At 40.1% G+C, this 111,785-nt stretch overlaps 12 protein-coding genes and 1 long non-coding RNA gene across 21 annotated transcripts; 7 read left to right on the plus strand and 6 right to left on the minus strand.

Annotated features, from left to right (window-relative positions):
• Positions 1 to 347: 347 nt before the first annotated feature.
• On the minus strand, positions 348 to 8,615 carry ubxn7 (UBX domain protein 7). 2 transcript variants are annotated; one of them, XM_046408572.1, is made up of 11 exons: positions 8,459 to 8,615; positions 6,445 to 6,598; positions 6,159 to 6,223; positions 5,967 to 6,032; positions 5,684 to 5,796; positions 5,111 to 5,257; positions 4,770 to 4,860; positions 4,173 to 4,303; positions 3,369 to 3,873; positions 2,256 to 2,335; positions 348 to 1,480 (listed from the first exon to the last, which is right to left on the minus strand). In XM_046408572.1, exons 1-11 carry the CDS (start codon positions 8,562 to 8,564, stop codon positions 1,319 to 1,321), a joined length of 1,620 nt encoding a protein of 539 aa, XP_046264528.1. In that variant the 5' UTR covers positions 8,565 to 8,615; the 3' UTR covers positions 348 to 1,318. The 2 variants fall into 2 exon arrangements, with proteins under 2 accessions (XP_046264528.1, XP_046264529.1); XM_046408573.1 differs by lacking the exon at positions 8,459 to 8,615 and adding an exon at positions 7,510 to 8,422.
• Positions 8,616 to 10,443: 1,828 nt separating this feature from the next.
• On the minus strand, positions 10,444 to 15,593 carry ppp1r7 (protein phosphatase 1, regulatory (inhibitor) subunit 7). 2 transcript variants are annotated; one of them, XM_046408574.1, is made up of 10 exons: positions 15,454 to 15,593; positions 14,615 to 14,710; positions 13,995 to 14,050; positions 13,819 to 13,884; positions 13,495 to 13,625; positions 13,094 to 13,256; positions 12,809 to 12,925; positions 12,594 to 12,698; positions 12,375 to 12,461; positions 10,444 to 11,667 (listed from the first exon to the last, which is right to left on the minus strand). In XM_046408574.1, exons 1-10 carry the CDS (start codon positions 15,491 to 15,493, stop codon positions 11,491 to 11,493), a joined length of 1,038 nt encoding a protein of 345 aa, XP_046264530.1. In that variant the 5' UTR covers positions 15,494 to 15,593; the 3' UTR covers positions 10,444 to 11,490. The 2 variants fall into 2 exon arrangements, with proteins under 2 accessions (XP_046264530.1, XP_046264531.1); XM_046408575.1 differs by lacking the exon at positions 15,454 to 15,593 and adding an exon at positions 15,071 to 15,420.
• A 4,114-nt stretch (positions 15,594 to 19,707) lies between these two features.
• Positions 19,708 to 23,590, plus strand: LOC124069916. Its single transcript, XM_046409430.1, has 6 exons — positions 19,708 to 20,044; positions 20,815 to 20,997; positions 21,075 to 21,332; positions 21,930 to 22,028; positions 22,367 to 22,384; positions 22,831 to 23,590. Exons 1-6 carry the CDS (start codon positions 19,978 to 19,980, stop codon positions 22,914 to 22,916), a joined length of 711 nt encoding a protein of 236 aa, XP_046265386.1. The 5' UTR covers positions 19,708 to 19,977; the 3' UTR covers positions 22,917 to 23,590.
• A 1,551-nt stretch (positions 23,591 to 25,141) lies between these two features.
• On the plus strand, positions 25,142 to 28,886 carry cdc20 (cell division cycle 20 homolog). The gene is made up of 11 exons (XM_046407319.1): positions 25,142 to 25,301; positions 25,686 to 25,897; positions 25,994 to 26,133; positions 26,221 to 26,317; positions 26,410 to 26,535; positions 26,729 to 26,925; positions 27,280 to 27,374; positions 27,473 to 27,710; positions 27,900 to 28,025; positions 28,132 to 28,249; positions 28,386 to 28,886. The coding sequence occupies exons 2-11, from the start codon at positions 25,708 to 25,710 to the stop codon at positions 28,562 to 28,564; spliced, it is 1,506 nt and encodes a 501-aa protein (XP_046263275.1). The 5' UTR covers positions 25,142 to 25,301; positions 25,686 to 25,707; the 3' UTR covers positions 28,565 to 28,886.
• A 694-nt stretch (positions 28,887 to 29,580) lies between these two features.
• On the minus strand, positions 29,581 to 33,732 carry elovl1a (ELOVL fatty acid elongase 1a). The gene is made up of 8 exons (XM_046407322.1): positions 33,407 to 33,732; positions 32,650 to 32,742; positions 32,280 to 32,470; positions 31,991 to 32,071; positions 31,799 to 31,855; positions 31,585 to 31,690; positions 31,062 to 31,201; positions 29,581 to 30,967 (listed from the first exon to the last, which is right to left on the minus strand). Exons 2-8 carry the CDS (start codon positions 32,708 to 32,710, stop codon positions 30,659 to 30,661), a joined length of 945 nt encoding a protein of 314 aa, XP_046263278.1. The 5' UTR covers positions 32,711 to 32,742; positions 33,407 to 33,732; the 3' UTR covers positions 29,581 to 30,658.
• An 18-nt stretch (positions 33,733 to 33,750) lies between these two features.
• Positions 33,751 to 38,018, minus strand: LOC124068843. The gene is made up of 3 exons (XR_006844986.1): positions 37,751 to 38,018; positions 34,219 to 34,309; positions 33,751 to 33,838 (listed from the first exon to the last, which is right to left on the minus strand). It is a non-coding gene; the product is annotated as an uncharacterized LOC124068843 (long non-coding RNA).
• Positions 38,019 to 38,170: 152 nt separating this feature from the next.
• Positions 38,171 to 45,077, plus strand: bokb (BCL2 family apoptosis regulator BOK b). 2 transcript variants are annotated; one of them, XM_046407323.1, is made up of 6 exons: positions 38,171 to 38,380; positions 38,630 to 38,669; positions 38,850 to 39,191; positions 40,007 to 40,135; positions 42,843 to 43,006; positions 43,965 to 45,077. In XM_046407323.1, exons 3-6 carry the CDS (start codon positions 38,969 to 38,971, stop codon positions 44,088 to 44,090), a joined length of 642 nt encoding a protein of 213 aa, XP_046263279.1. In that variant the 5' UTR covers positions 38,171 to 38,380; positions 38,630 to 38,669; positions 38,850 to 38,968; the 3' UTR covers positions 44,091 to 45,077. The 2 variants fall into 2 exon arrangements, with proteins under 2 accessions (XP_046263279.1, XP_046263281.1); XM_046407325.1 differs by lacking the exon at positions 38,171 to 38,380 and having other exon boundaries at positions 38,608 to 38,669.
• thap4 (THAP domain containing 4) lies at positions 45,068 to 48,668 on the minus strand. The gene is made up of 5 exons (XM_046407326.1): positions 48,500 to 48,668; positions 47,313 to 47,466; positions 46,312 to 46,421; positions 45,567 to 45,670; positions 45,068 to 45,440 (listed from the first exon to the last, which is right to left on the minus strand). The coding sequence occupies exons 1-5, from the start codon at positions 48,522 to 48,524 to the stop codon at positions 45,324 to 45,326; spliced, it is 510 nt and encodes a 169-aa protein (XP_046263282.1). The 5' UTR covers positions 48,525 to 48,668; the 3' UTR covers positions 45,068 to 45,323.
• A 155-nt stretch (positions 48,669 to 48,823) lies between these two features.
• On the minus strand, positions 48,824 to 53,742 carry agxtb (alanine--glyoxylate and serine--pyruvate aminotransferase b). 2 transcript variants are annotated; one of them, XM_046407321.1, is made up of 12 exons: positions 53,595 to 53,742; positions 52,166 to 52,467; positions 51,498 to 51,690; positions 51,305 to 51,369; positions 51,093 to 51,193; positions 50,927 to 50,997; positions 50,745 to 50,829; positions 50,510 to 50,608; positions 50,219 to 50,288; positions 49,861 to 49,956; positions 49,471 to 49,599; positions 48,824 to 49,115 (listed from the first exon to the last, which is right to left on the minus strand). In XM_046407321.1, the coding sequence occupies exons 2-12, from the start codon at positions 52,436 to 52,438 to the stop codon at positions 49,008 to 49,010; spliced, it is 1,290 nt and encodes a 429-aa protein (XP_046263277.1). In that variant the 5' UTR covers positions 52,439 to 52,467; positions 53,595 to 53,742; the 3' UTR covers positions 48,824 to 49,007. The 2 variants fall into 2 exon arrangements, with proteins under 2 accessions (XP_046263277.1, XP_046263276.1); XM_046407320.1 differs by lacking the exon at positions 53,595 to 53,742 and having other exon boundaries at positions 52,166 to 52,514.
• A 1,024-nt stretch (positions 53,743 to 54,766) lies between these two features.
• On the plus strand, positions 54,767 to 79,200 carry kif1ab (kinesin family member 1Ab). 5 transcript variants are annotated; one of them, XM_046407314.1, is made up of 49 exons: positions 54,767 to 55,192; positions 56,345 to 56,522; positions 58,906 to 58,979; positions 59,168 to 59,347; positions 59,481 to 59,549; positions 59,794 to 59,972; positions 60,142 to 60,253; positions 60,590 to 60,667; positions 60,820 to 60,885; positions 60,986 to 61,003; positions 61,100 to 61,178; positions 61,266 to 61,344; positions 61,679 to 61,821; positions 62,005 to 62,043; positions 63,188 to 63,318; positions 63,446 to 63,525; positions 64,047 to 64,122; positions 64,222 to 64,301; positions 64,390 to 64,496; positions 64,633 to 64,716; positions 64,872 to 65,052; positions 65,158 to 65,230; positions 65,317 to 65,407; positions 65,514 to 65,662; positions 66,200 to 66,378; positions 66,534 to 66,671; positions 66,793 to 66,911; positions 67,036 to 67,121; positions 67,305 to 67,440; positions 67,729 to 67,912; positions 68,285 to 68,375; positions 68,498 to 68,616; positions 68,726 to 68,781; positions 69,410 to 69,518; positions 69,642 to 69,708; positions 69,837 to 69,921; positions 70,035 to 70,140; positions 70,374 to 70,397; positions 70,540 to 70,654; positions 70,761 to 70,894; positions 71,033 to 71,094; positions 71,200 to 71,345; positions 72,007 to 72,195; positions 72,321 to 72,392; positions 73,420 to 73,529; positions 74,034 to 74,153; positions 74,339 to 74,531; positions 74,628 to 74,746; positions 75,431 to 79,200. In XM_046407314.1, the coding sequence occupies exons 2-49, from the start codon at positions 56,417 to 56,419 to the stop codon at positions 75,486 to 75,488; spliced, it is 5,091 nt and encodes a 1,696-aa protein (XP_046263270.1). In that variant the 5' UTR covers positions 54,767 to 55,192; positions 56,345 to 56,416; the 3' UTR covers positions 75,489 to 79,200. The 5 variants fall into 5 exon arrangements, with proteins under 5 accessions (XP_046263270.1, XP_046263271.1, XP_046263272.1 ...); XM_046407315.1 differs by lacking the exon at positions 62,005 to 62,043 and having other exon boundaries at positions 63,119 to 63,318; XM_046407317.1 differs by lacking the exon at positions 62,005 to 62,043 and having other exon boundaries at positions 54,768 to 55,192.
• A 5,243-nt stretch (positions 79,201 to 84,443) lies between these two features.
• LOC124069418 (espin-like protein) lies at positions 84,444 to 87,068 on the plus strand. The gene is made up of 3 exons (XM_046408579.1): positions 84,444 to 84,470; positions 84,733 to 84,912; positions 85,438 to 87,068. Exons 1-3 carry the CDS (start codon positions 84,444 to 84,446, stop codon positions 87,010 to 87,012), a joined length of 1,782 nt encoding a protein of 593 aa, XP_046264535.1. The 3' UTR covers positions 87,013 to 87,068.
• Positions 87,069 to 87,932: 864 nt separating this feature from the next.
• Positions 87,933 to 95,051, plus strand: rab6bb (RAB6B, member RAS oncogene family b). The gene is made up of 8 exons (XM_046409641.1): positions 87,933 to 88,146; positions 90,720 to 90,778; positions 91,375 to 91,428; positions 91,863 to 91,968; positions 92,080 to 92,191; positions 92,319 to 92,412; positions 92,936 to 93,002; positions 93,985 to 95,051. Exons 1-8 carry the CDS (start codon positions 88,077 to 88,079, stop codon positions 94,047 to 94,049), a joined length of 627 nt encoding a protein of 208 aa, XP_046265597.1. The 5' UTR covers positions 87,933 to 88,076; the 3' UTR covers positions 94,050 to 95,051.
• A 3,743-nt stretch (positions 95,052 to 98,794) lies between these two features.
• aire (autoimmune regulator) lies at positions 98,795 to 103,210 on the plus strand. Its single transcript, XM_046409705.1, has 9 exons — positions 98,795 to 98,938; positions 99,020 to 99,153; positions 99,237 to 99,358; positions 99,426 to 99,495; positions 99,894 to 100,022; positions 100,111 to 100,229; positions 100,888 to 100,966; positions 101,098 to 101,196; positions 101,871 to 103,210. Exons 1-9 carry the CDS (start codon positions 98,827 to 98,829, stop codon positions 101,949 to 101,951), a joined length of 945 nt encoding a protein of 314 aa, XP_046265661.1. The 5' UTR covers positions 98,795 to 98,826; the 3' UTR covers positions 101,952 to 103,210.
• The last annotated feature ends 8,575 nt before the right edge of the window (positions 103,211 to 111,785 follow it).

Here is a 111,785-nt window from a genome sequence, read left to right on the forward strand (position 1 = left end):
GTAGGCCCAGAATTCCAACACAACAGACAATCTAACATGCAAGAATGACTGATTTAAAAAAAAAAAAAAAACACTCAAAACAAAACAGACAAATAAGCCTTGTTGGCATAATTTGACTTATAAAAAGTACACACTGAAACAAACCTCCATAACAAATCTTCTAAGTTGTTGCAGCTGATTTTCTGGAGTTGCTGTTTTCTTTCCTCTTAATATATTTCTTTTCTGTATTTGCTTTGAAACTGGTGCAACCTGTGACTTTTGTATCATCACATCATGCCTGTGAAGTTTATTTAAAGGGCAATCCAGTTAATTTAAAAAGTGTAATAAAAGATCAAGCAGAATCGTCCTCGGTTTTGGTGGTTATATTTAAACATCAGCATATTTTCTTGGCAGCATATATAAAAAAATAAAGAAAAGAAACAATAACTACAGCTAAATGTCAGTCTCTCTAAGCCATCTCTGTACAGTGTAGGCCCTACTGATGACATGTATCACCCTTCTTTCATTCCCTTGTGTATCAAAAGTTGAAATGCAAAAACAATCAACTAGTCTCTAATTAGCCAAGAGAAATTTAAATGTGCAGATCAATTCAAATCCTCTCAGATCTACACAAGTGTGTCACAGACATCCGACACTTTTTCTTGACTGCTAATTTATGCAGCGTTTCTAGGAGTGCCCCTGCCTTCCAAATGATTACAATTGTTCAAACACTGACAATGTGAGAGACCAACTTTGGGTCAAAATAAACAAGAACGAGCCTCCCTTTACCTGTGCCCAGGTACAGAAAATAACAAGAAGAGCTAGAAAATAAACTCTGACATTTAACATCCTTTATGGGAGGTAAAAGTCTTTTTGTACAAGTCCCTGGTGCCTCATCATTTATTAGTGATCCATTATTTGGGTTTCTCTTTGTTTTTATTTAAATATGAGCTATGTTGTATATATTCTATCCTGATGTGCCTCATTGATCAGATCAAAATGAAGCCTGCATCAGAAAAGAATAAATCACATTAAAAGTATGAAACAGTGCTGGCATCCATAACACCTTACTGGCCATCTGCAGAGCACTACAAAGGGATTAGACTCAAACTCAGACTCAGACTCGGACTCAGTCAGTAGAGATGTCACTGTAAGACTAGTGAACTGGCAGGGAAGGTAGTCCATCCACTAAAAGTTGTCTTGGCAAAAACAGGGGCCTAATTCCAGAAGAACAGTAGGTTAGGGGGTCAAGGCCAGTAACATCGTCCCAGATCATTGGTGAAAGGGTGAGGTCTATCAGAGAGATACAGACAAGCAAAAGTGAGTGTGTCTGACAAGGCTAGTTCCTCTCCTGAACAAATACAGTCTCCTGTGGACAAAGCCCCGCGTCCTGCAGCGTGATGTCATAATCCAAGTGGGCAAGCTTCCTTCTGGGAAAGTTGGTGACGAGTTCAAAGCGTTCATTAGGGTAACCCTTGGACTGGACGTGTCTAACCAGGGCCTTGAAATGAGAATGTAAACCACCAGACATGAGACATTTTAGGTAACAATCAGCAGCATGCGATAATCAGTCACTGTCAAACTGGGCGTACAGAGGAAATGCCCATGTTTATTTTACTTAAAGCAATAGTTTCACATTTTGGGAAACATGCTTATTTGTTTTCTTGCCTAGAGTTAGATGAGCAGATAGATACTACAGTTATATCTTTGGTAAATCCTGTATGAAGCTACAGCCAGCAGCCAGCTAGCTTGGCACAAAAACTGGAATTAAAAAAAAAAAAAAGCAAAATTAAGCTAACCTTGCATTAAAAAAAAATCCACCTATCAACAACTCTCAACTTCATTCAATAAAACGATATATCTCATAAGTTAATGTGCAAACTGAAATGCAAAAATTACAATTTGCTGTTTTGTGGGGAATAGACTATCTTCTCGGAGTCTGACACATAACCCCTTGTAAAATGGTCTATTGTCGTTTACATGGATTAAATAATTAAATAAACAGTAACATTTAATGTGAAAATTTACTGAACAGGTATTAACAGGTATTGCTGGGCAGATTTTTGCACATATTGACAGAGTCAGGCCTCCTGTTTGAATCCAGTATAGTAGTACTAGTATGCTAAGCTAAGTGCATCCTGGCTCCAGCTCTTTACTCAGTATGCAAACATGACAGTGGCATCGATCTACTCATCTGACTCTCTCCAACAAAGCAAGAAAATGCATTTCACAAAATGTCAAACTATTCCTTTTGAGTTATTATGGCGTGTTCTTACCAAAAGTTTTGCTTTAGAAGACAAGGAAATTTGCTCTTTCTGTCCATCTGGGTAACGGAGCATCAACCTGGCTTTAGGTCCTGTGATGGGAAAAATAGTCGCTGTGTTTATAAGTTTGTCAATATAATAATCAATATCATTCAACTAGTGCAGTGAACATTTGAAACAGGCTCATCGCTTGGCCTCTGATATTGGTACTTACAGCTCTCTCGGGAGCTGCCAAACTACTTCAAATTCAACACTGACTGGTTAGGCTTATCAAAACATTAAAACTTAAATTAGCTGATGCTTTGTTAGCTGTAACCCAACCCTCTCTCTACATGGCTCTTGGAATAATGTAAACTAGGGGACCAGCGCACCACAACCCACTGCTGGACCTCAGAGTGCCATCTACTGGGCCACCAAGGCAGTCGGACAGATATAGAGAAGACATTTTTTGCTTTATAGTTTCATAAAGAAGGCAATGGCGAGTTTTATTAAAATTTAGAGCAAGAGAAATATTGTGCAGAACATACATGAATTAATCATGAGTTCCACAGTCAGATGACTGAGCCATAATGTGAATTAGTTGCACAGTCTGAGAGTTAGTTGAACAGTGCACACGGGTTTACACTGCTTGATGTTTCACTAGCCGCATTCAATGTCTAACAGATGAAAAACAAAAAAAAATTTCGAGCGAGAATCCGGTGAACACTAGGTGTTTGACTTGACTTGACTCATTATCCCCTGGATAATGCTGTGGGAATGCCTTTACCTATGTTACTGAAACTACTGAGCTTTTTTTCCTAATTGCTTAATGTTGTGTTCACTATCCACAATCTCCCCTAGCATTAAAAACACTAAAAGACAAAAACACAGAGCAGCTGACCAATCAACTTGTGGACCTCAGAAGAAACATGTCCCAGTTTGATGCTATGTTCCAGAATCACAATAACATATGGGCATGCGTAAGCCCTCACCAAGTACTGCTGAATGCTCCTTACACACTTCAAATGCAGTTTTTGAAAGGGGTTTTTCTGCAGGCTGAAGACTCAAAGACATTCCCTCTCAATCACACCATGTCATAACCTTGATCCCAAGTGATAAAGGTTTAAAATTGACACACTGACATACCATTGTCATCAGGACAGTCCACGTCACACGGTTGGGTGGTGCTGGTCTTGGAAGGTCCAGCGTTTTCGGCCAATGCGGTACAGTGGTTCCCCCCAGAATCTGCTTCATGCTGAGAGTGACGAGGACCAGCAGTTGAGGGCTCCAGGTGGTTCTTTTTGCTCTCCTCTTTCTTGTGACTGTGGTTGTTTTCTTTGTACGGTGATTTTCTGTGGGAAGAGGTTGAACTATCAGGATGTAGACGCTGTTGAACTACAGTAGCCGGAGGTACTGGGGAGTGTTTGCTGGTGGAACTTTTCTCTTCGTGGGGTACTGGCACTTCGCTGTCTGAGCCATCAACAGAGATGGGACCCTCGCTGTCAGAGAATGGCTCCGCGTCCGATTCGTCGTCTGATCGGGGGGAATCGGGGGCTTCTGGGGCGTTTGAGGACTCGTAGTGGGTCTCCTGCAGGGAGGCTCGGATTGCTGCCTCCAGCTGACTGTCTTCACTGGCATCAATCAGACTCTCCTACAAAAGAAATGTGTTGAGTGTGCAGCCATGGCTAAGTGATACTTTTGGGGTGACAAACAGTGCTTCAGAAGATAGCACATGCAAATTTTGAGAAATTATAATCATTAAATCTGCAATGCAGGGCTTTTAACCAAGGAGAGACAACAATGAAGTTGAATCACTATATAAAATAACCAAAATCCCAAATAATAGCTCTACAGTTGATAAATGAGTTGTGCCAGATGAAATTCCAACAGAGTCAAAGTAAGACAGAGGAGAATGAGAATTAGAGAAGACATGTGAGATGCGAGACCCACAGAGCGAGCTCGTTTGGCAGGGGGTGCGTGGCAGGACGGCCCATCGAGCTGCCCGTGCTCTGCCAGGAAGCCAGTCGCCTGCTCCAGGAACGATGCCACATCCAGCTGGTTCCACTCCACCATCTTTTGACCTAAAGTGAACATGTTTTGAACAGAACAGGTCAGTCACAAAACCAGCAAAAGCAGATGTGTTCATTTGCACCCACTTAGAAATACCATGCAGAAGCAAGCCCCCGGGGGTGAAACGTCTGCTCACTGACATAATTTGTGTTCTATTAATATGGTTACACAGATAAAAACGCAGCTCACATTAATCTTCATTATTTATTTAGTGAAAAACCTATTGCGGGCCTGTTGTGATCCCATCACTTAATCATATGAAACATCTCCTGCTCATTCATATACCATTAGTCAAGGATACCGTACAATGTTGCTTTTACAATACTTAAATCATTACTTCCTAATGCTTATCTTTCTAAATGGTATGCATGCACAAGAGCAGATCTTGAGCTCCTCTAGAGAAACAGCAGATTAAGGTTGTCACTGGAGGGGAAGCGGCAGAAGGGTGGATAATGCTGTGACTAAGTTCGCTCTCACCTGTGCGGGGATCGAGGATGGAAATATAGGGGAACTTGTTCAGCTTATAAAATTGGATGTATCTTTGTCCCTCTTCACTATCATGATATACCTGTAATGAAAGAAAATGCACAATGCAGACATTTACCTTACAGAAGTGGACAAAGCAGCAGCATCATTTCATTGAAAAATCTTTCAACTGATTGCTTTGCACTTTCGTGCACTAAATTGCAGATAACAGTGCACCTCTGTTGCTGCACTATCTACGGTCTCTATTTTTGCATCGCAGTTGGATTCAAAGTTTACAGTAACATGAATGCACCACTGACCACATATTGGCCCTGTGAATGGAAACTGCATACCTGCCAGAATATGAAGTGTTCTCTGATGATGGTCTTCACTGCGTCGTTACTCCAAACATCTCTGTTCAAACACTGGCAGGCAAAGTCCTGAACATTTTGAATGTTGATCATAAGCCACTTGTTCTCCGCTTGCCCGCAGTCTTTTGCCTACAAGCACAATCGAGAAAATATAGGATGGGTTTAGTCAGTTACTGAATGCTGAGATTGTAAAATTGGTCCAACACAAAAGATCATATAGTATCATGTTATGATCAAGTTTGATGGCAACTGATCTAAATTCACAAGAAAAATGTGTCTTTATAGAAAACAATCATAACCATCTACATCAGTGGCATATGTACGCTGGGCATGCAGGTTTCCGTTTTAAACACTACACCAGCTTATTTCACAAGTATTGTGAGTGCACATTCGCCCGGAGGAGGGAAATGCATCATTAAAAATGACAACCTGCATAGTGGACAAACCTGGTTTTCCACCTGTGACCTACACAGTCACCATCTGAAATTTCACTGAAAGTTCACAGGAGCAGAATAAAGATGTGAGGTGTAAAGTGTCCGGTGAGTGACTCCTCACCGTCTCAAAGCTGCCTTTGTGCATGAGCTCAATGGGAGGACGGAAAAGGTCTGCCAGAGTGCTCAGTTTCTTATCCACCGTGCCACCATTACGCAGCTCCTGTTCCTGGCGAACTACAGAACATTGATATTCATTATAAGAGGTAAAGACACAGTGAAAAAGGTTGAGACAGAGGGAAAAAAAGCCACAGATTGTCTTGTCGGTTGTGATTATGCCACAATAACCTTCACCACATTGGCTGCAGATAACATACCTAAAACTCAGAAAGCTTGAATTCGCTTACTTGTTTCTGTTTGGAAGTCTCGAAAACCATCAAATATGGATCGAGCAGGTCTCCTTCGCTTTGGCACTGCATGTAAAAGACACACATCAAAAATCACATTCAGCAAATGACTAAAACAGGCCAGCCAGTAACAACAATTTAGTTAAAGATCTGTTTGCATGAGGTTGCATAAGATAAGCAGCACTGTAATACCTCCAAACAATGGTTCAGGTTCCACCAATATATCCTGCTTCTGGGGAATTGGTGCTCGTACTTCACTGAGACATAAGACAACATACACAGCATCAGTCTGAGAAGCAAATCATTCTACAGCACCCCAAATCACAGCAATGCCCCAAACTTTCCTCCCAGTTCACTTAACAACAACTCTACATTAGAGAGATATAAATCAGACAGTACATCTTCAAGATAGTAAAATGTGGCAAAAAGCCTAAAGGCTTTGTTTTGCTTTTGTCTGTAACAACAAATATCAGCTTACTCTGAAGGGGGAGCTCTGCTGCTTGAAGCTGCTGAACTGGAGCTGGTGCTGGGCTCCTCTGCAATTCCTCCTCCGTCCAGAAACATGGTCACTGCCATCTCCAGGTTGTTGTTGCATGCTTCCAACATATGTTTTCCTACACTCTCCGTGGCCCCTACAAGAGTGTTGGACACAGCCATACTGATGTTACACAATATTTAAATATTTGTGTGAGAACTCACCGTCCATGTAATTCAAGGGTAAATGTGTCTGTAATGGAAGGCTGTATATCATCAGTAACTAACATAATCTGATGTTCATAGATCCTGTTTTTTTGTTTGTTTGTTTGCTTCCGTAACATATTTAAAGAAATGTGTTAATTTTTTTTAAGTTGTAACTTGTTTACTACACATCATGTATGTACATATACTCCTTGGATTCATTTTACTATGGTGTGAGAGTTTAAAAAGTTACATACAGATCAATATTTGTTTTTAACATAAACCAAAATATTTGATAAGGATTGTGTAAAAGGAATTGTGACCAAGATGTGTACGACTGGGGAGACCTAACAGCTTAAAAAATTAACTTGTTGACATTGTGTGGGGGAGAAACTATGTAAGACAACATTTTTAAATTAAGACAAAAACAGTATATCTTTGTCAAATCTGTGCTCCAATTTCATGTTATTTATCTGCCAACAGACACAGCTAACAATAAATCATACATAACATAGTTTGAAGTTAGCAACCTCTCCTTCTGTATATCAAATTAATAAATCACTTACCATGCTACTTGAATTACATGTTGCAACCTGTTCACAACTTATCATGTACAGATAAGGCTGATTAGTTTTATTTTGATTACTTGCAGTCCAGAGAGCTGACATTACTGGTTTTCATTCATTTCACTCATTTGTGACAGTGGATATTTGCATACTATTGAACCAGGATTTTCCAAATATTTAGTCAATGCGAACACCCTGTTCAGTATTGCTTTTGTCAAAGTTACATCATTAAAACAGCAATTATGGGGTCCATGAAGTGCAACAACAATCCAACTTTAGCAGTCACAAATATAGATTACCATATCTCCACAAAGTATCTGCAAGTTGGCTGCAACGCTGTGCAAAAAATGAAAGACAAACAAATGCCTGAAAAATAACGGCTGATACAACGGCTCGGGTACACTTTGCGAAATACTACAGGAGGCAGCAATGTGGCTAAGGTACTACAAGATTTGTAACTGATAGGCTAAAGTATGCAAAAACACCAGAGCTGTTCTCAGATGTCTCAAGAACAATGCAAAAATCGATGAACATTTTTAAAATACGAGGAAACACAGAGCAGAAGATTAATTTTCGTCTTTTTAAAGTGTACAGCGCCGTTTGGCTGCTATGATCTTTCCGTGTGTACTGCGCATGTCTGTTTCACTTTCCAAGTGTAGCAGCAGCCCTCGAGCTGAGTCTCCCTTTTTCTCCGTTAAGTAATTGAAAATTCAAACAGTGTTCGTCGTGTCGAGGCACACATAAACTACTGAGGACATCTGAGCGAGTAGTCGGAGACAGACAACGTGCTCATCTAAGTGTTGCTGCTAACATCAGTCAGAGTTAAGATGACAGTAACACAACACGAAGCCTGGCTGATGATGAAGAAGGGAAATGTTGCTCAGCCGACGTCCATTCCATGTTATCAGACAACATTCAGAGCAAAAAAAAGCACAGAATTTAGACAAGGCTAGCGAGATGGTGTTTTTAATGAGCACTACGAAGAAAATATAGTCTCTTGTAAGTTGCTGTGACAGATAATAACCAAAGCTTGTGCTTTAATTATCCTTTTCATGAGTCTTTCACTTGAGTTTATCAGATAACTGGCAATGGTTTTTCCCTCTGCAAAGCATTGACAGCGTAGGGGCCAGAGAAGACTTAACGTCTGTTCTCTTGCCTGCGTTTTGTTGGCTGAACAGCTGAGCTATTTCTGTTGGATAACCCTGACCTAGTTAACAGATCAAATCGCAAACGAAGGTTATTTTTTACCTGTAATAGCTGTGAATTGTTGTATTAACCCATTCACCCCCGGAGCTGAGGTGTCTCCGAGCGCCGCCATCTTACCGCCACAAACAACAACATAAATATGGCGCATGCGCTACGCCGTCCTTTTCCCCCTGCCTCGCGCGGCGCGAACACCATGCGTCACGAAACGTTTGTGTTGCATTGTGGGTTATGTAGTTCAGAAAAATACAGGAAAAAAGCACCCTTGTAAAACAGGCACTGGAAAGATTTAGGCGAAAAAAGTCTTTACTCGCAAAGAAGACTATTGATATTTTTAATTAATTTTAATTTTAAAGTGATTATTTACTCAACTTAATTCACTCCCCGGCTTGTATAACATTTACACCACAGCTTCTTGCTATTGTTAGGGGTCGCTATTAGTGTGACTTTTGTTGATGTAATCAAAGAAAGCTAAAATAAAAGATTACCTAATAAGTTTAACTTTTCTGTTGATTATTCAATTTCAAAACTGTACCATTAAGTTATGAGAAATATTTTACCAAATAAATTAAAACTACATATGCTTTCTCTGTAAGTAATGTGATTTTATTATTTGCATAATACATTCAGTTTGAAAACAGCTTCAACCAAGTCGAAAATCTGAAGAATCATTTCTAACCACATCAAGCTGCTAGCAATTTGAGTAATTGCTCATTCAATGACCAATCAAGGTCAACGTCTTGGTATCTTACACAAATCTGTTGTACTGCCTGGCATAAAGAAGATAAAAAGGATTTCACTTTACAAAGGGAAGGTGGTGATGGTACGGTACTGAATTTCTACAACATGATATGTTCAAACAATATTTACTCATAATCCAAATGGCCAGTTGCAATTACATTTAGCTGAATATAACATAATATTACATATCAATAATGCACAGTGTCCTTCAGTTTTGCTGTTAGTCTGATTTGAGCTCACAAATATTCTACAGATGAGTTTTGCTCAAGATCACTAACCATGAAAAACTTAATTTAAAAGGCTTATAATCATAACTTCAACTCCATATGAAAAAAAAGAAAACTTCCTAGACAAGATGCCTGAAAGGCAAACTATTATGTTAAGATGTCTTCTTACCTATAAAGGGAGATTCAATATTTACTCAGGCCACTTTAACAATTATTAGAGACCCAAATAAAAGGAATTAGACAATAATAATCAGTATCTTATGTTCCACAGAAAGCACTTAGCTTAGCATTCTCCATGTAAAGCCAGCAATGCACTGAAATCTGATGCGTCTGTACTGTGTCCACGTGACCTTTTAGCCCTGAGGTGGAAAATTATTTTCATACAAAAGATACATCTCCTTTCAATTGTAACAGGGTGTAGATCAAGTGCATTCAAGCATTATATACAGGGATCCATAACAATAGGTCACTTAGTTTTTGTTGAAAGTGGTCATCTTAGATACACGATTATCTATTTTTAAGCAATACTGAAGGCCAAATGTATTGTGGTTTTGCTCGCAAATGAGGCGTTCAAAAGAACAAATCTTTGGGTTGAATGAACTGAACTGAATCACTTCCTGAAATGATCCGTTCATCTGTTAGTCAGTTCAGTTAAGCTCTCAGCGAACACGCAGAGATATGCTCACTCATTGAGACTGTCTCAGATCCTTTCAGTGACGGGACAGTGCACGTTCACTTTAACACACAGTGAACCTGAGCCCTGAGAGATAGGTGTTGCTGAGTTGCTCAAGCTCACCCTTTTTCCTCCCTCTCAAGTCTTTAAATCCCAAAACAGGAAGTAATACGAAATATTTTATTCGGATATTTTGTCGGGAAAATATGCACACAATTGGGTAGGACTTTGTAATAGCAGCTTTCAGTCTGCAAACTTTATCCACCTAAATTCTCAGCTCACTGGCATGGCCATGCTCTCAGTTTGCTAGTTAGCGAACTAAACTCAATGTTTGACTGTGGTTCAGGTCAGTAAGTGGGAAAATGCAGTTGGAGCTCTTGCATTTTAAACATTTTTTTGGAAAAAACTTGATAATGAACTTATTCAAATGTTTCAGTACACTTTGCCCATCATTAGCCAAATGAGAATTTTTTAGAGTGAGTCTCTGTAGTGTCTTTACACAGCTGAAAACATGAGCAAGTTCACTTCAAAAGGAAAAAAAAGGGGAGGAGGGTTATCTTAACATCATTCATACCATCTTTATAGACACATTAAATGATTTAACATTCTCAGGAGCTTAATTTTACCAAGGAGGTCATTCTTATTAATCAAGAAATGGGTCTATGAGCTGTAAAATATCTGGACAAGGAATAGACAGCTGCTGAGGATTAAAATATCCCCTGACAATAACAGTTTATTAAATCATTCATAAGTATCCACCATTTTTCTTAAAAAGACAGATTTAAGCTTGTTCCCAACAGCCTTGAAGCATGTTGGAACTTGCAACTGAGAAGATCAGAATTATTTTGAAGATTAAAATATGCAGATTATATTTTATTATGGACTTTCCCTTTAATATTTAATTGTTCTTTTACCCACGGTGTACAAGAATTATCCTCATTCTGACAACCAAAAGGAATAAACTCTTAACAAAATCCCTCAGATAGTAAAAATGCCAGCTTTTCCTCACATATAACAGCAGTGCAACTTCAACAGTGCAGTAATCATTTTTTTGATTGGCACTGCATGATGAAAGATAGAAGATGTCTCTACTGTGTGTCCCTCATTCAAAACAGTAAAAGAAAAATAAGTGCAGAGGAGAAATGAAGGAATGGGCTTTTAGAGGAAATTATCTTTACAGTTCAGATCCAGCTTAATAAATAAATAAGCTTCCATACACTAGCATAGATCAAGGTGTCAATGAGTGCATACATGCATACATGTATGTTAAGTGAGCCATGGGTGAGTGTAATGTCGGAATGTGTATTTGTGTATGGAGTGACAATACGATTAAATGAGGCCAGTGTGTTTCAAAATGAAGTTTGTTTGTTGTACGCAGGGCAGGCAGGGTAGTGCACGCAAACACTGAAGTTGGCAGGTGAACTGTACACTGCAGATTAGAAGCGGATGAAGGTAGCGTCGATCTGGCGTACGGTGGGCAGTGCCAGCATGATCTTTCGCCGGTACTGTGGGTCCTTCTGTAGAGGGTTTCTCTCAAGATAGACCGTCTCAAGAGACTTGGCATTCTTCAACTCATCCAGATCTGACCAGTTATCTATCTGATTATCGTTCATCTGGGGAGAGGTTGAAAGACAATACAGCCAGTAAGAGGACCAAAACAAACTTGTAGTATGGAGGATGTGGAGTCTATTAATACAATAATTGAGGTTTACTTAGTTAACAAGAAGAAATAATAAGACTTTGAAAATCAGTAAAAAAAATCTTCCAATTATTAAATCAATAATAATGATAGATGGATGGATGGATTAAACATAGATCATGTGACAATTTATGAGTCTTTGAGTCTCCCTGTTAACCTCTGATTAAGTATCTAAGCATTTAATTAAAAGGTTTAGAACACACAACCTCGTAGTTGTAAGCAGAGATAGAGAGCGTATGAACCTGGGCTATAAGCTCTGTTGAGGTCGTTTAGTAGCCTATCTTAAGTTCTGTGTGTGCCGACGTGCAAAATACCACAAATACTGTACATTATTAAATTCTTAAAATGTCCTTATAGCCGTTTTACAACTACATGTGTATTAAACCATTTATTAAATGTTTATAAAGAGCTTATACATGCAAAATAGGGAGAATGAATGTTAAACGTTTCCATTTGAGACTTTCTTAATGTTACTAGTCACACCCGATCTTTTCCTTGTGTCAAGTCAAAATGTCTGCTGTGAGATGGTGTGTTGGTGAGGCTCTATGCGCTCTGTAACTTTGTTGCATAAATAAAACATTAAAGACCATCAAATGAATTTTTTGTTCAACTTATCTGTACCCAGAACTCCTGTAGGTCTGTTAGATGGCTGATGTTTTCAATTTTCTTTATGCGATTAGCTGCAATGTCCAGGGTAGTAAGTTTTTTCTGTGGGGGAAAACAAACAGCGTTTGAATGCACTGCACTAACTTTGCACATGTACGCAGTTAGCAAAATACACTATAGACAGTTTGGCATTCAGTCCTTTTGGAGATAGGCTGTGTAATTTCTATAACTCACATTGTTTTCCAAGCCTTCAATGACCTCAATGCCATTGTGGCTCAGATAGAGCTCTTTCAGGTTTACAAGGTTCTGTAGACCTTCAATTTTAGTAATCCGGTTACTCTGCAAATAAATGTAGAAAACATTATAAATCAAAGTTTCAGTGTACAAACATACATACATTTCATTCTTGGAACCACTGCTGGTACTTAAGAGAATTAGTATGACAATACCTGAATGCTTAAAACAGTCAGATTGTGTAAACCCTCCAGATTCTGAAGTTTAGTTATTTTATTGGTGCCAAGAAACAAACTTTGCAAAGATGACAGTGTATCCAGGTTCTCTATGACCTGTGAACAAAACACAGTGAACCAAACACAAGTAAACACAACATAATGATGCCATCATTATTTCACTAATGTCCTATAATGTCTTATTTTCCACCATCACATTGACAATGCATGTTTGCAAGTGCAGTATGGATTTGCCAGGTTTGAAAGAAAGCCATCATGTCCTACCCGGATGCGATTGGAGCCCAGCTCCAGCATTTCCAGGCCCGTTAAATGTTCCAGGTTGGAAATGCTGCTAATTTTGTTGTGAAGAAGAAAAAGTTTCTTCATCTGAGTCAACTGCTCCAAACCTTCCACCTTCCTCAGAATGTTGAAGGACACGTCAAGCTGTCTGTGGATCAGTCAGACAAATATGCTCATTCAAATGAATTGTACTTGAGATGTGGACTCTTTGTACAGCTACATGAAAAATACAACTCAGTGATTCTCTACATCCCAACAATCCCATGATACTAGTGTGTAGAAACTGAATGTGTCATAAATGAGTTGACTTTTTGCACTTTTTAGATAAAAATTCTATAATATGAGGAAACAATAGAGATAAAGAATACAGTCGTCTTCTGACTTACTCTAACTCTGTGAGGTTTTGCAGGTTCTCCAGTTTGCGGATCTGATTGTCATAAAGATCTAGTTCCCGCAGTGAGCTCAAACTGTCGAGGTTTTCTATCTTTTTAATGAGATTCTGCCGTAAGGAGAGTGTCTGTGTAAAGATAGACAGAAAACAATTAACAGGTATAATTAATAGTTGTATTTTATATTGCTATGATTATTAAGGAAAATAAGTTATTCTGTCTAGTTTTCCAAATAAGGAAAAACAGAGGAATTAACTCCAGATTCTGCATAAAATGCTGTCATTACTTCATCACTGTAGCAGTAAATATTGAGGTACTTACTTTAGCCTTCTGTAGCACCTCCAGTCCTTCAATTTTTCCAATACGACAATGAACAAGATCAACATCCTATGAAAACAAACAGATAACTTAAGGACTTTCGACTAAAAAGCATTAAAACGGAAACTTTGTGACAGTAGCAGCCAGACAGGAGTAATGTTTTTAGACAGTCTTATAACCTCTTCCTCTGGGTCCAAGGTTATGGTGTCCATGTCAACAGGAGACTCTTCTTTACCTTTAATGAGAACAAGAGTAAATCAGATAAACTAACACGGCCATTACACCACAGTATGGTAACAACAAACATGATATAAACTTGAAAAGCTACGGAATGCTTCATGATATTTGCTGCAGTGACAATTGTGCATACATCTACATATCAAAAATTATAGAAAAAAGCTTGTCTAGTCATTAAAATAAGTAATTAAAGAACACGTTTGTAAATCAATACAACACACAATTAAAAAAATAATTTGGAAAGCAATATTGCATACAGGGAGCAGTAGGGATCAAGTGAAATGACTGTATGAGTCTGGGTCTCCAAGTCAGAGAAAACAATCTGTTTCGGGTGCGTGACAGGTGGATGATTATGCAACAACAGCACAGTGCAATGCAACACAAGTCCAGGCATACAGTGGATGCACTTGCAGATTTGCATATCATAGGAGTGGACTATTGGCCTTGGAGGAAGTATGCACCCTCTGAGTACCCATCTAGTTTGTGTTGGAACCAAATTACAACTGGGCGGCTCCATTTGAGTGCCTTTCTATGTGGCAGTGCAGTACATGAGCCAATTTACTTGTGTTAGCAGGCTGATTGGGGTCCACGTCGCCATTGATACTCCTCCTCCTGGTCTCATCATCACCAGACTCCTCAGACTCACCCCTTCTGTCCACTACAATAAGCAAATAAAGAGAAGAGATGCTTAACGTCACCATTCACATGCAGAGGTGTTGTGTGATAATGAATCTGTGACATTTAGCTGATGCAAGAGTAATATGATGCATCGACGAGGCCCAGCTCCACCTCGCCCACTGAGAAGCCAGGAGATATCCTGTGGAGCATCCAGCTTCTGTCTTGGTTTATAATCAATGAATATTAACAAGGTTTTTCTGCACCACGCGACGTGAGAATATTACGTGTAATGAGACTGCACTTCACACCGAATTATATCGGTTGGTTAACGTTACAGTCTAGAGACAGCTAAGCTAACGTTAGCTTTCTTACATTATCACACAGGCTAAACACTACTAACCATGTTCGCTAGCAGAGTAGCTGGTTGCACCACAGGAGACGAGGTTACGAGCTTCAATAACAATATGTTATATAAGCAGACACGTCACATTGAACACAAAATCCAGTTCCAGACCAACAGACGAGATAACGCGGGTGGGAAAACTGAAATGAACGTAGCTGTCGATTAACCGGACAGCATGAGTTGACGTTAACTGAACAACGTCAGCTAACGAGGATTGTTGTTAGCTTGTTGGCTAGCAAGCTAAGGATGGGGTTCTGGTTGGTACGAAGGAAAATAAATCGCCTGATGTGCTTATATAAAAATAAAAATTCTCCATACGGATGCCGATTCGTCAAGTTAATAAATTCATGGCTCGGTTGCATCCTGACAAATTTACTGACCTTCCATTTCTTGAAGCTCTCCAACAGACCGGGAAGCCATGTTTCCTGTAAACAGTCCTGACAACCGCTCAGCCAATCCGGTGGAAGCTCATGCTGCGGTCAGACACAAGAGAGCGCTGATGCTATACACTACAAACTATTGAAGTAAATGCTATACATGTTGTACTCTGTGGTTATAAATGGATACATACAATTATATATGTATGGTTTTTTTCTAACTCATGTATTAATGTAAACACAGAATTTTACTGCTATAGTTGGTTGAGGTAGAGCTAATTGTGAACTATCTGATCAAGACTGCAACTAATAATTATTTTTATTATGTGTTCATCTTCTGATCATTTCTGTCGGTTGATTGTTTGGATTCAGAGGGGATGTGCTATTCACTTCATTCGCTTCTTTGTGAAACTTCCTTCTCTCTCTGTGAACTCCCTTCTCTCTTTGAGAAACTCCCTTCAGGCAGGAGGTTACTCCATTCGGACCAAAACCTCACACCACAAGAACAGTTTCTTCCCCTGTGCTGTTAGACTGTTGAACACCAACTGACTGACATGCTGCCCTGCACCTTAGCAATTGATTTTGCTCATTCATTATCCACCTGCTGTTCATTTGCACTGTTTACCTCACCCACTTGCACTATACTCCACCCTGCACTACCTCACTTTTGGACTACCTCCAGAAAAATATTTATTTTACTTATTTTATTTTGTGTTACCTTATTCTATTTTATTTCTATTTTTATTTTATTCTGCAATTATATGTTACTTGTTACGTTCTATGTATGCACCAATCACCAAGACAAATTCCTAGTAATGTGAAACCTCTTCACTTACATGGCAATAAAGTCTTTTCTGATTCTGATTCTGCTTCTGATTCATCTGATAGCCATAATGATAGATAGGTTGCAGATTAGCATTTTCATAAAAATAACATGATCAGCAAGTAGTAATTGATGCATCGTTATACTGAAGTATTGAAATGTTTACATGGTGTTCACATGCATCAGTAATAATAATCTAATAAAATAGCATATACAGTGATATAACTGTGTACTGCAGAAGAAGCCGTTTAACTTCAGTATATTGAACTGAAAAGCAAAATTCTGAATGCAAATCTTTCACTTGTAAACATGCAATTTACACTATGGTATTACTACTCTTACTTTATAAAGGTTGTAAGTACTCTTTCTATGATTAATACTTAAACCAAGGGGAAAAATAACAGTAGCAAAATAACATTTAAACTTAAATCCAGCATATCAACTGCCATTTTCTAGGTGAACAGCAAGGCCAGTAAATGCCTCCAATATAAACAGGTCATGGTTGTTAAAATTCCAAAAGCAAAGGCAATTGGATATGTGGTTATCCCACTGCCTTCACTTCTAGCACTTTAAATTTGAAAAAATGAAAGAGCGCTTTCCATTTGTCTTGCATAGTTCACTTTTTAAAAATACACCTGCAAAAGATTGATGCACTTCACTCTAAATATCTGGTGATGGCTTCAGTACCCAAGTAATTATATAATTATCCTTCAGTTTCATCAGAACACAACACAACCTTTCACATCTGCATAACACACACATACAGGAGAGAGACATACACTTTAGATATAGCTGTAAATATCTAATCATGGGTATGCTCCTATGTTACTTGTTTTAGATAACACTTTTTATATGAAGCATTAAATAGGATTAAAAAAAATGGGGACATAAAATGTATTCTTGACCTATTTGGATAAGCAGACTGGGAGTGAAAGAAGAACAAAATGTTCCTCATTATCAGGTTTTTAAAAACAACTGTCGTTGTTGGTGTGAATGGCCCATAGAAACTGAGTTTGTTTGTTAACACTGAAATGTTGGGGAAATTTATTTCATCTACTCCTGAATTTCTCTTCCTCTCCTGAACTTTTTAGACATGTCTGACACATTACCTATAAGTTAAAGTCCAGTGGACAGACTGTCCTCATGCAGTCTAAGCTGTGTTACAGATCTGCCAAAGGTAGTAAATATTTGTATGGATAGTGGCCAATGATTTTTAAAACAAAACTATCATAAGATGGCATCCTCCCTCTGTTTGCTGACCTATGACTATGAGTTTACAGTTGTATTATACAGTAACTGGGTCAGGGTTAAGATGCCATCAGTATGTTGAATGAAGTTACTTCCACCAGCTGGTCACGAGCAAACAGGAGGTACACAGTGGCAGGGCCAGTGAGACATTAACCAATTTCATACTGAGTGACCACGGCTTGGCCATTTAGACTGGTCAACACTGAGAAAACAACAAGCCTTTAAAAACAGAGCACCATTTCCTGCTGCACTGCAGCCTGTAGAGACAAACCTTTTACTCAGACCAAAATCAAATTCTAAATATTCTTTCTTTTCCTGTAAAAAAGTGACATATATCAGAACTTGTGGCATCTAGAGAGAAAACCAGCAGAAGAACAAATGCATCTGCGCCGGCTTTCATATCTGACTGTACGCTATATAGAAAATTATCCAAACACGTCATAATTGGGCTGTCTTTCAGAGGTTAGGCTAGGCCCGTTACTTCCATACCAAGCATACCAAGACATTTTGAACAATGCTATGCTTCCAGCTCTGTGGCAACAGTCTGGGGAAGGACTTTTTCTATTCCAGCATGACTGTGCCCCAGTGCACAAAGCAAAGTCCATGAAGACGAGGTTGGATGAGTTTGGTGTGGAAGAACGTGACTGGTGCACACACAGAGCCCTGACCTCAACCCCATCAGACACCTTTGGGATGAACTGAAAGAGAGATTGCAAACCAGGTCTCTTCATCCAACATCAGTGCCTGACCTCACAAATGCTCTACTGCACGAATGGGCCAAAACTCCCACAGAAACACTTCAAAATCTTGTGGAAAGCCCCCCCCCCCCACCGGAAGAGTGGAAGCTGTTATAGCTGCAAAGGTGTCTATGTATTTAGAGTGCAATGTCATTAAAATCCCTGATGGTATATTGGTGCCCCAATACTTTTGTCTATATAGTATGGTTTAAATTCACAAATATATGAATCAGATCAGAACAGAGAACATTGCAGCAATGCAGAAACAGCCGAATGTCTGTTGTCAGTTAATTTATCATATGTTATGTCATTGGATTATCAGCAGTGATGATGTGTGCTTTAAGCAACATTTTATTGTTTTATCTGGTTGACATGGACCTAACTTGAACTACATTACTACTACACCTGCCATAAATGTTGCTGATAATTTTTTTAATCATTTAATTTCATTTATAATCATTCATCATCAGTCATTCCAATTTTGTGGTGACACGGTGGTGCAGTGGTTAGCACTGTCGCCTCATAGCAAGAGGGTTCAAGGTTCGAACCCCGGTCTGTGCCCTTTCTGTGTGGAGTTTGCATGTTCTCCCTGTGCCTGCGTCCACAATCCCCAAAACATGCACATTAGGTTAATTGGCATTGTCTACATTGCCCCTTGGTGTGAGTGTGTGGTTGTCTGTCTTTGTCAGTCAGCCCTGTGGTTGGCTGGCGACCAGTCCAGGGTGAATCTTGCCCATCAGCCGGGATAGGCTCCATTCCCCCTGCAACCCTGACGGATCAGCCGGTATAGAAAATGAATGATACAAAGATGTGGCACACTGTCCTTATTCCATTGTGTAAAATGCCAGGATTTGCTATATCTCTTTTACAAAGTATTTACTTTTATTTTTTATCTTTTTCTGTTGACATTTGAACATTGTGAAGGTATTGTGATGGACATTTCTCACTAATTCAGGATTTTTACAAACCTGTATCAATGTATTCATCAAAAATAACCAGCAAATGAATCCACAATGAAAACACACCTAGTTGCCTATACGCAGTAGCTCAAAATTACAGTACATCCACCCTGACAAACAGCAGTGACTCCTGCCTTTGCATCACTGCACAATTTAATGACACCGAAGCCATATTCCTGTTTTTAGTCACTTAAGTGCATTTTATTGATTGTACACTTATGTTCAGACTTAGTAACACTGTGGTACTTTCTCTATCACTTTTTGAGTATTTTGACATCAACTTTAATTTTTATCTCAGACTCTGAACATTTCCTCCATCACCGGATGCTTTGACAAGAGTTGACTGGACAAACCCTCAGCGTCAGTCATTATTAACCGCTTATTTCTGTTCGTCATCTCTTCTTTTCACGCTTGTACTTCAGTTGTTTGTTTGCTTGTTTATTTGTTAGACTAAATGTAGAGCAGAACTCAGCTGGGATACGCTTCAGGATTCGCTGCAGCCAATCAGAAGCGGACTTTCAAAATAAAGTTTGTCGAAGCGAAACCAGAATGATTCGCATATAGAGTAGAGGGGTGACGACCTGTCAGCGCCTGGTAGCTATTTTGTTAAAGGTTTTGTCTCTCGTCCGGAACGTGTCACTGCTTCACCGGTTACGCTTAAATGGCTTAAAAAAATCCTTGCTATTTTTAACTGAAGAGTTTTGTTCTTTGACTGTTGAACGCCGCTGGTCTTCAAGCCGAGTAACAAGGGTCTCCAGAAATGTATTTCCTTGGCATTTTTGTACTGATGCTGAGCGAGTTATCACTGGGCTTTCCCGTTCCAGTCGGTAAGAAGTCTGTCTCTTTGCATTGCATTGGTTTGTGTTGCTTTGCGTTGCAGGGTAATTAAGTGATAAAATGCACGAAGGGACAATATGGCAACTGGTGTGCGTAGCCTACGTACGTTAACTGCTAACGTTCGCCAAACCAGCAGGTTATAAAAAAACATAATGCAAAGACTCGTTTCTCTGTTAAACTCCCACACTTTCTGTTGACATTGTCAACTTTTCACAACATAAGACACAACAAAAACTGAAAACAATAATGGCAAAGGATTTCTGGTTGCTCGCCTGTGTTGGATTGCTTTGGGTTGCACCTCCTAAACCCAATGGCACGGTTTAGGCTACATTTAAGACTTGTTACTTTAAAGATTACCAGACAATATACCAAACATTTAGAGTAGATTGGAACTTGTGCCACAATGGCATGTGAAAGCATTACTGCTGAAAATGAAAATGAAAATTAAATGACAACAAGTATTTCCACTTTCAAGTAGAATGATGTTTTATTGATTACTGGGAGTCTCCATTGATTTTTCTTTTTCCTGGATCTTCCCGGGCTCCATTTTATTTTTTCAGTGTTTGTGCTTTAGTAACATTTAATGCAAGACTACTTCTAAATGAGTGTCTAAAGCAATACTATCGCTTTGACTAGTTTCTGTTACATTTTATCTCCTTACCTCGCATCTCCTTTTACATGACATGAAAACATTCCCACAGGGATGTAAGCTTACTGCGACATGTGGAACCTTCCTTCTGTTTACTGTTTCTCCCATCAGATACCATCATAGTGCAGGTCCGGCAGTGGGGAGTGGTGGGTGCTCAGCGGGTTGTGAACCAGGTTCTTCTCAATGGAGTCTCTCTTACTGGCACAAGTCAGGAAGTTGACAATATCATCCAGTCTATGTTAGCTGGCGGACATCTCCCAGCTCTTACCGATGTCAACCAGACTTCAGCACTGAGTAAGAAAATCATCATGTATCATTAATGAACTGAATTATTGTTGAAACTGACAAATAGCTTTTGTCAAACCCCCTAGGAAACCACACTGTCCTTCGTTCACGCGAATGCATACTGGAAGGGTCTCAGCTGCACTGGACCGACCGTGTGTTTTATGATGGGAAGGTCTATCTGACTCTGGACGATGCTGACACCTGGACGGCCCATGTGCCACAAGCACTGGCCCTGAAAGAGTTGTGGGACCGGGAGGTACAGCGCACAGGGACGGACAAGATCCGCTTCCAGGATGAATGCAACAAGCTCATGATAGAATTGAGACTTTCTGAGGACCGGTCAGGTAGACTGAATATATTCTCTATGGCTTTTGAGAACAAATTTGAAACTACTGTCACACTTAAACAGTTGTGCTGCAAAATAATGAATTGTATGAATGAAAATTACTGATATAAAGCCATTTCCTCCCTGGTGGCATTTTGGGTTTAACCCTTGCTTGCTTTCTTACTCTGTGACATGAAGTAACATAAGCTTTATTGTGAGACAGGATGTAGTCTACATTATTTACTGTCAGTTTGTCTCACTACACTGTTGGTGATAACAAACAGAATTAATCTGAATATTAGATTTTGGGGTCCATAGCTGTATCTGTCTGCTAGATTTGAAATTTAGGGCTGAAAATCAGGGTAAAAAGAGAAATTAAAAAAAAAAAAAAAAGCCTGAAGACTGCTGGTGGCGGGGGATTGTGGAGGCAGCTGATGGCATTTGACTGTGAGTCATATGACACAACTGGTGCAAAAAAAGTGAAAGAGTTATTCAAAAGTAAGATATGAGTTTGTTCTTGTCCTTGCAACAACCGACCTCCACATACAATGCTCATATATTTGATCATTTTGTTGACCTGCTGTCTGGTTATCTGTTTTTTGCTATGTTTTCCCAGACCCAGAGACTCCTTGGCCTCAGTTTCTGATCCCGGTCTTGGCACTCCTGGTGTTCATAGGGCTAATCATAGTCAGCCTCCTCTTGTCCAACAGGTCTGGTGAGTAAATAAGATTTCCACTTCCAATTTGGATAGTAATAAAAGAAGTTTCATTTTCATAAAATAGCAAATTGAATTATTTCCACAAATGGGATGCGGTCTTGTGAATCGTATCGTAAACACGCAGAAACATTTTATCTTTACATCAGCTAGTTACTTTAATACCTCACTCACAAAAGTATCCAGACACACCTCATTATGGGGCTGTTTTTCTGGGGTTAGGCAGCATAACTTCTTTCAAACATGTCCTCTCACATGATTTTGGTATGGAGTCTCATACTCACAGGAAAATGTAAAGCATAGTCATGTGTTTTGTCTTTCTCACACTCTCTGCTTAGGTTTGCTGCACCCTGGAGGTAAGCCAACAACAACCTCTGTGTTTTCTCTTCAGTCACTGTAGTCTGTAGACTTTTGAGTTAACAGTTACGGGAGATGATAGCTAGAGAGTTAGATATTAAATCAACTTTAAAGCACATTCCCTTTGGGTGGGCCTGTTGTTTTAATTTGAAGTGCTGGTGTGTTAGTCTTGTGTTTTTGTCCATCCTGCTTCACTCTGATAAAGTAAGCACAGTGTGACACACCTTTTTTTTTTTTTATTATTATTGCTGAATATGACTGCAGCTGTCAGCTGACTCGTAGGTGACGGTTATCTCCCGTGATGCTCATGAGAATTTTATAACAACTGGTATCTAATCATTTTCAACAGTGTCACAGTGTGCAGTTCATTATGTCACCTTGTTTTGTTTTTTCAATTGTTTTTTATTAATGTCATTCTGATCTGTGCTCTCCGATTTCCTTGCAGGAGTCATTGGATCAGTTATACATTATCCTAAGGACATGAGTGAAATGGCTCTAGAGGTGAAAAACAGTAGTTACTGTGCCTTGTGATCCAAAGCTTCAGCTGAACAAAAGGCTCCAGTTTTCCAACTGCATTTTTACTGCTGAATGTCTTCGTACTGCTGTAACAGTTTTGGTTTTTTTTCCTGTGTATGGACAGCGCTGCTCTATGAATGCAACCAAACCTCTGCTACAGTGTCAAACGGCCTGCTGTAAACACGTGTGTGGTCTTTCAAACCACATTATCTTATGCACTTTAACACGTTTCATACTTTACAGTATTGTTTTTATTGCTTATACTGAATGTGTCTATACACAGACATTCATGAAGAAATGTAAATATATAAATATGTTCACCACATGAAGTGACAGTAACTGTGAGGGCACACGTTTCACTATTCATGCAAACAAAATAAGAGAAAATATACAAATCAAAATGTTCCCTTTCACCACACACATTATTTATTAAATTATTTAAGTCACAAATCATTTGTTAAGCCCTGCTGAAATCAAATGTTTTGTTCTCCCTCCGATAGACCAGTTGTATGTAAACACTGGATGAAGTAAGCGTGTCCAGATTCGAACTCTGCTTTGTTTCCTCACAGTAAAATATATTTCTTTGTGATACTGTGCACCGATATGACCAACTTTATGTTTTTCTGTATTATTTCAGCATGTAAGAGTTATAGAAAATGTTCAATTAAAGATGGTTTTATGGCATGTTAGTTTTTATTTTGTCTTTTTTTCCAGTTAGTTTCAGGTTACAACTGAAACACTGATTTCAGGAAAATCCAGAATTTACATTTTTTAATTAGACGAAATTAAAAAATTAAAATCTAAAATTGAGCAATTGATACCAACAGTTTCACTGTTGCCCAGTTCTTTTATTTAGTTGTGCACTCACCCTGATGAAATTCTGATGAGATGGCTCATAGCCAACAGAAAAAAGTAGGACATTTGCACCTCATCTGTTATTGTGGAGTTTATTGTTTGTTTGTTTTCTTTTTTAAAGACAGACTTTATGTGTTGGTTTCATGTTGGTTTGAAAGCCAAAACATTTGAAACTCATTTCCGTAAGTATTGTTCCATATCTCCTGAGAAGAAGGAAGAAGAGTTTGGAAATTCTCTCACTGAATGTATTCAGCTATTTATTTATTCTGCTGAGCACAAGTAAAAAGAGCTGCGCCAGCTGCAACCTCACATTATCCTCCTGCTTTTCTAGCATATCTAGTCCTTTAAGACACCAATACAATAAGGAGCAGATGTGATATTTTTTGATAAGGTTCAGTCAGAGACAGAGTGTTCCCTTTCAGGTTCTCAGTGGTTCTGTACAGAGCCAACATATCATCTGCCTCTGTATGGTGCTTGTAAGATAATTATGCCAGATTACACTTTCGATGCCAGAGTTAATGAACAGTGGAGTTCTCATTAATGTTTTGTAAAAGCACATGAATGCGAGTATACAATGTCATTTTATGTCTCTTCCTTGGAGTCAATGTATTAGTTATGTGATCAGAGTGTACTGATTAATAATATCTCTTAAAATACCTCTAGTTGTATCTTTCAGGGCGTAGATGATGTTTTACCATCCAAACACACTATCCATGTTATTCATGAAGTAAGATTTTCACCTAATTGATCAAGAATTTAATCCCATTAATCTGATTAATACACTTATTCTTAATCACATAATCACTCTTGCCTTCTAATCAAAAAGCAGAAGCACAATACTGGACTTGGTAATATCTCAGATTCATAACTACGCAAAAAACAAACACAAAATAAAAACAAACAAAAAAAATCCCCACAACTTTGTTTTTCTTCTTCTTCTTTTTTTTACTACTGGTGAATGGTTCAACCATCAGTTATGTTCTGAAGATTATGACTGTTTAATGTTTGAAGCAAGAAAATTTAGACTTCAGTAAGAGAGCAAGAGTTTATTTGCAAAAAGATAAACAAAAATGAATGAACCAACACAAATTTGATTGATATTCCAATGAATGTGCAATTAAACGTTTAATGAATGTATCAAGACAGCCCAACACCAGTTTAAATGATATTCTCTGGATAGCAAATGAGAACGCCATAAAGGAAAATAAATATAAACGGTGGTATCTGTTCTTCACGTTTCACAAAACAAATCACAACCCTAACATCATCTTTTGGCCAACAGATGGCGATAGAGTTTTGGGGAGGAGGGTTGTTTTCACTCGTTGTTCTGACAGGAAGTACCCTTCACCAATCACATAAAGGCATTCGCAAACGTTACCATAGAAATACCTTGGAGATAACGGCAACTCCTTGAATGAACCAATCGCAGGAGCGCTTTCTGGCATTTAAACCGCGTGGCGTCATCGTCATCAAATTCAAAATTTAGATAGAGACGAAAGAGAACTGCCGACGGTGCTACAGTGTATTCCACGTTTTCTTGAAAAGGTGAGCTCATTTCGCTTGTTTTCAAGTTGTAGAAGTACCGCATATTGACTCCTTGAAGTCTTTTTATTTTTTTACAAACAATAATTAAACTCGGTTAAAGCTACTGATGCTAACTTATCCTCGTTTACCTTTGGTTAGGTTAATTGCATTCGTTATACCTACTTGTAGTAATAGCTTAGCTGGGGTAATGCGAAATAGCGACGAATCCTTGTTTTTCTAACATTTCTTGGTTCACACCAGCCGCTAAAGCAGCGCTATCTCAGGTATCTTAGGGTTTGCATGGGAACTAAAAGACTTAAAACTCGTTTCAACAAACCGCAGTGTTAGCCAACCTCGTATCATACGAACGCCTTCTTGTTCATTTGCCCCGATGTAACACTACAGGTGGCGTGAAAACCTGCACAAAATGGCGCAGTTTGGGTTTGAGAACGACATCCACAGTATCTTGAAGCTGGATATGCCCATCACAAACGCTCCCATGGCGAGGTGGCAGAGGAAGGCCAGCTCATCTAACTCATCCGCCTTGAACGGTTTGTCTCCTGGCAAATCTGCTAATGTGTCACAGAGCTCATCGAAAACGCCGAGCAAAACTCCAGGTAATGTGCGCCTGCTGTATTGTTGCTTGAAAAAGAAATCCATCTGAAGTCGTATCCTGCCAATGTTAACCACTGGGATATCTTTTTATATCATAGGCAAAAACAAAAAACAAACACCCTCAAAGATGGGAGGCGACCGCTTCATTCCCATCAGAAACAGCAAACAAATGGATGTGGCGAGTTTCCTGCTCACAAAGGAGAACGAACCTGTCGAGACCAACACAACAGTATCATCAGTGAGTTGTTTTCATACATCCTCTATATTCTCTTAGAAATTTTAAGGATTTTATTGACTTTAAGCAAACCTCTTTGTCTTTTTGAAGGAAAACCAGAAAGCCTGGTCTGTGTCACTAAATGGATACAACATTGAAGATGCAAAGATTCTGCACCTTGGAGGGAAGCCGCTGAATGCTCCTGAAGGTAAGTGTATTTGTTCCAACTTTTTCTGTATCATATGAATATAGAAGGTACGGTTCTTAAAATCTTTCTTTTTTGGGGGGTCTTATTTACAGGCTATCAAAACAACTTGAAAGTCCTCTACAGTCAGGCTATAACTCCTGCATCTGTCAAAAAGTCGAGATACATATCTTCAACTCCTGACAGAATCTTGGATGCTCCTGAGCTTCGAAATGATTTTTGTAAGTTTGGCACTCATGCTCTTCTTGGTAACATTATTGTTTTTGTAATTTTTTTGTTTTGTTTTGTTGTTCATTGTGGATGGATTTTTTTCTGTAAGCTTTTACACTAAATATAAATCAAATTTAAATTATTTCTGCAAAATGTACACCAAGCAAGCATTAATTTAGTCACTTTTTCTTTTTTCCCCCCCAGATTTGAACTTACTTGACTGGAGCAGTCAAAATGTTCTTGCTGTGGCACTTCATAACAATGTTTACTTGTGGGATGCCACTCAAGGAGACATCACTCTTCTCATGAAGCTGGACCGTGAGGAGGACTACATCTGCTCACTGTCCTGGACCAAAGAGGGAAGCTACTTAGCTGTTGGCACCAGTGACTGCAAAGTACAGGTCAGTGTGTTGATGAACATAACACCTTGGATCAGAAGAACACATCAGAATCAGAATTCCTTTATTTATCTCCAAGGGGAAATTCTTTGCTCAAAGAAATGCTTCCTATCATGTTTTTCTTTCAAAGTTCTTTTTGTTAGTTTTAAAACAACTTATACAAACAAGTAAACAAACAAAACCATTTCTACAACCAGAGAAACAAATGACACGACAGGACTTGAAATGCTGGTTAAACAAATTTAATGATGAGAAAATCTATATACATAAAATCTATATACATATATAAAATCAAATGAAAATAAAGGTATTAAATGATATTTAATGGCACTTTTTTTTTTTTTTTTGTTTCCTTAGCTGTGGGATGTCGAGAACCAGAAGCGGTTACGCAGCATGGCCAGCCACACATCCAGAGTTGGTAGCCTGAGCTGGAATGACCATGTTCTGTCCAGGTACAGTTATGTCCTCATCTCTGATCCAAAAGACAAAAACTTGCATTTCCAGTGGTGCGCGTTTGGACTCAGAAATGTATTGTTTCGCTATCTTCTAGTGGCTCAAGATCAGGACACATCCACCATCATGATGTGAGGGTGGCAGACCATCACATCTGCACTCTCAGTGGTCACTCACAGGAGGTGTGTGGGCTGCGGTGGTCTCCTGATGGGCGATACCTGGCCAGTGGAGGCAATGACAACTTGGTGTGCGTATGGCCCCGTGTGCAGGAGGGCGGCGCCAGCAACGGCAGCCAGTCGGTCCGTAGCTGGAGCGAACATCAAGGAGCTGTCAAGGTGAGGACCTTTCTTATATCCAAACTACCAAACATAACTTGGGCACCTTGCCAGAAATTAAGACAAAATCTTTCCTATTGTAATTATTATTGAACACTTTTGAAACTTCCAGCATGGTGTAAAAGCATAACTGTGATTTGCCATAGTGTATGAAGTTTGAAACTCACTTTAAGATGTTTATTATTGTAGGCTTTGGCTTGGTGTCCATGGCAGCCGAATATCCTTGCATCTGGAGGTGGTACCAGTGACCGTCACATCCGCATCTGGAATGTAAACAGTGGCTCCTGCGTCAGTTCACTTGACACTCAGTCACAGGTAACCACGCTTTTTTTCGACCCTTATTCTCAAACAAAAGTGACCTTCATTTTTATTCTGGAAATAAAATATATTTATAATCACACCTGACAACTTTGTTTTTCAGATCTCGTCACTGGTGTTTGCGCCCAATTACAAGGAGCTGGTCTCTGCCCACGGATATGCTCACAATAATGTTGTCATCTGGAAGTACCCCTCTCTCACCAAAGTTGCAGAGCTTAACGGTAAATAATTTTCACTGGATTGGATCTGTGCTTGTTCACATGTGGCTTACTCTGAAGGGAAACTACTGGTGAACTGGAAACTTGCTGTACTTAACGTTTCCTGTTGGTCTAAACGTATTGATGCTTTTCATTTTAGGCCACGAGGACAGAGTTCTCAGTTTGACTCTGAGCCCAGACAGCTCCACCGTTGCGACTGTTGCTGGAGATGAGACCATTCGTCTGTGGAAGAGCTTCGAAGTGGATCCTGTTAAGAAGAAGGCCAAAGAAAGGATGACCAAATCAACTAGCAGTGTCATTCATCAGTCAATCAGATAATTACTTTTTTTTTTTTTTTTTTTTTTTTTTTTGATCTATCCTGAAATAAATTCTGTGCAAATGTTTTATTTAATCCACAATAAAGATTTCCACCCAATGTTTTAGCCTTACCTGGCAACTATACTTCTGATGGGTGCAGTATATAGGCTGTTGGTCTTGATTGTTTATACAGTTCTAATGTGGTAAAGTACATGTGTCAAGTGTTGGCTTTTAAGCAGCACTGTTCATTATGTATTTATGACCTTCACTTGGCTTTTATTGTATCACAAGGATGCATTGTATACAGTAGACTGGGTTATTAATAAATGGTTTGTTTACCATATTTGGCTCTGTCACTTAATTGGCAAGAAGTAATTGTGCCCTGTTGTAAACTGTAGGGTGAGAACAAATGATTTGTTAAGATCAGTTTATAATATACATGAATTGGTGTATTTTTTTTTAAAAAATAATCTCGATCAGTACCTGTAGAGGTCGCTAAATTGGAGGTAAACCTGTTGCAGATGTGGTTTGGCTGAAGTTTGACAACAAAGTTTGGTTTAAGGGCAGATTTTTAAAGCTCAAAGTTAATTTTAAAATGTTTTGTAATTCCTCTATGAAATGTGGATGATGACCCTTCAGTGTCACTTCTTCCTCAGTTCATTGTTGATGCCAGAAACAGGGTTATTGTTTATCTGGTAAACACAACCACTTGTTCACTAACGCACCGCCTCATGCCGGTTTTTGCCAGTCCCGTATATAATGTGACTTCACTTTTTAACCCACCATCAAACCTTGGGGTGACTTAATCGGTGAAATCATTTGCTGTTCTGTTGGAACAGAAATCACTATGAATTGAAACCACGAACTCTGCTGAACAGCAATGACAGTAGCTTATTTTGCCAATGTGTTTCTGGCAGTAAGAGGATAAAATGTTCTAATAAAATGCCTCTATTAGAGTCTTTGAACCCACATGGTGTAGAAACGTTTAAAATATCAATTGTATTAATCCTTTTAGACAAAACACTTGAAAACAAATGTAAAAAACATTTACAGTGTTTTTATTTTTGTTTAAATCACAAACAGGTTAATCTATTGAACACTGTGAGGGGTAATTGTAACATAAACAGCTCCTGGATAAAGACAGACATCTGTTCTCATGTAGTTTTTTGGTGGCAAATATCAGATTTGATTTTTAAAAAGCTAGTACTGCCTCGAAATTAGATCATCCTTCATCTGCCGTCGGTTCACATATGTTATCAACAGCAAGCGTACAAACACTGGTGGGTTTATCAATCAAAACATTCTGCAGTGATGCTCAGAGACAGCTGTTTAGAGCATGCTTTTAAATTCAAAATACTTTAAAATTTATTTAATAGAAAGCACTTTCTATCATATCATGCACAGTGTGCTAAGGGAACTGATTATACAGTGTTGCAAAAGTCAGAATGGGATAAAACGAACGAATAGTAGTGTAAAGGTCACTACCTAAATTGCAAAAAATGCAAAATGCATCAGTTCTGTAATATACAGTATAAAACGTCTTTTCCACAGTTCTTAAAATTGAAAAATTAAGGTGTGGTGTGTTTCTTACAAAGTGCACACCATAACTGCTTTCCAAATGACACAGACCTTAATCTATAACTTGTTTTATTTCAAACGATAAATTAAACACAGAAAATAAACCTAAATATTTGACATTTACAGTGAAACTTTAACTTTAGCAGTTATTTGGATGTGCTAGCCTTCAGTGGAAACTGTGCGATACTCCCAAGCAACAAAGTCATGCCAGCTAAACAGTTGGTAGTGTGGGTCAAGCCTGAGTTGAAAAATACTATCAGTGAGAAAATGAGCACCAAATATCTTCATACAGTGTTCATCACAGTTAATAGTTTTCACAACGAACCAACAAACACAATGTGGCGAGTAGAGATCACTGGCAAAACGCAACATGCCATTCATATCCCAACAAGTGTGCACAAGAGAGGTTAAACAGAAATGATTAGTTTAAGAGCAGCATATTGAAATCTGTGCCGTTCCAATATGCCCCTAGATATGAACGATGAATGACATACTCAAGGTCTACGGAGCCTCCTTCTCATTTTCACAGTCACAGAGTTAGATTTCTTTTACTTTGCCCAGGAAGACTTTGCCGTTGGTGTAGTGGTGCACGTTCCCATTCTCCACGTGTTTCCCATTGGCCACCACCCTGACAGGCTCACTGGTCGAGCCGTTCTGTTTTGGCTTGTCATCGGTGACAGGGAGCCGCTTGCCCTTTATGTAAGCCTGTAACCAAAAGTTGGAGAAGAGGAGGAAGAAGAAGACGCCATACATCCAAATGAGGTGGATCCAAAGGGGAACCTGGTATTCACACTTATCCATGAAGTAGTACTGGCTGATGTGAATGGATACCAGAACAAACTGCGTCTGGAAAACAACAGTAAAGGACAGATTGTTAAGCAGATGCATCGTAAAAATCAAATAAGCCATAAGTGCTTTTCAAACAAAGGGGGGCACATACAAGCTGAATGGCAGTCATGTACTTCTTCCACCACAGGAATTTCTGGAAGCGAGGTCCAGCAGCTGAGAGTCCATAGTAGAAGTACATGATAACGTGGACAGTCGCATTAACCATGGCATGGAAGGAGCCCATTCCTCCAGCTTGAGATGAAAAAACAGAAATGCAGGATTGTTTCGTTAGACATGTTTCTGTCCCTGCAGCCAATTTGTTGTTTTTGGCATTTTCATTTCTTTGGATGCATTCAAATCTTGGCTGTAAAGGCTCATGCACACCTTCCGTTTCTTGCGGACAGGTGGACAGGAGGAAACATCTGTGGGTCCTTCTACTTGAGATAAACTTTTACCAGAGATACAATATTTGGATGGTCTTATTACCAAAACGTTAATAAAAGTTTATTGCAAGTAAAAGGGCACCATGCAGGTTTTCTCTTTTCTTTTGTTTTCCTTTTTTTCTTTGAATGCAAAATGTCAAAAGTTGTGTGTAAAGCATTTTACACAGATATTATAGTAAGTTATTTGCTTACCAGGAGTCAAAGTGATGCCCCACCACCACGTCCAGGGCATGAAGGAGTGATGGAATACGTGGAGAAATGTGATTTGGTTTTGTTTCTTCCTCAGCACAAAGAATACCTCGAATAAAGTAGACCAAACTTAAGTTAACACACAGAAAAGACAGTTCGACAATTAAAAAGTCACTAGAAAATGGAAAAAAAATGTGAGAGAAGAAGACGTCCTTACTGTGTCGAGGAGTTCGATGTATTTCGAAAAATAAAACAGCCAAGCCGCTTGAATCATCTGAGGGAGGGAGGAGAGGAGGACTGTCAAATATCTGACTGCTGGCAATCATCCAAAGCCATCAGGTTGAGTAATGTGAATGAGAGTGAGAGCTCCTCTACTCCGAGGCAAATGGTGAACAAATTACTGACTTACCCGAAGAGCCTGCGGGCTATTTGAGGTGTCAATAAGGTCACATCTCCACGTAAAGGTGGTGGCCCATCCAGACATCATGAACTAGCAGTTTAAAAAAACACATCAGCAGCTGTTATTTACATTTCTCACACATCTAGATTCCGCAGAAATTGGGATACCAGTCAGCAAATACCTCTTTTTCTAATTAGTAATGCTTTGATTCAATATTTCAACATTTTCAGCATTTAAAAAAATAGTCATGATTTACTACGCATACACATACATATCAATTGTCAGTCACTTTGTTCACCTCATATACTATGTAGGCGTTCAATAAAACCATGCTGATATTGTAGACAATCATGGCCGTGTTGAGATGGAAGGGCTTGCGATTTGCCATCAGGCGAGGTCCAATGTACACCGAGAAGCAGGCATAGGCCAGCAGGATGGAGGTCATCTGTACAGGACTCTGCATCAGTGGGTAGTCTCTGACTCGAGCATCTGGGAGAACAAAAACACACACCTCTCATTGTCTCTGGCTGTTATTAATGGACACACACACACACACATTATTTCTTGGAGGGTTAACTGTCAATGCAGTTGATACACATTTATGTGATATGGTAATTCATTCATATTTTCATAAATAACAAGTGTAAATCTATGCCAAAGCTACTTACCAGTTCTTGACTGTAGATAACTGTGGAATTTTAAAATGTTTGATACGGCTTCTTGCAGCATGGTGACTGCTTGTGTCTTGTCTTATTAAACCCCTGAAACAATAAGAGTCGAAGGTCAGGAGAAAAAGCAGAGCCAAAAGTGAGTCTGGTTGGGCAGTGAGGTGAAAAGCAACCTGTCCACCTGCCACACCACTGACTGAACAAACAGGAGACAGCTGCACAGGCTCATCAAACACCCCTGAGTGCCCTTGTGTATAACCTTAAAAAAAATAAAATACACTGAGAAATCTATACTAAGAGCCAAAGTGTAGCATGGAGGCTAAAAATGATTCAAAAAGCTTCATTCAGAAAGAAGGAAAAACTTGAAAATAATTCTAAGAGTATTTTATGAAGGACTGTCAACATATTCTGCTGTCAGTCTAAATACAATGAAATACTCTCTTGCTGACTAACAGAGCAAGTCAAACAGGTGAGGCAAAGAACTTGGCCCATGTAAGCCAGTTGAGCCAATCACCTGAGATACAATGATACATGCTCATCAGGGATTTCCAGGGAGTACAACTACAGAACAAACAAGAGAACATACCTCATTTGAAGCAGAAAAATGAATGTTTTGTTGTCCTAATGCTGAGAAATTACTGTACCATGAAATCTATCAGCCAACACATATCAATTAATAAGCCAATTTTTCCAGGAGCAGCACAAGTGACAATGGTCTCATATCCCTGAAAAACACCGGCTGTTTTAAGTGACTCACCTGCTGAGAGCAAATCCTCAGCACACACTCCTATTTGTGGGGAAAGCAGCTGCACAGCCAGGGTCAGGCAGCAGCACTTAGTCCAGAGGATCCAACAGACCAGCAACACCAGAGAAAGAGGAATCAAGTGAAAACCAGACTCATGCAAAGCTCTGCTGTGCGTGGTAGCCTCCAGCTGTCCTCAGATCTCTGGGACTTCTATGTGATATCCAACAAGAACTGAAAGGAACAAATGGGAAGATTGAGAGAGGAAGCAAGATGGAGATGAGGAGAGAAGCCAGCTGCGATAAGTATGGGACTGGGATGATTCAACTCAATTTAAACCTCAAGGCACTACTACAAACCTTGCTAGTTTCAGAACCACACCCTGTTTCAGTGCTAAGCTCCACCTTCCAGTCCTCACTTGGCCTGTTTGTGATTGGACTGTCTCATCTGTGGTGGAGAAGGGGATGAGGTCAGAGAGTTACAGGCTTTGGTTAAAGAAACCACTACCCAGGGGCGACCGGCTCCATTGTTGAGGAAAAAATTATTAAACTGATATGAAACTATTAGAAAAAAAAAGTTAAAGATTAAAAATTCATAACTTGTGATAAAAAGTAAAGATGATTCTTGTGCCAGTGGATAAAAAAGAAAAAGATTTGACCATTTTACTTTGTTTCAAAAATGTCAGTGAAATGCGATTTAGGCCAAAGGTAAAATCAGACATCATACCATGACAAACGTCACATTTTGTGTTGCCCATCCCACCCTGTGGTGTGGCACAGAGGCTGGGCTCCAGTCAATGACAAGCTCTCCTGCGCCTCTGGTTTTACCTGTTCCCCAGGCACCAGCAACGGTGGGTGTGAGGCCTGGATGAATCAAGAAGTTTTACTCCTCCACATCTACTTTAGGCTAAGAGCTTGCCTGGAATGAAAGGAATTAGTGCACAAGAGAGAGAGAGAGAGAGAAAGAGAGAGAGGAGGAAGGAGACAGGAATCAAGACTGTTTACATATTGTTTGACAGTTCTGCACATGGTGGCTCTCTGATGAAGTGCAGGCATGAAAACCAAAGACATTAAACACTTCAAAGGTATGATTAATGCACAGTATCCTACAGGTTAATAGTTAAATGCAATCCTTCCATTAGACACTTTGGGACCAAATACATTCTGTGGACAAGAAAAACAAGAGTGATTGTATTTGGTGCTCGCAGGTCGTGCAGTGCAGACTTTCATTCATATTCTCTGCAGTACATTTTTCAGAAAAGGGCCTACAAGAAGAAGAATCAGAATTAAGAACCACTTTATTGGCAGTATATATATTTTTACATACACACACTGAATTTGTCCTCTGTCTTCTTTAACCCATCCTTAGTTGAACACACATGCAACACCCAGCAAATAACATGCAGTGAAACACACACAGGAGCAGTGGGCAGCCACTATCAAGCAACTTGACCCGTGGCTACCGAAAGGCCACTTGAAGGCGTGGCTCAGTCTCACTTGCCTTGGGTCACCAAAAACTTAAATGGAGGAGAAACTGAACTCATTAACATATACAGCAATTAAGTTTCACTCAATGATCTCTAAAGAGGGAGGGTGAGTTGCGTACACAAGTGGATCTGCAAAGGAAAAGCTGCACTGATCTCGTGCAAAAATGCAGCCATGGATCTGCCAACCATTTAAGCCCTTCCTTAAGTGGCTGAATAAAGCCCGGATATCCGAGACCAAATATTCCCACTGTTAGTCCAAATGTGTAGAGAAGCACAAAGCATAAATAAATGTGCCAGAGTTGTGCACACTGTTGCCATGTTTTTGGCCCAGACTGAATGTGAGGGCTTCCGTAATTGTCTCTAAGCGCTCAGTCAGCTGTTTTTCATAGCTGCCGTACTATTACACACCACAACACAACCCCTCTCCTTCTCGGTCTTGTGACAGTTTAACATACACTTAAGTCTATTTTTTTTCCCAATCACATAATTTATCACACAAGCAACTAAACAACATAACATTGTCCGTAGCTCATAGCTCCCTGCCTGGCAGCATAACCACAGAATGGACAGCAGCCTCGAGACACACCAATCGTCCTCAGTTAGTCAATTGTAAAGAATTAGACCAGTTAGATGCCTTTGGATGTGACAGGCCGAGCTTAACAAGTGAAAATTAAATAATGGAGGTGAATGTCGACATACCTTTCTCAGTGTGGGGGTTTACGAAATTTAAGGCTGCCAAACACATGAGTAAGCAAAGCTAATAAATTCGCTTTTTGTTTTTTATCTTCGTGACACTGACGTTTTTGGAATTTGGTCCTCCATCACTCTTCACTGTAATGAGACAGAACTAGATTCCTTGTGCGGTTAGCAGTGGTGTGTGGTGACACAAGTATTGTGTTTCATCATATAGTGTCATAGTTTACAAGCTGGTTGTACTTCATTTAATTCTTGACAACATATATGAGCAAAAGCATGTAAAACAATTATTCCCTTTCTGACACTTGTTATACACTCTGGAGCTGACCACAAAGTCTGTTCATATTTGAAACTTTCCCTGTTCACTGTTCACTTTTGAAAGTTTCTTGTTTGCACAAATCATCACTGACTCAAAAATAGGGGCGAAAAAGCCACACTTTTCTGCAGAAACTCACCCACTAACATGCTAATTACTGGAATAAGTAAGATAAGATAAACAAGAAAAACAAAACAGGACACAATTTTTTTTTTAAAGCGACATGACTGTTTTGAGTTTCATTCATTTAAACACTTTTAAAATTCATTCATTCTGGATGTAAAGAAGCTTACAGTTACATTAGTTTGTAAATTATACGGTGAAATATTGACAAGTACAGGCCCCAGTAACTAATTAATGACCCCCCCCCCCCCAAAAAAAAAAAAAACAGAAATTGGGTTTAACCTCAGTGTCTAATGATCAGACCTATGTATATATCTGTTTTCAGTTTCATCCTGTAGCAGTTTCTATGCCATACAAGTTTGAGGAGACACTGTTAAAGATGTTGACAAACAAATGACAAACAGCATCACAACTTAAAATTAATTTGTGTCTCTGTTGACGATCTGAATGCTATCTTTGTAATGCTGATTAAAAGGATCAGTCTATGAAAAAAAGTGAATGTATTAATTATCTACACTACTTTGAAAATTAATGTGTTGGCTGCCGATGGGCAATATATGATGAATGCACGGATGAATCTGGGTTCAGTCTTGAAGAAATTATATCACCGAAGTTGACCTTAACAGAGAGGGAGTAACAGCGACACCCAAAGGCCAAACTGTTAACTACAACTAAAGGGCTCAACAGCCAGCCTAACTGGGTAATGCAAAAAATATTAAAAATAAAATAATTTAACAGAGCATAATAACTGAGATTGGTTTGACTCTGCTTATTGTATAAGTTTCAAAGGCTGCGGTAATATCACACACATTCACACACACACACACACACATGTGAGATAGAAGGAAGGTAACTGATAACTGATACCTGGAGTGAGTACCTGCTGGCAAGTTTAAACTGATGTATCCCTGTGAGTTTGGCTGTACTGTACATGCAGCCTTCCTACAATTCAATAAGCAGCCAAAATGCAAGTTCATTTACTCTACAGAATCCTAATTAACCCCCGACTCTCTGGGCAGTGGCCTTAATCCTGCAGGGTCGTCTAGTGTTCATTGAAGAACAGCATCTGGTCGTGCTGTCCTACAGTTTTTGTGCATTGTTCTGGTGGATTTAGGGAATAAATCACACAAACATGACCACACCTTTGCTGCTGAACGCCTCCCCCACCCCACCCCCGACCCCAACAAGGCACTGCTGTGCATCCACTCTTACATACAGTAGGCTTACAAACATTAGGCCTTTACACGGACACCTTTTACAGAGCAATTTTCAGTTCTCGACAAGCCTACATATGTAACATGCACAATGATATCAAGTCTAGCAAGTTTACTTCTCTCTAGATTATGAGATAGTTAATAGTTTTTTTTTATCTTTCAGTTATACTCTAAATCTTAGCCATAATGATGCAGTTTTTTAATTTTAAACCACCACCAGCACCACCCCACCAACCAAGCACTCTTTTCTGCCCTTCACACAGCTGGGTCTGCCACTGTTCATAACAGCCTCTCTCATCTGGCTCACGTTGTTTTCTTCCTTTAAAATAACATCTGTGTTGCGTTCGGGTGATGCTTTATTGTATTTTGATACAATGAAAACATTTAGCAATAAGTTTCTTGCATAAAACTCAATAAACTCGGTGATAAATAAAGAGTCCCGGTGCAGAGTAGGACACCTATATTTATCTGCTCTGAACGGGATTAGAAGTGCGACACTTTTGGCTTCGGCAGGGAACACTTACGTCATAAACCTGTGCAGGAGATCAGCTGCAGAGTAATACACCTGGTCACCTGGTCTGGGAAACCCCATTGGAATTACTCATCGTGTGCAAATGTGTCAAGTATGAAATGTTTGACCCTCTAAAGTAAAGCTTTTCTGAATTAATAAAACGAATAGGCTCAAACGAATTAACAAAAGATAAAAATACACCAATATGAAAACTGACTCTTTTCAGATTGTTATGTCAGGTTAATGTGCCCAGACTTGTGAATGAAAAGAGATGCAGTGGATTTGTCTCCCTCTACGCGCCTTAGTGAGCTCTGTCTTGCTTAGTGTCTGAGAGGCGGGAGTCAAACTCCTCCTCCGGGCCTTTCCTTACTGTAAAACCAACGCGCCTGTCGCTCGCCAATGGGAAGGTGGACCAACAGGTAGGCGGCATCTAACTCGGCGCAGTTGGTGCTTTCCGAGCATACAAGTGGACCGAGCAGACCATGAGCTCTGTCGGAGGTGACACCTGAGACCGAAATTCGCTCAGTTGTTTCTTAATGATCTGAAACCGTTTCTATTGTAAGGAGAGCAGCTGTTTTCTTGTCACTTTTTCTGTCTCTTTTGTCATCGGGAGGAGCGTCTCAATGTGGACACAACGTTGAAGGTAAGCGTTGCGGGCAATTGTCAGTAAAATCTTTTAAATAACATCCTCTCTGACGGATACTTGATGCATTTTTAATATGAAAACACGCTGAAGTTGTGGCTGTCTTGGCAGCAAAATTATTTCTCTTGTCATTTTGCGGTATCAGCTTGGTGTTGCATAATCCAAGAAGGACTATCTTGACTACTCCTCCATGTGACTCAACAATAACGCCTCCATCATATTCTTATGTAAGTTTCTGCTCATTTGTAGATTCTGGATGTCTGTATGCAGCATATCCACAGTCCTTAAAGTAAGTGGTAAAGATGTTTGATCACTTAAAATACTTAAATACACCTGTGTGTGTTGGTTTGAAGCGTCGTTTTGTGTGTGTGTGTGTTTGTGAGTGTCTCGCTGTTTGATAGAATTAATTATTTTAAGGCTAACCAGTTATGTATAGCTGCCTCTAAATCAGGGTCTTTCTTCCCCACAGCTGCCATATTGTCTTCACCGTTCATCTTTGTTCCTCTGGGATAAAGAGAGGACACACTGAGACACAGCTGATCCAAAGAGGTCAGACACTCTCTGACCCAGATCTCCCTGCAGGAGGACATGGAGGTCCTGCGGCGGTCCTCTGTGTTCGCTGCAGAGGTCCTGGATGTGTTTGACCGGTCGTTGACCGATAAGGAGCTGGTGTCCCAGTCTAAAGCCTTGTGCAGAGACTACATATTGTCCAGACTCAACCAGAATGGACTGGGATGGTCCAAAACAGAGCTCAACCTGACTCCCTCGAATGCAGCGCTGACCGAGGTGTCTCTGGTTCTTCTGTGTCTTGGTAAGAGAAACAAAATGACATCTTACAGCAACAAATACCCACACACTCGAGCACATAATCATTAGGTCCTTGTGTACTTTGAACCTCATATATTCAGGACAGGACAGTTGAAGTAAGATGAAGTGGCCACATTACAGTTTGTCCTGTTATTTATTTTTGTTTGTCTCTGTTTGTAGTGAAAGTTGTCATTTGTGACAGCTGCCTTATGTCTTGTGCTTAGCCATGTTCATGTCTGTGACTGCAGTAGAAAATACTGAAAAAAATATTTTTTGAATATTTTCAACACCTCATAATCTTAAGTAATGTTTTTTTTTTGTTTGTTTGTTTTTTTAAAATCTTGGATCCTCAGCTGGTTCCAAATCTGACCCAAAAACTAGTCACGTCTTCACTTGCTGGAACAGATAATTGAAATACAAGAAACCCGACCGAATGACTCCTTAGACTTGACTCTTAAAATTATTTCCACATACTTTATATTTCATGCTGTGATGAGTTTGGGATTTGACTCGTGTAAGACAGCAGCTAAAGTGCCTCGCTTCTTTCTAAGAGATGCCAGCAGAGATGGATGTGATTTACTTTAACATCCTGACGGCTCTCCAGTACAACAGCAGAATAAGTAGTTGAATTAAAATTGAATTATATGAGAACCCTGAGCGTTTAAAGAAGCGGTTTAAACTGAATCTGTGTTTTAGGTTCTGTCTCTCTCATAGAGATTAGCTGTGATCTTCCTAACAGATTTTGATGCTTCTCTTTCCTTTTTGTTTTGCTTATTTATTTATTTATTTTTGGGCCTGTGCTCTCCCTCTGTCACGTAGGCGATGAGCTGGAGTGTATACAGCCCAGCTTGTACAGGAACGTGGCGCGGCAGCTCAACATTTCTGTTGCCATGGAGAGCATGGTGTCGGATGCCTTCATCGGTGTAGCAACGGAGATCTTCGCAACAGGTACACATGGCTGTTGCTGAACATGATGAGGATGATGATGGTGATGATGATGTAGCAGACTGTATGTTCTCCAAGGTGAAAAACTAAACATGTAGAGTTGAGCCAAAGGAGAAGACTGCTGATGAAGGCAATTTGTGTGGTTAAACAGGTGTGTCTCTGCATTGTCCATCAGCGTCTGTGAGCTGACAGGTGCTCTCAATGAAAGTGAGCGGGTGTGAATCACTCATAGGTCAAATGAAACACATAATTGCTCTTGAATCGGATGAAATCTGGATTAGTGGTGTTCATGTCTGTTCCAGGATTAATTGTAATCACTTTAATGATCTCCAGCTCTTTCACCAAATGCCATCACAGGTCCACGCTTTGCTTTGTACCTGCAAAACCGATGACATGTTAGCTAAGCTAACATGGTGAGCTAGTTAAACGTGCAAAACATCAGCATGCTAGCATGGTCATCATGAGCATGTTAGCATGCATTTATCTCAAAGCACTCACAGAGCTGCTAGCATGGCTGAGGGAGAGGTTTTATTACCATGGATGACGAATGTCTGACACAAGCAAGATCCGATGAAAAGTGACCAAGGTTCAACTAATCCAAGTTGTGTGCATTTGTGACTTGCTGTTGTTTTCCGGCGTTAGTCGTTGGTCTGATGTGAGGCATGTAGCACATTGCTGGACTGGAAGATAGCAGAAAATAAAATAGACCCACAGTTACTTCACCGAACTTTGAGCACTACCTCAGAAATGATTTCTTGCACATGTCACATTTAAATCTGATGAGTTATCCCAATAGGCATTAAGTGGTTTCTTGTTAAATCTTTCTCAAGTCTTCTCCCAGTCTAACTGGGTCTTGATTAGCAAAGACCTTTTAGACTGCGTGTCTTGACTTGAACTTGTTTGTGCCTGCTCTTGGGGTTGTTTTGAGTTGTCATGACAACAGGTGTGGTTTTGTACACCACACATAAAGCAGCACTGACATTTTGAAATATCCAAACAAGGATGGCCGTCTTCTGTATGAGCCTTTGGGTTAGATTAGATGATCTGACCGCGATGTGATGCTCAGCTAAAAACTGGCACTTTTCCAGGGAGAGATCAAAAACCTCCTCACTTAATGTAATTTTCATGCCTGTGTTCTGCCAGAGCTTGTGCTTGTATTGACGTCACGAGTATGCAGTTTTTGGAAACGGCGTGGGATTCCTCCTGAAGAATAACATTTTGGTGAACCCAGGCTGCCCTTAGCCTTCTGGGACTGGTTGAAACCTGGGTATAAATAGAAAAGTGCGTCTAAGTTTGTTTTTCCTGCTGTCCGTAGTTTGTTTTATAGCTGCATATTTAGCTTCTAATCTAGAGGCCACAAAGGAATGATACGTCCAGTGAGTCTACATATCATGACCACGTACTTTTTTTGGAAGCGGTGTAGCGGCCATCTGTGCTGTGATCTCCTTCAGTCTCTCCTCCATCTATCTTTGCCTGCCTCCCACTCCTGTTCTTTCTCTTTCCGCCTTCCTCTCCTCCAGCTTTATCCCTCACAATCTTGTCTCTATTCTTGGCTTGCTTCTCAGTAGGGAGTGAGACGTGACGTACTCTGACAGCTTCCATGGACGGTTATCTTATTTAAGCTTGCCCAGAGCTCTGTCCCCTTATAGCCACAGTCAGACTCTGTGGGTCAGCTCTGAGGAACAGTCATGACAATGTAAGCTGACCTAAGGAGGCTAATACCATTAGGTCCCGTTCACTGCATCACCGATAGTCGTTATAACAATCCGTGCTGCCCTGGAAATTACCTAGAAATGGCCGGATGTCCTTAATTAGGAGACTGGATTGATTAAATTGAAAGAAAGACAAATAGTTGGCCTTGTTCAGCTTTATGACTCTCGATTGCTTCTGGGTGCTGAGTGCAAAATCCGAGTTCAGCCACCTCTCAGCAAAGGCAACACGGTCTCACCCTCTTTAATTTACAACTGGCGTGGTAATGTTATCAGCTACATTAACACAAATGCACCGGTTTGTTGACTTAAAGCTGGTATTTACAGCTTATTTCGGTGCAAGGTCCACTGACTGCCCCACATACTTCATGTCAGGTCACAGAATATGTAACTGACTTGGAGGAAATAGAAACCACAGAGAAGCTTGGTGTTAATGCCGCAAGAACAGGAAAGGAGTGTTTATGCTGAGATAAATATGGGAGTTTATCGAGTCTGGCCAGCGACCGCTGTCACTGCGGAGGCTTGAAGATCAAGTTTTGAATAAAGTGTGATTTTTATTTTTTCAGTTAGTCACCTTAAACTCTTATGTTTTCCTTCTTCCACAATTATAAATCCATAATATGGTAACATTCAGAAGTGGTTTGACACATTCTGTTTCACTGAAGTCTGTTCTCAGTGGGTTGTTTTGTCATATTTGCCCAAGTTGTATATTGAACCATGGCTGGCTCAAACCAAGCTGTGGTGTCCCAAATTTCTGCTGATGTGCAAATGTGTTAAGCATAGACTGGGCTGCAGCTGATGGTTATTTTCATTATCGGTTGATCTGTTGATTATTTCCTCTAACTGTTTTGAATGATCAATTTGAAAATTGATCATTTTCTGAAAATAAATTGGGAAAAAATGGCCAATTTAATAATGAGCATCTGCGCTTGCACAACTATCCACACACATAATTAAAGACGTGACACATAACCCAGCGGCGTCTGTTTTTCTGGCTGCAGGTATAACGTGGGGTAAGGTGGTATCCATGTATGCAGTAGCTGGAGCCCTGGCGGTGGATTGTGTCAGATTTGGTCATCCAACCACCGTTCACATCTTGGTGGACAGTCTAGGCCAGTTCGTCCGCAAATTCCTAGTCCCTTGGCTGAAGAGACGGGGAGGATGGGTAAGCGACCTCTGTTGTACGTGCTGATACAAATGATTGTTGAAGGACATGATACAATGAACAGTGTTGTGATAAATCGTTACATTCATTTTGAAATGTTCCCATTTTCTAAATGAATATTACTTCTGATATTTGTGATTTCTATATGACTAATACTGCTGCATGATTACTGAGTTTTTGAGACATTTTGAGTAAACAAGTTGATGATTGAATAAGCAAAAGGAGGGGAAAAAACGCTCCAAACATTCTGGTCGTCTTTGTCGCTTCTTCGGCGGCTAAGTGACTGATTCATCTTGTTATCTTGTTTATGGATCAGAGCTCGGTTTGGTTTCATAAGCTCTGAGCGTCCAAGTTAGAGGAATTACATGAAATCTGATGGTAACTCACTCAGAATCATCCTGTAGCTTCCTACTGGCTGATCTGAAGCAAAGATTTGCAGTGGTAATATTTGTTTTCATGACCCTCCCTTGGAGGGAAGACAGCAAGAAAAAAGAGGCTAGTCAAAGTTTTGTTTTGCTTGACTCATGTAAGACTTTTATCTTATAAATGCATTGGTATTTGTCTGCTTGGGATATGTTTGTTTGCTCAAAATAAATTCAGTAAATAGGCGGCAAGGCAGTGATTGAAGTGAAGGCAAAGAATGACCTCATGTCTTGGTCTGTTTGGTGAAATTTAATTACAGTTGATAAACAGACACATCAAATAGACCCAGCAGTTATGTCTATCTATAAGTCTGTCATGCTTACCGTGAACGTTACCACCAAGCTTTTTTTATTTTATTTTTTTTATATTTGTCGTTAGAAAGGTTAAAAATATGTGAGATTTAGGGGGAAATTTTAAATATTAAAATGTGAGAGAGGGGTAAAATACTGCAGCATCCTGGGGAAAAAATGAGAGGGTTGACAGGCATGCGTTTCATTGTGGTCTGAATTTTAAAATCTCATTTTCCTTTTATCAGGCAGAGATCACGAAATGTGTGGTGAAGAAGGATCTCACCCCTGAAAACCACTGGCTCTCCTCTGCCGTCGAGTCCCTGAAGTACTTCCTCACTGCAATGTACGTCTACATCATGAAGGAACCATGAGCAGCGGAGAGTCGTTATCGTCATCGTTATTGTTGGATATATGAGACAGAAATCTCAGACTTGTCAATAAATGATGGAGCGGAGATGGTCGCCGCGCTTGATGGGGACTGAGCCTGCCAGCAGATATCAGTGTGTCGCTGAATGGCCACCGACAAGTGTTTCATCAGCATTACATTTGTGTTTGTCTGATAAATCTGTGAGTGATTACCCTTCACCCAGAGGGTAGTCACAGTGATATATTTAAGAGCATAAATGGCAAAAGAACAACTTTGTGTCACTCCACCTCTTCTACAGATTTTCACACTGCTTACGCCGGTGCAGGCTTCTCCAGTGATGTAACTGTATGATGGTGTTCAATTTTATGTGAGCAGTGGGAGGCTGTTTGCACTCCCGAAGTTAACTGTTTGATGCTTTCTTATGATGCTTGTCCCAGAACTGAAAGAGTGATGAAGGTGAAAGCCCCGTCTTTAATGAAAATTGTTGCTCAGCTGGCTGGGTCTTGTTAATTTTTTTCAGTTTGGAAAATGTCTTTCACTTTGCACTAAAACTGATATCAGGTGGTTTCAGCTGCTTACATGTCATGGGTTTGGTTCACGATGTTGTACTGTACCAAAGCACAAACAGTGTCTCTTTACAAATATGATCCGACATGTTGTGACTTATTAAACTTTCCTGCGATTTTTTTGGACACTGTAGACCACGACACGCTGGGTCTCATTTTGCCCTTTTTGGCCAAAGATGCAACCTGTTTTAGTGGTACTGAATTCCTTTTTAATTTGTAAATAGTTAATTTATGATTTTATTTTTTTTTACATTTTGATTGAGACTTCCAAAATCTGAAACCGCTGCAGTATAAAGACTGCCAATACCATAGCTCTTCAGGATGATTGTGTGGTATGCTTGATGGGCGTCACCTTCACAGTGTTAATTTATAAATGTGTGTGTGAACATTTTTTTTAATCCATAATAAATTTAACTAAATCTTCACCCATGTATTTATTATGTTGATCATGTTATGATACTTTATCCCACTGATTGGACACTTTACAGCTTTATTATGACATTTTGACACCATAACTTCTTTACCATTACAGAATTACACCATTGTATAGCTGTACACCTGTTTATATCATCTGACACAACTGTGATTACACATCAAGCTTTTATTTTAGCTACATTTAGATTTCCTGACCAAAGTATTTCTGTGTACAACAAGCCTGTCAGCCTGCTGGGTCAAGATAACCGACGGTAGGTGATGTGCAAATGCTGCTTCAGTGCCTGGTTGTCTGTTGCCATGGAAACTGTCTGCTCCAGTCTCCCATCTGGTCGCAGCTGAAACACTCTAGAAATCTGAAAGATGGAAAAGAGCAGGTGAGGTCACTAGTCACAAAAGCAAGAGCAAAAAAAATGTGTTTATTAATAATGAATTAATATTGAGCATGAGTGCATTAAGCGTGATCAGAGACTTAGGTTCACCTGCTGTACATGTGGCTCCTTGGCGAATGAGATCCTGGCCAGAGCCTGGCTCTGCAGGTTAATCTGCTGCGCTGTCAGCTCTCCCTCCTCGATCTCCACCAGACCTGCACAAAAAGAAGCAATGGACTCAAAATATGTGAAGCGTGTCTTCATTTGGCTAAATATGTTGTATCTTTTAAAATGATAAGAACAAAAAAATGCAGTTTAAAAATAAAAACTCTACCAAAATCTCTCTTTTAGTTTCATTGTCACAAATGAGGAGATGAAATATTGCAGACTTGTCTTTAGGGCAGCAATGCAATATCAGGATTAAACTGGCAGCACACAATAAGCACAATCGGAGTATTATTTTTGTCAACAGGGAAGATCATCATGTACTTTGGGCAGCCAAGAGGAAACTGTTTGAAACTGTTTGAAAAATGTTTGAGAGCGTTGAATTTGAACACTGAGCTATAATAGAAGAATAATAGAAGAATCTTTTCTGTCCCGTACAATCTGCTCAGTACATTACGGTCTTGTTCACTGCATCTAACTAAACCCTGAGAAGCAGCGGCACCCAGGGACCAAGTCCAGATCTAAGCCAGTGCCTTAGACAAAGACACTGACCGGGAAATTAACCCAACATACAAGTCAAAGCTTCTTCTTATCCCCGACCTTTGCACATCTAGAATGATCATTTCTACATATTGCAGAAACACAAGTGGGAACCTGTTAACAACAACCACAGCGATGTGAATGTAACTACCTGAGTTCTGTGCTATGATAAATGCCACTCTGTTGGTTCCAGGCTGCATTCGAATGAAGCCGCACTCCCTGTGCAGCGGTTTCTTGGTCTCTGCATGGAAGGCATTGAACCTGTCAAACACAACAACAGTGAGGACTCGGCTGAAGTCTGTCAGCAGCATGATTTCAAAACAACAGGAATCAGGAGCAGTTTTTTTACTTTCACACCAAGACAAACTTGCACCAGTTAATTCAATGCTGCAAATCTAGTTCAGTTATATTAGAGTATGGGTTGAGTAAATACATTGAGTCAATGTAATATAGCTAAATACTAGACACTCACACTGTTCCCTTCTAGACCAAGCATCTTTCACAAAGTTATTCCGATATGGTGTTGCAATTATTTATCTGATGGACTGTTGGGTCTGCTTTCACTGTTTCCACTGTGTCTTGTAAAAAAGTCAGTTTATAATGAATTTCAGATCTCATGGCAGAGTCGTCAACAAACACACCACAAGTCTTCACAGTAAGGAAAATCCTGCTTCTTCTCACTTTCGCAGACACTTAAACCACAGGAGAGAAGCTCAGGTGAAAATATCAAAGCAAGGATCCACATTCTTAAAGAAATTATCAAACATTGTTACAAAATAAACTTTTTGCTATTAACTTTTCAGATACTCTTGCTTTTTGCTGACCTGCTGTGGTTTGAGTTCTCATCTTGCTGCTGTGACGTATGGGTGTACTCATGACTCATGACATCACTGCTGGGTGTGGTTACAGGTGTAACAGTTCAAGCAAGTTTTTCCTCGCCACTGTGTCTCTGTTCCAAAAATCTAATGAAAGCGCTTAGTCTAAACCTGCTCTAATTGGAAAGTGTCATGAGACAACTTTTATTGTGATTTGGCGCTGTATAAATAAATTAAATTGAACTGAACTAACCACACCCATCAGTGGTACTGGGTTTGGTTAGAGGGTGAACAGGCTTGAAACCTGTTTTAAGTCAACTTTTATATAATAACCTACATGAAGTTGATGACTGGTTGTCCCACGTGGCTGAAATGTAGTGTTTCAGTGTAGCGGAAAGGTTTTATAGTAGGATAACAGCCCTCCCCAGGTTCATCTGACTCCCAGGTACCCAGAAGCCAGTCTAGAGGGAGGAGGACTGGGTTCAGCTCCACTGATGGTAAAGCACACAAACAATTCATGCTAAATTATCTTTGAAACAGAGAAAGAATATCCAATATGTACTCCACTTGTATACACAAATACACTGATATTACTTTATATTCATAGGAAGTTTGAATTTATTGTCAAAGAAGAGGTAATGTCATATAATTTGTAGGAAATGCGAATGTCCCCATGACAGACCAGTTTATGATTAAGAGAAAAACAAGAAATAAAAACAAACCTAACCAACAAATCAAAATGTTAAGACATGCCATTTTTAACTTTCTCCTGAGAGTATTCTAAAACGTACTGTTATTAATATTATCATCGTTATCAATCAAACACTGCATCACCATCAAGTAACTTACGTTTCAAGGATAAAGAACAAAAAAACTGAGGCTTAGCGCTTCTTTTACTTTGTCGACACAACAAAGTCTGGAGCTGACAAACGTAGCTCCCCCTAGGTGGCAGTAATGCTACGTTATAGTCAACATTTGGAAAGAACCAGAAGAAGACGATTAAAGTTCGCACAGGGGAAGGTCGCTGATCTCTATCGCATTTATTAAAACTGAGACTTTTCAAACAAGGCGAAATGATCCTAGCATCCCTTCTGTAACGATGTTGATCGACGATGACAAAGACTGATTAGTCATTGTTCGATAAGCAAAAGTTGCAGCATACAAACTGAATATATGCGATAGTTGCAATTTGTTTACTACCACGGAAGCTAATGTTAGCTACTTTCGTTTTTACAGATAGCTAGCCGAAAAGAAAATTCACTGCATTCAAATTTTTTACAGAATCCCAAACTGTTAATCTTAGGCTGAGCTGGAAGCAAGCGAGATCCGTAGTCATACTTCAGGACACATTTTGTATTTGTATTTGGATAAACTACAGTGCGTTATTAAGCCAGCAGATACTAGATACTTTCATGTAGCCAGCCTAAACAGAGTTAGTATGTCACCGTGACGTTAAACGTTAGCTAATAAATTAACAGTTCTGTTGACATTGTTGTTCTTAAGTGAATATAAATATCAGCCTACCTGTGTGATTCACGGGGCACGCCATTATTAAATTCAAAGGCAATCAAACCAGTAGGAATACACATACAAATCGGGCCGAAGTACAAGATTAAATGTCACTAAATTAATAGTTACACTGCATGGTGTTGAGCCAGTGAGACGTAGCTTTATAGTCATAGCAGGGAATCTTGGGAAATGTAGTTTAGACCGTCAGGCACTATGTGTCTTTATGTGTTCAATATTTTATGTGTTCAATACCGTGATTAAAAGTAGGGCTAACATAATTTTGCAGCCATTTCTGAAATGAGTTTCTTACTGTAACCACACATTGAGGCAGGAGAAACGTTTGATAAAATAAATCACACTTTACTGACATCTTAAAGTACACTCACAGCATGGACTATATGACAGTATCTGCTCCTTTATTTCAAAACTAACCTACTTATACAAGCAAGCACAAGACCAATGTGTTATATACTCTTTACAGTCACAAGCACAGTAAAAATTGCTAAATATATGCACTGGTCTCTTAAGCTTTGCTCTTTTTGCAGTTCTTGAGAGCGTCTGCCAAGGCATGTAGTACCAGGTCAGCATTAGTCTTCTCGCAGTTGTATCCCATCAATCCGATCCTTATCACCTAATGAAAAGAGAGGTGGAAAGAACAGTACATCAGAGCCTGTGGTGACTCAGCCGTGTGATTCAGAGAGCCGTAAAGAAGCCAGACCGAGGACATTGCTCTTGTTGTAACTGTTGAAATTGGTCAGGTCTGGACGTCTGGTTTGATTAGTGTTAGAGTGGGAACGAAGGTAGCTTTTATTTCTCATGGACACATTATTATATGCAGGGCTGTCGAAAAAAATATTTTAAAATCATTATCCACTGCTGCAGACTGATGGTTATACCACAAAGATCAGTTGATAACCATAACCAAGATGGCATACACTTCTCTGACACTTCTTCTTCTTCAGGTTGAAATACCAGCAGCAACTTACCATGCCAATGGAGGGGCCCAGGCCTCCAGTCATCTCCATCTGGTGGTGTTTCATGATGTATACCAGCAACGCCTTCCAGTCATAGCCCTCGGGGATAGCAATGGTGGTGACGGAGGGAAGCCTCAAGTCCTGCAGTACATGTCACAAAATAACTGTGGTCACAACAGTGCAACATCAGTGAGGAAGTTTGCAGTGCAACAAACCCAGCGCTGTGTCTAAGGTATACAGGGTTTCAGACTGTGAGACTGATTATTGGTTGGTGTCATGTCTATTTTCTTTTTCAATGTGATTTGTCCCTCTAGTTTTGTTTCTTGCAGACAAGCTCATTGTTGTCCTTATGCACAAAACACTAGTTACCCCGCATGTTGTTTTGTTTTATGTCTATCTCACCCGTTCAGGGATGAAGAGCTTGAGACCTAAGTCTTCCAGTCCTCTGTACAGGTAGGCTGCCACCTCCTTGTGTTTCCTCCAGGACTCCTCCAGCCCCTAGAGGGAGACAGAGATCAGTGGAGTTACTAAGGAGATGTTAGGTGAGACCTGTCAGAGAGCTATGTGAGTAAAACACTGCTTCTTCCTCGCTTGAGGTGTAAAGGTGGTTTGAACAAAGAAACTGACCTATTGGTTCCACTAAAAGTGATTGGCATAATTAAAGACAACACAACAACAACAAAAATAATAACACCATAGTGAGCACACAGTCCCCATCTCAATGTGTATCAAACTCCCTGATGTATCCAGTTCCCTTTACCTTCTCTGCAAGAATTGCCAGGCTCTCTCTCAGGGCGAAGAATCCAGACACTGGACCAGTATGGTGGTATCTAAAACCAGAGAAAGAGCACATGTAATAAGATATTTTTCTTGTAACAGACATTGTTGTCAGAATCTGATGTGAACATCTGCAGCACAGTGAAATGCTTAGTTTTTAAAATTTAAATAAAAAAAAGTCTTACTCTGATTGTTTGCTCCAGGTGCATTTTTAGTTAAAAAAAAGGTTAAGGTGGTATGAAGAGAATAATAATAATAATAATAATGCACTTACACTCTGGCTGGTTTGCCATCACAACCCCAGTAGTTGGACAAATGTGTCATATCGAGGAGGTAGGATACTGGTTTTGTTTTCCTGTTAAACATCTTGTGGCTGTGAAGTGTAACAGAGGGACAAAGAGATGTGTGCTTCGGCCACTTTTTGGTCTCATTTTTTGCGCATTTGTGACAATTCAGGACTCATATATGGAAGCATGCATGCAGGCACACGCAACAGAGTCCTTGCTCACCATGCTCTGTCATTAAAGGAGATAGGTGCTGTGCCAGGAGGTGCATTCAGAGCCTTCTGAGAGCCACTGTACAGGATGTCAATATCTGGAAGTGCAGCAATAGGCAGATTATAGAACTCACCGCCACACTGTAATGCTAACTTCTTTAGTTTCTGAAATTTTATCCTTTCTAATTGTCTTACTTTGTTTGTCCATAAAAATCGGTGCTGCACCAAGAGATGCAACTGTGTCAACCAGGAAGAGGCAGTTATGTCTGCAGATGATATGACAGTAAGCGGTGACATATATGACATTATATTTGGTAACTGCACGAAACTGCGTGCGTCTTGTAGTGTATTTAAAGCTCACTTCCTGCAGATGTCTCCAATGCCATCTACCGGGTGACAGAGGCCAGCAGAAGACTCTCCGTGTGTGAGGAAGAACAGGACAGGTTTGTGTTTTTCTATGGCCTACAGAAAGATGAAAATGGAGTTTAATGACATATGTGTTCTGGTTAGTGACGGTGAAAGTGATTAGTGATTTCTTTACCGTAAAATAATTAAGCCATAAGTTTTGCCTACCTGTTCAATTTCCTTATTGCTGAAATATCCTCCAGGTGTTTTTACCATTCTGTGTACATTGGCACCTAATGATTAAAACACGTGAGAGATGGATAGATGGAATGGTGATAAAATGCGCATTCAGCCTAATTGTAATTGTTTATCTTCTTTGGCATCAGTGGGTGCGTGCGTAAAACTGTGCGTAAAGACATACCCATTCTTTCTGCAATTTCTGCTACGCGCTCTCCCCAGATTCCGTTTATGGCGACGAGCACACTCTCTCCGGGCTCCACCGTATTGAACACTGCACACTCCATGGCTGTGTGCCCGGAGCCGCTCATAGATATAGTCATGTTGTTCTCTGTCTGAAAGGCGTACTGGATCCCTCGTTTGATGTCATTCATGATCTGAGAACACACAATAAAAACGTGAAAACAACGCTTTAACCTGGTTTATCAGCTCCAAATTTCAGAAGGTGGGCACAAGCCACAATTACGCACAAACTACTGATGTTTGATCCATTGAAGATAATAGAAAACTGACATGTTAACATTAATAGTTGATGTGCAACAGCAAACTTTTCAGTTGAATTTGGTCTGCCAAAACATTTCAGCGGAGGACAAAAATATTCAAGCAAAAGGAATATTAGAGTTAAAGTTAAAAATGAAATAAAGCTACCCTGAACTAGTTTAAGGTAGCATTCCAAGCACCGCAGATTTTACTTAGGAGTAGCCAAGAGACACGACATTTACATGTAACTGTAAAAATGTAAAATGTAAATGTAAAAAATGTAAAAATACTAGTCTCCACTTCAGAGTAGTCAGAATCACCCTGCAAACTGTTGCTAAATGACTCTGTGTGACTTGCGAACAGCGCGTTTACCTCATACATTTCTGGATGCAGATGACCAATTATCGGCTTGGACCCTGCAGCTAAGATACGTGGAGGAACGTTTGAGGGTCCTGGGCCGAACAGGTAGCGCAGTGGAGCTTCCAGCGGCCGGAGCATGCACGCCGGCGGCGGAATGCTGACAGAGGACATGGAGCGGTCCAGTCGCTGCAGCAGAGGCGCGCTCCTCGCGGCCAGCGGAGTGTCGAGGGCCGCTGCTGCCTGCTGGGTGAGCAGCGCGCACCGGCTGAACAAAGCCCGCTGCATCACGGCTGCTGTCCTGTTTCCTGGCAAGCCTGCACCGAGTGAGACAGAGACTGAACGTGACAGTGAGGTTTTGATGAAGGTTTTAAACTAACAGGTCTTTGACCTATTGGCCATGGGGCGGTGAGCCTCCCCTTTTTGCCACCCTGCCCTTGACTTTAGGACAATAAGGGACACAATGGCCCATAAACTTGTGGTAAATAGCAAAGTGTGTTATGTTGTAGGTTTTCGGTTCAAGGGTTCAATTTTTAAAAACTTCAAAAAGAGAAAATACTCAAATAGCATCTGAGTTGGTGGTTATCAGTGTATTTTTCTGCATTTTGATGAGAGTGGATGCGGAAATATCCAATACAGGTCACGGGTATTATTATTTGATTATTCAACCATCGCATGGTCCACACTTCAAATATCTTTAATAAATACTAGGATGCTTGTCAGGATTTATAGAAAGTCTTGTCAGTGCAAAGAATAATCAGTGTGTGTAGTTTGGATCCACTAGGACAGTTTTTTGTCAGTCCTGCTCTAGACCCAGAGCACTTGACTCTTGAACTCCTATGGAAAAAGGAGGACTTGCTCATGGCAGCTTAGAACCAGTTCAGGTTAGTTTGGAGGTGGTTTGTTTTTTCTATCTGCCCCTTCAGTCATACAGCAGCGTTGTGTTTGTAAAGAGGAGGCTCCTCTCAGAGAGCCAATCTGCTCTCTCAGAAGAGGAAGGGGGACAGGCACAAACACACACCCACCTACACACCAACACACCACACATACACAGTTAAATGAAATGTTTGCTTGTTGCAATACAAAGTTTCACACAATGACTTCACATAGGACAGCGAAATGTAGAATAGGAAATTATTAAACCTAAGTCTTGAAAGACAGATTGAATCTGCAAACACAGGTCCAGCTGAGTCAGATGGCAGTTCAAACTGGACATCAGAATGGATCTCAAATTTGATTTGATCCATGGAAAGTGTTGTTCATCTAAACAGAGGACTGCAGCAGTGGTTTTGTAAAATGGAAAGGATCCAGTGTTTAACATAAGCAATTTTCACAGCGTAATTTTATAGCTTTTATTGCTCATTTTATTCATTAGATTGCTTCACTCCAGATTGAATTTAGTGTGTGTGCAGAGCTGTCCATCCCCAGTGGGGAGAGCCTATACCTTTGTCTTCTTTTGTCTTCTTTGTCTTCTTTTGTTCCTACACTCCAGATCGCACTGACACCTCACAACTGTTTTAAATAAGACCTCATGTAGCATACCGAGTTGAATCTCATATTGCAGACGCTGTTTTCCCAGTGGTGCCCCTCTCTGAGTCTTGCTGGGTCAATAATTACACCACTGGTAAATAAATGTGACTCCCTCTCAGTGGCCTTTGCACTGGACTGAACACTCAAAATCTACCTGAACAGAGCAGCAGGAGGAGGAGCTGGGGGTGGACAGAAGAAAAGGGGGCAAAACACTGTGATACCGTTAACCAAATACCAAAGTCACACCCAATTACCCAATGACATCCTAGTTTAAATTGCAACATTAGGCTATGCTTTCAGTTTATCTGATTTTAATTCATGTCCTTGGAATTAACTGAGAAGTAAACAAGGATTGAAGTGGATGACTTAGGAGCGGACTGTAAAATCCAGTTTTTCACACATTGGTTTACTGTATTAAGCACCAAATATACCAGGTACTGGTAATTTAGCTGTCTTTGGGGGGAATAATGCATCCCGTGAGCACAATCTGAACTGATCTGACACAATGATTGTGTACACAAAATTAGCAGATAGCACAAGATCTTCCTTCTCTGATGTTCTTAACAAATTTGCACTTCTTAACAGTTTTGCTCGCTTGGTAATTCACCTTTGAAACCAGCATGGGTGAGAAGCCCTAACAAAGCTCAGGATAACGGAAACTTTGTCACAGTTCTTCAGCTGAACTGTCCAGAACAAGAGAGTGTGAGATTTGTTTTGATCGACTTTAATTTCTCAGGTCATTCATGAGCAACGAAGCTCTACTTCTGAGGTCATTTGATGTTTCACACAAATCTGTGCACGCTGAAGTAGTTCCTGGAGCACCACTGGATTTGTTGTAAAGAAAGAAAATGTTTGCTACTTCTGTGGCTACAGTTTGGCTTCTTCAGTAAAGCAGTTACATTTTCCCAGTCTTCTCTGAACCCCTGGTCTTCACGCTTTCATTTGTCTATCTAATGCCTGTAATGGCCCATCCCTGGGCCCCTCCCTCCCCTCTCTGATGTGCCCCTGTGCTGCGTCGCTCTGCCTCATGGCTGCCGATGATGCTGATGCTGATGTCATCACCGCCTCCCAGCATCCCTGGCACAGGAACGTCGCCATTTTCCCTCTGTTCGTACGTACTGACTGACGGACAGACTCTCGCCGAGCAGCTGGAGCATCCCGCACCCTTCCTCCTGTTTATCCGTCTGGCTCTCGCTCCTCCCTCCTCCTGTCTCCCACTCTCGTTTCCAATTGACGCACCGCTGCGTTCAGCGCTCCAGCCAAACCCTGCGCCGCTGCTGAAGCAGAAGCTGAATCTCTCTCTCTCTCTATCTCACTCACTCCTGCCCCCGGCGGATTCTCCATGTATGGATGCGCCAGAGAAAGGGATGCTGTAGGCTGACCAAAGACTGAAAAAAGACAAAAAGTACACTCTGTTGAGGAGATTCACGAAGGAGGGACCGTTGGATCTTGGCGCTGTTTTGAATGGGCAGAGGATTCACCCTCCGCGGTCGTCGAGTCTGAATTGCTGAGGTAAGACGCGGCTCCTTCGAGATGTTTTTCACGGCACAACATCGCTCCTAATGGGTGTCACGCCTTGGTGAGGACAGTATGCTTGTGTGTCGGTGATTTCGAGGCCTCTCGGACATGTGAGGCCATAAATAAGGACGCTGCGTCAGGATGTTTGATTCGAAGCCGTCAACAATTGTCTTTAAAAAACGAAAAACAAAACCTAAAATCCATCTAAACAAAAATGACACTGCTGGCATCCTGAATCAACTAGATATCCATATGAGCTCTTGGACGCTGTTAATGTTGTCTCTTCTCTACTTCTGTGTGCTGACCTCCTTTCTGACGCAGTGTTAGATGATTTGGAGTCTGTGTCGTTTATGTTTACGCGGCCTGCTGTCTTTGAGGTGCGGCAGGCAAAGCAAGATGGAGGAGACAATATTTACATAGCCTAGAAATATTCGCTCTCTTTTCCAAAAAATGTCTCGTTAGATGTTATGCCTCTGCCTATCCTCTGCAGGTAATCTCTTATTTAAAAAAACTCAGCAGGGGATTGTCTTTTTCATCACTTGAAGCTGATGGATGAGCGCCGCGCTGCCTTGAAGCACCTAAACCGTAAAAATAACCCTGAATTATCTGATCATTAAGGGAGAAATCAGAATAAAACACCTTAAATGGTTTTTACAAAGGAAAAACAACCGACATGAGATGCAAATCACTGCAAATATGTCGCGAAAAACAGCCTTTTCCAGACAGTCATGAATGTGTGTTATTTGCTTTGGTGTGAAGCAGTGAGAGGATACAGTTTGGTCACAAGGCCATCAGTCTGTGGTAGAAGAGGCCAGGGAGATGATGCCCGAAGAATAAGCAACCATTTTATTGTAGAATAGCAGGGATGTGGACGGTCTTCCTGCCAAACGATGACCCAGCCATTTAGTCAGCGTGTTTTGGGAGCTGTGTGTCTCTGACTGAAGCCAAACTGACTGATTCAGGACCTGAAAATGGAGAATGTGTCATAGTCTTAGCTGATTATAGGCTGTTAGCTGTTCTCAGTATTTGATTAGAATAACAACAGACAGACAGCAGAAGCTAAATCTCTGTTTCTGTCTGGCTGTTCGATATGTATCCAAGACGTCTCTGCGTGTGTCTCTATGAAATCCCTCTCTACCTGTGCAGGTTCCAGGTGTGTGTCTGTGCAGATCACACAGATCTTCAGCTCTTCTGCTCACTCACGCACCCACCGGCGACATGGCTGGGGCTTCGGTGAAGGTGGCGGTGAGGGTCCGTCCCTTCAACTCCAGAGAGATTGGGAAGGAAAGCAAGTGCATCATTCAGATGTCAGGAAACACCACAAGTGAGTACAAACCCAAGTCATTTTTTTGTTGGAGTTGAGCAGAATTGTCTGAGATGATACGCGTGTAAAAGTGAACTTTGAATGGATGTGGACTTGAATGTTGTTAAGAGGAGCAATAATGTGAAGCAGGCACTGCACACTATGACCAACACACATTTGTTTGGGCTGTAATGGTAAAATAAGTGCACTTGCCAGCACTGACCCCCCCCCAGTGGTGACTTGAAGTCGTCCTGGACTTGACGTAGATAATTATTTAAAGCAGAGTGTTATTACAGGTCTTGTAAATATTCCCTTCTTTACTTTATATGTAATTATATATTTTTACTCGACATACCTGCACTTTTATTTTGCTGTCCTTGGGCTGCTGTGACAATGTGAATTTCCTCACTGCAGGACTAATTAAGGGCTATCTTATCTTATCTTATCATATCTAATTTTATCTTATCTTATCTGTCTGTTTTCTCATACTAAGTAATCTGTAAAATACCATTTGTGTTTCTTCCTCTCTAAGAAATATTATAGTTTTTTTTAAAAATTGAATACTTTGATATTCTTTGTATTTACATCAAATGCTGTTAAATGACAGTGTTTACGAGGAAAACGCACACAGTTAATTACCATTTGCCCGTGTGCATTGTAAACAGGCCACTGGGAACACACACTGCAAGTTTCTGTCATCAGGTCTTAAACCTACAGTAAACAGATATCAAACAGATCTGAAACTGATAAGTGTTGACATATTCTTGAAAGGCTCTTTAGTCAGATAATTTTCCAGTCTGCTAACCCGACTCACTACATGTTCATATAAATAATTGAGATAGTCTGATAGAGCAGTTGTAAGGTCTTGTATCTTTTAAAGTGTCACTTGTGGCTTTGGAGTGTGAACCCCAGAAATGATGCTTCTGGTCCGATCTTATTTCTTTGACCTGCATCGAGCCGGGTTTAGCATTTCACCTCAAGTTATTTGTCTTGTAGGCAGCTTTGCGCTCCAGTAACAAGAGGGTGGGCAGGGAGGCATATGGCATCTTGGCAGCTAGAGAACCTAACAAAAGCTTCAGTCAGGCCTGAAGCCTGTCAGTGTGTGTGTGTCTGTGTGTGTGTAGGATGTAATGACCGCTCGCTGCAGCTCTCCTCTCATCATACGAGCTGCAGGGACCAAAAAGACCTCCTTGTTCTGGTTGAGCCCAGACACGGGGTCAGATGATGCAAGTGCGTGTGTGTGTGTGTGTGTCTGTGTGTGTGTGTGGGAGAGAGAGAGAGAGAGAGAGAGAGAGAGAGAGAGGGAGGGAATGTCATCCTGTTGTGCCTGTCAGTGTTTTTAGTGACCTCATTAGAGCCAAACTTGCATTATTTCAACTTCAATTTCAACTTTTCAGCATTATGATCACCCGCTATGTGACCCGCTGTAGGATAAGTGGTTGTAGTTAATGGATGGATGCATGGTCACGCAGTGTTATTTCTGAGCGACTGCCAGTGTCAGCAGAGCGTTGCTGCCATCCTGCTGCTGAATTGAACCTGTCCACAGGGGGCGATGCAGTGAGTTCGGTTTAGAGCCAACAGCTCCTTCTCAGTTACGGTTTCATGTTCTACGTGTCCTACATGACTCATCTCTTTAAAAAAGGAGGAGTGGTGCTGCATTATGGATTCCCTGGTGAGGCCACGTCTATCATTCCATGAGTTTTTGACACTTTACATGGTGGTAAACTTGATTTAAAGGAACCAAGAATTCAAATTCAGTTAAACACAGTGGTGTTACATTTCTGATTGTATGTATATTTCTTAGCTCCTTTTGCTGTCATGTGAAGGTTGGAACAGACAGGGGGAATGGCATGCAACATGCATCCCTGTTTGGAAATAAACCAGGGATGCTGTGATCACAGTGTAGCCAGATTTACTGCATCTTAACTGCTGGTCCTCCAGGGCTGTCCTGCTGTTTAGGGTTGTATATCTTTTGGTGGATGAGGTCAGCCGTTTCCTTTAGAGAGAAGCACATAAAAAGTCAATTTTTTTGGCATCAAATCCAGTCCCAGTTTTTGTGTTTTGATATGTAATTTTTTGTTGAAACTGTATTTCTGTTTCTCACAATTGCATTGCCGTCTGTAATCGAGATGAAAAAACACAATTGACTGAATTGATCATGACTGAAAATATTTGTTAACTTAAACTGAATATGTGTGTGTTAGGACATGTGTGTGTGAGAGAGACAGAATGTTTTGCATTGAAAGATGTAGATTCACAATGTTTATGAATTTGAATGTTTTCACAGTCTTTATCCGGCAGCTTCAAACTGATAGTAAATACACTGACATGACAGAATAAGCAGGTTATCAGAGCGACTCAGTTTCTGACGATAATAACATGTCTTTTTCTTTTTCTATTTTAGCAATCCTGAACCCTAAACAGCCAAAAGAAAACAAGAGTTTTAACTTTGATTATTCTTACTGGTCACACACCACGGTGAGTTTCACTGCATCTCTACTCCAATAAGCAACAGAATTATTTGCTCTTAATCAAACTACGAATTATATAAAAACAATTGATCAAAATGTGTTTGCCTTTACCGAGTGTGCTTGTCTGTTAGAGCATATTCATTTTGCAAAAAAATACCAACTTGTCTCTCTCATCTTTATTCTCCCTGTCTGCAGCCTGAGGACATCAACTATGCATCCCAGATGCAGGTGTACAAGGACATCGGAGAGGAGATGCTGCTTCATGCCTTTGAAGGCTACAACGTGTGCATATTTGCATATGGTCAGACGGGAGCGGGCAAAAGCTACACCATGATGGGACGACAGGAGAAGGATCAGCAAGGAATTATTCCTCTGGTAATTCAGAATGCACTTCAGGCCTATGATTAAACAACAAATCCAAAGGAATGTAAATATTCCTACCGACAAAGCACATTTATTAAACATTGTAAGCACAGTGCTGTTCTTCATTTTTTTTTTTTTTTTTTAGTTGTGTGAGGACCTTTTCACCAAGATCAACGAGGGCAATAATGACAACAGCATGTCTTACTCTGTGGAGGTGAGTCATGTCAAACTCACATGTCACATTCGGAGGCTTTTCTATGCACAGTGAATTAAATTCTGCTGTTGCAGAGCATAGGTTAAAGTAAGGAATATAACAAATATTTCAGCAGGGCAGCTGATATTGTAATTGATCAGATAGTCAGAAGCTAATTTGCAATCTTGTATTGCCCCAAGAGCTACTGAATGGTAATGAGAACCACGTAAAAACTCATAAAAACATTTTACACCATAACCTGCAGGTGAGTTACATGGAGATCTACTGTGAGCGTGTGCGTGACCTGCTGAATCCCAAGAACAAAGGAAACCTGCGAGTCAGAGAGCACCCTCTGATGGGACCCTATGTTGAGGATCTGTCAAAGCTAGCCGTCACTTCATACAACGACATCCAAGACCTGATGGACTCTGGAAACAAGGCCAGGTGACAGAGAGAGTCTAAATGATAGTGATAGGCTCCTTGATTTACTGTGTGTGATGATGGACAGAAGACATGAGGACTATGGATGCATGCATAAATGAATTAGTGGATGGAGGAGACAGTGAGTCAGTAATATGCACCTAACGCAGCATTTTTTCCCCCTCTTTATCAGGACTGTGGCTGCGACCAACATGAACGAGACCAGCAGCCGCTCCCACGCTGTCTTCAACATCATCTTCACGCAGAAGAAACACGACATGGAGACAGATAACACATCAGAAAAGGTTCTGGCAACAAGCTCAGCTCATAGTCCGGCCTTAGAATTTACCACGTATGAGTGAAAGAAGTGATGTTTTTCTGCCTTCTCAGACAAACAAATCCATAAGAGGAATAGTTTTCTTATTTTGAGCCCTGCTTCACCATGGATGAATGATTTTATTACCTTTTATGACCTGAGTGGAGACCGTCTGTGGTGTTATTTTCTGATGTTGTATTGATCGATAGCTGCTTACAACACTTTACTGCCAGCTCTCTCGGTGCAGTTTCAGGTGAAATATGTTAGCTGTGGTGGATGTTTCATCTTTTTCATCTTGTTTTGAAAATATTCTGTATTGTCAAAGGTCAGCAAGATCAGTCTGGTGGACTTGGCTGGGAGTGAGAGAGCCGACTCAACCGGAGCTAAAGGGACCAGACTGAAGGTGAGAGGAAACTGCTGTCTAAAGGTTGTTTTTATGACATTTCTGCACACATGGAGGAGATAGAAACAAAAAATTCAAATAAGATTGTTTAAAAGCAGTATTTCGAATTTAAATACTTCATAGGCCTGACTTTTATTTCTTTATATTTGCAGGAAGGAGCAAACATCAATAAATCTCTAACTACATTGGGCAAAGTTATTTCAGCTCTTGCCGAAGTGGTATGTTTTTTGTAGACAAGTCGTCCAAAAATATACTGTGACAAATCCTTATTTATGATGTTCGAATTAACAAACATTTCATTTCCCTTCCAACTGTCAGGACTCAGCACCAAACAAGGTCAGTAATACCCGCAGCACAGCAAATATTTTCGATACCTTTTAAAATACTAATTCAACGTGATCAGAGAAGAAATTGTTTTTAATCTGTGTACAGAACAAGAAAAAGAAGAAGGTGGAGAGTTTCATCCCCTACAGAGATTCAGTTCTGACTTGGCTGCTGAGGGAGAACTTGGGTATGTACACATTATATTAAACCATAGCTTTCACTGCAGTGCAATCATTTTCTGTCTCAATTTACCTGTTTTCTCATTGTTTTTTAGGAGGAAACTCTCGCACAGCTATGGTGGCTGCCCTCAGCCCTGCTGACATTAACTATGATGAGACCCTGAGCACCCTCCGGTGAGGAAAATATCAGTGAAAGCTCTTCATTTTGAAGATAATGTCACACAGTGTAGAATAGATGTACTGATGTGCTTTTGGAACATTTTGCTGCAGACATTTGCATATTACTGAGGAAAATGGACTTCATGTAGCTCAGTAGTGTTGCATTATTTGTGGTTTGCAATAATTGTTTGGTGATGCGTGCACCATCCTTTCTTTAGTAATGTGTCCTTGTCATTTTAGGCTCGTATTGTGATTAGTTGGTCATTGTAACTCAAGATGCAGAGCCTGTGCAATCATCCTTTACAGCTTAACAGCCTCTTGACCTTGCTGACCTCCTCCATCCCTCCAGGTACGCTGATCGTGCCAAACAGATCCGATGCAACGCTGTGATCAATGAGGACCCCAACAACCGTTTGGTGCGTGAGCTGAAAGAGGAGGTGGCTCGTCTCAAAGACCTGCTGTACGCACAGGGCCTGGGAGACATCATAGAGAGTGAGTGTCGCGCAGGCAACCACAACTCTCACTCACAGAAAATGCACATAAATCAGCATATAAACACCTGAATTTAGAATTTTTGTGCAGTTTATCTTCTGACTGTACATTTACAACAGAGGATGGCAGCTTGGAGTGTGGGTCCCTCTCACACTCGTTCTCTTCTCTCCTCTGTCCTATCAGCGTATCGCTGCACCGGCCCCGTCGTCGCTGGTTTGAAATGTGTGTATAACTCGTGCAAGCCTGCGCTTTGCAACTAATAGAAATGAATCCCGCGCTGGCCTTCCTTCTCCACCACAGCAGAGACCAAACGAACAGTCCCAAGAGACTAGATGTCAGAAAAAGATAAATTAAGAAAATTAAGAAAAAGATATTTAAATCCTACTTGATTAGAGTACACAAAAATAATGTTTGAGATAAGATAAGATTTCCTTTATTGTCCCACAATGGGGAAATTCATGGGATTAAACCTTGTTGCTGTAATAAGTTACGTTTTTTTTCAGGAATTGTGCAAAATGGCCTCCTTTTATTTTCAATTAGTTCTGGTTTCAATGGCAAGATGTTTTTTTCTCTCTCTGGTTTAATCGGGAACTTTAAATTAAATGATGATTTTCATCTTAAAAATCTGAAGCGCAGAGAGCCAAAGCCAACTTTGGCATGAAGCATATTGTTTTCACAAGATCAGTGATCATAGGGGAAAGGACGGCCTTTTGAGGACGCCATTTTAGGTTGCTGAGGAACATCCTGGCTCTCTGTGTGTGGAGCTACCTGAAGCTATGAGTCAGGTGCTTAGAGGCCTGCATTGCTACCAAGGGCTGTGCTAAACAGTTGGAAGACATTAAGACATGCAGAACATAAGAAAAAAGACAAACAATCAGGGTAGAATTGGTCTTCATGCTTTGTAGTGATGTACATGATTTTGGTTTTTCTTCTCATAACATTCTCATGCTTGCCAGATTGTCAAGTGTGTAGTTCGGAGGAGGAAAAATTTGGCACTTTGTGCTCTGTCAGTTTGAGTTGCTCTTTTCTATCTGTCTGCAATGGCTTTGGTAAGCAAATGCCCTCTGCTTCTTGAATCCATTATTTGAGCTTTCTCTTCTTTTCTGTACTCCTCCCCATTGTTTCCCTATTTTTTTCCCCCTTTTTTTTTAAAAAAAACCTGTTTCTCCACGTGTTTTTTCAATCCCTGATGTCTCTCCTTAATTACCCGGCGTCTGCTCCTACCTTCTGTCCGTCTGTCCTTCCTTCCTTCTTTCCTTCCTTGCTCGCTTCCATGCAACGCCTCTCTCTCTGGCAGACCTGTGCGATTACAAGAACTTTGTAAATAATCGCCAGGCTGTCAATCAAAGGGGTGATCTCTCCACAGTGTCCAATGCCATGACAGGAATGAGTCCCTCCCCCTCGCTCTCGGCCCTGTCCAGTCGTGCTGGCTCCATCAGCAACCTCCATGACCGCATTTTCAGCCCAGCCAGTGAGGAGGCCATTGAGAGGCTCAAGGTACGATGGTTGATGGTGAAAATTTTCTGTGCTTAGAGTTTGGAAATGGGGGTTTACATATGGGCTTGCTGCAAAGTGAATTTGAGCGTGTGGTATTCTTAGATATTTATCTCTATTTTACCGACAGGAAACCGAGAAAATCATTGCAGAGCTCAATGAGACATGGGAGGAGAAGCTGCGACGTACTGAGGCCATCCGAATGGATAGGTTCGTCGAACATATTCATGCATGATTCAGGGTTTCATAGCATTCCACCAGATGATTCTCCCCCAAGACCTTTACAGTATATTCAGCCTTTTAACACCCACCTGTGTTTGGGGGTGGTCCACTTGAGTTAAAACTTTATCCTTAAGACGAATCTGGACAAGTGTTAAAGAGTCTGTTGTTGGATTGCCAGACTATTTTGTCACGAGGATACACCATATTAATAGGTCTAGAGATAGTGACAGACAGGCTGTTTGTTTGTTGGTCAGTCCACCACTTATCCAGGCTATGGAAATTAGTTCATGTTATCTTCAAAATAAATTATGATTATTGATTATTATCTATTGCCATCAGGTCAAAATGTTAACTTGTCTAATGGTTTGGATCTTGGCCAGATGCTTGAAATAATTCCCATCAATCTCAGCTCTACTTTTAAATCAAAGGCAAAAACTTAACATCCTTAACTTGAACCTTTCTAATAACTAAAATTGTATGTTCTGATGCTGTGTGACTGTGTCCCCCAGAGAGGCCCTGCTGGCTGAGATGGGCGTTGCTATGAGAGAAGATGGAGGCACTGTGGGCGTCTTCTCCCCAAAAAAGGTAAGATGCTTTTCACCGTTGCACAATAATTTTATTACAATGGATATATTCACAATATCTGTCTAAACTCACACAAACAACAAATGGTTTACCTTTTAGACCCCTCATTTGGTCAACTTGAATGAAGACCCGCTGATGTCAGAGTGTTTGCTGTACTACATCAAAGACGGCATCACCAAGTAAGGTTTTAAATTTTGAGATTCAGTCCAGATATTCCGTGCTGTTTCTGGCAGTTTGTCTCAAGCGGATTATCTTATCTTCCCTCAGGGTTGGCCGTGAAAACGCCAAGACTCGTCAAGACATTGTTCTCAGCGGCCATTTTATCAAAGATGAACACTGCACGTTCAGCAGCACCACTGGCCCTCAGGGAGAAGGTAAAAACTGCTCTGTCCAGTAAATGAACGAAACATATTTTGAATGTTTATGTGTTATTATGTGCATGTGTATATGTATAAGTATGCGTATGTGTTGTTACTTTAGCTGTAATAGTTGAAACATTTTCTTGAACAGGGTGCGTCTTCCTGGAGCCATGTGAAGGGGCAGAAACATATGTCAATGGAAAGAGAGTGACCTCTCCCGTTGCTCTACGGTCTGGTATGTGTGAAGCTGTTCGTTATTCTGTCGAAAAAGTAAAACAAAGACAGTAAGCAGAGAAATGTGTCAAAAGAAAGAGAAAGTTTGAGTCACAGTGTTGATATGACAAAGTGCCAGTGTATTTGAACTTGTCTGTTTCCATGTGCACTCTTTAGGGAACCGCATCATCATGGGAAAGAGCCACGTTTTTCGCTTCAACGACCCCGAGCAAGCGCGTCTGGAGCGAGAGAGGACGCCATGCGCTGAAACGCCAATAGAGCCCGTTGACTGGGCTTTTGCTCAGAGGGAGCTGCTGGAGAAACAAGGCATCGACATGAAGCAGGAAATGGAACAGAGGTGTGCAGTGGAAGAAAGTTGATGATGATCAATGGGATGTTACGTCGTTATTTACTCACATTTAATTATAACACTTTTTAACATGTGGTTTTGAACCCTCTTCAGGCTTCAGGAGCTCGAAGATCAGTACCGCAAAGAAAGAGAAGAAGCCAGTAATCTGCTGGAACAACAGAGGCTGGTGAGTGCATTTGATACAGCAATTTAGCATTTGAGATAATAGTTCAAACACACTAATTTTGATCTGGATCTTATGACTTCTCACAGGACTATGAGAGTAAACTGGAAGCTCTTCAGAAACAAGTGGACTCTCGGTACCTTGAGTCTCCCGAAGAAGAAGAGGAGCCTGAAGAAGAAGGTGATGCTGTCACCTCTAACTGTTACTGACTCGTCAAGCAGTCACCCCTGAACCAGGATTTTATGTGGTCAATATGTACTCACATGTCATGTGTCTTGCCATCCAGTGCCATGGACAATGCGTGAGACCGAGTTGGCTCTGTGGGCGTTCAGAAAGTGGCGCTTCTACCAGTTCACCTCTCTCAGGGATCTGCTTTGGGGCAACGCCATCTTCCTCAAAGAGGCCAATGCTATCAGTGTGGAGCTGAAGAAAAAGGTGTTCTGTGCACTGTGAAATGTGATATGTCATGTGTTACATGTCAGTATTTATGTTTGTTGTGTTTATTTTTAGGTAACATAAAACATTTTTTTTCTAAATAACATAATCCAAATTGACTTCCATATGCAGCAGTTTTTGTTGTAAAAGTCTCAAGATTGACTGAAAGTCAGGGTGGAAATTTTGCATCGTTTTAATGTGATGCTGGTGCTTTAGGAGTTTGCAATACACTCCACACTGTCGGCAGAGCGTCTGACAGGGGCAGCTGACAAAAGTGTGTTTAATTGGACTTGTGTGAGTCTCTCGATAAACCATTGATTGTTTTCCAGTGAGTCGTTATAATATAATACACAGTTCTGCAAGTGCAGCTTATACTTTTTGCCTAACCCAGTTTTTGATTTCAGTAATGCAATTCAGTAATGCTTTTGCTTAATGAATACCACATCAGAACTGTTCTTCTCTCTGTTTCTCCAGACAGGATGCGGGAGGGCATAAAACAAGCAGTCAGTCATGTTTTATGTCTTGTGTCACCGACAGGTGCAGTTCCAGTTCGTCTTGTTGACAGACACTCTCTACTCTCCCCTGCCCCCCGACCTGCTGCCCCCCAGTGTGGCCAAAGAGAGAGAGAGACGACCTTTCCCCCAGACCATCGTAGCTGTTGAAGTGCAAGATCAAAAGAATGGAGCCACACATTACTGGACTCTGGAGAAACTTAGGTACAGTGGTTTCGTCATGAAGAAAAGTGAATACATTGCTCAAAGCCGGTTCTGTGATCTTAATGTCCCATTTTGATCCCTGCATCAGCACATAAACTGTTGATAGCAGGGCCCAAATAATAAGTTTTTTCTTCTTTTCATCCTGTCCCCTGAAGGCAGAGGCTGGACCTGATGAGAGAAATGTATGATCGTGCTGCAGAGCTCCCCAGCAGTGCTGTGGAAGACTGTGACCACACTCTGACCGGAGGTGACCCCTTCTACGACCGCTTTCCCTGGTTCCGACTGGTCGGCAGGTCAGTCGCCAACTTGACAGCGATGGGATGCTGTCTTCCCCCCTTCGGGAGGCAGTATTGATTTAAATCATCCTCTTTTGTTGCACAGAAGATGCTAAAATCATTTCCTTCTTTTCCTCAGAGCTTTTGTGTACCTGAGTAACCTGCTGTACCCGGTGCCCCTGGTACATCGCGTTGCCATCGTCAGTGAGAAAGGAGAGGTGAAAGGTTTCCTCAGAGTGGCTGTGCAGGCCATCTCAGGTACAAGCAAAGGTTCAGCATTAGTCTTATCATGTCATTATAGCTGTTCTTTTGAGTTGCTTGTGTCTAGAAATGATTGTGACGCTGGTTGACCATCTTGTCCTCTTGTTGTGTTTCACTTCAGCTGATGAAGAGGCCCCTGATTATGGCTCTGGTGTGAGGCAGTCAGGCACTGCCAAGATCTCCTTTGAAGACAAACAGTTTGAAAAGGTACAAGGTGGCCAGTTGTTTGTACTGGTAAAGTGTCCTCTACAACCATTAAAAGTCAAGTATAATGTTAGTCATGAAAATCAGCGGTTTGAATTCCTGCTTTAATTAAATTAAATTCGTTAAATAAAGATTGACCGCATTTCAAACGGGGTCCAAGCTGATTGTTTTTCTGTTGTGCTCCAGTTCCAGACTGAGTCGTGTCCTAGTGGTCTTTCTCACTCCAACACCTCCCAGGAGGAGCTGCGAATTGTGGAGGGAGAAGGGCAGAATGCCGACATTGGAGTCTCTGCTGATGAAGTCAACAATAACACCTGTCCAGGTGCGTTGACACCTGTGTAGCCTAACACTCTGTGGATCATGACACAGTGAAAAAATCCTCTTCACCAGGCAGAATGGAGGAGTTAAATGGACCTTTACTGGGCTTGTGTTTACAGTTCTTATAGTTCGTATATAAAATAGTGTTTAATCAGATAGGAAGAACTGAGTATCAAATTTAGTTTAAATTAGTCCACTGATTATATATTTCCTTGAAAAGTAGCCATAATCAGTGTCCACTTGTGAAATAATGGGAAAATGATGTGAAACGCTGTTCCTGTGTCTCATCTAGCTTCTCTTGAGGCTCCGCAAAGCCCAGCGAAGACTTCAAGTCTGGGTCTGGACCTTCCTCTGGACCTCTCCACGGAGAAGGCTCTGTCTCACCTGAAGATCGGCAGCACCTTCACTTTCAGAGTCACCGTCCTGCAGGCCTCCAGCATCTCAGCCGAGTACGCCGACATCTTCTGCCAGTTCAAGTGAGTTTAAGCACCAAAGTCCTTTAAATAATATTGTCTGTCTAAAGTTAGTATACTGTGTACAACATATAATTTTCACCAGATGCCTCTGGTTTTCCTTTCTTTTTTAGTATAATATTTTATGGCATGCACATGTACACCTCTTAACTGACATACACTGTTAGTAAAGTTCAGATTGTCTTGGCATTAGATTATCTTCAGAAAAATGACCTCAATAAGCAAATGTAATCACCAAATTCTAGTTAAAGCTGTTACACATGATTGAAATCACTGATCAACTACATCTTCTACTTTGCAACAGTATGCATTAAAATGTTAAATGATTCTAAATAATTGGGAGGTCAGGCTGTATAATGGCATCGCTTTTTTCAGCTTCATCCACCGTCATGATGAAGCTTTCTCAACAGAGCCACTGAAGAACACTGGAAGAGGGCCTCCGCTGGGCTTCTACCATGTTCAAAATGTAAACACAGCACACCCAGACTGTTATTAACAAATTTTACTACTGCAGTATTTGCACTTGTCTTTTAAAATACTTGCCTAATGAGTTATGTATATGAGTAATATTCCTTTCTTTCGTGCTAGATCAAAGTAGAGGTGACAAAATCCTTCGTGGAGTACATCAAGACTCAGCCCATTGTCTTTGAGGTGTTTGGTCACTATCAGAAACAACCATTCCCTCCACTCTGCAAGGACCTGATCAGGTCAGGAAGAAATCTGAATTTCCATCAGCTGTGACTAATTTTGAGCTGATATTTTTAGAAGGAAGGAAGGAAGGAAAGTTTGCTCATATTTGGTTTCTTTGTCTTTCAGTCCACTGAGACCTTCCAGGAGGCAATTCCCCAGGGTGATGCCCTTGTCCAAGCCAGGTTAGCAGTTTAATATGACTGACAGTAGATAAAAAAGTTAGATTTTTATTTTACTTATTTTACTGCAAGGCTATGCTGTGGCCTTTGGGACAATTCTGGTATGTCTTTGTCCATCCTAATCTGGGTTGGCACCTTGGGTTCAGTCTTTGAATCAGCTGTTTTTGGTCACTGTGTGGAGTGTGGCTCAGTCTCTGGCCCGGAGGACCATTTGTTGCAGATTTAAAATTAGAACTGGAGCCACAACTCACCACTAAATTAAGGTTGCAGTCAGTTGTCAAGTTAATTTATCTAGAGAATGATGTGAATGTTCACTGTCATGACGACTGCCACTGAGAAAAAAACAAAATAGGATATGATGCCCAAACAAATCATCAATCCAGCCTTTAAGTCGTGTCACTGCATATTGAGTATTTGCATATCAAAGTACTGAATAATGATTAGCCAAAAGAATACTTAATCATGATATTAATTAACAAACTAGGCCAAAGATTATCCACTTACCTTCAATTCTTAAGCACACCATAATCCCAATAAATAGTAAAAAAAGTCCCTTTTTTCTGCCAGTTTAGCTCAGTTTAGTAAACTCCTGTGTACTCTGTCACCTATTAGTTTCTCTTCTTTCCACCAGTGCCAGCCACAAAGCTCAGCACTCTGACTCGCTCCACTGCGGGACCTTGTCACGCCAAATACGACCTCATGGTCTTCTTTGAGATCTGTGAGCTGGAAGCTAATGGAGAGTGAGTCTGAAAGTGGATCGTGTGCACAGAGACCACTTTTTTTTTCCTATTTCTGTAGTGAATTTGAAGGTCGTTTCAGTTGAATATTCGATTATTAACATTTGATGGACTGATTGTTTCTAGCTACATCCCAGCTGTTGTTGACCACAGAGGTGGGATGCCCTGCCACGGCATGTTCCTCCTACATCAGGTCTGACCATGTTACACTAAATTACCATTGTGTTTCCTGATGACGTATTTATGAGCTTTATTCAGTTTCATTAGCTAATAAATATAACAGGACATCATTCGTTTTCCCAACTTCTCTCGACTCCACAGGGCATCCAGAGGAGGATCACAGTCACCATTGCTCATGAAACAGGAAATGATATTGAGTGGAAAGAGGTGAAGGAACTGGTTATTGGTGAGTAATAAAGACAATTCAAGCAAAATCTCTGGCCAGGTCAGATAGTTTTTGATGAGGAGAAATCTTCAAAAAGTACAGTTCTTCTCTCATTGTGAATTATTGGACTTCAGGTCGTATTCGAAACACGCCAGAGGCCGACGAAACCATCATAGACCCAAACATCCTGTCCCTGAACATCCTCTCTTCTGGTTATTTCTGGCCAAAACACAATGACAAGTATGACTTTTAAATTCTTTTTTCAGTGTACTGTATTTTTAACAAATGTCTCTTTTCATTCCTTAACAAACCTGTATCATATTGGCAGCTGCTTTGTGCCTTTTATCATCAAATGTGTTTTGCCTTCAGTGCATTTTTCAGTCTGCATGAGTCAGTATTATTTGCAGGGCTATGAGCTACAAATAAATTTTCTAACACATGTCTTATTTCTCTTTATCCTTTGTTAATGGCAGTGTCTCCTTGGGAGTTGATCATAGGTATATACTGACAATCATTTTATCTTTTCAATGTTCATTTATGATAACAAAATGTTTATTTACCCTTAGACTTGTCGTAAGGTGGACACTTCTTTTAAAGTCATGCTGATGGTTGATAACATTTTTGACTGTCATGCTGCAGAACCTTCTACCGATTTGAAGCAGCGTGGGACAGCTCCATGCACAACTCTCTGCTTCTGAACAGAGTCACTCCTTACGGGGAGAAGATCTACATCACTCTCTCTGCTTATCTAGAGGTACTGGAGCTGACATGTGACTGTTTTTACTTCATTTGTTCTTTACGGAACTTCAAATGGTACACTTTGCGGGCTGATTTGTTTCTGCCTGATACATTTTAACTAGATGGAGAACTGCACCCAGCCCACAGTGATCACCAAAGATTTCTGCATGGTGTTTTATTCCCGTGATACGAAGCTGCCGGCCTGTCGCTCCATCAGAAACCTCTTCAGCACCGGCTGCCTCCGGCCATCTGAGAGGTACAACTTTATGGATTCATGCAGCCTGAATCTTATACAAGATTCTGGACTTCAAATACTCTTTATCTAAAAGATGTGTTGGTAGTTTATTTAATCACCTCTCATGCCAGTTAATTATTGAAATTTCATCCCTCTCAGTAACCGTGTCACTGGAGTCTATGAAGTCACCCTCTGCCATGTAGCTGACAACGGAAGTCCAGGTGAGACTGGAATCAGAGAGAATAACTATGAAATAACAAAAACATTTCCTATTCAACTTTTTTTAGTTATAATATTCACAGAGAATTATATTCTCCTGCCACCAGGCATGCAGCGCCGCCGCAGGCGCGTGCTGGACACCTCGGTGGCGTACGTTCGAGGGGAGGAGAACCTGGCTGGATGGAGGCCTCGCAGCGACAGCCTCATCCTTGACCACCAGTGGGAGCTGGAGAAGCTCAGTTTACTGCAGGAGGTCAGTTTGTAGGCTGAAGAGTTTGTGAGAGAGCTGACAACTGGAAAAGATAAGTTAGAGGAGTGATTTTTTACTGGTGTAAGTGCGTTTTTTTAATGTTTTTGAAACCAGACCAGTCACAAACTGTCACTGTCCTGTGAAAACCATGTCTGTCCAGCACATCACGGCTTCGCGCTCACTGCATTTTTAATGTTTTATTCAACTCCAGAAATAGGATAATTTTCTCAGCCCTTAAAGGAATGCTTAACCTTTCAGTTTATCTCAGAATTCAAGATCACCAAATGTGGAGATGCAGGGTTTCCACTTGACAGAGCTAAAATAATGATGAGCTGCATTTCACATCTCTGATTATCTCTACAAATCAGGTGCTGCAGATAAAAATGAAGGGAGGCTTTGTAACTGCACAGCCTAATATCAAAATTGCTATAAACAGACAGCAGACAGCATTTTATGAGCAATTTGACACGTACAGAACAACAGCAATATCAATAACTTGGAAAGTAAATAATTTATGTTGATGTCTCAACAAAGGAGAGCATTTGTGATCATCTTTTTCACATCCTACTTGAAATGTCACCAGTCCCAATGAAACACCAGCAGAGCCTTTCTGGACCACAGCCGTTGTTGTTGAAGTTAAATGTGTACCTGCTGCTGTTTTTAGGTAGAGAAGACCAGGCACTACCTGCTGCTCAGGGAGAAGCTGGAGGCGACTCTGCAGGCGGGACAGGACGCTCTCTACAAGAGCAGCGACATCAGCGATTTTGCAAAGAGTCCCGTCCTCAGCCAGAGTCCCAGCAGCAGCCCTGCCCCAGACAACCCCAACCAGAGGCAGAGGGAGCTGGCTGCTAAGGTGACTGCTCTCTATGAGGCCTCTAGAACTTTTGTCTCAACTTAACTTTCCTTTTAGTAAAGGTTTTGAGCGGACAGAGATTTTAATCAACGTTGTCCCGGAATCTTTTGCTCTCTTCTTTCCAGTGTCTGCGTCTGCTGATGCACACATTCAACAGGGAGTACAGCCAGGTGAGCAGCAGTGCCAGTGAGAGCAAGGTGAGCCCCAGCCTAGGCCCTCTAACCCGGCCCGATAATCCTTGTGAACCTTTAATGTCTACCGCAAAATATCTAAGCCCCACACTTCAGCGACTCTCTGCCATTTCATTCATCCATTATTATTTTTTTAGCATTTTCCAGCATAGATTCCTGTTTTTTTAGTAGTTCTTTTTGGAGATGTAACAATTAGTCGATTAATCATGTGGTCAATCAAGAGAGATTTTAGCTGCTTTGATACTAGATTATTCATTTTAGTCATTTCTCAAGCAAAAATGTCCAGCATTTGCTGGTTCCCATTTCTTAAAAGTCAACACTTGCTGCTTCTCTTTGTCACTTACGATGGTAAATGATGAATCTTTGGGAAGTCTCTGGGAAATATTGATGCACTTTTTTTTTTTTACAATTCACCAACTAAACCATTAATCATGAAAATAATCTGCAGATAAATCAATGAAACTAATCCATAGTTGCAGCCCTGTTTCTTTCTTTTTTATTCCATCTCATGTCTTAAGTCTTCTTTACCACTCAGTAGACTTCAGTTAAATATTATTCACAAACAAATCTTGGACTTTGTTTGAACCAGCTGGATGAGCAGTAATATTGACTCAGGACTACTGATGAAATCTGTCTGCCAGAACCAGTATGGCCATGTTTCAGACTAAAAAATAACTGCACTTCCCTTTTCTCCTTTGCCCATCCACATCTCTCCTCTTTTAGACTCTGTGAGGCTTCTACTAACCCTGTCTCCTGCATGTCCTCTTTAACGTGTTAATCAGAGGGGCTCTTAGATAATGAGGATTTGTGTTGTGGTGGTACAGAAATGGCTCTGCAGTACATTGCTAGAAGATGACAAACTGTCTGACTGAATTGTTCTCTGAATGCATGTCTGTGTTGTACGTGCTTAATTGTTTGCTGGTTTGTTTTGTCTGTATGTGTGTTTGTCTCTCTTGTGTGTGTGTGTGTGGGTGTTTCTCCATGCATGATTTGTCCTGAATGCGTCTCTGCGTGTTGACTGTGTATGTTTTAGCTTTCTGAGATGTCTGCGTCGTTAATGAGAGATTCCTCCTCGTCCACACTGAGCACGCTCACTCCGTCCTCTACCTGCCCCTCTCTGGTAGAGGGACATTATGACATAAGGTATGTATCTGTGCTGCAGTATCAGTTTAATACAGTGTACTGGTCTGTTTAAGGTACTTTGCTCCACTGTGCCGGAGAAGATAAAGTACATGTTGTGTTTCATATAGCATCAGTTTGATGATTTGGTGATACAGTAGATGAGTTTTGCTTTGTCGTGCACTCACTGCAAACACTGTGTTAAAATACTGCAAACCATTGTTGTTGCTGCCTTCAACAATTTCTTTTCCCAGGAAAAGTGGGATCCATTCCTAGGTGTTTCAGATATTAGGTGTTTCATTTACTAAATGACTAAATAACTCATCTATTCAGTCTGACGTGTTTTATAATTGTATGGTTTTACTAGTTATACATCTTTTATCTGTATAAAAGGATTATCTTACCTATGACAACATTTTACTGTTGGTCATTATTATTTAGGTCTTCTTATTATCTTAATCATTCATTTGCATCAGTTAAACCATTTCCCCTTTGTCACATTATGAACACAATGCTTATGTGGTGTAGACACACTGAACCCAGTTCAGGAGCTTCCACACCAGATCTGGACCCTTACAGCCCAGTGGACAGAAAGAGAGCGCTCAAAGGATGCACCTTTGTTCCTGACATACAGGAGATTCGTGTCAGGTCAGACCACACACACAAACACACACACACACACACTCTTGATCCTTATTCACTGTGGTTAAATTTAATATTTTATAAGTAAACTGCAATCTGTTTTCATGTGGAGAACAAGAATAATTTAAGAAAGATTGTGGTCAAGTTTATCCATTTGGCTTTAAGATTAATATTTCTTTCATTGTATGCAGTCCCATTGTGTCAAAGAAAGGTTATCTGCACTTCCTGGAGCCACACACCAGCGGCTGGGTGAAGCGCTACGTGGTGGTGCGCAGGCCCTACGTCTACCTGTACCGCAGCGAGAGGGACAGCGTGGAGAGAGCTGTCATCAACCTGTCATCTGCAAAGGTGGAATACAGTGAAGACAAACAGACCTTACTGCGGGTATGACTGAGCTTCACTTTAATAGTAAAGTAGATCTTTAGATAAATAAATGGTAACCAACTGAACTTGAATAAACTTTTTTTTTCATGTCTCTAGACTCCCAACACATTTGCTGTGTGCACAGAGCATCGTGGGATACTGCTGCAGGCCACCAATGACAAAGAGATGCACGACTGGCTGTATGCTTTTAACCCTCTGTTAGCTGGCACCATCAGGTGAGTGGTGGACAAACCGGAAAGAGTACGGGTCAACTGTTTAAAATAACCATTTACAATGCAGATGAGCACATTTATGTTGGTCTGTGACATTTTAAATATAACAGCACTTTGACAGATCCTATCATTTTCTGAAGATGTTACTGTAAATGCACATAATATGGTACTAATTACTGGGGAAAAAAGGAAATAGGCTTCCACTTAATGTAACCCCAACCATTTTAAATCGTGACCCTTTAAGATAGTCTGCCTGTCACCCCTCATCACAGGCTATGATTTTAGTGCAAATATGAGTTCTGAGCACTAAAAGTGATTATTTTTTTACTGCAGACAACATTTCCTTTAATTTCTTTAGAAGCTTAAAAAACAAAAGGATTTTTTTTACAGATTTGCAAAGAGAAGCCAAAATGCAAAACAGACACAGGAGGATGATGCAGTTAGAATTTTTTATGTGAATGGGAGGTACAGATGGCAAAGCTCTGCTGGGCAGGAGAAGTGCACTAATGGGGAGACCAGCAAACAGGACCAAATTAGGGTCCAACTGGTCCAAGTTCTTCTCTAGAAACCTCTTGTAAAATTACTGCAAAATTACAGGGCCTGCAAAATAAAGCAAGACCACATCTGCTTTACCAGTGTTTACAAGTTCCTATTTGCTCAGTCTTTTATTCCATCTCCTCTCCTCAGGTCAAAGCTCTCCCGAAGAAAGTCAGTCCAGTCGGTTCCATCTGCTCAGAGGATGTGAGGGACAAACCGGCAAACACTAAAATACAATCTAAAGGTTCCACTCATCACCCTGTTCCAATGAACATAGACCATGTAAACAAACTTACACATACAACCATTTAAATAACCTTCTAGATAATGTCTGCCCCAGTCTCAAGCATAACTCCCGATCATCACTCATCCCGACAACACAACAAAACCCAAAATCCTCTCTGTTTTTGCACTCGCCACGTCAGACCCTGCATGGTGTGATCCTCCTGCCCTTTAGAAGAAACATACAAGAAATTAACCACCCAGACCTCTTAATTACCTTACCTGTGCTGGGCATCGGGTCTAGTTTTAATTAGCTTTCATGCAGAAATCTGTCATCTGTGATGCCACCAGTTCCCTGTAGGAAGTCAGTATGTGGTCAGTCCCTCCCTCATTCATAATAACAAAAAAATCCCAGATTTAAATCAGCCTTTCGCGTATTTCTAAATAAAGCCATCAGGTGAGGATGGAAATTAAAACATCAAATGGGATGTTTCTCCACATGCATCGTCATATACTGTGCATTACCTCAGTTTGGATTGGCTTGGTGCTCTAAAGCATAGAGTATTTGTTCCACTGCAGAGGTTTCAGATCAGTCATTTTAACACTGAAGTAGCATGAAAAAGGCTAAGTTGTTCATGTGTCATTTCTTTTTCATTAAAACTGAGTTTGTTGGCTAGAAAAAGGCAAAATAATCCATTATCAGGAGAGATAACTCATGTCCTTGCCTTTTTCACTGTATATTCTTTTTGTCTAGTTTATTTTTATTTACATGTATTTATTTTTTTTACATGATCCCTTGTGAGCCAAACCCTCAAGAATAATGTTATTTATTGTTGCTATTATAGGTTCTCTGCACTGTTATTTATAGTGAGAGAATCACTAAACCACTTTCGTTGCATGGCACTTTAATGTCTTTGTTGGGTTAATGTATTGTATAATTTATTCTGTTGTTATAACCAAAGCATTATTTTACTGTTTTAATTGTTTAAGAAAATTGTGCAGTTGCATTAGCTGGTGTTTATGTTATGTTAAAGCAATAGTCTAACATTTTGGGAAATCCACGTATTTGTGTTCTTGCTAGAGAGTTAGATGAGAAGAGTGATATCACTCTGTAAATATGAAGGTAGAGCATGGAGTTAGCTTAGCCTAGCATGAAGACTGGAAATGGGATAAACAGCTTGCCAGGCTCTCTCCAAAAGTAGCTCAATCTGCCTAGCAGCACCTCTAAAGCTCATGCGCTCATATGTTGGTTGTTATATAATGTGATTATAATGTGTTAGTGAATCTGATTTTTTTTTCTTAAAACAGAGTCAGGATAGCTATCCCCATTTCCAGTCTTTCTACACAAAGCTCATCGTCACTTCAGTACAAACCCAAGGGTGCCATCCTTGTAAGGACTCATTGGTTTATGTTTAACCTCCACATACAGTACATCTTAAATAGCAAGAACATGATAAGCCCATTTCCTACAATGTTAACCTATTCCTTTAACTTAATCAGTTCTAGCTAAATTGACCTAAGATGTTTTACATGATAAATTCTAAAGGAAGATAACTGTACTGTAGATGGGTAGGCAAATTTTAGTTTAATCAAATCAAAAGTTGCTCTGTCTGTTATGGGTCAGAAGAGTTTCTCTATTACTGTTTAAGTTTACTAAGTCTTGTCTAGTAGCTAGATGGAATAATTGTAATTGACATGGACCTGTAATCTGTTCAAGGCAGTTATTTTGAGTGGGCAAGAACGTTGTCCATGCACCAAATAGTGCCTCCCTTTCTTCACCTCTTCGTCTTCTCTCCCACCTTCGTCATTGAGATCAACACTAAAGTTAGTTACAGGTGTCCAAGATGAAGCTTTTATGTAGAGTGAAAGTAGATACTATGGATCTTTTTTTATATTGACGATCTATGTTAATATTATCAGTGATGCTATTAAACTAAGTCGGTATAGCCCTAACAGTACAGTACAGCGTAAATCTCATTATCACTCAGTGTAAATGTTGCATTTAAAAGATTTGCCCCCTCTTAGCTTTTGAGCTGTAGCTGCTAGATATTTGACAGCCTGATGCTTGTGTCAGAAACCAGTGCAGTATGATTAGCTTGGTGTTTTTTTGACTTTTATGTCCAGGGATGGTTTCTTGTTGCTTTTACCTGTCATTTGTTATTTTGCACGATGCCAAGATGACCCCAAGTGTTGTGGTTTGAAATAAATATTGCAAATGGAAAGAACGATATAACTAAAAAAATACCATGCATTTGCTGGAAAGAAAGTTTAAAATAGACATTATTTCGCAATTTTACTGTTTTATTTGCACTTAAAGGGATATCATCCATTTTCATTGTAGGGAAGAACACCTCCTTTTTTAAATCTCTGTCAAAGACGTGGTCAGCCAGCCATTTCGTCTTTCACATTTTCCTCTTGTTTGTTGCTTGGTAATAATTAGCTTCAGATAACATAAAGTATTCAGGACTCTGCATGCCACAGGCCAATCAACCTGTTGAGATCTGCAGCCTAATACTTAGCTAAAAATCTATACAAAATCTGACAAATACAAAGATTGTATTTCACATTTCACTTTAGAGTTGCTGTTGCTTGTGACTTCTGTGATTTTAAAAGAGATATTCCTGTCTTTAAGCAAAGAACCTTGTGGGATTATGGCATTTATTTCTGAATGTTTTGGGTCATCTTGGTATAATCAACTTTGTTTGTTTTGTGAAACACAAATAGATATTGTACTCTGTATGTTGTCTGCTGGAACAGAAAGACAAACGGAAAGTTTTATTTATAAAGGATGGATTATGTTGTTAAAATATATTGCACTCATGCACAAAGCATCTTTATTTACTATTAATTTATATGTTGAAGTTTTAAGATTGTATGGAAAAGACTGGTTTGTGTTTGAAAAATATTATCCCTGATGGGAGCAGAAGATTAGATTCTGAAACTGTGCCATTTTTGTTTGTGCAATCAAACAAACCAACAACAGTGCACCAAATTGCATTGATTTTATTTTATTTTTTTTAAGTTTAAAACTGGCAGATGACTTAAAGGCTTCCAGCCCTAATCGTCTAGGGTATCATGTAAAATTGAATTTTAAAGAAAATCATTGTGAGACAGTTTTAGTGCACTGGACAATAATTTTTTTGAAAGTTAAATGAGTTGATTATTTTATATTTGGCCGCTTTTTAACTGTCATAGCTCTGGATCGAAGCATGCAGGTCCACTTATCTTCTGCTGTACTTTGTCCCTCTCTCCTGCCTTACTGCTTGCTAATGACAACAGCACCCCCTCAACTCCCCCCCCCCTTCCTTGAAGTGCTGCTTGTAAAGTATTGTCATTCATGATCCTTGTAATGACTAACTGGAAACCCTCCTCTTGGCTGTCTTGTATATAAATGGAGATTTTCTGTGTTGCGTCTCATCACACAGATATTAACTCTCTTCCTCTCTATACCATGACGAATAAGAACAACTGGCCTGCTGCTTTGTCAAGTGTCACCCCAGTGAAGAGTGCTGTCCTGCTCTCTTGCTCTGAGCTGCTTGACAGAAACAGAGACAGGTCCAAGCCTGTTATGAAGTCTTAATCTCAGTGCTCACATTTATCTTTTGAGTGTTCTGGAGTTCTTTCTCATGTCTGTGGACACGTAACAAAAGTTGTCAAGAAAAAAATAAGGCGATTAAATAAATGAGTGTTGAAACTTATGCAGAATCTTGGTCTGATGTGTTTAATTGTTGTCAATTCTTCAGTCAACCTGTGGCATTGCTGTTTGATTATATTCTCAAAGCAAACTGCAGATATACCTTGACATCTAAGTAATAAAGTCATAGGACAGAAATGTCGTACAGGCTGTAGTGTGTCTGTTACATTTCTCATAGATGCATAACAGCATCTGTAGAATTCAAGTGTTGTATTAACCTGTCAAATTTAATTTTCATCTTTGTTTGGCAAAAACAAAAAGAAGAATAGCCTGACTTCTTCCATAACAGAAACATCACAATCAGATATTGATTTCCTAAATTCACTCCTGATCCTGCTTTCATTCCACCCTTTCAATGATTTCATGACTTGTCATGAGCAACTGATAGATTAACATGCCATCAAATATGAATATGATATGTTTCTAGTAAGTTTTTGTGTGGGAAACACTGGACCATGTCCTCTCCCAAACGTTAGTCACCTAACAGTAAACCATCATAAAGATTGGATTTGAGTTCAGCCCCTGATACTGATAAATTAGCTTCTGGACAGCTTGAGAAGTGGATTGCCTGCTGGAGCTTTGTACCCTTTTGATGTGGACACCAACATGAAGAAATAGATTGACATTTTTATGCTTACTCATTTTAGCTAGTCAGTGTTTTTATGTATTAAAAGATGTCTTCATTCTACGGTCAATTTTTGACATTTCAACACCATAACCAGAACGGGCTTTCATCACTTAAAAACATTTAAATAAACTGTTGTCTCAAGCAGAAGCAGATGTTGATGTATTTCTCCTGACTAAACTACTTTTATGCACCATGTTTCGCGGTTGATACGTAATATTGTCAGCTGTAAATGTGTAAATAAAGCTGTTCTTGCATGACCCCAACAAGACAGTGTTCTTGTGTCCAAATTAATGGATAACATAGCCTGATGTTCTTCTAGTGTCTGTTGCATAACAGTTTGTACTTTTACTCAGGGTGAACACATGTACCAGTGTGAGACGGTTCCTGTGTTTGTGCGGCCTTCCATTATTGATTATGCACTCACCAGGTGCTCATCTGCAACAAGGCCAGTCAGACTAATCCCATAATAACAGAGGCAGAAATACTGCGCTTAATACAAAGGCCCTGGCCCTGGAGTGAGGGGCAGCAGCCTCCCAGGCACTGAGGTTACAGCACACTATTGATGAACAATAAGTTTGGTAAGATGAAGAACTGAAGTCTTTTCAATGTAATGGATGTTGAATATTTAACCACGTGTTGTGTTTCTGTTTCCACATTTTTGTCCACCTGTCATCCTGCGCTGACTGTTTATAGGCTATCGTCGATGCATCGTTATGCAGAGACCCCAGTGCATAGGCAGCAGCTGGCCTTTGCTTTTTTAACCGCAATGAATACATGACTACATAAAAAAACATACAGATAAACTAAACTAAAATGAATAAACACAGTTAAAAACAGTTAAACCAAATGTTTTATAAAAATTCATTAATAACCTAACAAGGAAAATCACAAAAAATATAGGCCTAATGTCAGATTAGTTGGACTGGCCTGGCCATGAAGAATCAAGTAATAGTAATCAGACTCAAGATATTTCTATTGTAACAAGTACAAAACAGTAATTAATCTAACTTAAGCATAATATAATTCAGAACCATATAAGTAAGATCACCTACAGTAAAATTAAACAGTTAGCCCAAAAGTAAATTCACAATTAGCAATACATATCAGATAGCAAGGGCAGCTTTGTTAACAGTAAATTCATATCAAAGAAAATGAAATTAGCCTATCACAAACAGCTAAAATAAAATGACTAGCAAAAGATAATTTGGATGATGGATAAAAAAATGTTTTCCAGGTCACAGTCAAAATGGTGGCTGTAGCTAACAACTTGCTTAACAACTAACTCTAGTGAACATCAGCTTAGCCGTTATGGAACTGAGCCAGTAAAGCTGGCAGTCAAACTACAAAACTTTGTGTAGCCAAAGCCAAATCTCTGTGCCACAAGAGACCACATGCTACATGAAGTGGAGGGGAAACAGTCTTGAGTGTATGTAGAATGTAGTGTGTGAATGTTGTGTTGTGTCATAGATGAGGACACACTGATACACACACAATCGGAACATGTGAGCAGGTGATTCAGTACAAGCACACACCTGCCCCACCAGCCTACAGTATGTTGTCTTCTACATACATCCGCAGAGCTATTATTCTATACTTCCAGGCGCAGGTTACCCAATCCCACTTCTTTAATTATGCACACTAAGAAGGCCCCCCATCTGAGGTTTTGGTCCAGCTGATGGTGCTCCTTGGTCTTACTGTGTATCGGCTGCCCCAGAGTAAAGAGGCAACAGCTTCTGGACTTTCTTCTTTTCTTTTTTCCCCCCACTATTCTTTAAGTATCTTAATCATTTTTTGAAACCTCCTAGTATTCATCTGCCATCAAAGTGATTCCACAGTTTCTGGACTATACTGTAAGTACTGCATATATTCTGTATGCATTTAGACTATGAGGAATGGAGGAAAGGTCCAAGGATTTGAATGAAAAGGTGATACATTGATATATGACAAAAAATATTCAGAATTTAGAATTGACCTGTTTGCAATCCCTTTTTCTACAGTGTTCTGGCTAAAAAATGGGACGAATTAACAATGAGATACAAACAAACAACATGAAGCAAATAATGCAATATTTTAGCTGCAAGCAAACTTACAGTATATTGCAAATCATTCCCATGAGTTAAAGCATTAGACTAGACTGATAAATGCAGTGAATATATTTAAAAATATCTATTTAAACACATAAAGACATCAAACATGTTTCAAGATTCTTCCAGCCACAGATAGAATGAAGATATAACACGTTAAGAGTTCTTTAATCTTTTAAACTTAAGGCAATGTCTATTGCATAAAGCATTTTCACTGCTTCTAACAAATTATACAACTGCTGCGGTATGCAGCTTGAAGAAAAATCATAATTGTATGTGTAGTATTAAGGCTATTATGTGGCATCGAGCTTGTGAATCAATAAGATTCCCTGAAGCAAGATATCATGTCTCTCCATTTTGACACACGTTCTCCTGCACTGTGTGTGGGATGCGGTACTTTCACTGACTGGGGTCCTGTTTCACCACTTCTTGTTTTTGCAAGTACTACAAGCTGTGGCCTCTGTTCTTTAAATTGACCCCGTGTGTGTGTGTGTGTGTGTGTGTGTGTGTGTGTGCCATCAAGGGGGTCTTAGTCTCTTAGAAGATTACTTTGCAATTGTTTATTCTAGCTGCTGTGGGATGCTCTGTGTCACATTTCTCTCCAGGATAGGTCTTTCGTTTTCTCTTTTGCTCCCTGATTGCTGTTATTGTATGTTTTTATTATTGTTGTTTTGTCATTTTCAGAAAGAGGAGTTCCTGCTGCTTCAAAACTCCAGACTGTAATTGAGCAGAGCCAATATGGAGAACAGCAAGGTGACCAATCATCAGTGCAGGGAATGAAACAGTACAGTACACGACTGTAACTTGTCAACACAGATGTAACTACTTGAAAGGAGCCATTACTAATATCACTAGCTGCAACTGTGCTTTCCCTCCAATGACAGGACACAATTACTTATTCAGCATTCAAAGGGGAATATGACATAAAAAAGGGAATCAGAACCTTTGAGTATAAGATTATTTTCTGGTCAGATTGTATGGTCAACAGAAAATGCTTATTAAGGACGAATAACATCACTCCATCTCTTGAAAAAGCTGACGTTATAGAATTTCTACATTAATAAAGGTTATGGATGTTGCAGGGTTAGTTTTCACAAATCACGAAACATCAGTAAATAAAAGCTTTTTGCACATGGTATTTAGGGTAAGTGATGGGAAAGATGTTGACATGTTTCTGTATAGCTGCACAGCTCAAGCCTGCTGTGTGTGTGTGTCCCCAGCAGCCAGTGAAGGAGGTGCTCCCCCTGCCTCGCCACCCTTCATCGCTTCCCGTGACCTCTTCCTCTCTCAGTTCAGCAGACATTTCAAAGAAACACACCACAGGCTCCATCCAACATGTACAGGTGGCCTCGTCAGGTGATTAGCACACACTACGTATTTGCATTTAATCATGCACATTAACATATTCTGTATGAATGTAAATACAGTCTAAGGATGCACATATACCATTTCTTTTCCGATCAAGTACACGTACTTATATGTGGTTACATGCCAATACTGAGTACTGACATGGGTACTCTCACTATCACTGAACCAAGTAAATTGATTATGATTATGTAAAAATTAAATACCAGTTCCCTGATGAGTGGTGTGACTGTCGGGGAGCTCATAGTCATATTCATAGACTCAAACTCCCAGCGAATCCTTCTGCTTGATTAGACACAGTGATATGTGCTTTTCCAGGCGGTCTGCACATCTTGCTGGTCTCTTGACAATTCAGCAGAGTATGGTTTGCAGTCTACCCTTTCTACTTCTACTTTTGATCATTATCCCTTATCCTTTAAACATCTCCAAAGTAGTGACCCACATGGCCATAAAGTGAAATCAAGTGTTGTTGTATCAGATTAGTTTTATAATTATGAGTACAAACACATGAGCACTATATTGGACCAATACCTCATACTGGTAATGGTATTGGTGCACCAGTATTACAATCATTATATACTGAAGGTATTTACTGTTGTCAGCCTTGTTATTTCGTTGCATTTATAAATACTAAGGTTTCATGGCCATCAAAGTTTTGAAACATTTCATTGCATATTGATAACTACCTGTTCATTTATTTTTACACTATTACATACATACTGGAATACACTGACAACAATTAATCAGTGTATATGAAACCGCAAATCAAAAACACCTAAAATGTATTTCAGACATAACCGGTACTTCTTGTCCGTCTCGACTAATTTTAAAACTGTACAGATGACCTTTGGCACTCTTGTTATGTTTGTTTACAGTGGTGACATCATTCAACCATCTGAAGCCTCCAGAGAGGGACCTCACTATGATGTCTCACATGAAGTCTATTAAGTCTATGAGACATGCTGGCTTCACTGCAGTTTTCACAGGACAAACGGTGAGGTGGCTGAGCTTCGAGATAAACATGGACTCTGTACAAAGTGCAAAAAAATAACATAAAAGCTAAAGGATAATCCCCTTTGCTAACTCTGATTTTTTAATGTTTCCAGCTGAGTTATTTTAAAATGAGAACGCAGTAAAAGGTTCTTAAATATGCACTTGATGGCTACGTACATGACACCACCCCGTGCACACCACTTGGTATGTCGAGAAATCCAAAGCTGGGCAGACCTGGATCCCTGGTTTTGCTTTTAGGATCCACTTTCAGGACCCAATGGTGCACAGAGGATAATCATTTTGGCAATCCTTCAGATAATAAAATAAAGAAATATGGGATATAAAGCGTCAAAAAATAGAGTCTGTAAAGTTTTTACAGACCGAGATGTTACGCTCTTGAATCTGGCTTCAAACTCACAATTTAGCAGTAACACTCTGACTGCCTTTCATTGCTGAACACTAACAGAAGCTTGACAGTGAGCTGTTGTTGGAGAAGGTACCGATAGTCGATGTGATCCTCGCTGACATCGACTCCCTGGTGCCTACTCATGATGAAGCTGGTCGGCCCATAGCTGAGTGGAAACGACAGGTGATGGTGCGGCAGCTACAGGTCAGGCTGCAGGATGAGGAGGAACAAAGGAGACAGGTGCTCACCTGTGCTATTGTAATGCATATTGTAATGTAGGTGCAGTGTGTGAATGTGGTCCTAAGCGTATGTGTATGCAGGGCACAAAAATCAGTGTACACAGTCATATTTGACAGAATCGCATTTTTGAGAAATGCCACTTGTCAAGAGTGAGATTAATAGTAAACACTAGATTAACAAGTGGTTAGTTTAGCTTAGCACCATAAACAACGGAAAACAGCTAGCCTTGCCCTGTCCAAAAGTAACTAAATCTGCCTGCCAGCTCCTATAAAAATCATTAAATTAATCAACTTGTTTGTGCAAAGTATACAAAAATGTGTTAAAGTGGGTTAAAACCTGTATTATTTTTCTTGGCTGAGAGCAATAATTTCAGCCTCATGATGATGATGACACAGAAAGTCAGTTCTCTCAGCCGAGAAATAGTTCACTCTTAACTTACAACTCTTGGCTTATTTCTCAAAATGTTAAATTATTCTTTTAACAAAGTTCTCTCAGAACTGTTTGCTAAAATCCCTTTGTCAACAGGACATGACTAATGGCTACGCACCAATGGATGGCTGGAAGTACTCCCAAGCTCACAATGCAGTCCTAGGGCCATTTGGTGAGCTCCTAACAGAGGATGACCTGGTGTACCTACAGCAGCAGATTGAGACTGTTTCACTGCAGAAGCGCTGCCAGGCCTATGAGCTAGAGCTGACCAGGCTGACCGAGGAGCTGAGGTCGATTTTACCCGATCCAATTGTCAACATCTCCCTTAACAAAGAGGTCCTACAACAGATGGACACAGAGGGAAAAATGCAACTGACTTTGCCAGGGTGGTGCAGTCGTGTCTCAGAGATTGTTAAGAGTATGTCACTGCTGGTGGCTAATCTGACCCAGACCACAGAAGGAGGTGAGAAGAGAATAGTGGAAGGCATGATGGAGGAGATGAAGGGTTTGCAGGGTGTAAGAGATAGTTTAGGAATTGATTTAGGCCAGGGATTGGTGCAGCAAAGCAAAGAGACAGTGCCAGCACACAGTGAGACCTCTAGTGGATGTAGGATTCCTCATATAGGGATGGCGTCAGCTTTTAGCCATCGTCTAGAGACTAACAGCTACAGCAGAGCACGGAGGGAAAGGGTGGAGAGGGAGATCCAACAGTCCGGGGTGTCTGTCAGAGACCTAAGATCCAACTTTGAAGGTCAGATTGGTGGGATTTATCCCTTTGCTGGGGTTGTGAAAGGAGGTCAGGTAAGGTTTGGAGCCTCAGGAGTGAACAATCAGAATGCCAACAGAGGCCTCGGCTGTGAGGTGAGCCACTGTGAAAAAAACTTTCCTGTGATGGAGACAACCAGCTTGAGGAAAGAACGTATAGTCGTGCTTTTTCTGAGTCACTGGAAGAAATCTGCATATGCTATTTCAGTTAGAGCAGAGAAGCAGAGACAGGGACAGGAAGTAGTGTCAGGGAAAGTAACGAGAGCATCACCCCCACACAAAATCACTTCTATGTTTCAATTCTGCCAACAACGAGGTGCTGTGGACAAGATACTTAACTCCTGGAAGAATAAATTAGAACTCAAAGATGTGCACAACTCTTGTTTGTCCTCCACTAACTCCTCTCAAAATCCACTACCTCGGCAAACCTACTCCCCGGAGCAATTCCTGCCAGACGTGGATGGTGTTGCAGTGAGCCACGATAGCTTGACCCTTGACCTCTTCATGCTGGGATATTTCCACATTTTAGAACAGGAGCTTTCGCCTGTTGAGAGGAAGATGAGGCACCTCCTCTGCTTTGAAGTGTTTGACCATGTGGGCAGTTTCCCCTGGGAAACAGTGAGGGACTTCCACAAGGCTGTTCTCCAGGAAATCCAGGCTGAGAGGCGACAGTGGAGCGATGGCTTCGAAGACATCAAAGTCCGCTTTTTTGGTGACTCAAGACCGTGTCGCTGTCCAGATTCCAGATATGTACCCAAAGTTATAGTTCAAACTGCTACTCCAGATGAGTCTTGCAGTGGCACAGACTTCTCCTGTTTCAACAACGAAGACATCTGTAAATACATTGACCGGAGCTTTGCTTTCTGGAAAGAGAAGGAGGCAGAGTTGTTTGATTTTGAACATTAGTATCAAGGTTAAATTTCACAGTTTTGCACAAAATTATGATATGTTGGTGTGTTTATTTTGACTGACTGACTGGAGCTGAATAAAATTCTGCTGAGAATGCCTTATTGATGCATTATTATGTCAGCCTTGGTTAGTTACAGTTACAGTCAGTTGCAGTCATATCATTTACATTCCAGTCAGCCACAATTCATGATAGGTTTTAACATGTAGTTGTTCATACCTGTTTTCAAAATTATGCATATAATTTCCAGAAAAAAAGCTTATAATTTTTGTTTTCTGACAGTAGGACCACAGAAAGACTAAAGGACTGAAAGACTGGGTTTTCCAGGCTGCTCTTTTTACCCTGCATTCAATGACAGTACAAAAGTATGACCAACATCAGAGGTATTCATGCTTCGCTGTTGGAGGTTTATATCCTTATATTGTTTGATTAATGCTGTTCATGCACAGACATTGAAGTAGCTTTGTAATTTTGCACCTGATTGGGGTAAACTTATTAGTTAGATTTGTATATCGATTAATATGCTGATTGTTTTCTCAAGTAATCTATTAATCTATAACAATCCATCGTATTATATAAGATGATGATGATGATAGCCTCTATATCTGCCAAATAGATATAATGGAGTAAAAAGTACAAAATGGAGTGAAGTAGTAGAAGCCAGAACTGAAAATACTGTGGTAAAGAAAAAAAAGAGTAGCTACAGTAGGCTATCTGGTTAAATACTCACTTGCTTTTCCTTTCAAAATGACATAATTTCCACTGTCCCAGTAGTTGAACAAACTTATAATAACCTATGTCATATATAGTTTATATGTGAGAAAGTCTTGGTTTTGTTTGAGGCCCAATAACGAAAAAAAAAAGAAAAAAAAAAAAAAGGTGACGGGCTGAAATAGGTGAGGTCGCGCATGCGCACAAGCCCCGTGAATTGACAGGAGGATGCTGAGCTGCATTCCCATCATTCTGTGAGGAGAGGAGGATCCCCCTGCGCACCCACCACGGAGGAGACGCCGAGCGACAAGAACATATAAAATAATCCAAGTTGAGCTCTTTATCTGCCGCCATGTCAGCTGGAGGAGATTTGGGGAACCCCCTGAGGAAATTTAAACTCGTGTTTTTGGGAGAACAGAGCGGTGAGTCAGCTGTTGGGCAGGTTTGGGTTTTCCTTCCCTTAGTGCCAAACATGCGTATATGTTGAAGGCCATGTATGTAATCCGTTTTGATTTGGAAAGTTTTCGCTGAATCTAGAGGATGTGCCGGCTGGTTCTGGCTGATGCGACGCCCATGTACCTCTTGGCACAATCTGTGACTGTAGAAAATTTGATTAACCGAGGAAGAAAGAAGAGAGAAAGAAAAGAAAAACCGCATGCGTATAAATTGCCCCCTTATGTTGAGTCATATCATTACGATCAACGAGAAATGCCTGCTAATTGCCTTGGATATCCTTGAAGATCGGTTTAAATCGTCACAGTTCACATCCTAACAGTCGAAATGAATTGGGATGTTTTGATGTGCTGCAGTGACCGACAAATATGCTCGGTCTGTTTTCAGATAACGGGTTTATTTCACTCACATCGTTTATTTATTTACCAAACCTTTTTTTTCCATAACAAGCCGGTGTCTAATATTTTCTCCATCACTCGTGTTTTTTTTTTATTTTTTATTTTTTTGTTAAGATAATAAACAGTCCCCCATGTGTCAGTTCGGGACACACCCTAGGCTGGCGATGTCTACCATCTCTAAACCTCGCAGTCTCCGGTTCGGTCCCATAAATAATAACCAAATAAAAACAGGCTTGACAGCGCCACAACATGATAGCCCGCTATTTATTCATTAATCCATCTATTCGAGGTGGGAATGACTATGTGTGTGCGTGTGTGTGTGTGTGTGTGTGATTTGGTGTGATGTGCACAGATTCGGGAGGTGCTGATCGATAATGGTTTAGCGATATGAAGCTGCCTGAATACGTGTGCAGACATCCAGAGTGGCAGCAGAGGAGCACACGTCCCATAAAATACAGCAGCACAATACACATAATCAGGTCTAATATGACAGAGGCTTGACTTGTGTGTGTGCTTTACATTGTGATGCTTCTGTGTGTGTGTGTGTGTGCTGCATGTCTATGAGAAGGCTGTGTGTCGACTACAAGCCTCCCTGTGTGTTTGTGTGGCCTGTACTGCAATGTTGCTGTCCACGGTGCTGAATGGAGGCCTGGCGTGGCCACTGCCCATGGCTGGCTACTGCTGTCTGCATGGAGGACTCTGCATGGCAGCCTTGGGGGCCTGCAGGAAAAGTGCTCTCCTCACTCACTGTTTATGTCTGATGTAAAATGGTGCTAAAGACGGTAGCGGGTGGGATGTAAATAAAAATCGAGCTCACCAGGCTCACCTTGATCCTCTGAGAAGTCACCATCCAGCTCATGGGCACTGCTAAATATCTAATGTGTCTTGTCTTTGTCTGCTCAGGGATGGCCTCGTGTGTTTTTTGGTCATGATGGATCTTTTTTGGACACAAAATAGCCTGATTGTTGGGTAATAGCAATTCCCTCAACGCAGGACGAGAGAAAGCATTGAACATAAGAGGATAGAGCCGAAGCGATTAGTCCTTTAATTGATCAGTTGGTCGACAGAAAATTAAGTGACAGGTATTTTCCAGTTGCAATTTATTAATGTTTAGACTTAATGACAAGTACATGGAGTATGTATCATGGGCCAGGGCCACATAATTTATAGCCTAAGGTGGTTTGCAGTGTGCTTCTTATGTATTTATACAAATACATAAAACTCAACAAGAAAATACATACAAAACAACAAAAACACAATCATACAATAAAGATAAATGAAGCAATTTGATGTTTGATTGATTTAATTGATGACATTGATTGTCATGAATTGTCCAGTGAATATTTGCATCTGCTTTTCTCATCGCTTGATATCTTTTGGGCTTTTTTGTGTGGTGATCTGACAAAACAAGACATTTCTTACGGCAAACTTACAACAAGCAAATTTCTTATTTGTTTATTTTTTTGACATATCAAAGACTAAATGATTAATTGACTACATGACTGACTGACTTGAAAATGATTTTAGTTACAGCCCTAACAGATAATAAAATGTTGTGCTTAGACAGTTAGCTTCCCATTGCTGATGTTTCTTTCATGTTGGTTTGATAGTGAGGAATACGTACATCTTTTCATCATCATCATTTGAAACTCTATTCACGACTTTTTTACATATATTGTTCTTAATTTTAGTCTGTTTCTACATCTTTTAGAATTTATAGAATTTCTCCTCAGAGCAGAAAATGTAAAATATTCATTTTGGTTACTAAACTTCCAATAAGATAAAAAAATTGTTGTCTCAACATGAGAAACAAAACATGAATTTCAAGCCATTCTCTGATTAGCACAGGTGTTAGTGCTAAGAAATGAACTCTCGAGAAGCGAACTTGTGGATGTGCTTTTGGACATGTTAATTAATGGTTTCTACTCTTCTTGTCTTAACCTAATAATGAATTTCCAGCTGGTTGACAGCTGGATTGCACATTGTCATTTTGTCACACTAAGGAACACAATGGACCCTATTGTCATTGTGTTGAATGTATTCAGAGAATTGCGTGTTCATGCATTTGGAGAATTTTTGTGATTCTTTATGATCTGAACTAACAAACCTGACTAAACCTCCACCTCTGTTCTCTGTTTGTCCAGTGGGGAAAACATCTCTCATCACTAGATTCATGTATGACAGTTTCGACAACACATATCAGGTGAGAATAAGAATAACTGTACTTAAGGGGGGATGGTGAGAGGGGTCTCGTTATGTAAACTCTATTACAACTTCTCTTTTGGTCGTAACCAGATTCTCTACCAGTTGTCCTACAGTTTTAAATTTGAACAAATGCAATAACAAGACCACTCACACTGCTGGTTTTAAGCCATCTATGGAGTTATAACTGACTGAATAATAATTACTGTGAAAATGATGTACACTCAGGTTCAATGTAAAATAATTTTGCATAAATTGTCCTAGTTATAATGTTGTCAATGTAATTATCAAAAGTGCAGCAATATTAGGCTCTTTTAAAGAGAACACAAATAGTTTTTTCCGTTGTAGAAGTTGGCACACAACTGGTCTGAATGATTGAGCCCTGAGGGCAATACAAATGAAATTAGTTTTTCACTCTGATTCAGCTTCACTGCTTATTGGCTCTATTTTTTTCTTAGCAGCTTTTTGTACTTTCCTTAATTTAAACAACGGTCAGATTAGCAGGAACAACAGATGTGCGGGGAGATGTTTACGAGTCTGGGTAACACTGATGAGCCCCCCCCCCCCCCCCCCCCTTGTGTTCTTCCTCCACCACAGGCGACCATTGGAATAGACTTCCTATCAAAGACAATGTACCTGGAAGACCGAACAGTAGGAGGCCTTTATTGTCATTTAAAAGTCCCATGTAAAAAATGTGTAAAGATGAATTTGTGTATTTGTATTACATCCTAAGTAAGATATGTCCCAATTTCCACTGTTTTCACTAATCCCTGATTTGATTTGCTTTATTACTGCTCTCTTCACAGACTAACATGATTATCCTAAGGTTATTTCTGGCTTTGGTGCTTTGGCTTTTCTCACCCTAAGAAGTCAAAGCTTTCCCCCGTGGATCATCTGCTTTAGCTAGTATTAATACTATTTCTTTGTCAGGATATTATGCTCTGTCAGCCTGCACACACACTGATACTGGCTTATCCCTTTGGATGTGTGCTCACAAGGCCCTTACATCTGTATAGTCTGCATGTAGTGTGATGGTTAATGTTGAAACAGCTGCTGAAGGTGTGTGTGTGTGTGTGTAAATGCAGGTAAGGCTGCAGCTGTGGGATACTGCTGGACAGGAGCGTTTTAGGAGCCTCATTCCCAGCTACATTCGAGACTCTACAGTAGCTGTGGTTGTCTACGACATTACAAGTGAGCAGCAACCTTTTACTGTCAGTCACCCTGTAGACATAAATATATAAAGGTCTACAGGGATTTTTGTAAACACAGTAGTGATATAAAATAAGAGTCTGTTCTCCACAGATGTGAACTCATTCCAGCAGACTTGCAAATGGATTGATGATGTCAGGACAGAGAGAGGAAGTGATGTCATTATCATGCTAGTCGGCAACAAAACAGATCTGGAGGAGAAGAGGTGACTATGTCGTATTATTAATGTAGTCGTTGACATGAAAATGTTTTGTGAACTGACAACATGTCAGTACCAAATAAATTAGCCTGTTAGCGTTGTGATGCTGAAGTCTGGCCTAATTTTCATTCAGGCAAATCATGATCGAGGAAGGAGAGCAGAGAGCCAAAGAGCTGAACGTCATGTTCATCGAGACCAGTGCCAAAACAGGCTGCAATGTCAAACAGGTGATCCCTGCAGTTTTACCATATTTCGCAGTATTTTGGGCGTTTCTACTCTACAGCTCAGAGAGAGATATTTCTCAGCTATGTTGTAATTGTCAGACACATATAGTCACTAGTTAGCTTACAAATTAAGATTTTACATGGAAAACAGATGCTTATTAAATATGCTTTTAAAATGCTGTCTATAACATATAAATGGCTTAAACTGTAACAGTAAAATGCTACTTACATAGTAATACATCAACAATAATAATCTAATGACAACATATTTAAGAGTATAAAACTCGAATTGGTAATTTTCTACACTGTATACTTTTACTTCTTCCATTCTGGACATATATTGCAGATAATAATTTAGCTTAAGTGATATGTTTAGTGCTGGACATGTTTTCAACCCTCCTACTCTTGCTGTGCTCTCCCTCTTCCTCTTTACTTCCCTCCCCCTCTTTTTTATCCTGTCCGTACCTCTTATTTTCCCCTCTTCTCTCCTCTCCTCTCCTCTCCTCCTTCCTTTCTCTCCTCCTAGCTGTTTCGTCGGGTTGCAGCAGCCCTACCTGGAATGGAAAGCTTGGACGATGCAAATCCTGAAGGCAGTATCCTTTACAGCTGCTGTGACTCACTGTGCCAACAGCCAAAAAAGCTAAAACAGCCAAGAAATAGGCAGCTTACTTTTAATCTCTCAGTGGATTTTGGCACTAGTACAAACAGACTGTCCAGCCTACTGTCTAGTGAGGCATTGGCCATTAAATGTTTTTGCTTAATAGAGAGGAAATGCACAGAGCCAGGAAGGTAGTGTGGATTCACAGGTAAAGCACCACATAGTGATAGTCTGGGAAATGACGCACAATGAGGACACGTTAAGGAAAATGAATGTTAATGGACGCTGAGGTTTCTGACTGTTAAAATGCAGTGTTAAAGGGGTGTTAAAGAGTATGATTTAACATTAGATAAATAAAACTGACTTAGAATAAGGAATTTATGAAAAATGTGAAATTAAACTTTTTTATTCTGTTCCTCTGTCTGTAAAAACAGACCTACTGTTTGCACTTGGCTTGGGATGATAGCCTGAAAATTACAGTGTAACTATTTAATGCATATTGTATCAATAAAATACTTACTGGGAACCGTCACAGGACCGATATGTAGGAGGACAGAAGAGATTAAAGGGGTAACATCATTGTGTCTATGATGGACTAGAAATAAATGACAGTAGAAGTACTTTTTTAACATTACTGAGAATCTATTTGATATTTCGAGTTATAGTAATATTATTACAGAAAGAATGGATAAGCAATGTTCGCACAAATTAAACCGTAAGCTGTTTCTTTTAAAAATGGAGCAACATTTTGGCTTGGGAACAAAATAATAGGATAAGCTGTAACTAACTGTAAAATAGCTGTGTGCATGGTTTTACAAGTGAAGGTCAGTCGTTTTCTACACTTTGGTGTTGCTACTTTTCTTAAGTAGAAGACAGGAGCACTAGTTTGATCTCTGCCTATTTGACAGTGCCATGTCAGGTCACAATATTTGGTGACCCCCCCCTCCTCGTCTTTTCCTTAACTTGACAATTCCCAGTGATTGACATCAAGCTGGACAAACCTGCAGAACCTACTGTCCCCGAAGGCGGGTGCTCTTGTTAATGCAGAGCTGAAATCGGACAGCTCCCTTCACACCATAGGCTTGTTGTGTTGCTTACTACTGGTTAGCTTCCAGTTGACTTCTCTAATTGGATATAGGATGCGGGCCTTGTATCTGATTGGACAAATCAAATGTTATCTTTCAGTCTTGTTCAGTTGTAAAATATTGTATACTTTGTCAATATGTAAGTGACTGGAGGAGAAAAGTGAAAAAAAAACAACAACAACAAACAAAACAAAAACAAATGCTGAAATGAAAACAAACAAAAAATAACAGTTTTGGAAAAATGAAAAAGGGGGAAAAAAACGGGACAACCAACGGAATTCTTTTCGCTGTTATGTTTTGTATTTTTTATATATAAAAAAGGGAAAGCACCAAAAATGATGCCTAAACATGGAAGGAGAAATAGTGGGGAGGTCGGCCATTTTTCCTGATGGTTGAACACGTCTGAATGTCTGCAGCACGCATGCACGCTGATCTGATCTTTGACCTTTGACCTTCCCTCCAGGGTCTCCGCACTCTGGAAGGAGGTTGACTATCTTAGAATGTTTTATAGCATCCCTCTATAGCATCTCATGACAAAATGTAACTCATTTGATATTCCCACAAGAGTCAACTTCCAGTAGGTTCACCTAACAGTAGCTGTGAAAATGTGGCACTCTATCTCTCTATGGGTTTAATTTTTATAGAACAAACTGTACTGTGGTTGAAAAAAGAAGTAATAAAAAGACAACTTACTATCACAACTCCCTCCCTCCCTCCAACCACTCCTCCTCCTTTTTCTGCCTTTCCTCTAACTCTCTCTTCTCTCCTGTCTCCCCATCCCTCCATCCCGGTAATACACATATAACGATCCACTGTAATGCACTGCACTGTATATAATAATGTAATATGTATGTCGTGAACGTCCCTCTGTAGAAGTGGTCCTTGTTCACCAGTATGAATAATGTAATAATGTTTAATGATTAATAAATTACAGATTAAAGGGCTTCACTCTCCTAACCATCAACATTTAACTGGTAGCTAAATGGTCCACTCCATTTATCTTGGATTGTGTTCATGGTTTTTCTGACTGAATCTGAAATTTTTACCTCGACACACACTTTACGTACATGCGGCGTTTAATCAACAAAGTGAAACAGATAGAGGCAGGTAAGATTTCACACAAGCGTGTTTGTAATCATATTACCAGTTACCAGAAAACTGATTAGCTCCTGTTAGAAAAATTGGGTTTATCATTTTAGCACTGGAATTTTTAGGAGTTAATGTAATCTAAGAAATTTATGCTACAATTATCTTAACATCTCATTTTAAGTACTTAAATGTTAGTAAAATAAGAACCTGACAACAGCCTGCTTCAGGCCATGCTCATAAAGGTTTTTTTAGTTACTCTATTTATCATTAAACTCCTTTGAAACCCATTTATTAATTTATGCCACAGGAGCTTAACATTTTTAGTTTTCATATTAGCTGATAATATTTTGACTGGTTGACTCAGGCTCCAGTTGTCGTCATCAGCACGAGATGGCAGCACTTGTATCTGGGATATTTTGGCTTCACTTTTGGACTGTGGGAGGAAGTGGAGATGTGTCGTCCATCTTTGTAAAAGTGATTCAGCACATAACTTCTTGCATGACCACAAGTTGTTGTTTTTACGCTTTTGTACGGATTAATCCAGGTACACATGCAGTAACATGCTATTTGGCAAGATTTGGAGGGACACGTTTGTGAGATTTAACTTTGGTTAAAGCCAGTCTAGCTGTTTCTCCCTGTTTCTTGTCTTTTTGTTGAGCTAAAGTAACAATCTCCTGGCTCTGTGATGAATGAACAGATATGAGATAGTATTGATCTTCTCATCAAATAAGCAAATAATCATATTGTAATCTTCAAACTTAATTCAATTTAACAAATCCTAGCTAACAGTTAGCTTTAACTGACATTTAAATGGCCTAACTATGACAAAACAAAAGTATTTTAGATAACGTAAGCATTTGCAATTCTTATCACTGAGCTATGACAGAATTATAGTTGGACAGGAGCAAAGTTTCAACTCAATAAAGTAAAATGTTTTGAAGGTCATCAGTTTATCAACCAAGATAAACTTAACTGAACTCTGACTCTTGTCAATCTCAGAGGAGGAACTGATTCATTGGAAAAACTTGTTATGGGTAGATAATACCAAAATAGTAGAAAAAGTAGATGACATTATCTCAAAATGCACTAAAGAATTTTGTGTTGTCCAAACTTTATACTTTATACATACATATACATATTTTATTCAAGGACAAAGAAGTAGCGTATGAACACAAACTCAAGAAAATAGACTGAGAGCTTAGTGATCAACAAACCAAGCAACCAACCAAGTCAGTCTGTCAGTCAGTTTATTGTTTATTGTGTTCATTTTCTCCTGCCTGTTAGATTGTGAGTCAGTCTCTAAAAACTGATAGTTAAGGGGAAGTTGTGGTGGAAAGAACCTTTTAAGAGGGAAACTGTCACTGTGACGTGTTGGGTCGCTTATGCCCTGCTCTCCTGATGTAAGAGGACAGGTATTCCCCTAGATGGACAGCATGTCATTTGATCCCCCTGAGGGGTCAACAGGCAGATGGCGACAGTTAGTGCTGTTGGTGGACGGACGAACTCCACAGAGACAAGAGGGCGAGGGTGGCCTTGCTTGAAGGGTGAAACTTTCAACGTGGAATTTCTGAAAATCTCAGACCTTATACATGTGGCATATGATGATATACAGTCTATAGATGGATTAAAAACAGAGACTGGTTTAATGAACACACATGAATCAAGATGTCCCACATGTCAGTCAGCATGAAACAATGCACCTGCACAACATTTCCGTCCCTGACAAGGACACACCTCTTCCATCCAAATACCTCTGGTATGATCTCGGGTCCTTTCAGGTCCTTTCAGGTCCGGGTCACTTTAGAGCTCATTGACACACAAAGTAGATCATGTCCAGAGTGGAAGCTTTTAGGGACACAAACCTTCGCTCCCTGCTGAGGGAGTTGCGGACAGATATTTCCATGGCTGTAGATGACCCTTTCCCTCTTGTCTATGGTCTGGTGGACAAAAACATCATCACTGACCAACTACTGAAGGTATGTAAATCTGAACTAAGTCTGTATTCTTGGTTCTTGATTGGAAATATCACATACATGTTGTTGTTTTCACAGGACACTCTGGAGAAGGAGAGCAGAGAAGGGATCCACAAGGCAATGTACTCGCTCCTGTCATGGGTCTTGGAGCAGAGCAGATCCACTATCCAGGCTTTCTGGTACAACTTATCCAAAGACTACAACATGGACAGCTACCCCAAGCTTCAGACACTGCTCACCAACCTGCACTCAAGTATGTTATGTTTCACTATAATATTTGTCTGTTTAATCATTCCAAATGACTGAGCTGCTGAGCCAAGGCTTTAGTAAGATGTTGTGCGTTATATCATACTCATATACTTTTGTACATAAACTTTTATTTAAACTGTTAACGAGGGCATCCTGGCACTGGGGACAGGGCAGGCAGAACTCGTTCAAGCCTTTCTTCAGCCTAACAAACTTGCTATGAAAGTCAAGCAAAGTCAGACTTCATGTTTGGGATCCAACAGAAGAACCACACACCATCAAAATCTACATACAGGCCAGCTTTATCATAACACACCAGTGTGCTGGGAACTCGAGATTTAATTTCAAAATACAACTTGTATTTGTACCAAATAATTAGGTTGAAAGTGGAAACTCTTATTTCCCATCCCAGTCCTTGTCTCAGGGCAGAGTTCTCTGTCTATGATGACATTTAGAGCAATTTATATTTGGAGTTTGGCTTTTTTGTTGACAGGACGAAATGCTACAGGTTTTAGAGATGAGAAGAAATCCTCTGGAAGTCACAAAATACCTCACATCAAGAAGAGGAGCCACGAGGACAGCGGACCAGACCCACACAATCAGCAGCCACAATATCACGCCAAGACAAGCGATGGGCCAGGTTTCATCTCCCACAATACACCTCTTTTGGCTCTTTTGTCTTCTGCCAATATAGTCAGGCTGCTCTAAATATATTAAGCGTTCAAAATAAATGAAATTTAAAATAATACAAACATTTTGCAAGCAGTGCAGGTAATAAAAGCATGCGACAGGCTGTGGGAAAAAAATTCATTAATCAAACAATGATTAATAATGAAAAAATGTGTCCTTATGTTTTCTCCAGGTGGTAAAGTGAAGCTGTACAGAGTGAAGAGCAAAGCTCCAACACCACACCTAACATCTGGAAATAGTAATTACAAATTAAAAACATTCTAAAATAAATAGAGAGAATACTTTAATACTGCTGACCCATTTAAAGGGACAGTACACCTCAAAATCAGAAATGCATATTTTTCTTCTTAATTGTAGTGCTATTTGTTCATCTAGATTGTTTTGGCCTTATTGACAGCATAATGTATTTAGATGAGACTGCCGAAAATGCATTAGAAAAGCAATGTATCTGTCCAGAAATTATGACCTGGTTAATCAAGATAGTCCACAGACCTTGCTGACAGCAATGTCATGGAGAAACTATTTTTTTCTACTGAACTGCACCATATTACTGCACAGAAGGAAACACACATCATGTTGCAGAAGGCAGTATTCTCTACAGCCAATATCTCCAAAACTCACACCAAAACAAACTAGATGGATAAATAACATCAGAGGTTTTGGGGTGAATTGTCCCTTTAATCTTTGCCGTGTTGCAGGTGTTCAGGCTGTCTCCTCCTCAGTCCAGAGACCAGTCATGCTGTCCTCCTCCTCCTCCTCTGCCTGTTCAACCAAGCTGCCAGTTAGCCATGAAGCCAGAGAGAAGATGCATGTCAAACAGGCGTTTAGCTCAGATGATAAGCCATTGGGTGAGTTCTCTTTTTTTGTGGTCACAAGTTTTGACAAAACTCCTGCATCATCAGGACATCAAAGTCTTTGTGATTCCACAGGAAGTACCAGAAAGTCTATAAAAACTACTGGGGAGTTTCACTGTAGTGGTCAGTCAGAAGAGACAAATGGATCGTCCAAATGCAAAGCTGCTAAGAACATCTTTCACCACAAGGGGGAGACAGCCACAGATATGGTAGAGTATCCACTCACTCGCCGTCACATGTCTTTGAACATGGTCATGTTTTTCCCTCATGGTCTGTATTTCTGAGTGTGTAGGTTCACTATAATGATGATGAGTGTGCAATGTGTAAGGATGGAGGGGAGCTGATTTGTTGTGATGGCTGTCCTCGAGCTTTCCATCTGACATGTCTGGACCCCCCACTCACATCCATACCAAGGTGAGACATTGAACGTTACAGCATGTTAATCTGAAAAGGTTTTAATGTTGCATTCAATGTTCTGCAGTGGCCCTTGGCAGTGTGATTGGTGCTGTGGCAACACAGTGAAAAGAGAGAAAGCCCAACTACCTTTACAAGTAAGTTACATTAAGTGTTCACAATAAGGAAATTCACATTGTTCATGTAGAATATGAATACACTCATTTTTGGGCTTCATTTTAAATTTTTGTATGAAAATCTCTGTAAGTCATGACCTCATATTTTCAGTTGAGAATAACTCTACTTGATTTGTGACTCACTGAGTTAAAACAGTGTTGAAAATAAATAATATTACAGTATTGATGCTCTGTGCCCTGAAATAAACCTCACACTTCAAGTAATTTTGATTTCTTTAATGTAGATGAAGTTGGTCGTTGCTCCCCTCCTCGCTGAATCACTTTTAACAGTCAAGTCTGAAATGCTTACTTTTTCGGTCTCCAGAGTTTTGGATAACACTGACGCACCGTGTTTTCCAAATAAATGTTTCATATCACAGCCACCAATTGCCCAACCACAGCAAACAAACAGTAGCTCCATCATAGACGTCTCCTTCTTCACTCCGCTGTCATCCTCATCTTTCACCAGCGTCACATCTTCCATGAATGGAGTCAGCGGCAGAAGCCAGGTAAAGATTTGACGATGTTCTGCTGGCGCACATTGTATTTTGTCCGGTTTTGGTCACACTTGTTGAATGATATTAAATGTGTATACAGTGCTCAGGTGGAGAGCTGGTCACTATGAAGGAGGTGTGTGGTGTTTGTCACCTGGCGGGAGATCTGACTCACTGCCTTCAGTGTTTCGGGCATTTCCATGCGCACTGCCACTTCTCCAAGTAAGACATGCACTCCTCACTTCCTTCATCACTGTACCCATAATGAGCCAATGCATAACCTTCCCACAAGCTTGACAAATCCTTATCACGGCCTCAGTGCATCAGCGTTAACACATGTTCCTCTTGGCAAAGAACTTCCTGTGGATTTCTGTTTATGTTAGTATTGATCAACAATGCGCATTAAGGGTGTGTGCTTACAGTGATCATTAGCCAGCTAATAGTGACTAATGGACTGTAAATGGACAGCTACAGCAGGGTATAATGTATAATACAGTATAGCGTATACTGTAAATGAAGACCAATGATTTTACAAAATGCTTACAGAGATACAGATGACAAATGAAATGGATGTGATGATGTTTCTGTGTGATAAATGAATAAGGAATTTAAGACTTCCTTTACCACATTTAGTTGAATATTACCTCACATTTTCTGAGTGTTTGCAGTATTTTATAAATGTCACATAATCTGATAAATAAAATCACAGAATCATATCCAGTCCACGTCCCATCTTAACTATTTAGCTAGCTGTCTGAAATGGTCCGAACCTCTTCCTCTGTAATCCTCTTGAGTGCTGGAAGCCACATATTGATTGACAGTAACATTATACACCACAGAAAACAGTCTGATTCACTCACAGTGTCCTTGTGTTTGCTAGAGGGAGGCCAGTCTGCACGTCCTGCTCCAGGCCTTGGGGCAGCTCCACGGAGAAGGAGGCTGAATCCAGAGGACTACAGGTGTGTCTGCACATGTGTACAAAAAGACAAGGTTTAAACAGCCTGTTTGTGTAGGAAAATATACATACATGTTCATTTGCTGATTATGATGGAGTGTAATCTGTAATCTGTGATTGCTTCTGTGTGTCCAGCTCGCCCCGGTGGTTCAAAACACACTCGGTCAAGAACTGAGCTCCAGTGTCCCTGAGCCAGGCCTCCATAAAGATGAACTGGACTCCATCCTGGGAGATGTGAGTGAGGCTCAGTTACATGTCAATGTGAATGTAACCAGACACAAGATGGCTGCACTTCTTATCACAAAGGGGGAAATGAGTTGTCATGTAGAGTGATGTGTCATGGCGTTGTTTGTGTTGCGGTCTATTTTGAGTTTTCTACAAGAGAAATCTGAAATCTGAGTACAGGTGTGGAGGTCATTCTTATTTTATTTTATTAGTTTTTACATTTATAGCTTATTAATATACACCTATACATACATATACTGTACTCACATGTTGATAAGTTTAAAGTCAACAAAAGCTTTATTAGGGGTGAAATGTTTCTAATAATACCAAGATATCTTTGTTTTGGACTGACAATATGAATATGTGTTTCTTAGCACTTGCCTCCAGACATATACGGAGCAGACTGATCAGGACCTCATATTTAGCTAATCCTTATTTTCGTTTCAAAATTGTTGTTCACATACTCCTCTTGAGTTCACATAGAGGACTATGTGAATGTGTTGACCTAAAAAACAAAAATGTTCCTTGAAACCAAAAGAATAACCTCATACAACTTGATAACTGCAGTGACAATCTGGTAAAGACTGAAGCTGGGTGATATCATCTGTGTTACTGACATCATTCATGTTTGCCAGATGATGTGACCAACACCAGCTGTGTTTTTCTTTTTCTTCTGCTTGCAGGGATCCATTGACGGCATCTTGCAGTGGGCTTTCCACAGTATCTCTCGGCCTCTTCCAGACTCTCAAGGATGCTACCAGTGACAGACGGGCCATCAGTCCTGGCTGTACCCATGCATGAGCACTACTTTGCACTACACAATAATGACAAAGACAGCCAATTAAAAACACCCAACAGAGTGGAGTAAACGTCTCATAATGGCTTATGTTAGGTTGGTTATGGCATTATTTGTTTTCATATTTCAAATGATTTAATATCTTTTCAAACAGCACCTTTTAAAAGATGTGCTCAGGAGATTGTGAGTTCATGAACAAACATAAAAGGTAACTAAACTCATTATTCACGCATGCTTTTACATGAAAATACGCCATGGTGGCACATAAAACTACCATTGGATTGGTGTACAATGAAATCTGTGAATTGTGAATTTGTTCTGTTTTTTTTTTTTTAACTCATACACAGATGAGTAATGTAAAATGTCTATACTTCCTGTTTGTTAGCTGAATTTCTAGTAACACACACCAGCATGCACAAAGAGTGAACATTGCTACTTAAATCACTTCCAAAACATATAGGTTTTTGACGTAAACCAAGGTATGTCTATTTTACTGTAACTCATGCCCAGACTAACCTATTAGGTGTTCCCCTGGCAAAAATTCGCAGTTCTGACCATCTACTCCTGCTCTCTGTGTAATGTACTGTCTGGCCTCTGGGTTCCTGTTAAGCCCAGAGCACCCCTATTCTGGAATAATACTTTGTGTTTGTGTTAAATTGTAGCACTCTTAGCAAACAGTTTCATTTAGGAACATGCACCATGCAAGCAATGCATACCAAATAAAGAAAAATAATACAATGAAAAAAAATACATTTTTTACCACCCATTAATCAAATGTCCAAAACCAGCTGACATGCAGTGAAGTTGGGGCTTTGTGGGTCACTGTGGATCTGGGGTTACTTCCTTCATCCAGTTGGTGACACTTGTCATGCCTATTTTTTAGGAGGATTTATTTCCTGAAAAATGACATTGCAAAGGTGGAGCAACTTCAGATTTTTGTGAACATCCACGTCACCCCAGTGTGTGTGTGTGGAGCATCACACCATATCTGAATAGGACTAATTGTGTAGGACATGAGCTCTGTGGGAGGGTTGGCAGTGAGCCTTGGACATTTCTGCTCAGGCCAAACTTTTGCTAACTTAACCTAATAAACTACAAGCTGTGTTTTCATGTGTGTGTTTATATCTTGAGGAAAGCAGAACTGGGATTCAAACATTTCAGGGCTACAGTGAGGACAATAACATAAAAACAAAGCTCTTCAGATCTTAAGGCTGGGCGATCAGAGCTGATCTCGCACAAGGTCACCGTTAATCTTGAAAAGGCGCATAGAGGAGCAGCAATTCAGCAATGGATGGATGGATGGATGGATAGATAGATAGATAGATAGATAGATAGATAGACAGATAGATAGATAGATAGATAGATAGATAGATAGATAGATAGATAGATAGATACTTTATTGATCCCGAGGGAAAATTCAATTCAATATCAGGAGTTTAAAATCTACTCAGTAACATCTTAAGATCAATTCAAAGACTGACTGGAGTGATAAGACTTAGTCTTAAAAGCCAAACCCTGAATCTGACTTCTATATCACTTGATCTGACCCAAATGATATAAAAGTCTGAATTTCCTTCTTGAGATAAGGTCCAGAGAGCAAAGCCCTGATTTTTTAGATCATCTGAAGATTGTTGCTCTTGTTAAATGGAGATAGACTTTGGAGCACCGAGAAGAGAGATTTCAGATTTGTTTTTTGGGACATCAAGTACTTCATTTATGACAGTTGTGCACACACGTACATATATTTACAGTAGCATAAAAGAGACAATCTTCCACATATATGCTCACAGACAAAGAAATGTGTCTCTCACTATGTGGACCTGCAGAAGAATTCACATTCACACGTTACACCAGATGGTTTCAATATGATGAGGTATGCATGCTGAGAAATGCCTCTGTTTAACAGGAATTCCTTAAAGACTATCACTTAGATGTGGAATGTTGTTTTTGTCATGGGATTCGAGAGTTTAAGCATGACTGCCAGAGGGATGGGGCTCGGCCAGGCAGCACACAGATTTTTCTCCCCTCGGTATTTGGTTGCCATGGCTCTCAGCTCCTACAGGCCCAAAACAGAGGATGAGAAACATGCGTGTTCCAATGTGTGTGAGTGTGTGTCTCTCTGTTTGTTTATGAATACCACTTTCTAAATGGTTCATGAAGTATCGAGGGTTCTGTGTCCTTTGCAGAGAAAGCAACATCACTAACAGAGAGACAACAGTTGCTTTTGAAGATTTGCCAAAGATAGAGAGGAGGAAGAAAAATCAAACAAGTATTTCAAAAAATGAGACTAATAAAGTGCATATTGCACTTCTATGAATTTTCTCATTCTCCAGTCTATTTTAAAAGGAATATTTTGCATTAAAAAATATACTGACATCATCAATTCATGACTCTCGCTTTACTATCACACAGCTTTCTGTTGGTTGTAGCTGCACACCACACGAGAGACCACATGGAAAAACTGATAAAATATCCCAAGAGCTCTCTCTCTTCTTAGAAAGAAAAAAAAGGCAAGCACCTCCTCACCACTAGATGGCATCACTCTGCGATTGAAACAGAGTAAAAAAAACAAAAAACAAAGCAAAACAAACAAAAAAATTCCTGTGAGTTAGATTTTACAGTATTTTAATGAGTTGTGATTCTCAAATGTGATAAAAGGAGTTATTTCCTTTCACATAACATTGTTTGTGTTTGTAGCGAAGGAATTAACCAGATATCCAGCACAAATAAATTATATGTCACAAAACTATGTGGAACATGATGAAAATGTGTATTGACGTAGATTATTTTTAATCTGCAAGTAACTAAGTATATTTACTCCTGCAGCTGTACTTCCCTTAAGAACAATTTTGAGAAACATCAACTCTCCCATTTTATGCTAAGCTAATACGTCCCTGATAACACTGTACTTTTGACCCCAATACATTTATCTTCCTGAGATCATCAACAAGACAAAGCATATGATATATGTAGATTTAAGTGAACATCAGCCCAACCAGATGCAGTATTAAGATGTTGTGTTGATAAATTAGTAATGACAATGATAAACACCATAAAATAGGACATTCTACTATCTTAGCAGAAGTGCTTCTGCTTAAGATACTTCAAGAACATTTTGCTCCTAAAACTGTTATGAAATCAAGACTTTTACTTGTAAAGGATCTTAATACTTGTGACACAGGCCACCTGGCATATGGCTCTTTCTCTGCAAACTGTGTTTCTGTGTGCTGTTGCTTCTTACTGATCTTTTGAAACCTAATATTTAAAGATAAAATGGGATACGGTCACTCTAGCAATCTATTTTGATATGAGTTCATTTATAGCTCAAAAATTATTTAAAATCTTGTATATAATCACATTGACATTTGGCATATACTTCTAAATATGTTATGTATGTCTTGTTTATCACCTCAGTTGTCATCTGTCTTATCTTACATATCGTATTTCCCGCTTCTCTGCATTCCTTCATGATGTCTAATGAGACAAAAATGTCTCAAAGGTTATCAAGCGTTTGAGCAGTGTATTTCGAAAGGTCTCTGTCATCATAAATGTCACAAGACATAGCTAGAAATTTTGGCTACCCTTGCCAAGAGTTAGATAAGAGGACTGATACCCACATGTGATGTAAATAAATGTGTGGTTAATTTAGCTTAGCACAAAGACTGGAAACGGGGTCTTCCTCTGTCTAAAGGTAACAAAATGCTCCTACAGCACTTCTAAAGCTCACTAATTAACATCTTAATCTTGTTTAATCAGCTAATCTCAGCATGTCTAAAGCTGATGACCCGCACATTTCCGATGAAGTCTGAATTAATATTTTCGAAGTTATTTCGGGAGACTGGGTGCTTCTCAGATGACGATTCAATGTGTGGGGAATGAGTAAGCAAGGGTTAAATACTTAAACATTACTAATAATGTTAGTAAGACTCCTATAAGCATTCAGTTTTCTGTGTCAGTGTGAAAAGGTTAAATTCCTCAAACACACACACACACACACACACACATGCATGCATGCATACACACACATCCTGTTACGCCTCCTCACAGGCCTGGAATTCATTGGAAAATATGATAGGTAAAATTCCCACGCTTTGGGCATCCTCTCTTCACATTTTTTGGCACTTCATGAGTGTGGGCAGCTTTCCAGTCTGTTTTCCTAACACTAATGCTCGTAGGGTTGCTAGACGGGTGAAGCAAACATGGTTTCCAGTCAAGACTCCTCACTCTTTGTTCATACTATTGATATGGGCAGGAAATGGAGAGAGGCTCTTAGCTATGTTGGAATGGGGTTGAAGTCTGACATAATAACAGATCATGGCCCTGAAAGATACTTAAACAAACAACAACAATAAAAGGTCTATTTGTGTTTATTTACAAATTATGCTCTTTTAAATACACAAAGGGTACAATTGCAACTACATTCTTGCACACCAGGAAGTCTTACTGTTTGTTACATTTGTTACCTAAGTAATGTTTTATAATATAATAATATAACTAAACCCACCCTGTATAGGAACCTGCACGTTTTTTCAGATAAACCTTACAACTGCACAACTCAGTATCTTATATTGCCTCGATATGCTGGATTTATCAAGCAATGGTGGCACCCAACTCATAACCAGAAATTTGGACTGCAGAAAGTACATTTTACAGAAATAAAATGTTAAAGAGAGTATCCATTTATGCAAGAAACAAATAGTTAAATAGAGAACTTGTTTTGCTCTTAAAAGATGCTTTAACTTCCAGCTATGTGATTATTTCAGTTTTGTATGAGGTGATAATATTATGTTGAGCTATTCCGTAGGTGACTGATGCAGCTGAACCATAAACCATAACCATAAGCTGAACCATATAACAGTCATTATAGGTTTTTTATCCCATCTATTATTCCACCTTGCTGCTGTCTACATTGCCCACAATGCAACTGAACTGCTGACAATTCATTCAAAGACTCAGGTGTGTGTTTTACTCTTAGTTGCCAATCAGGTTGCTGGCTTCAATCAGAGATAACTAGCTATTCCTCACCGCCATGTTTTTTCAGTTTTCAACCTTTTAGTCTTTGTATTTGTGATGTCCTTTTTTTCACCACAGCTGCAGCAAAAATTAACGTGAACAAACAAGCTTAAAGGGGAGAAAAGATAATATGATCGCTAAACTAAACTAAACTAAAAGCTAAATGTTTTCAATTTCAAAGGCATGCCGAAAGTGTCTTTAATTACAGTAACAATAACAGTGGTGTATGAGAAGAGATACCCTAACATATTTGAAATTGCAATGTCTGTTTCCTTTAAAACATTTTGGTTTAGTGAGATGGTCGAGTTCCAACATTCCTGTGTTACATAAGAGGGGACTGAGGTCTGAGTTCGCATTTGAGTTCCTGAACTCACTGAAGTAGATCAGAACATACTGTTAGCTGGGGGTGAACACACTGCCAACACGCACACACACACACACACACACCACCACCATCATCAACACAGGTGTGTCACATGCTTTTTCCATTCTGCCAAGAAGCATTTACTCTCTTCCCTCTCCTGACACAAAATTTCCACTTTTATTAAGATGTCAAGGTCAGTTTTCCTTCCTGGTTTGATTGATGTTCAGTCTGTAACCTGACAAGGGGCTGAAGTCAAAACAATGATCACTTTGCTGGGTCTTACAATGAACAGATGCCTTTTCTTTTTCACCATGTGGCCAAGAGCCATTGCACTGAGTAACCACAACGCAACAAAATTAATCCAACAAGGCAGGAGCTCTCCAGCATCTAGCTATTTGTCTGGATGTCTCTCTAATTTAATGGGTTTTAGAGCAATTTATTAAAACACATGAAGTCACTGTCGGTGGTTGCGTCTTGTCTCAGCCTTTCCCTTGCTGTTTAGAGTAATTTGGTCAGCTCTGAGGACAAACATCTAAACCTTTGGTTAGAAAACTCCTCTAACTCTCTCTGTTTCTGTGTGCATCCCTCAGGAGGCCAGATAATGATACGCTGGCAGAGCAGATTGCAGGTTTGCCATCGGTCTGGAACTGTAAACACAGCGGAGAAGGCTCGTTAGGACATTCCAGAAATGTCCTCAACTGGGATTTCTTGGAAGAGCTTCTTGTGTGTTTGCATTCTTCTTCTGGGACAGCAGCACTAGCAGCCTCCCCTGTGATCACCGCCCTGTCCTGAGTGAGAAATTATAGGAGGAGAAATGAAGGCCAGCAGATGCTGAGCATTCCTCTGCAAACTGTGAACTGGACATTGTTGACACAGGTAAATCCAGTCAGTTCAGTACAGTAAAAATGTTTGGCCTTCGTTTTCTTCCTGAAAATCTTATTTAATGAATAAGGTTTCTGCAAGGGAAGTGTTTTAAGACAGACAACGTATCTTTGACTGGACAGCATACACAAACAGCAATTATGGTATAATGCTAAAAGCTAAACAGCAGTTTAACATTTAGCTATCATATTAAGCTATCATAGCAGTGGCACAGATAGAGAGGAGTCATTAAATCAGCAAAGTGACTCAGTAATGTGTGTTATACAGTACACAATACAATACAATATGTACTTAAAATAAGTTCAATAACTCCTCAAAAATCTTCTCAAGTGTCACCGAGAATCAAAAATAATAAGTTAAGTTGTCAGTGATTCTAACAGTTTTGTGGGTCAGATCTTTGCTTGAAACATTGAGGAATGTGTTTTTATCTTTATCTCAGTAAGGCTGAAAGAGATCTTGACATTTTCTCCACTTCAGAACAAAGTTACATTAAAGATTAAGGTTATGTTTTTGGTCAAATGATAACGGCAGATCAGTGAAATGTTGCTGATTATGCCTGTTTTAGAGAACATTAACTACATAGCTGACAGTTTTATCTATCTGGGTCAAAGCACAATGTTACTTTTCATTAGCATTAAAGTGATTAAAAGGATTTTTGTTTCCCCATTTCATATTTCTGTCCATTTGAATTCATCTCTGATCCCCCCTAACCCCAGCCTTAAAAATAGACAGTCTGTGTAAAATGAGACAATGAGCTTCTTCTAGTCAATACAATGGACTCTTTGTTTGTCAGCAGACACATCCAGGCCTTGAGTTGCAACCATTAGCATATCTCACAGCTGAATCATCATCAGTTACTGGTAGGAACACCAAAGCTGGAAGTCATGCATAAAATAATAGATTTTTCCAGTTGACACTAAGAAATTGTTTGATTTACACAATAGGCTTACAGCAAGTCATGCAGAAAAAGAAGCTGCAACAGCACAAGTTAACCATTTGAGAGAATTTGTATGGTATGTACTGGTGTTGAAAGGTCTTATTTAAAGAGACAGTTCATTCAAAAAACTGGCTGTTTATTCATCTAGATTGTATTTTGGGAGCTTTGTAGATATTGGCTGCAAAGATGTCTACCTTCTCTCAAATATAATGGAAAAAGAAGAAGAAGAAATACAGAAATCACGATCAGGTTTCTCAGAATAATTCACAGACCTTATTTTGAGCAGTGTCACAGAGAAACTATTTTCTTTCCGGTCACGGCCCGCCCTGCCACAGGCACGAGGCCAAAAAAAAAAATGCAGCCAATATCTCCAAAATATATCTACAAAAAACTCTGTGTTTTTGATTCTGGTGTGAACTGTCCCTTTTGGAACAAAACAGTATTCCAAGAGCTGAGGTGTTGAGGTAATGTGACACCTACAATACCAAGTCCTATTATTTATTCATTAATTAGTGAAAGTAAAGACGAGATAAGACGGATAGAAAACAAAAAGATAAGAAATGATCAGATCAAAAATCAAAGCGTCTAAAACAGACTTTTTGTTGTGACATTACCTCATGTGCAAATCACACATATGAGAAAGCTCCTGACCAACACAGGACCTTCTGGTTCTATACCAATACTGATATTTGAGAGACAAAATCTGACCGCGACAAGTCAAGTGAAAATTTCTTTTGACAAGAACTCTGCCCACTCAAACCAGCATCAGTCTGCAGTATGGCCCTGGGCTCCACTGAACAAAAGCCAATAGCAACATGAAATAAATGAAAAAATCAGTAACATATCCAAGTCCCATTATTTGCTAGTTATTAGTTATTAGAGTTATTTTACAGCAAACCCACATACAAGCATTAAGAATTGAAGAAAATGTTTGCAAATGTTTGCCTTTACATTTCTGAGTGTAAAAGAGCACATTTTTTAAAAAAGTTTTAAGTCACGTAGAATAGAGTCTGATGGTTTAGTGTTTATTGTAATATTTCACAATATAACCTTGGCGTGTTGCATAAAGTCTTTTAATAAACACTATTATTGTGCAATACTGGCATGGCTGTTGTGGGAGTGCAAATAGCTGAATAGTGACTAAGTACATATACAAAGGTCAGTGTCAGGAGATCATGTTTCAGCTTCAGATTGAATGTAAACCCTCATTAGAAAATAACAAAACTTTAGACAGTTAGAAATACTTCTGTACTGCATACGGTTCATTCTATAAACTTGAACAGTCTAATCATATTTCTCGCTTATTTTAGGGTTGAGGGTTTAAATCAACCTCCCACAAATTTCAGTCCTTCCATCACATCCTGAATCCCCTCCAGCGTGTATGTCCATCTCTCACCTACTCACCCTCTCATCTCACCCTGAACTGAACCCTCACACACCCCCACTCGCCATCCCAGCCCACATTCCCCTCATTACTTCTGGACCATGGAAAGCCCCTGGTACATTTTCAGAGCTGCTGAGCGCTGTATACAGACACCGAGCAACCCCTCTCCCAACACCCAACACCCAACACCCCCCCCGCCCCCTTCCATCAAGCCAAAGCCAGCCATTAGATCAAATGCTATGTGCAGCCTCAGCAGCAGAGGAGCGCAGCTATTTGCTGGGGGCACACATGCTCGGGCCTGAATGAATGACTGGCATTCTGGTGACCTCCCAGGATGGAAGGCTGTTTTAGGACAGGGTGTCATGCCTTGTTGCTGTGTCATTCATCTGCAGTAGACTACAGGCATGTTGTCTCCGGGGCAGAAGGCTACAAAATGTTTTCACACCTCTAAAGGGCACCTTGGCTGATATTTATAAATCTCCTCAGAGCTACACCTCAGTGGTTCTCAGCGTGGTGCAGTTTCACTCTGAAAATGGGGGGTGACAGATAATTGAGACTTAAAGCAGATCTCTTTTGTGATTCAAGGCCAATTTTCTATTCTGAGAGACTGATCAATGTGGGCTATTAGCTATGGATGAGGCTTGATTTCTTACACAATATATGACCCACTAGAAAACTGAGATGTTTGTTGTTTGGCTGCTAGCCCCTGGCAGATAGCTTTTCTTATACATCTTCATGACTTGTTTTTCATCTTGACATTTGACCCATCAAGATTCCTGTTACATACCAGAAACATTGTTAATTTAGACAAAGTGGTCCATGTGCATGTGTAGTTCTGTGTTAACTCTAAGAGAAGTGAAAGAAAATAGATGCAAGCGAAAGAGGGGGATGGGACGAAGTGGAAAAGAGAACATCATTACAGTGACACTCAGCTATTTGCCCTCAGTGCTGTGTGAGTAATACGTCTGAGAGCAGAGGCCAAATATTCAGAGTGTTTTGAGATGAAAAGAAACAGTAAAAGTTGCCATGGCGATGTCAGCATGTAAATCCTAAAGTGCAACATGTAAGCATTTTATTACCCGATAGCACAATAGTCCCAAAAAATCCATGCTGAATAGGGATACACTGAATAGGGTTGTTGATGAATATCTCAACTACTGGTTCACCAGGTTAGGGACATATCTGACTTTCAAAAGTCTCACTTGTAGGTCCGTTTCTGCTT

The sequence above is a fragment of the Scatophagus argus genome, chromosome 13 (assembly GCF_020382885.2).
Source record: "Scatophagus argus isolate fScaArg1 chromosome 13, fScaArg1.pri, whole genome shotgun sequence".
Classification (NCBI taxonomy): Eukaryota; Metazoa; Chordata; class Actinopteri; family Scatophagidae; genus Scatophagus; species Scatophagus argus.

What these genes read in the sequence shown, in the direction of transcription:
- ubxn7 (XM_046408572.1), bottom strand. Translation starts at nt 8,564, where the DNA reads ATGCGCCATATTTATGTTGTTGTTTGTGGCGGTAAGATGGCGGCGCTC. An exon ending in AGACTTCCAAACAGAAACAA is followed by an intron (nt 5,797 to 5,966) that starts GTAAGCGAATTC and finishes AATGTTCTGTAG; the next exon opens with TTCGCCAGGAACAGGAGCTG. An exon ending in CTGCCAAACGAGCTCGCTCT is followed by an intron (nt 3,874 to 4,172) that starts GTGGGTCTCGCA and finishes TTTCTTTTGTAG; the next exon opens with GAGAGTCTGATTGATGCCAG.
- ppp1r7 (XM_046408574.1), bottom strand. Translation starts at nt 15,493, where the DNA reads ATGGCTTCCCGGTCTGTTGGAGAGCTTCAAGAAATGGAAG. An exon ending in CCTTGGACCCAGAGGAAGAG is followed by an intron (nt 13,885 to 13,994) that starts GTTATAAGACTG and finishes TTGTTTTCATAG; the next exon opens with GATGTTGATCTTGTTCATTG. An exon ending in TTGAAGGCTTGGAAAACAAT is followed by an intron (nt 12,462 to 12,593) that starts GTGAGTTATAGA and finishes TTTCCCCCACAG; the next exon opens with AAAAAACTTACTACCCTGGA.
- LOC124069916 (XM_046409430.1), top strand. Translation starts at nt 19,978, where the DNA reads ATGTATTTCCTTGGCATTTTTGTACTGATGCTGAGCGAGTTATCACTG. An exon ending in CAACCAGACTTCAGCACTGA is followed by an intron (nt 20,998 to 21,074) that starts GTAAGAAAATCA and finishes CAAACCCCCTAG; the next exon opens with GAAACCACACTGTCCTTCGT. An exon ending in ACTTTCTGAGGACCGGTCAG is followed by an intron (nt 21,333 to 21,929) that starts GTAGACTGAATA and finishes ATGTTTTCCCAG; the next exon opens with ACCCAGAGACTCCTTGGCCT.
- cdc20 (XM_046407319.1), top strand. Translation starts at nt 25,708, where the DNA reads ATGGCGCAGTTTGGGTTTGAGAACGACATCCACAGTATCTTGAAGCTG. An exon ending in GCCGCTGAATGCTCCTGAAG is followed by an intron (nt 26,318 to 26,409) that starts GTAAGTGTATTT and finishes TCTTATTTACAG; the next exon opens with GCTATCAAAACAACTTGAAA. An exon ending in CAAAGTTGCAGAGCTTAACG is followed by an intron (nt 28,250 to 28,385) that starts GTAAATAATTTT and finishes TTTTCATTTTAG; the next exon opens with GCCACGAGGACAGAGTTCTC.
- elovl1a (XM_046407322.1), bottom strand. Translation starts at nt 32,710, where the DNA reads ATGCTGCAAGAAGCCGTATCAAACATTTTAAAATTCCACAGTTATCTA. An exon ending in TTATCTACAGTCAAGAACTG is followed by an intron (nt 32,471 to 32,649) that starts GTAAGTAGCTTT and finishes TTGTTCTCCCAG; the next exon opens with ATGCTCGAGTCAGAGACTAC. An exon ending in ACATCGAACTCCTCGACACA is followed by an intron (nt 31,691 to 31,798) that starts GTAAGGACGTCT and finishes ACTTTATTCGAG; the next exon opens with GTATTCTTTGTGCTGAGGAA.
- bokb (XM_046407323.1), top strand. Translation starts at nt 38,969, where the DNA reads ATGGAGGTCCTGCGGCGGTCCTCTGTGTTCGCTGCAGAGGTCCTGGAT. An exon ending in TCTGGTTCTTCTGTGTCTTG is followed by an intron (nt 39,192 to 40,006) that starts GTAAGAGAAACA and finishes TCTGTCACGTAG; the next exon opens with GCGATGAGCTGGAGTGTATA. An exon ending in TGAAGAGACGGGGAGGATGG is followed by an intron (nt 43,007 to 43,964) that starts GTAAGCGACCTC and finishes TCCTTTTATCAG; the next exon opens with GCAGAGATCACGAAATGTGT.
- thap4 (XM_046407326.1), bottom strand. Translation starts at nt 48,524, where the DNA reads ATGGCGTGCCCCGTGAATCACACAG. An exon ending in GTGCCCCGTGAATCACACAG is followed by an intron (nt 47,467 to 48,499) that starts GTAGGCTGATAT and finishes CTTTACCATCAG; the next exon opens with TGGAGCTGAACCCAGTCCTC. An exon ending in TATCATAGCACAGAACTCAG is followed by an intron (nt 45,671 to 46,311) that starts GTAGTTACATTC and finishes CTTTTTGTGCAG; the next exon opens with GTCTGGTGGAGATCGAGGAG.
- agxtb (XM_046407321.1), bottom strand. Translation starts at nt 52,438, where the DNA reads ATGCAGCGGGCTTTGTTCAGCCGGTGCGCGCTGCTCACCCAGCAGGCA. An exon ending in ATTGGAGACATCTGCAGGAA is followed by an intron (nt 50,998 to 51,092) that starts GTGAGCTTTAAA and finishes TATCATCTGCAG; the next exon opens with ACATAACTGCCTCTTCCTGG. An exon ending in GATTTTTATGGACAAACAAA is followed by an intron (nt 50,830 to 50,926) that starts GTAAGACAATTA and finishes CTGCACTTCCAG; the next exon opens with ATATTGACATCCTGTACAGT.
- kif1ab (XM_046407315.1), top strand. Translation starts at nt 56,417, where the DNA reads ATGGCTGGGGCTTCGGTGAAGGTGGCGGTGAGGGTCCGTCCCTTCAAC. An exon ending in AGGCCATTGAGAGGCTCAAG is followed by an intron (nt 63,319 to 63,445) that starts GTACGATGGTTG and finishes TTTTACCGACAG; the next exon opens with GAAACCGAGAAAATCATTGC. An exon ending in GCATGTTCCTCCTACATCAG is followed by an intron (nt 69,709 to 69,836) that starts GTCTGACCATGT and finishes TCGACTCCACAG; the next exon opens with GGCATCCAGAGGAGGATCAC.
- LOC124069418 (XM_046408579.1), top strand. Translation starts at nt 84,444, where the DNA reads ATGACACCACCCCGTGCACACCACTTG. An exon ending in CACCCCGTGCACACCACTTG is followed by an intron (nt 84,471 to 84,732) that starts GTATGTCGAGAA and finishes GAACACTAACAG; the next exon opens with AAGCTTGACAGTGAGCTGTT. An exon ending in AGGAGGAACAAAGGAGACAG is followed by an intron (nt 84,913 to 85,437) that starts GTGCTCACCTGT and finishes CTTTGTCAACAG; the next exon opens with GACATGACTAATGGCTACGC.
- rab6bb (XM_046409641.1), top strand. Translation starts at nt 88,077, where the DNA reads ATGTCAGCTGGAGGAGATTTGGGGAACCCCCTGAGGAAATTTAAACTC. An exon ending in GTTTTTGGGAGAACAGAGCG is followed by an intron (nt 88,147 to 90,719) that starts GTGAGTCAGCTG and finishes CTGTTTGTCCAG; the next exon opens with TGGGGAAAACATCTCTCATC. An exon ending in TGTACCTGGAAGACCGAACA is followed by an intron (nt 91,429 to 91,862) that starts GTAGGAGGCCTT and finishes GTGTAAATGCAG; the next exon opens with GTAAGGCTGCAGCTGTGGGA.
- aire (XM_046409705.1), top strand. Translation starts at nt 98,827, where the DNA reads ATGCTGTCCTCCTCCTCCTCCTCTGCCTGTTCAACCAAGCTGCCAGTT. An exon ending in GAGTCAGCGGCAGAAGCCAG is followed by an intron (nt 100,023 to 100,110) that starts GTAAAGATTTGA and finishes ATGTGTATACAG; the next exon opens with TGCTCAGGTGGAGAGCTGGT. An exon ending in CTGAATCCAGAGGACTACAG is followed by an intron (nt 100,967 to 101,097) that starts GTGTGTCTGCAC and finishes CTGTGTGTCCAG; the next exon opens with CTCGCCCCGGTGGTTCAAAA.